The sequence below is a fragment of the Dipodomys merriami genome, unplaced genomic scaffold (assembly GCF_024711535.1).
Source record: "Dipodomys merriami isolate MVZ:Mamm:240054 unplaced genomic scaffold, mDipMer1.0.p SCAF_1142, whole genome shotgun sequence".
Lineage (NCBI taxonomy): Eukaryota > Metazoa > Chordata > Mammalia > Rodentia > Heteromyidae > Dipodomys > Dipodomys merriami.
Window position 1 is genome coordinate 70,492 of NW_027202430.1, and position 124,509 is coordinate 195,000.

General features: G+C 48.7%; 2 protein-coding genes across 4 annotated transcripts; both read right to left on the reverse strand.

Moving 5' to 3' along the window:
- Nucleotides 1–14,533: 14,533 nt before the first annotated feature.
- Nucleotides 14,534–39,710, reverse strand: LOC138822766 (protein-L-isoaspartate O-methyltransferase domain-containing protein 2). Of its 2 annotated transcripts, none has more exons than XM_070015707.1 (6): nt 39,475–39,710; nt 32,196–32,526; nt 28,417–28,519; nt 27,721–27,892; nt 20,730–20,853; nt 14,534–18,064 (listed from the first exon to the last, which is right to left on the reverse strand). In XM_070015707.1, the coding sequence occupies exons 2-6, from the start codon at nt 32,500–32,502 to the stop codon at nt 17,685–17,687; spliced, it is 1,086 nt and encodes a 361-aa protein (XP_069871808.1). In that variant the 5' UTR covers nt 32,503–32,526; nt 39,475–39,710; the 3' UTR covers nt 14,534–17,684. The 2 variants fall into 2 exon arrangements, with proteins under 2 accessions (XP_069871808.1, XP_069871807.1); XM_070015706.1 differs by having other exon boundaries at nt 39,497–39,709.
- Nucleotides 39,711–50,143: 10,433 nt separating this feature from the next.
- Nucleotides 50,144–120,094, reverse strand: LOC138822767 (myelin transcription factor 1). 2 transcript variants are annotated; one of them, XM_070015709.1, is made up of 23 exons: nt 119,796–120,094; nt 96,590–96,690; nt 91,004–91,058; nt 88,835–88,865; nt 84,327–84,389; nt 82,897–83,144; nt 80,346–81,260; nt 77,956–78,090; nt 77,335–77,425; nt 76,237–76,350; nt 73,372–73,586; nt 71,498–71,622; nt 70,495–70,764; nt 67,973–68,127; nt 67,077–67,139; nt 66,899–66,967; nt 64,432–64,494; nt 63,953–64,036; nt 59,986–60,207; nt 57,204–57,295; nt 56,615–56,718; nt 52,407–52,550; nt 50,144–52,024 (listed from the first exon to the last, which is right to left on the reverse strand). In XM_070015709.1, exons 3-23 carry the CDS (start codon nt 91,056–91,058, stop codon nt 51,884–51,886), a joined length of 3,399 nt encoding a protein of 1,132 aa, XP_069871810.1. In that variant the 5' UTR covers nt 96,590–96,690; nt 119,796–120,094; the 3' UTR covers nt 50,144–51,883. The 2 variants fall into 2 exon arrangements, with proteins under 2 accessions (XP_069871810.1, XP_069871809.1); XM_070015708.1 differs by having other exon boundaries at nt 71,498–71,703; nt 119,796–120,062.
- Nucleotides 120,095–124,509: the final 4,415 nt, after the last annotated feature.

Genomic DNA, 124,509 nt, shown 5'->3' on the forward strand with positions numbered 1-124,509 from the left:
CTTCCGCTCCTGCTCCACTCTTCCGGTACTCTGACCCCACCGGCCCCGCCCTTCTTGAGCATCAGCACAGGAAGGCATCTGCACTCTTTGACCTCTCACCTTCTGGCCCTGTCCTGCCCACAGGCCCACAAGGCCCCGAGGCTTTGCTCCCAGCCCCGCCCCGCCCGGGAGCCAGGGCTGCGGCCCGCGGGGGAGGCCGGCTCCGGGCTGCTGGGCGCTGCCACGGGGCTCGGGGTCCGGGAGGGGCCGGGGGTCCTCAGGCCGATCAGGGCCGGCACCGAGGACCAGCAGGACACAGCTGCCACCACGAGCACCCCGGGCCGTGCACGGGCCGAGCGTCGGGAGCGAATGTGAATGGGATGGTTTCCCTGACTATGGATTGTTGGTGTACAAAGGCCCGTCCCTGTGCATGAAATCAGCCTGGTTCCTAGGACTCAGATCACACACCTGGATGCCCGTGTGTACAGACACAGATCACACACCTAGATGCCCGTGTGTACACACAGATCACACACCTAGATACCCTGTGTACACACAGATCACACACCTAGATGCCCGTGTGTACACACGCAGATCACACACCTAGATGCCGGTGTGTACACACGCAGATCACACACCTAGATGCCGGTGTGTACACACACAGATCACGCACCTAGATGCCCGTGTGTACACACACAGATCACGCACCTAGATGCCGGTGTGTACACACACAGATCACGCACCTAGATACCCTGTGTACACACACAGATCACGCACCTAGATGCCCGTGTGGACACACAGATCACACACCTAGATACCCGTGTGTACACACACAGATCACGCACCTAGATGCCCGTGTGTACACACACAGATCACGCACCTAGATGCCGGTGTGTACACACACAGATCACACACCTAGATACCCTGTGTACACACAGATCACACACCTAGATGCCCGTGTGTACACACACAGATCACGCACCTAGATGCCCGTGTGTACACACAGATCACACACCTAGATACCCGTGTGTACACACACCTCGGCACAGGCGATGCCAACACCAAGGAGACGCGCTGGCTCACCCTAGGAAGATGCAGAAACACACACACGCCCCTAGGGGATGTTCACCCTCCTAATCACATGGAGATGGACAGAGAAAACAAAATAGTGTCTACTTCACCAAAGTAGTGTGGATATGTTTGTTAATTTTATGTAATAGTAATAAGGCAAGGAAACAAAACAGAAGCTCCCGGCAGGGTCATATATTAGTGTAAAATGTTTTGGCAATCAATCTAGTGGTTCTTCAACTGGAGCTACTGTAAGACACATAAATTCAACTGTAAGCCTATATACCGAAGAGAAATAAAAACATATGTCCATGAAAATACTTGTACACACATTTATAGAAACCTCCTTCGTAATATCCAGTCTACAGGTATTTGCTTGACATGGATTCTATATGGTGTAAAGCTGAGGAGACATTGCAGTGACCTTCACAGAACAGTTTTCATGCTGCTTCATAAACTCATGGTGCCCCTAATTCTTCTGTGTTTGGGTATTTTCAAATACTTCTGCCCCGTGAGCAAACTTCAGAAGCCAATTACTCCAATTAAACCGTGAGGCTAAAGGGGGTGTGTAACCAACACATATCAATATGGCAGAAGTAAGTCCACTAACCTCAGGCACAAAGACACAGGTCACTCTTTGCATACACAATACTTTCTCTAATTACCTCAGAACAAAGCCCTACACATGTGCTGTCCAAAGTGTCCTTGTCTCTGGTTGTTATCTCTAGGTGTCTGCAACTGAACTCTGTACTTACCTAGAGCTAAGCAGGCTAACCAACCACACTGCCTTTACTTATGCCAGAATGGGGCCATCTTTTACCTTTTCTCTACACAAATGCCTGTGGCACAGCTATTCAACTTTCCCTGCACATCTTACCACATACTTAACTACTCTATACAATACTATTCTGTACTCTTTAGTACTACTTAACATTTTTCTGTACTATTATTATATATTGTTTAGTACTATTATTCCATTCTCAAATATACACAAATGCCCAAGTTCATACATTTATAGTCATAGTCCTTTATATCTGTATTATCATTAATTATTTAACTAGTAATGAATTTACCACTTACCCTTTCTTATCTCCCTTTTGTACAGCAAGTGAATTAGCAACTTGTGCAAATATGAGCATTACAAAAATGATACACACTTCTGAGTCCTAAATTTTTTTAATATTTTCCCAACTACTAAAACATTATAGACATAATGGTCTGTGGTATTATATAGATAGATAGATATACACACATATATATTTATGTATATGCACTTAGCTAATAGTGTTTAACATTTTTGCATCTGGGTGCATGAATAATATGTCCTGTCATGTTCCTTGGAATATTCTTTTCTCAGTTTGGTATTAACATCTTATTGAACTCATAAAATTGGGGGGAGTCTCTGTTCATCACATTTTGTTTCTAACTTAAATGTGAAAGCTGCAATATAGGAGTCTTAGGTACCATTCCCTGGAACTAGATACTTAGAAAAAGCAATAATTGTCATGAAGTTCTTGAGGTTATGTCCTCAGAGAAACCTGTGTGCATGTATGTAGGAAGGTAGGAAGTCAGAAAAGGGAGACAGCCACTCCAGAGTGTGATCTCTGGGGGAAAAAGAAAAGAAAAAGTGTTCTCTCTGCAAGGGCCCTCAGCTTAATCCCACGTGTGACTTCGTGTAGATCCTCAGATTCACGAGGGTCTCAGGCCATACAGCTGAGTCCACCACATCACTCCACTTGGCAAGACCTAGGTTTTGACATTTTCAGAATCTTGAGCAGACAGCAGGGCATCTCATGCAGGGAGTCTGGGGGCATCCCTGACTGAGCTCCAGCTCTGTGGACTCTGTAATTAGCTGGCATGGCTGGCAGACAGTCCACTCACTGGGCTTTGCAGTCCCTTCTGGTCAGGCAGAGCAGTGGGGCCAGGCCCTCACACTGTGCGTAGCCACTGCAGGCAGCTGCAGCCTGGCCTCCAGTCAGAGAGGACAAAGGCTGTGTCCAACAGCTCTGCAGGCTGCTGGCTGTCTTTCGTGGTTGGTCAGTAATTAATCCTATTTAGAATTAGCTCACAAGTCCTGGCCTACATTTATCCCAATGAGAATTCAATTTTCAGACACTTTGCTATTCTATTTTGAACAGATTCATGTGGCTCCACTCAATGTCATACTGGTCCCTGCTACACCTTTGTTTGAGGGTATAAAAAGCTTACATAGCTGGAAACTTAGAACTTACACCTGAATTCCTAATAGCTCCTGCAAGTAGAAGGTAGTAGGATAAGAATGACAAGTAGCTTTCATTATTGGAAGTTATGGGAGGATTTATGGCTATTGTACTCAGCCACCCATTACCTCCAAGAAATGGGAACCTGAGCTGCAATAGGGTTGGAAATATGCCAGCGACGGTGATTATATCATCCTGGGGCCACCTGCCCCTCGATATCTTGTGGCTGAGGAGGGGGTCTCAGGATCATGAGGGGAGGAAGACCTCAGTTTGAGGTTCTTACAATGCATGTGACGACCAGTCCATTCTTACCTGCTGTGTTTTTGGCACACATGGCATTACTGATGACACTCCCTTTCAGTCTCAGGAAAGGTAACCTGTAGAGGTTACCATTGGTTGGCAGAAGACAAGTTTTATGCAATTTTGTTTCTATTCTGACTGAAATAGCAGGTGGAATTCAGAGATAAACATTACATTAATGAATACATTGATTTAAATACAGACAGGCATGTTTTCTTAGGCCTTGTCTTGCCTCAAGATGCTGAAACGTAATTTTCTTTTTTTAGATTTTACAATACATTGCACTCACCAGGAGCTGGTGGCTCACACCAGTAATCCTAGCTACTCAGGAGGCTGAGATCTGAGGATCATGGTTCAAAGCCAGCCTGGGCAGAAAAGTCCGAGAGATTCTTTTCTCCAGTAAACCAACAGAAAATCGGAAGTGGTGTTGTGGCTCAAGTGGTAGAGCGCTCGCCTTGAGCTGAAGAGCTGAGGGACAGTGCCCAGGCCCAGAGTTCAAGTCCCACGACCAACAATAACAACACCAACACCAACAAAAACCCAATGCATTGCACTCAGAGCCATGAGATCACAGTAGCCCTAACAACTCTAACCATTAACATCATCTTTGAACACTAACAACCCTATTCCTGTACCCTATTTCTCAACAACCATAGTCCTTTACCCAATTCCTCCCCTAGCACTGGGAGATGGATTAGGGTTGCTGAATGCATTAGGTTAACAGTCATTCTATGGATCTGAGTTGGTAAATGGCTTCAAGTTAGGCCTAAGATTGTGGCTTAGAGGACATGTTAAGGGTACAGGTACCCTAAGCAAACCTTGACCCTACCATTAACATGAACATGAACTCAAACCCAAACCCAAACCAGACCAACCCTAATAACAGTAACCCTAATAACTCTTGTCCCTATTGTCACCACCCCAGACTCCTAGCAACCAAACTCCTTAACCTAAATCCCAACCCCAACCCACACCCTGATACTTACCAGACTTACCTAATCCTTGGAGGTAGATGGCCTTCTTTTATCAAACCTTCTGAATCTGGGTCTAATTTCCAAACTGAAATACATAGCACTCAATCCCCACGTACATATGGCAGGTGTGTGAACAGAGTGAAAGCACAGCTGACTACTCATTCCAGTCTCCAGTCTCCCCCAAAGTTAGGCATAGCAGGGCCCACACCATCAAGCAGGGTAGGGCAAGGACTCTGAGCAAACCAACCCCACCACTGATGAGGCCATGAGAGTGGCCTACCATACACTGTAAAGTACACAGGTTTGGAATCATGAACACTAACATGTGCCTCAAACATGCCCTAACTCTAACCCCAATCATAACCCTAAGTGATATGCTGTGTGCTAACCCTCACATGTACCTTAACCCTAACACGTACCCAAACCCTAACAAGTACTTGAACATGTACTGTAAACCACACAAGTATCCTTACATGTACCCTAACATGTATCCCCAAATGCACTCTAACATGTGCCCTAACACATACCTTAACCCTAATACATACTCTAACCCTAATGCATACCCCCAATCACTAACACATTCAGTAACAACCACCCTAACAAATGCTCTAAACCACACGGGCACCCTTACATACACCTGAACATCAACATCTTTTGTATCTTAACAAAAACCCTAACATGTGCCCTTAATATTTACTATAACACATATCTAAACTCTCACACATACCTTAACTCTAATACAAATCCTGCCATGTACTATAAATTTTACCCTCACTCTACCATGTTTTATAACATACACTCTAAACACTAACATGTACGGTAACAATTACTCTTTACATGAACTTTGAACCATACAGATACTCTTACATATACTCTAACATGTACCCCAAACACTCTAATGTATACCCTAACAAGATAAAAATTAAGATACTCTAACATGTACCCTCCATACATGTTCCCTGCCCACTGTCACATACTGTAAGCCTTACATATACCCTAACAAGTACCCTGAACTTATGAAAACACACATTCTAACATGTTGCCTAACCCAAACCATAACTGGAACCCTAACACATACTCAAACATGCACTCTAACACATACTCTAAACATGTTCATGTATCCTAAAAAGTACCCTAACATGTACTTCAAGTCATATATGTACCCTAACATGCACAAAACATATCGTTTCCTAACATGTACTCTAAACACTAACTCATATCCTAACAAGTACCCTAACACTTGTTCAAAACCATGCAACTACCCTTAAATGCACCCAAACGTGTACCCCAAAGTAATCTAATATACACCCTAACATGTACCCTAACTTTTACAAGTATTTTAACCCTAACAGATTTCCCAATAGTACTCTAACACATTAAACATACTCTAGATACTAACATATCTGGTAACAAGTACCCTAACAGATACTTTATAAAGCATACAGGTAACCTTACATGTACCCAGAATGTACCCTAACATACTCTAACCCTGACCTTAACATGTACCCTAACATATACTCTAACAAGTACCCTGACATGAACTCTAAAAAATACAAGTACCCAAACATGTACCTTAACATGTGGCTCAAATATACCCTAACATGTACCTTAACCCTAACATGTACCCTAACACATACCCTAACATACCCTAACAAGTACTGTAAACCACAAGTATCCTTATGTGCACCCTTAACATGTACCCCCAATGTTCTCTAACACACAGTCTAATATGTGCCCTAACCTTAACAAATCCCCTATGAAGTACACTAACTCTGACACATACCATCATATGAGCCCTAACACACACTCTTAACATTTGCCATAACCCTAACAAATCCCCGGTCAAGTACCCTAACTCTTACACACACCCTAACCTGGACCCAAACAAATACCCTAATCTGTGCCATTAACATGTATGTTAAACATAACAGATTTACCAATACTACTGTAACACACTAAACATGCTCTGGACACTAACCCATATGTTAACAAGTAACGAAACATGTACTCTGTAAACTATGTGTACCCTGAATGTACCCCCAACAAACTATAACCCATACTCTACTAACAAATATGGTAACAAGGACCCTAACATGTACTGTAAACCATAGTTATACATGTACCCTAACTCATACCTTCACACAAAAACTAACCCAAACCTTAATACCCTTACACATACCCTGACACATACCTTAATCTTAACATGTGCCCAACCACTAACACACAGTAACAAGTACCCTAACACATACAGGTACTCACTCTTACAAGCACCTTAACATGTATCCCAAATGTAGCCTAACACTAACCCAAACCCAAACCCTAAGCAATACACTAACACATGTCCTAAACCAAACACAAACCTTGACATGTGCCCTGACACGTACTCTGAACATTAACCCATAGCCTGAATAGTTCCCTAGCATGTGCTCTTAAGCCTAGGTACCCTTATAAGCACCCTAACATGAACACCAAATGTAACCCAATACATACCCTAACACATGCTTAAAAATAAGCAAAACCATAACCCTAACCAATACTCTAACATATGACCTAGCCCATATCCTAACCCAAACACATACTCTAACACATATTCTAGTAAATACCCTAACCACTAATAATACATTGTCTAAACTATACAGGTAAGCTTGCATGTACCCCAAATGTATGACACATGCCCTAGCAATGGCCCTAGTCCTAACACATACCTTAACCCTAACAAGTACCTAAAATGTTCCCTAATATATACCCCACCATACACCCTAACTCTGGCCCTTACTCGCTTCCTAACATGTACCCTGACCAAAATCTATATGCTAACATGTACCCTAACTCTAACATTTTATGTACCTTAAAATGTACCTAAACCCTAAAATGTATGGTAAACATTAACACATATCCTAACAAGTACCCTAACATGTACTGTAAGTGATCCTTACATGTACCCTAACATGTACCCAAAATGTACCCTTATACATACTCTAATATGTGGCCCCTAACCCTAATACACACCTTAACCCTAACAATTTTGAACACATACCATAACCATACCATGTACCCTAATGTATACCCTAATCACTAATATACACAGAATCAAGTACTCTGAGTACTCTAAACCATAAAGGTTTATGTGCACCCTAACAGGTACCCCAAACCTACCCTCAATGCATTCCCCAACATGTACCCTAATGTACCTTAAACCCAAACACTGTAACATGTTCCCTAACAAGTACCCCACCATACACCCTAACTCTGACTATACTCACAACCTAACATGTGCTCTAAGCCAAACTCATACCCTAAGACATACCCTAAGCCACTAAGCAATGCTATGCCTCACCCCAAACCAGCTGCTGACCCAAATCCATACGTAACTGCATGATTAACGCTTTCTACAATCCTAACCCCCTCCCCAAACCTACATTAACCCTTTACTACCAAGTTCCCTAATCCTTCTTGCCCCTCCATTCTGGGCTCTGCACCCCCCCCCCACAATCCCACCCCTGGACTGCTCCGTTCCTCACTCTTGTCCCACCACTCTCCTCCTTTGTCCCTCCCACAAGCTGTGTCCCTGGACCGCTCACTTCCGTGCTCTTGCCCATCCCTCTCAGACTCTGCCCCTCTACAAGCCCCGCCCTGGGACTGCTCACCTTCGTGCTCTTGCCCTTTCCTTCTCCAGCTCCGCCCCCAACAAGCCCCGCCACTGGATCACTCACTTCCATACCCTTGTCCACCCCTCCCATCCTCCATCCTCCCACAAACCCCACCCCTGGACCGCTCATTTCCTCGCTCTTGTCCCACCCCACATCCTCTATCCTCCCACAAGTCCCACCCCTAGACAACTCCATTCCTTGCACTTGCCCGCCCCTCATGTGCCCCGCCCCTGGACCTCTCACTTCCATGCTCTGCTCCTCCCACAGAACCAGAGGGTGCAGTGAGCATTGGTTCCTGCCAGAGAGTGCTCTAGGCTTGTGCACTGTTCTCCTCTCCTCAGGACCTGGGGTGCAGTGAGTACTGATTCCCACCAGAGGGTGCTCTAGGCAGGCACACCATCCTCAGCAGGACCCGGGGTGCAATGAGGGTTGTTTCCCACCAGAGGGCACTCTAGGCATGCTCACCATCCTCTCCTCAAGACCAGAGTATGCAGTGACCACTGCTTCCCACTAGAGGGCACTCTAGGCATGCTCACCATCCTCTCCTCAAGACCAGAGTATGCAGTGACCACTGATTCCCACCAGAGGGCACTCTAGGCATGCTCACCATCCTCTCCTCAAGACCAGAGAGTATGCAATGACCACTGCTTCCCACCAGAGGGCACTCTAGGCATGCTCACCATCCTCTCCTCAAGACCAGGGGATGCAGTGACCACTGATTCCCACCAGAGGACATTCTAGGTGTCCACACCATCCTCTCCTCAAGACCAGAGAGTATGCAGTGACCACTGATTCCCACCAGAGGGCACTCTAGGCATGCTCACCATCCTCTCCTCAAGACCAGGGGATGCAGTGACCACTGATTCCCACCAGATGGCGCTCTAGGTGTGTACACTATCCTCCTCAGGACCCCCGGGCCTCCCACGAGCTCCGCTCCTGGACCTCTCACTTCCATGCTCTTGCCCCTCCCTTCTCCTGCTCTGCCCTTCCACAAACTCCACCTCTGGGCTAATCACTTCCAAACTCTTGCCCCTCCTTCTCCTGCTCTGCCACCCCACAAGTCCTGCCCCTGGACTGCTCACTTCTGTGTTCTTTCCCTTCCCCTCCTGTGCTCTGCTCTCCCACAAGCCCCACCTCTGGGGTTCTCACTTACCTGCTTTGCTCCTCCCACAGAACCAGGGGTGCAGGGAGCACTGATTCCCACCAGTGGGCGCTCTAGGCTTGTGCACTGTCCTCCTCCCCTCAGGACCTGGAGTGCAGTGAGTGTTGATTCCCACCAGAGGGTGCTCTAGGCATGCACAACATCCTCAGGACCTGGGTTACAATGAGAGCTGCTTCCCACCACAGGACAATCTAGGCATGCCCGCCATCCTCTCCTCAGGACTAGAGGTGCAATGAGTGCTGATTCCAGCCAGAGGGCATTCTAAGTGTGCACACCGTGCTCTTCTCCTCAGGACCAGAAGTGCAGTGACCACGGATTCCCACCAAAGGGTGCTCTAGGTGTGTGCACCATCTTCCTCAGGACCCTGGGTCCTCCCACAAACCCCACCCCTGCACCACTCCCTCTCTCTTGCCCCCCTCTGTAGTGCTGTGCCCCCTACAAGCCCCAGTGAGTGCTGCTTGCCACCACAAGGGGCTCTAGGTGTGCGCACTGTCCTCCTCAAGCCCCAGGGTCCTCGCACAAGCCCCACCCCTGCACTGCTCACTTCCTAGCTCTTGCTCCACTCCCCAAGTGCTCCACCCCTCAAGTGCTGAGCCCCTCTACAAGCCCCACCCCTGAACCACTCACAGCTCTTGCCCCACCCCTCTAGTACTGTGCCCCCCACAAGCCACACACCTGAACCACTCACTTCCATGTTACAGGCTCCTCCCATCTCGTGCTCTGCCACCCCACAAGCCCCGCCTCTGGGGAGCACACTTTTGTGATCTTGCCCCACCTCTCTTGTGCTCTGCTCCACACACAAAACGAGAGGGTGCAGTGAGCACTGATGGCCACTAGAGGGCGCTCTAGGCTTGTGCACTGTCCTCTCCTCAGGATCCGGGGTGCAGTGAGTGCTGATTCCCACCAGAGGGTGCTCTAGGCATGCACAACGTCCTCAGCGGGACCCCCCCCGGGGTGCAATGAGGGCTGCTTCCCACCAGAGGGCACTCTCATGCTCCTCATCCTCTCTTCTAGACTAGGGAGGGTGCAGTAACCACTGATTCCCACCAGAGGGCACTCTAGGTGTCCACACCATCCTCGTCTCAGGTCCAGGGGATGCAGTGACCACTGATTCCCACCAGGTGCCGCTCTAGGTGTGTGCACTGTCCTCAGGACCCCCGGGCCTCCCACAAGCCCCGCCCCTGCACCACTCACTTCCTCGGGCTTGCTCCACCCCACCCCTCCCAGCTTCTCATTGGCTTGCTCTTGCCCCTCCTCTCTTGTGTTGTGTCCCGCCCACAACCCCTCCCTTCTTGAGCGGCAGGACAGGAACGTGCCCCGCCCCTTGGCCTCTCACCTCCGGCTCTTGTCCCACGGCTCCCGAGGCTGGGTTCTGCAGGCCTCTCCCGAGGCCCCCTGGGCAGCGCTGCCGCCAGGCCCCGGGCGGAGGGCGCTCGCTCCCAGGTCGGAGCCCGGACCTGCTGGAGCCCCGTTTAGCCAGCGCCGGGCGCCATGCACGTGTCACAAGGCAGCCTGAGCAGGCGTGAGGGGCTGGGAGGAGGCGCGCGGGCGAGGCCCCACAGACGCAGGGAAAGCCGCAATGGCGCCGTGGCTCTGAAGGGCTGAGGGCGGCGCCCAGGCCCACGACCACGACGACAGATGTGAGTGTGAAGAAGCTATTTATTTTTCTGAGCCCATATAATTGACAGGATAAGAGTTTCATTGCCTTACTACAAAGTTGATGATCGAAGCTTTTGTGTCCTGAGCCATTTATACCAGGTAAAAATGTCTATGCCAGTCATTTACCAGCTTAATTTGGTTATTTCCCTTCTGAGTTAGTTTTTTTAACTGTAACTTACATACCATCCAGTTCACCCATCGAAACTGCAACTTCGTTTGTATATAGCACATTTTTAACAACTACAGTGAAACACATGAACTAAGATTTATAGAGGGCTGGGAAGGTGGCTCAGTGGTAGAGCGCTTGCCTTGCTTGCCTGAGGCCCTGGGTTCGATTCCTCAGCACCACATAAGCAAAAAAAAAAAAAAGCCAGAAGTGGCACTGTGGATCAAGTGGTAGAGCGCTAGCCTTGAGCTGAAGAGCTGAGGGACAGCGCCCAGGCCCAGAGTTCAGGCCCCACGACCGGACCCAAAAAAAAAGATTTATAGGAAGTCATTCCATGTTCATTAAATCATTTTGTTTCAGGAGCATGAGCCCTGAAAAGGCCCCAAAAGAGCAGGTAGGCAAGAATGGCATCACTCATGCTAGTTTTGCAAACAGGAAGCTGTTAATTACCCACCAAGGGGGCAAACAGCCAAGAAAATCCCCTGAACTGGCTCGTGTCCCCACTCAGCTTTCCGTAGTGCTGCCCTGAGGCCTAGCCCGGCCACCACCCAGGGGCTGACCGCTGGGCCAACCCATCTCTTAGAAGGCCTGCTGCTGGGTCCACAAAAGTCACGCCGCTCTCTCAACTTCATTTTATGACATTTTATCCCTTGACAGATATAACTAAGTATTTGATCTTAACCACTTTTAGGTTTGCAATTGTGTCAACTACATGGATCCTAAGGAATGGCTTTCATACTGACCTACTAGGCATCAAGCCCCAGGCTGCACTCCTAAGATAAGGAACAACTCTAGACGTGGGCTCAGCAGCAGAAAATGGAAATGAAGCTGGGCGGGCAGCAGTGGGCTCACGCCTGTAATCCTAGTCACTCAAGAGGCTGAGATATGAGGATCACAGTTCAAAGCCAGGGCATGGAAGTCCATGAGACTCTTATTCCCAATCAAACACCAAAAAGCTGAAAGTGGAGTTGTGGCTTAAGTGGTACAGTGCTGTTTCTTGAACAAAAAGCCCAGGGACAGCATCCAGGCCCCGAGTTCAAGCCTAGCATGAACACAACAAAAGAAAAATGGAAACACATCCCTCTGCTTCGTTTTCCCTGAAAGGCAGTGTCAGAGCCACTGGCAGTGGACATGATCTTGGCAAAGACAGTTGATTTCAGTAAGACCTACCAAGCTTCTAGAACTCTAGGTAATTATCTAAAGCTTCTTCATCTGTTACTAAAGAGGACTTGCAGGTTCCCTGATGAGTCAATGGCCACCTCACTCCCTCTACCAGTGCAGTTATGTCTGAAACCTCCCCACTGAGCTAACCAAGGGGGAGGAAACAGGATATCTGCACAGTGCTGCAGCTCCCTGGCTGGACTGTCATCCCGTTGACAGTCACAATGGCCAGGTCAATTTCCTGTAATCCTAGCTCCCTCAAGAAGTAGCAGCAGGGGCCCAGATCCTGGGGGATCTGAACAGGAGCATGTTCAAACAGTTGCTGAAGCTTGTGGTCCACAGCCTGCAGAGAAAGGACTTGTGAGAGGCAGTGTGGTCCCAGCACCCATGTGTCCATAGAGCATCTCCTCACCCTCCTCCTGGGTACACAAACCCTGCTCCAGCCTGCCCTGCCAGGGCAAAGCCAGACACCTTCAGGAACCAGCTCTAAGAGCTCAGCATCCCTCAGGATCTGGTCAGGGACTTGGCCAGCATGGCATTCATGGGCCAGTGGCTCCTGGGCCTAGCTGCCCCACACTCCCAGCTTCGAGGCAGGTGGACATGGCCACCTCCACCAGCACCCTGGTCCACTCTTTATGCCTACGCATCCTAATGCGGCTGGAGATCTCAGATGGGCTCATACACTGCTTCGAGCTCCCCACAGCCAGGTTTCAGGATGTGAGCTACAACGTGGCCCTCGCCCTGAGGGCAGGCTCCTGAGTGGGGGGTCTGAATGTGAGGCTGTAACCTTCTCTTTAAGTGAAAAGCACAGTTGTGCTTTTTTTTTTTTTTTCTTTTTGTCGGTCACGGGGCTTGAGCTCTGGGCCTGGGCGCTGTCCCTCAGCTCTTTAGCTCAAGGTGAGCGCTCTACCACTTGAGCCACTGTGCCACTTCTGGTTTTCTGGTGGTTTATTGGAGATAAGAGTCTCACAGACTTTCCTGCCCAGACTGGCTTTGAACTGTGATCCTCAGATCTCAGCCTCCTGAGTAGCTAGGAAGACAGGTGTGAGCCACCAGCACCCAGCGTGCCTCCTTTTAAAAGTAAAACAATGGCTGGGCATGATGGTGCATACCTATAATCCTAGTACATGGGAAGTTAAGGCAGAAGGGTAGGAAATTCAGGGCCAGTCTCGCAATGATTCTTCATAAAAACTATAGAAATAACTGGGTGCCGGTGGCAAACACTTATAAGGCTAGCTACTTGGGAGGCTGATATCTGAGGGTCACAGTTTGAAGCAGCCTGGGCAGAAAAGCCCTTGACACTCTCATCTCTAATTAACCACCCAAAAGCAAGACGTAGAGCTGTGACTCAAGTGATAGAGTGCTATTCTTGAACAAAAAGCCCAGGCACAGTACCCAGGTTCAAGCCCCAGAAAGTAAAATGACCACTCAAAACATGCTGATTAGATGTTAAACTGCACTTTCCACAGCTGTTGAGTCTTTGCTCTAGGGCGTGGCCATGTGCACACAGTGGAGGTCCAGGGTCCAGGGGAGGTCAGTCTGCAGACACCCTGACCCAATGGCCTCTAAGCCATCTGCTCAGCTGTTTTCTCAAACTCTGTACTTTGGCATGGATGTGCCCCTTCTATTTTCAACCCCTGATCTCATGGAACTGGTATCTTAGCAGATGAGGAGAAACCATTACACAGTGCAAATTAAACTTGAGCACAGACTTTTGGAGAGTGGTGACCCCATAAACAGCAGGGCCACATGAGAAGAGGCAGGTGGGGGGCAGGAGGCCACCAGAGTAAGATGGGGGGGGCCTCCTTGAGGGCACGGTGTCAGAGCAGAGGCGTGAAGGCAGCCAGGGAGCACGGTGCACGGGGCAGGGGAGCAGCTGGTGCGTAGGCTGTGGATGGACATCACAAGCAGAGCTCCCCTCTGGCTGACGGCGAGTGTTAGGTTGGGAAGAGTACCTTCAGAGGACACCGACTCAGTTCGCCATTGAAGATGCTCTGGTGATTATTTTAGAAGGGTATCACTGGCCGTAGTATTGAGAATAGCATGGGGGGGGGGGGGCGTGAGGAGGAGGTGGCTGGCGAGGGCAGCCCTCTTTCATGGGCCTATTGCACGAACCTCCTCTACCACCGTCTCTTTTCTGCACCTCCCCCAACCCCCACTGCTCAATAGCTTGCAGCGAATTTTCTTACACCATCTTCACACACAGACACATTTTATTTTGCTATTATTCACCCTCCATAATTCTTTACATTTCCCTCCTTCTCCTCATCCCCCCACAGTTACAATCACGTTGCATTCTACACCTGATAGTAAGCTGTTTTTAAGAACAGGACATAACTCTGAATTACGGCATATAGGTGCACAATAGCAATAAAGACTAGGTGTTCCAAGAGGGTTTGCTTCAGGACAAGAGAAGCCAGCCACAGGGCTCCAGGACTTAGGACTGACTTTGGTTCTTATCTTTCTCTCCTCTCTCTCTCTCTCTCTCCTCTCTCTCTCTCTCTCTCTCTCTCTCTCTCTCTCTCTCTCTCTCTCTCTCTCACACACACACACACACACACACACACACACACACATACACACACACACACACACACACACACACACATCTTTTTACCCCTTTCCTGGAGCTACTCATTTTTGATGCTCCCTACCATTTCTTTTTGTTTTTCCAGGTTAACTAGTTTCTAAAATCTGATTTGATCTTCCTTACAGCATAGACTGAAATATTTATATAAGAACTATGCTAACTGAAGCCAATAATAAAGTATTTTCTGCATCTTGAGATGGGTTCCTTTCTTTTAACATTCTCAAAATATGGGGAAATTGTATTAAAATATCAAACAAAGTTACTCTTCAAAGTACTTTTTAATTTGCCTATCCAATTTCACATTTATTAATTAGAAACAATGACTGAACTTTCTATCTACTTTGAATGTTAAAGAATTAAGCAACACAAATAACTAGTAAAAGAACACATGTGTTAATAAGGAAGGCAAAGGTATATTTCCTTAAAAGTATATTCTTTTAAAGAATATACTCAGGAACTTAAATCTCATACAAAACACAGAAGCAGTGCTAAAAATAAAATGCCTTAATTTTACCCATTTTTTATCCACCTCATTAAAATCACTGTTTCAAATTTCTACCAATTTTCCTTTGTAAGTTCTAGACTTGCAAAAGTACTTTTATGTACATTTGATTCTTACATTTCATACTTAATATTTATAAATTTGAAATTTATTTTGCACAGATCTATGCCTTTACTACTTTCAGACAAGAGTCACATGGAAAAATATTAACTGCTCAACACATAAACAGCTGTTTACAATAAAAATCTTGCCGACAATATAGACTACATTATGACTGATCTATTTGAAAACAGAAAGTAGTGTATTACACTGAATTATGGTTGCAAAGTGCTTGCTCACAGGAAAACATATTTTCCTTTCTTTTTATAAAATAAACACCAACCTATTTCTTACATATATTACAACTATATTAACCAAACTCTGGTTTAAAAATCACCCTATAAAATGTTAAGAAAAGTTTAACATAAAGGGAAGACTTGTCTTATTTATTATAATCCATAATACTTATGTTATTTTTAATCTACCATAAAGGCAAATGCATTTTAAAAATGCAATCCATATTCAATTATAGGAAAAAATTTAGTTAACCCACATACTATAACAAATTTCACATATATCATTCATTTAATATTACATCCAAAAAATTCAATATAACATAGCAATTGGAATAATTTCAACAAGAATCTGAAAATTACAAAAATATTAGCAAATAAACTTAACTCATGCATTTTTCTATGAGAGACAGAAGCCTGACTTTAAGAAGCAGGTAAAAGAAAGTATGAGCTAGCTTCCCGTTACATCACCAATCTAGGGATAAATATGTGTATGTATATATATATATACACGCACACACATATATATATATGTGTGTGTGTGTGTGCATACAGACTGCCTTGTGTGATAAAACGATTCTGCTAGCTAAAAAAGCAAAAAAGAGACAAAACAACCATTTAAGCTGGCCAAACAAAAGCGATATTGAATCCCTGGAGGTTAAGGTGAATCATAAAATCTCATAACTTAATCCTATATCAGGGAATTACTTACAAGTTGCACTACTCTTTTCTTTGGGCTAAGAAAGAGAAATATTTAAAAAGAGACAATGTTTCACATCAGCAATGTAACTTAAAATCTGCTGACTACTAGATTGTTTTTTTTTCCTAGACCCACAAATTCATGAAAAGCTATTGACACAAAGGCATGGAGAAAATGGATTTTTTTCACAAGCCACTGAGTTACAACGTCTAATATAATGGGGCTACTAAAATACATATATTATTCTTAAGAAAATTTACAAAACTAACAAATCTTTTTCTCCAGAATTATAAAAGATAAAATCTATGAATCAGTACTCTAATGCAATCACAGAAAGATAGCAAACTGAAGTCAAAGCACAGGATGTCTATCACATTCTGTATTTCCTGCAGTCTTTTAGAGAACACATGGTCAACGTCTTAGAAATCATCTGTTATGGTCTTTAAAGCTGGGCATTAATCATCCCTATGGACAGGGGAAGAGTAATTGAGCTTTTTACACAATTTTTATAAAAAACTTGTCTCCTTTTCAGGAGGTTATTTGACAGTGGTTCTTTTAAAGGTAAGGTGAGCTGCGGGGCCAGGGACTGCTTGGAAGTCATGGAATTCTGGCAAGACTTCCTGCAGTTTGATACTTTTACTCCTCCCTTAATCCCATTTTTTTCTTTTAAAAATTACAATTGGCAATTTTCATAAAATTTAATTATTTGAATTAAAATAAGGGAGAGTTTTTCAATAGCATTTATTTCACGCTCTAGAATATTAAAAAAAAAAGTTCAGTGGAACTCAGAGCCAATAATTAAGAGGTTGATATCATAAAATTCAAACCTGGAGGGGCGTATGTCGCACATTTGCGGATGTGTGCTTTGCGGCACACAGTGCGGTCAGACTCAGGTGTGTTTGAGATATGTAGGGTGTTCCTGGCATCAGGGACAGTTTTGACAAGAAGGCTCTAGCTTTCAAGAGAGTTTCATCAGAGAGGGACCAGCTATTGCCTACGGAAGTAGAACATTCTTCTCTGCAGTATGTGTCTTGTCAGATTGTTTACATACTCTGTCACACCACTGGATCAGTTTTAAAGGACAATCAGGAGCCAGAAATGGGAAACCACACGTGGATGAAGCCAGTGGCCCTCAGAGGCATCTGTTTCAAAACACCTAGCAGCAGGGAGTGGCAGACTAGGCTGGCTTTGCCTCTCCCTCACTTCCCTTTTTAAACAAAACTTACTTTTCTCTGTAATAAAGCAAGTAATACTTCAGGGGGTCTGGCAGCGGGAGGCCTAGGACCCTCTGTCGCAGGGAGTTGACCGGAGGCTCAGGTTTGACTTCCCGGGGGGTCCTCTCTGCTGCCTCCTGCTGCTCTTCTTCCAAGTCCTCACAGCTGGTGTCATCAGAGGGATTGGAAATACGACTAGCAAAGACCTCCTTGTCCAAAAAGACGATGGTCTCCATCCGTCGACAGCGGACCCTCCTTCGCTTAAGCCTGGGTGTGCTCTTCAGTCCATTTCCACCTTTGTTCACTGCTTCCTGGCAGATGACCTTCTTGATTGTGCTTCGGATGGCAATGCGGGCCAAGTCTTGTAGGCTTCGAACAGCTGGTGGTGCTGTAGCCGAGTGAGGGGCAAAGGCCTGTGAGTGAGGGCCCCACGGATTCAAAACCCTATGGCTATTCTGATTTGCTGGAACAGTGATAGACCCTGACCAAGAGCACAAAAGCTTTCTAAGCAAATGTTAGTGAGCGCTCTAATTTATATGTATATGTTACCTTTCAAGAGGTATTTTTAGACACACTAATTCTTAACTCCAAAAAGGAAATAAAGCATTCTTAGTAGCAGAATTAAAACCTTACAGTTTCCAACAGCTTCATTCATGCATTAATACCCATGTAGTAGCAATATCTATCTCCAATACTCTTTTATCTATTTTACGACTGCCATAGCAATTTATAAATTGAACATCTGTTCTCTTTTTTTTTATTACAGTCAGGAAAATGCAAAACTTTTTTTAAGAAACACAAAACTTCACAGGACACCAAAGAAAAAAAACACTGGCAATTAAAATTCACTATGTAACGCAGGCAACGTACGCCTATAAGGGCTTGTCTCAGTCAGAAGGGAACTGATGGCCATTTTTTAAATATACCAAACAAAAAAATCTGTATCACTTTCCCCATCCAGTACCCAATTTGTCTAGCTAGCAGTTCACACTATAGGAAGTCTCTAGTGCTGTCTACATTGACTAAAACCAAAAAGCTTGTGCACCAAACCCCCCAATCTCTTCTGTCCTAAAAGAGGCTTGCAACTGAGGCGCTCACCAGAAAACAGGGAGCAACTGTTCCCACTTTTATCAATGCCAACCTTCCTCTCCTGCTTTTCTGTCTCTAGGATGGCTCTCACACTGCTTCCGCCTGAAGTCCAGACACTTCACTGAGCACCTGTGCCGTGTCCCTCACCACTCACAACCTGTTGACTAGCCTGGCCTTACCAATTCACTTCAGGGAAGGTGAGCTCCTGCCAGCCAGCTGTCCCCTAAAGATGCTGAAATGGCCCTTCACAAGTCAACTGCTTTGGCTTCTCCAGTCCTCCCTGGGATGTTGCAGGAAATGCCCTCCCCTCGGAGGCTTCTTTCTGGCCCTTCCTCTTCCACCCAGCCCTGCAGTGCTCCCGAGGCTCCCGTGTTCGCCGTCATCCTTTCTTAGCATACCTAGTGGATCTTGGTTGCACACCCACTTTGTGGCTGTAAGGGGCACAGCCAACTTCCCAGGTGTCTATCGAGTCCTGACCAGATCCTGAACCTCCCCTAGAGCCATGTCTATGAAAGACACAGACACCTCAGACTCTCACATCCTTCCAGAAAGGCCACTTGTCCCTGAACCTTTCCCATCATCAAGACCAGTGTTCCCATATAGTGCATGATAAGGCATATGGCCTTACTGTACACATTACTCATGCAGCTTCTCTATTCCACTGTCTTCATCAACTTTCCTACTCTAGGAAAATCTGGCCTAGGAAAATGAAAGGTACAAACAACCTGAATTTCAGGAACCCTAACTAGCACTCATGAAAGTTTATCACCCAACAATGGCTTAAAAAGATTCACCTCCAAGAAGGCATCATGGGGGCCAACTATAAATGGTTCTTATCCAGGCCTAACCTAACCAAGCCCTCACAGAGAGTCACTCCTTTCCAACTCAAAAGGTCTCATAAACACCCTGACACACCCCTTCCTTCTGACTCTGCAGTGTTTGCTTACAGAACTTTCTTTGTGCTATTTTCAGAGCTCTCTGTCTGACCTCTAAGATAATACAGGGTACAGGGGTACTGAGTCTTCTTTTAAGAAACTGTAGCTCTCCTAGCCCAGTGACAAATTGGAACCTACATACCCATCTAGTTTTGCCCACAAACCCTAATTCTGACCACACTGGGGGACTGTGTACCGTTGAGCATGCCCTGCTTCTGCTCACACTTTTTCTCCACATCACTATTCTCTTTTTAGGGAATTACTTTTCACACTGATGAACAAAAACAAACATCATCCTCCAGCTAACCAACTTTTCAGGGTCCTTCCAAGACTCTCTGCATGCTCCAATACTGCCTGCCATCCAAGTTCACATGACTTATACTGAGGAAAGTGTTTCTATTTGATAAATGATTCCTTGCAAATTAAGAAACTTCAAAGGAATTCAACAAAATGTATTATCTTTGGGTGCTGGAACCATGTATGGTAGTTTTTATTTCTTCCAAACTTTCACAAATAATCAAGAGTGCATGCAGGGTATTTGTATTTTGAATCAACAGAATTCTCATTTCCATGTAAATGGTTCAGATGATAAAACATTAAGATGGATGCTGCTTTGAGGGAATAAACAACAGGGCACAGACAGGGAGGCAGCACCGTCTCCCATCTACACACAGCAGATAAAGGAAACAGGGTCTCAATCCTGTGCAGCAGCGAGAGACAGCAGCGAATGCCATCACATTCTCCTAGTGCAGTCTCTCACACAGGAGCACTAGGTCTTTTTTTGGTGAATCTACTATTCTTGAAGGTCTGAATAGTAACAGCTCTTTCTAGACCTAAAAGATGACTAAAATAACTTAGGATGGTCTAAAAAGAGATCATTTTTAAATGTTTACAAATCCCTTGTACAATTTTAAGGTTTTAATGGAGTGTAAACATTCTTTAATATCAAAATGTTTCTTGTAATTTCATTTCTTTCTAACTTTAGTGAGATTAAAAGGTCTAAAAGGCAAGTGTGGTACATGTACTCACGTAGTTGGACAAGTCTAGACTTTCCCGACTCAGAGTGGCAAGGCTGGACCAGAGGGGCAAAGGAGACCGCCAGAATCTTCTTGGTTTCCCAAGCAGAAGGACCTATGCGTGTTATCTTGGTCAACTATCACACAGAAAAAAATGAAAATGGTACAATAATCCCTATATAAAATAGAAAAATCTACAAATACAATAAAATGAAATAGTCTGACAATATGGCCCCCAAACGTGAGGTGCATGAAGTACAGCTGACTTACAAACAGTTCTGCAAAAATGCCTAGCCTGAAGATATCCAAACTTCTAGACCTACCATTTTTTTTCTATTTACAAGAAATACATATGATAAACCAGTTAAAGGACTACAAGAAGTAGCAAGCAAATCAAGAAAGTACAAATTCCGGGCTGGGATGTAGCTCAGTGGCAAAGCACTTGCCTAGCAAGTGCAACGTCCTGGGTTCGATCCCCAGTACCAAAAAAGACAACAAAACAAAAAAAAAAAGAAAGTACAAATTCCTATCACAGCAGTTTTTTGGTTTTCCAAAATAAGCGAGTAGTTGGGTATAAATGTGAGGAAGGGCTTAGATAAACAATACTCTAAACATACAGAATCTGCCAACATGTGCACTGCTTCTGGGAACACTACACAGACATCCATGCAACCAATGGGACTGTGGGAGAAGCCTGAACACTGCTTCAATTCTACTGAGACTTTCTTGACTGCAAACCACTGTCCTAACTCTCCCAAGAAGAGTATACCTGAGGAGCACGAGGCGATTTTTTGGCTAACGCACAACAATGGAAGTCATCAAAAAGAACGTGTGTGTGTGTGTGTGTGTGTGTGTGTGTGTGTGTGTGTGTGTGTGTGTGTGTGTGTGTGTGTGTGTGTGTGTGTGTGTGTGTGTGTGTGTGTGTGTGTGTGTGTGTGTGTGTGTGTGTGTGTGTGTGTGTGTGCGTGTGCGCGTGCGCGTGCGCGTGCGTGTGTGTGCGCACTCCAGTCCTTAGGTTTGAACTCAAGGCCTGTGTGCTGTCCCTGAGCTTTTTTGCTCAAGGCTAGCATTCTACCACTTCAGCCACAGCTCCACTTTTGTTTTTTTTTTGGTGGTTAACTGGAAATAAAGAGTTTCACAAACTTTCCTACCCAGGCTGGCTTTCAACCACAATCCTTGGCTCTTAGCCTCCTGAGTACCTAGGATTACAGGCATGAGCCACCAGTGCCTAGCCAGAGTATTTTTTACTTCAGTATTAGCACTGAAGAATCCAATTAGACAACACAGCCTCCATGTATTTGGTTTGACTAAGCCAGTCTCCAGTGTAATTAGGTCATAGCACTGCTAAGATTATATACTAGGTCTTTTCTAAAAATACCCAATCCAGCAAATCCTCTGAAACTGATTCTTTAAAAGGCTTACATACCCATGTACTGTAAATATAAACAGTCTACACACATTACTGCATATCAACAAAGAATTGCAATGAACACCAAATATTTAAACATAATCATTTAATGACATGTGAGACCTAAAATGAAACTATAAACTCTTACTTTATATTCTAGAGAAGCCTATGAAATATTGTAAGAATGTCCATAATCCTCAAATTAATCTAGAGAAGAAATGATTGCTACCAAAAGTCTAATTCAATATAGAACACAAAGATTTCTAGTACCATTTGTTTAAGTAAAAACAAACTCAAAGTAATGATCTGAGAATGAAAACCAAAAATGGGACTGCTCAGTGCCATCACAATCTACAGTCCAGGCAAATAGCAGGAGTCATACAGCAGTCAGAAACACTTGTACCAGCTCCTTTTTATTCTGCTAATGATGGTATTACCTTTGAAAGTGTGGTTTTAAAATGTGTAGCCTTTGACAACGCACTTCTGCTCTTACATGGAGGTTATAATTGGAGATAATGAATACAAAGATTAAGATACAAGAATAGCCAGGTGACAGTGGCTCACACCTGTAATTCTAGCTACTCAGGAGGCTGAGATCTGAAGATCGTGGTTCAAAGCCAGCCTGGGCAGGAAAGTCTGTGAAACTCTTATCTCCAATAAACTACCAGAAAACCGGAAGTGGTACTGTGGCTCAAGTGGTAGAGTGCTCACCTTGAGCTGAAGAGCTGAGGGACAACACTCAGGCCTCATGACTGACAAAAAAAAAGATACAAGAATATTCACAAAAAAGACATACAAAAGGCTCTCCCTGAGAGGGCTATTTATTACAGTAAAAATAATAGTAATAAAAAAGGCTATAAGGAGATAAATCACCCATCATTAAAACCTGTTTTTATTCACCAACAATTAAACAGCAAAAGACCAGAAGACCCAAGAACACAAGGCTCTCAATTCAAGCCCCAATTCCAGGGGGGAAAAATTGGTAAGGGGGGGCAACATGGGGGAATTTTTTTTATAAACGTACTAAATATCCAGTATTAGAAAACCAAAAAATACAAGATCTATAAGAAAACTATAAACCTTTATGTCATATAAAGAGGTATATTTTCTATTTATTTATTTATTTATTTTTGGTCGTGGGGCTTGAACTCTGGGCCTAGGCACTGTCCCTCAGCTCTTCAGCTGAAGGCAATTGCTCTACCACTTAAGCCACAGCGTCACTTCTAGTTTTCTGGTAGTTTATTTGAGATTAGAGTCTCATGGACTTTCCTGCCCAGGCTGGCCGTGATCCTCAGATCTCAGCCTCCTGAGTAGCTAGAATTATGGGTGTGAGCCACTGGCATCTGGCTCTGCTATATAGTTTTAAATAATGATAAACCAAAAGCAAATAAAAACAGTCACCTACTTGATAACTGAATTCAACAACTAGTCAAAAAAAATCATCAAATTATTCTCATCCTAAGGATGGTTCAATACAGATAAAGCAGTAAGCATAGTACAGTACATTAACAGAACCAAAGACAATAATGAAATAATCATCTCAATAGATGCAGAAAAAGCCCTTGGCAAAATTAATATCCTTTTATAATAAAAGCCCTAGAGAAGCTAGGAACAAAAGAAACATACCTCAACATAAGAAATGCTATTTATAGGGCTGGGAAGGTGGCTCAGTGGTAGAATGCTTGCTTTGCATGCATGAGGCCCTGGGTTCGATTCCTCAGCACCACATAAGCAAAAAGAAAAAAGCCAGAAGTGGCGCTGTGGCTCAAGTGGTAGAGCGCTAGCCTTGAGCTGAAGAGCTGAGGGACAGCGTCCAGTCCCAGAGTTCAGCCCCACAACTGGACCCAAAAAAAAAAAAAAAGAAAAGAAATGCTATTTATGAAAATCTACAGCCAACACCATAGTAAATGGTTAAGGACTACAATAATTTCCTCCAAAATCAAGAACAAGGATGTCTATTTCTCTCCACTCCATTTCAATATAGCACTGGAATTCCTAGCAAGAGCGATAAGGTAAGAAGAAGACATGCTGGGCGCCTGGTGGCTCACGCTGTAATCCTACTCAGGAGGGTGAGATCTGAGGATTGCGGTTCAAAGCCAGCCCCGGAAGTAAAGTCTGTGAAACTCTTCCAGAAAACTGGAAGTGGCACTGTAGCTCAAGTGGTAGAGCGCTCACCTTGAGCTGAAGAGCACAGGAACTGTGCTCAGGCCCAGAGTTCAAGCCCCATGACCAAAAAAAAAAGAAGAAGAAAGAAGAAAGAAGAAAGAAGAGGAGGAGGAGGAGGGGGGGGGAGGAGGAGGAGGAGGAGGAGGAGGAGGAGGAGGAGGAGGAGGAGGAGGAGGAGGAGGAAAAAGAGTGATCCAAATAGGGAAGAAGTTAAAGTATCCCTATTTCAAGAAGATATGATCTTATATCCAAAGGACCCCAGAGAGTCCACCCCTAAGCTCACAGAGCTAAACAATGAATTTGGTAAATCAACAGGATATAAAATCAATTTTTTAAAAAAAGCTTTTCTGTATACCTACAATGAAAAAATATAGAGAGAAATCAGGAAAACAATTCCATTTGTAAAAGCCTCAAGAAACATACGTAGGAATAAACCTAACCAAAGAAGTGAATGGACCTCTACATGAAAAACTAAAAAACTTTGAAGAAAGAAATCATGAAGATACCAGGAAGTAGAAAGACCTTCCATGTTTGTGGATTAGCAGAAATAATATCATGAAAATTGCCATCCTGCCAAAGGCAATCTACAAAATCAATGCATTACCCATCAAAATCCCAATGCCATTCTTCACAAAGATAGAGAAAACAATGCAAAACTTTATCTATAATCACAAAAGGCCTTGAATAGCCAAAGCAATCCTGTGTGAATAAAAAGCAATTCTGGAGGTATCACAATTCCAGACCTCAAACTTTATTACAGAGCTACAGTAACAAAAACAACTTGGTACCGACATAAAAACAGACTTAAAGACCAATGGAATGGACTAGAAGATCTAGAAATAAACCTATACGCTTAGATCCATCTGATATTGACAAGAGAGCCAAAAATATGTTGAGAAGAAGACAGCCTCTTCAACAAATGATGGTGGGAAAATTTGATATCCATATGCAGCAGACTGAAAATGGATCCCTGTCAGCTTGTACTAAATACCAATTCAAAGTGAATCAAAGACATCAATATAAGACTTGAAACTTGGAACTACTACAGGAAGGAGAAATATTAAAACTTCTTGGTATAGGCAAGAATTTCCGAATAGAATCCCAGGAAAGAGAATTGACAAGTAGGATTGTATTAAGCTGAAAAGTTTCTGCACAACAAATGACTTAGTTACTAAGCTAAAGTGACAGCCTACACAACGAGAGGTTTTTGCCAGCTATACATCTGATGAGGGCCTAAAGAAACTAAACCCTAAAGAATCAATACATCAACTAAAAATGGACAAAAGAGCTAAAGAGAGACTTATTCGAAGAAGTAAAAATGGCCAGTAAACACATGAAAAACACTCAACATCTCCGGCCATAAAGGAAATGCAAATCAAGGCAGGCACTGCTGGCTCCTGCCTGTCACCCTGTCCACTCAGGAGGCTGAGTGAGATCTGGGGTCATGGTTCAAAAACAGCTCAGAAGGAAGCCTGTGAAACTCTAATCTCCAATTAATCACAGAAAAAGTTAGAAATGGAGCTTCAGCTAAAGTGGTAGAATACTAAGCTTTGAGCAAAATGAGCTGAGGAACAGTGCCCAGGCCCAGAGTTCAAGCAAAAAAAGGAACTGCAAGCTGGGTACCGGTGGCTCACGCCTGTAATCCTAGCTACTCAGTAAGCTGAGATCTGAGGATTACAGTTCAAAGCCAGCCCAGGCAGGAAAGTCTGTGAGACTCTTATCTCCAATAAACCACCAGAAAAAAACAGAAGTGGCGCTGTGGCTCAAGGAGTAGAGCACTCACACCTAGCTAAAGACCTGAGGGGCAGTGCCCAGGCCCAGAGTTCAAGCCCCACAACAGACCCCAAAAAAAAGGAACTGCAAATCAAAACAACATTGAGGTTTCATCTCACCCCAATAAGATTGGCCACCATCAAGAATACAAACAGCAGCCAGGCACTAGTGGCTCATGCCTGTAATTTTAGCTACTCGGGAAACAGATCTGAGGATCACGGTTGGAAGCCAGCCCAGGCACGAAAGTTTGTGAGACTCTTATCTCCAATTAACCACCAGAAAACTGGAAGTAGAGCTGTGGCTCAAAGTGGTTAAGTGCTAGCCTTTAGCGCACAAGCAAAAACTCAGGGACACTGAATTTAAGCCCTACTTCAAAAAAAAAAAAAAAAAAAAAAGGAATAAGAAAAACAACAAATGCTGGTGGGGAAATGGTGAGAAAGGAACCCTATTACACTATTGGTGGCAATGTAAACTAATGCAACCACTTTGGAAAGCAGTCTTTTTGAGATTACTCAAGAAAGAAAGAAAAAAAAAAAAGAACAGAACTACCCTATGATCCAGCAACACCATTCTTGGATATATATTCAGAATATTACAAGTCAGGATACTGTAAAGACACAATCATGTACACTGCTGCACTATTCATGATAGCCAAGCTATGGAAGCAGCCCCGATGCCCTACCATGGATGAATGGTTCAAAAAAATGAGAGATATATGTACACACACACACACACATACATATATATACATATACATAAATATGGACACACAATGTGTTTTTATTTACTCATTTTTACTCATTTGGGAATCATGTTAAGAAGTAAGGTCAGAGAGCCAAAGCAAGCACATTTTCTCTCATATGTGGAATCTAGATCTAAATTATAAACATATATGAGCACATACACAGGGCCATACATACACATACATATACACACACACACAAACACACACACACACACACACATCAACTAAAGTATGGTACACGTAGGGGAGGATTCCGATGGTGTAACATTGAACACCAAACTTATAGTTTAGCAAAATGAGTAGCAAGAAGCTGAGACATGTTTTGTCAGGGGAGGGGGAGAGACAAATTAGAGAGTATGGGTGGGTGAATACAGTCATATATTCAATGTATCTATGTGAAAATGGTATCAGGTAATTTGAGGGAATGGATAGAATTCTGAATATATATATATATATATATATTTCTGATTTATTCATATACAACAATTCTGATAAGCCAGGTGTGGTAGCACATGCCTGTAATTTCAGCACTGCAAAACCTGGGACAAGAGGACCATGGATTTATAGATAGCCTGGACCACATAGCAAGTTCTAGACAACCCTGGGCTACAGAATAGCTGAGTAAAGAAAAGGACGAAGGGAAAAAGAAAGACAGGGAAAAAAAGAGAAGGAAGAAGAGAACAGGAGTTAGAATAAAGGTGAGGGAACATAACACGTGAGCCAGGTTCTCGCTTCACCTAGAGTCTGTGTAACTCAGGCACGCTTCCACTCCTATTCCCTGTCTCCTTGTTATACATCAACTGGGAGTAATACATCAAGTGGGAGTGGGTGTCACAAGAGTAAATAAACACAAACTGCCTGGAACACACCATGGTAGAAAGTAAGACCTGTCAGTTATGAAGAGAATCTTACCTTCTCCTCCAAGGGCATGACAAGGATCCCTCCAACTTTGAGAAGATTCTTCATGTACTCTTCATGTTCTTTCTGCACACCAGCCCCACAATACACTCGATCATACTGACAACAATCTGGAGAGATTTCCAGGCAATTGCCAGTAACAAAGGAAGGTTCACAGAAGTCGAACCTGAAAGGAAAAAAAAAAATCTGTAACTAAATGCATTGTTGCAATGTTGCAACAAGTCCATCCAGCAAATTTTCAAAATCCCAGAACAATCTAATAGTTTCCAGAGATAGGAGCTAAATCCACACTTGTATATTACATAAAGAGAACCCTATAAATTCCTAACAAAACAGAATGGGAATGAGTGCTATACGCACGATCCAAAGTTAAAGTAATCTCTAGTTGTTCTTTACTGTTTTTATAGCACTCATATTCAAGATGTTTTCCAACAAGTGAGAGGAAGACAGACCCCATTTTGTTGCTCTAAAAATTTGAACCCCCTTATTTTAAAATGGCAACACTTTAAAATCACAGAATATTAAAATAGCAATTAGCATAAGCACACAGATAACCAATGATCATGACCACAGTTCAACCAAGTTAACTAGGCATATGAACACTAATTAGCCGATGTCCTTATATTTGCTCAAGTTTGTAATAAATTATAATTTACATCCTCTGACTTAATGGCCAGCATCTGATCGTACTTGTCAAAGCTGTCACTTGTTCTGATGAAGAAGTCCAGTTTCTGCTTTGCATACTCTATCACATCTGAATGAAGCTCCACCCCATGGTTCACACCAAAAGGACCTGAAAGTTTTGAGAATAACAAAGCTTTTAGAACTCTTGCTTGTTTTGTTTTACTGCTTCTTTAACTGCACAACTGACTTAGCAGAAACTCAGAGGGCTATGAAATCTTAGCATATCTAAACTACTCAAGAGAACATTTTCAATACACATAATAACCACTGCTCAAAATACAATACTCGTTTGGATGCCTGGTTATCTATGCTATTAAATGTGTAAAGTATCATTTTATGGAAAAGAAAAAAAAGCCAAGAGTTCGGGGTGTTACTGATAAAAAAGAAACACATATTTGTAACAGTACTACTGTTAAAATGTCATCGAGACAAAGCCTCCCTGAGAAATCCTATACTCACTAGTTATAACACCAAGTCCAAAGTTATTCTGAACTTCCAAGACCTGCTACCAACTTGCTTACTTAAATCCTCATTACTCTGGTCTGGCACATTGTGCCAAAGACCAAAAACAGCCCATGGTTCTCATTCTCCTGAGCCCTGCCCCTCTTATTTTCATTAACACCTCACTTCACTGTCAAACATCAACTGAGCAATAACAATACTAAAACAAAACAAAACAAAACAAAAAGAACAGCCTGCTGCCAGTGTCTCACGTCTGTCATCCTAGCTACTCAGGAGGCTGAGATCTGAGGATCATGGTTCAAAGCCAGCCAGGCAGGAAAGTCTGTGAAACTCTTATCTCCAATTAATCAGCAGAAAACTGGAAGTGGTGTTGTGGCTCAAGTGGTAAAGTACTTGTCTTGAGCTGAAGACCTGAGGGGCAGTGCCCAGGCCCAGAGTTCAAGCCCCAGACTAACAAGGGAAAAAAAGTCACTAACTAGTTACTTCTAATGACAAATATAAAACATGGTCCCTATTTCTTACCAGCAAACAGCAATAGAAGAGATGCTAGAAAACAGGGGGTGGAGCTGTATTGAGGCACAGCAACAAGGTGCACTGAAGCCAGACCTCAAGGCCCCCTCCCACCTCTCTTTTAGGCATGAATCACCACTCCCTGGCCATCATACATAAGACCAAAGGAAAGAGCCTAGGAAAAAGGAAAGAATCCCAAAGAAGAACACAGAGATAGAGCTAACATGAGATAAAGCAGAGACTTGATAAAGGCAGGCTCAGAGAGGCTATCTCTGTGTTAGTAGAAACTTTCAATCTCACTTGTATAGGCCCAAAAAGGCCAATGAAGTTTTCATTCTGTAGTGATGTTTTTAAGTTGGCAATAAGGTGGAATAAACTGTAGCATCTAGAAACAGACCACAGTCCCACCAAGACACTCATGCGAGGGAGCACATCCCAAAGCGTCTTCCTCCAAATACACCACAGACATGACAGGGCTTTCTTCTTGTACATTTCTCCTCTCCTACAGCGAACACAATTCCCAGTAAGCAGAAGGTTCAGAAAGGCAAAGCAGCGGCAGTAATCATAAGCCCTTTCTCCATCACCACCCACGCCAAGCACAACAGGACACTCCAACTTCTCCCAGGCATCAGAATTCCTAATCTAGTCAGTTTTGTTATCTATTCCTTCCCCTCCACACACACAAATACCCTTTCACTAAGCCTCTTCCAACTCTTCAAGTACAATCAACAGAAACGTGCTACTACCTAGACACTTTCTTCTCAAAGCATGGCAACCATGACAGTCTAAATCAAAGACAAACTAACTTAAAAAACATACCTTTTCTTAGAAAGAAAAGCATACAAATTAAAATTTTAAAGGTAGCAATTTATAGCCTAGAGTTTAACGAGTCTCAAAAATTAATCAAACTTTGAAGGACACAAAACTCAATTGAAACCAAAATCTTCCTTTTATATCTACAAAAATCAATGTGACTGTTAGGATTTTCTGAAGTCATCATAGTAACTACAAAACGAGAAGATTATGATATACACGCCAATGAATTCTGCATATAACACATAAACCATAAAAATGAAAACTCAATACTCAGAATTTCATACTGAAAATGCTTAAACTCACCATGAACATTCTTGTTAACATTATTGTTTTGTTTCATTGTGCTGTGTTGTGCTTATACCAGGGCTTAACCTTGGGGCTTTGGTCTCTCCCTGGCTTTTTTACTCACAGCTAAAGCTGTGCCACTTGAGACTCACCTCCTATATGGCTTTTTTCTAAAGATGGAATCTCTCAAACTTTTCTGCCCATGCTGGCTTCAAACCACAATCCATAGATCTCAAACTAGTGGGTAGCTAGTATTACAGGCGTGAGCCAACCACACCTGGCTTTTTTTTTTTTTTTTTGAGACAGGCCCAGGTTGGGCTGCTCTCAAACTCTTGGGCTCAAAGGGTCCTCCCGCCTCAGCCTCTGAGTAGCTGGAAATCCTGTGTACCCTGGCACACAACATCCTTTGGCTGTTTGGGGGTGGTGAGTGCACCTGAAAATGTGTTCAAGTGTGTATGTGCACATGCTGCTTCTGGGCGCTGTCCCTCAGCTCTTTTGCTCAAGTATGGCACTCTACCACTTGAGCCACAGCTCCACTTTTGGCTTTTTTTTGTTGTTGTTGTTGTTGTTGGCTAATTGGAAATAAGAGTCTCATGGGCTTCCCCCCTCAGTAAGGCTTCAAATTGCAATCCTCAGATCTCATCCTCCTAAGTAGTTAGGATAAAGAGTGTAAGCCACTGGTGCCCTGCATCTTGGACATTTTTTTATATTTCTTCACAACCAGATCCAATCCATCAGTAACATTACAAATTCCAGTGCCAAAAGATACTAAAGGCAGGCAAGTCACACAATCCGATTCAAGCCCATCCAGCCCCGCCTGACTCCTCTTCCAAAGGGCTCCTTTAACACCACAGACGTGTTTCACTCCTCTGCAAGTCCCTTTCACACCTCACTAAGAGTAAAAGCAGATTTCACTCTCCCACTTAACACAAAGCTGAAAATCAATAAACCCTCATTTATCTGATATTGCTGTTGTTACATCCATTCTTACAATTTCTTTGTTGTGAAAAATAGCTTACATGATTCCTTTCCATCCCTGAAATTTATTTGAAAATACATAAACTTACAAGTATCACTCTTTTTTTTTTTTTTTCGGTCAGTCGTGGGGCTTCACTAGCCATGAACTCTGGGCCTGGGCGCTGTCCCTCAGCACTTCAGCTCAAGGCGAGCACTCTACCACTTGAGCTACAGCAGGAGTCTCACGGTCTTTCCTGCCTGGACTGGCTTTGAACTGCAATCCTCAGATCTCAGCCTCCGAGTAGCTAGGATTACAGGCGTGAGCCACCAGCGCCCAGCCTATATCACTCTTTTAGTATTAAACAAAAAACAAAAAACAGAAACTGATTGGAAGAAATCAACTACCAAAGGACTTTAATAACCTTCAGTGGAGAGAAAGAATGAAGGGACGATGTTGCTTAGATTAAAAAGAGAAATTACATGAGGTCAAGATTTACACATCTTTGCTGGTCCCATTCAGCTATAACAGACTGTAGTGGAGCTAGACTAGAGGAGGCAGGAAACAGGGGAGGCACCCACTATCCGGAAGTCAGGGCCCACAAATGTACGTAATCCAGCCACCCACAAGCCAGTGACTTTGCTTCAAGCAAATTGTAGGAGGTCATGGTCTTTTCTAGAGTATGCAACCAGCAAACTAGTTTCTGTCCAAGAAGACATTTCATGCACTGACCTTCAGATTCTCCTTTCACACTCACCTAAAATTAGACCCACCATAGAGCTGAGGTAGCCAGTGCCACTGCCCAGGTTCAGAAATGAGAGCCCAGGCTGCAGATCAAGAGCCTCCATCACCTCCGAGTAGATGCACGGGGCCGAGAGATGAATGTTTCCATGTTTCCACGCCAAATCCTTGTATGCATTTTCCTTAAACTCTTCCAGATAATAATCTGCACGGTCAATCGCACGGAAGGCCTGCTCCACCAGGTCGGTCCGGATATACTGCGCTTCTTTCAAGTTATCAATCAGTTCATCGTTGTCCTCACCCGCACTCACAGCACCGCCCATGTTCAAGATTACACTCAGGCAACACTATAATTAAAATTTAAAGAACTAGTTTAGTTATGAGTAAGAGAATAATAATAAAAGCTCAAAATATATACCAATGTTAAGTTCTGAACTCTAAAACTAATACAGAAGCTGCAAAATTTTAGAAGAACAAAGTATCAGTTCGGCCGGGCACCGGTGGCTCATGCCTGTAATCCTAGCTACTCAGGAAGCTGAGATCTGAGGATCATGGTTCGAAGCCAGCCACGCAAGAAAGTCCATGAGACTCTTATCTACAATTAATTACCTAAAAAGCCAGAAATGGCACTGTGGCTCAAGTGGTTGAGCACTAACCATGAACAAAAGAAGCTCAGAGACAGTATGTAGGTCCAAAGTTCAAGCCCCAGGAACAAGAAACTAATTAAATTAAAAAATACATATGTCCAGTTTGAAATTCAAGACAAGTACTAGACTTTATTTAGTGCTTATCTGTAATTCAAATTTAACTGGTGTCCTAAATTTAATTGGAACTCTACACCAAACACATACATAGATTCTTACCCAAGTTCAGCAAGCCATCCAATTCTTGATTTGGATACTTTGATATTCAATGATAAGGCAAAAACAACATCAACAAAAAAATTAACAAATAGACCACATTGTGACAAAATCTTATTGCAACAAACATTACATCAGCTTTAAGACTACAGTTTAGCAGTAGGAGCTATCCAGCCTTTTCAAGTACATTTCTTTCCTTCTTCCAAACTGCCTTTAAGGAGGAAACATGCAACCCCACTACTACAACCCAATTTGGCTTTATCTAGTGCACAGGGAAATACTCTTTTGCCTGGAGAGTTCTTACACTGAAACTATAAAAAACATCCTTCTTAATGTAATACTAACTCCAATAACTTTTCCAAAATAATGGCTTTACTTCACACAAGATGATGATGATGATGATGATGATGTAAACTTCTGGAGGAAAGATCACTTAGTCTACATGAAGACTAGCACACTTCATCAATTAAGATAGCCTCCTGACAATGTATTACAATGCTATTGTTTATAGTTACACTAGGCTCTCTCTCTTCTCTCTCCTTCACAGTCCTTTGACTCTCTAGCTGCAGAGTAAGGATAATGAGGAAACACTAGGGGAGAGATACCAGTGCACAACTGGCCACAGTGGTGGAAGCAGCCTAGGGAAGGGAACAAACCACCACCTGTGTGTCTTCTGCTTTATAGAAACAGGAAACTAAAGGTGTGCAGGGATGTCTTGACGCAAATTACCTCCCACTTTATGGTAGAATCTCAATCCTCATGATCAACATGTGAAAATTGAGACTTAGAATTTTTAAATCATGGTTCAATTATCACAGTTTTATCTTCTTTTCAAGCTGTTCTAAAGCCCTTGTTAGATGACAGAACCGGCTCTGGCCCTTCAAGGGATAGAATTAAGTGCTAATGAGGTTAGGGTTAATCGTGGGCAAGCCACTTAGTTCAAGGGCTATACTGCTAGCCTAGCACAGTCAACTTAAGACTTCGGTCACTGGTTGAAAGTGGAGTCATGTGTTTAGATGTTTAATGTCTATTTTAGGAAAAGAACTTACAATCATATATCCTCCTGGGTTCAGATCAAGAAAGACACCTATTACTCCAGAAGCCTGGATAGAATCTTGTCATGCTACCTCAATTCCTAAATTTAAAAATCTATAGAAGGTAGCTCATTGGGTATATTTCATTTTCTACTAATATCTACCATTTATTTCCATTTTTCCTCACTTTGAAAGCACCTCCCAGATCAAAAGGACAGCATTTTAGTAAAAATAGTTACAAGTGCCAGCCAAGACCTCATTCAAACTTCACAATGGGCAACAAATTAGTGCCAGAAAGTTAATTCACTCAGGATCACATAGTCACTGTGAAGAATGGCTGGACTCAAAACCCCAAACTTATGTCAAAGGCCTGTGTCTTATAAAAAAAAAAAAAATTCTCAAGGGATCAGTGTGTGTGTGTGTGTGTGTGTGTGTGTGTGTGTGTGTGTGTGTGTGTGTGTGTGTGTGTGTGTGTGTGTGTGTGTGTGTGTGTGTGTGTGTGTGTGTGTGTGTGTGCGCGCGCGCGCGCGCGCGCGCGCGCACACGCCAGTCCTGGATCTTAAACTCAGGACCTAGGTGCTGTCCCTGAGCTGTTGTACTCAAGACTAGCACTCTACCACTTGAGCCACAGTTCTACTTCCAGCTTTGTGGTGGTTTGCTGGAGACAAAGAGTTTCATGGACTTTTTTTTCTTTTTTCTTTTTGTCGGTCATGGGTCTTGACCTCTGGGCCTGGGCGCTGTCCCTCAGCTCTTCAGCTCAAGACTAGTGCTCTACCACTTGAGCCACAGCGCCACTTCAGGTTTTCTGAATGGTTTATTGGAAATAAGAGTCTCATGGCCTTGGCTTTGAACCATGATCCTCAGATCTCCTGAGTAGCTAGGATGACAAGCGTGAGCTACTGGCGCCCGGCTCAATATTCTTTATATGTAACATATTGTTAATCTTTTGGCAATCAGAGTACCCTGTTGCCACTGTTAGTGTGTAAACATGTAGGGTATGATACGCACTATTAGCTGCCAATCTAACACCAAGTCATAAAAAAAAAAAAAATCACTGCTTACTAATGACATGTGAGATCATGCTATCCAAAACACCCAGAACCACTCGCCTCGCCCATCCACATCCTCTCACTGGCCCAGACTCTGCAATCCAGTGAAATCAATTTCTCAAAGCAACAGTGAAGTAAGTAGCACCCTGCAGATGTGGCTCCTGATTACACACTGCTCTTGACTACTGTCTGTAATGCTTAACAGAGTTCCTACCCAAGAGTAGCCACTGCAAGACACTGAAAAAAGAGGTACTGAGCCACGGCGGTGGCAGTATCACCATGAACACAAGAAGAGGTACTGAGCCACTGCAGCGGCAGTATCACCATGAACATAAGAAGAGGTACTGAGCCACGGGACAGCAGTATCACCATGAACACAAGAGAGGTACTGAGCCACAGGGCGGACAGTATCACCATGAACACAAGAGAGGTACTGAGCCACGGGGCGGCAGTATCACCATGAACATAAGAGAGGTACTGAGCCACGGGACGGCAGTATCACCATGAACACAAGAGAGGTACTGAGCCACGGGGCAGCAGTATCACCATGAACACAAGAGAGATACTGAGCCACGGGGCGGCAGTATCACCATGAACACAAGAGAGGTACTGAGCCACGGGACAGCAGTATCACCATGAACACAAGAGAGGTACTGAGCCACGGGGTGGGCAGTATCACCATGAACACAAGAGAGGTACTGAGCCACAGGGCGGCAGTATCACCATGAACACAAGAGAGGTACTGAGCCACGGGACAGCAGTATCACCATGAACACAAGAGAGGTACTGAGCCACGGGACAGCAGTATCACCATGAACACAAGAGAGGTACTGAGCCACGGGACAGCAGTATCACCATGAACATAAGAAGAGGTACTGAGCCACGGGACAGCAGTATCACCATGAACACAAGAGAGGTACTGAGCCACGGGACAGCAGTATCACCATGAACACGAGAGGTACTGAGCCACGGGGCGGGCAGTATCACCATGAACACAAGAGAGGTACTGAGCCACGGGACAGCAGTATCACCATGAACACGAGAGGTACTGAGCCACGGGGCGGGCAGTATCACCATGAACACAAGAGAGGTACTGAGCCACGGGGCGGGCAGTATCACCATGAACACAAGAGAGGTACTGAGCCACGGGGCGGCAGTATCACCATGAACACAAGAGAGGTACTGAGCCACGGGGCGGCAGTATCACCATGAACATAAGAAGAGGTACTGAGCCACGGGACAGCAGTATCACCATGAACACGAGAGGTACTGAGCCATGGGACAGCAGTTATCACCATGAACACAAGAGAGGTACTGAGCCACGGGGCGGGCAGTATCACCATGAACACAAGAGAGGTACTGAGCCACGGGACAGCAGTATCACCATGAATACAAGAGAGGTACTGAGCCACGGGGCGGGCAGTATCACCATGAACACAAGGGCTTAACTGTGGTTGTGTAAACAAACACCAAGCCAAGTGTTGGGAATGAGGGGCCCAACTCTGGTCTGCTCTGGTTGGCAGACTGCATAAGGGGGGTGACTATCCAACCCTATGTCACATCTTACACAGAATGTCCTGCAGAGAATGAACTGGGAAAAGAGGCCTAAACGCAGCGTCCTGGGGGCGGAATGATGTGAACGATGAGAGAGAGGGAGAGAGACAGAAAGACAGACAGAGACCAAACAAAGGGCAGAAAGGGCCACCCCGCCCAGCGTCACGGCCAAGGTCCGCACAGAGACGCTGCAGTGCGGAGAGGAGGGTCCCGGAGTGCGCACCGGGCCTGGGGCTGGAAGGGGGCCGGGGGAGGGGGATGCAGGGGGCCGGGGGGAGAGGGCTGCGGGGGGGCCGGGGGAGGGGACTGCGGGGGGGCCGGGGGAGGGGGATGCGGGGGGCCGGGGGAGGGGGCTGCAGGGGGGCCGGGGGAGGGGGCTGCAGGGGAGCCAGCGGGGGAGGGGGCGCCAGGGGAGGGGGTGCCGGGGGAGGGGGCTGGGGGGAGGGGTCGCCGGGGGAGAGGGCTGGGGGGAGGGGGCCGCCGGGGGAGGGGGCGCCGGAGGAGGGGTCTGGGGGGAGGGGGCCGCCGCGGGAGAGGTCTGGGGGGGAGGGGGCCGCCGGGGGAGGGGGCCGCCGGGGGAGGGGGCTGGGGGGTAGGGGCCGCCGGGGGAGGGGCCGCCGGGGGAGGGGGCTGGGGGGAGGGGGCCGCCGGGGGAGGGGGCTGGGGGGAGGGGGCCGCCGGGGGAGGGGGCTGGGGGGAGGGGGCCGCCGGGGGAGGGGGCTGGGGGGAGGGGCCGCCGGGGGAGGGGCCGCCGGGGGAGGGGGCCGCCTGGGGAGGGGCCGCCGGGGGAGGGGGCCGCCGGGGGAGGGGGCTGGGGGGTAGGGGCCGCCGGGGGAGGGGGCTGGGGGGAGGGGGCCGCCGGGGGAGGGGGCTGGGGGGAGGGGGCCGCCGGGGGAGGGGGCCGCCAGGGGAGGGGGCTGGGGGGTAGGGGCCGCCGGGGGAGGGGGCCGCCGGGGGAGGGGGCCGCCAGGGGAGGGGGCTGGGGGGAGGGGCCGCCGGGGGAGGGGCCGCCGGGGGAGGGGGCCGCCAGGGGAGGGGGCTGGGGGGTAGGGGCCGCCGGGGGAGGGGGCCGCCGGGGGAGGGGGCCGCCAGGGGAGGGGGCTGGGGGGTAGGGGCCGCCGGGGTAGGGGCCGCCGGGGGAGGGGGCGCCGGGGGAGGGGGCCGCCGGGGGAGGGGCCGCCGGGGGAGGGGGCTGGGGGGAGGGGGCCGCCGGGGGAGGGGGCTGGGGGGAGGGGGCCGCCGGGGGAGGGGTCTGGGGGGAGGGGGCCGCCGGGGGAGGGGGCTGGGGGGAGGGGGCCGCCGGGGGAGGGGGCTGGGGGGAGGGGGCCGCCGGGGGAGGGGGCTGGGGGGAGGGGCCGCCGGGGGAGGGGCCGCCGGGGGAGGGGGCCGCCGGGGGAGGGGCCGCCGGGGGAGGGGCCGCCGGGGGAGGGGGCCGCCGGGGGAGGGGGCTGGGGGGTAGGGGCCGCCGGGGGAGGGGGCTGGGGGGAGGGGGCCGCCGGGGGAGGGGGCCGCCAGGGGAGGGGGCTGGGGGGTAGGGGCCGCCGGGGGAGGGGGCCGCCGGGGGAGGGGGCCGCCAGGGGAGGGGGCTGGGGGGGTAGGGGCCGCCGGGGGAGGGGGCCGCCGGGGGAGGGGCCGCCGGGGGAGGGGCCGCCGGGGGAGGGGGCCGCCGGGGGAGGGGGCTGGGGGGTAGGGGCCGCCGGGGGAGGGGGCGCCGGGGGAGGGGGCCGCCGGGGGAGGGGCCGCCGGGGGAGGGGGCCGCCGGGGGAGGGGGCCGCCGGGGGAGGGGTTCGCGGGGGGGAGGGGGCCGTCGGGGGAGGGGGCCGCCGGGGGAGGGGGCCGCCGGGGGAGGGGGCGCCGGGGGAGGGGCCGCCGGGGGAGGGGCCGCCGGGGGAGGGGGCGCCGGGGAAGGGGGCTGCAGGGGGGGTCGCCGGGGGAGGGGGCGCCGGGGGAGGGGCCGCCGGGGGAGGGGGCGCCGGGGGAGGGGGGTCGCCGGGGGAGGGGGCGCCGGGGGAGGGGGCGCCGGGGGAGGGGGCGCCGGGGGAGGGGGAGCCGGGGGAGGGGGCGCCGGGGGAGGGGGACGCCGGGGGAGGGGGCCGCCGGGGGAGGGGGCCGCCGGGGGAGGGGCCGCGGGAGGCGGACGCCGGGGGAGGGGGCTGCAGGGGGGGCCGCCGCGGGAGGGGGCGCCGGGGGATGGGGCGCCGGGGGAGGGGCCGCCGCGGGAGGGGGCTGCAGGGGGGGCCGCCGCGGGAGGGGGCGCCGGGGGAGGGGGCTGGGGGGGAGGGGGCGCCGGGGGAGGGGCCGCCGGGGGAGGGGGCTGCAGGGGGGGCCGCCGCGGGAGGGGGCGCCGGGGGAGGGGGCTGGGGGGTAGGGGCGCCGCGGGAGGGGGCGCCGGGGGAGGGGGCTGCAGGGGGGGCCGCCGCGGGAGGCGGACGCCGGGGGAGGGGGCTGGGGGGTAGGGGCGCCGCGGGAGGGGCCGCCGGGGGAGGGGGCTGCAGGGGGGGCCGCCGCGGGAGGGGGCGCCGGGGGAGGGGGCTGGGGGGTAGGGGCGCCGCGGGAGGGGGCGCCGGGGGAGGGGGCTGCAGGGGGGGCCGCCGCGGGAGGGGGCGCCGGGGGAGGGGGCGCCGGGGGAGGGGCCGCCGGGGGAGGGGGCTGCAGGGGGGGCCGCCGCGGGAGGCGGACGCCGGGGGAGGCGGACGCCGCGGGGACGCCCTGCGAAGGCGCCCGGCGCTCGCGAGACCGGGGAGGGTCAGGCCTGCCCGAGGGAAGGGGCCGAGGGGCGGCCGCAAGCGCAGCTCTACCTCCGCGCTCCAGCCCACCGACCTGGGCCGCGACGGCAGCTCCAAGGGCGCCTCCCTTACGGGCGCGTCCCTCGCGTCCGCGGCCCCGGCACCGCTCGGACCTCCGCCGCGGTAAACATCCGCCACCGCCTCTGCGCCTGCGCGCCCAACGGCAGGACTGCGCGTGCGCCCTGGCGAGGCTGCTTAAAGGGCTACGGCAGCGGCGCCGCTACCCGTGCGCTTGTTTCTCCCCGCAGGGCCCGTCGCCGTCGGCGCACCGGCCCCCACCTTGGGTCGGCAACTGTCCCACACTCGCCTCCCTGTGAAGCCGCCCCACCCCTCATTTGTTTCTCCCTCGGGCCAGTCGCAGCCCGCGCACTTGCCCCACGTGGTTCCGCCTCTATCCGTGTACTGGTCCCCACCATAGGCCCGCCCCTTCGGATCGCCCCAAGGAGCGCTTATCCCTCGCATGGGCCCGCCCCTGTCAGAGCACTCGGCCCCCAAAGGCCCGCCCCTTCGGATCGCCCCGAGCGCGTACTTGTCCTTCACATAGGCCCGCCCCTATCAGAGCACTCGGCCCTCCTCCCCGGTAGGCCCGCCCCTTCGGATCGCCCCTAGCGCGTACTGATCCCTCGCATAGGCCCGTCCCTATCCGAGCATTCGCCCTCCATAGGCCCGCCCCTTTGGCCCGCCCCTTTGGCCCGCCCCTATCAGAGCACTCGGCCCTCCCTCCCCGGTAGGCCCGCCTCTACACGCACTGATCCCTCGCTTAGGCCCGCTCCTATCAGAGCCCTTGCCCCCCCGTAGTCCCGCCCCTTTGGCCCGCTCCTATCAGAGCCCTCCCTCCCCGGTAGGCCCTCCGCTTTCGGCCCGCTCCTATCAGAGCCCTCGGCGCACCCGTTGGCCCGCCCTTTGGCCCACCCCTCTCCGCGCACTGGCGGAGCGCTCACGCCGGTCCCTGCTCTCCAGGGGCCGGACGGGAAGGGTTAGGGGGCCGGTGTCTCGGCTGGCGAAGGGTCTGTTGGCTGAGGGCGCTGCGGGCGCGGGACCTAAAGTGGACGGATGTCTGACGAGTGTCTGCTGCAGGACAGCACAGCCCAGGCTAGTGACGGGAAGGAGGGCAAGGCCGAAGAGAGAAAGCTGTTGGGGGAGGACCCCGTCAGGCCGGCGCCTACGTTGGCGGGACCGGAAGGACGGACGGCGCGAGGCCCCGCCCCTACCAACCGCTCACCGGGGTGCGGTGGGGTGCGGTGGGCTGGGCGGCCATCTCCGAAATACGGTTGGCCGCTGTTTTCCGGGCCTGGACTCCGACCCACCTGCGAAGTGCCGTGGGTTAGTTCTCCCCGTCTGAGCGAGAAGAAGCCATCCCTGAGGGTTGTCAGTCCGTGGTGCGTCGCCCGCTCCAGCCTCCCGCCGTTGCTGCGTGCGTGCGCAGGGAGCTCGCACTCTGTTGGAGCGCCGCTCGGCCTGCGGGCATCGCGATCGGAATGAGACGCCGCGGGACCCGCATGGGAAGGCAGACACTGACTCCTGGAACTGGTAGGCCCACGCAGAAACAATTCAGGGACTAAAGGTGGTATTTGAAGTGAATGACACCGAAACAACTAGCTATTTTTTAAAAATAATAAGCCAGGCGCCATGGCTCACACCCATATTCCTAGCTACTCAGGAGACTGAGATCTGAGGATTGCAAATAGGAGATAGGAGAGATGAGGGTTCAAAGCCAGCCAGGGCAGGCAGCCTATGAGACTTGTATCTCCTAATTAATCATAGAAAAAGCCAGAAGTGGCGCTGTGGCTCCAGTGGTAGAGCGCTAACCTTGAACAAAAGGCCCTGAGTTTAAGCCCAAGGACTGGCAAAAAAAAAAAAAAAAAAGACGTAAATAATTTTTTTTTTGTCGGTCATGGGGCCTGAACTCTGGGCCTGGGCGCTGTCCCTCAGCTCTTCAGCTCAAGGCTAGTGTCCTACCACTTGAGCCACAACGCCACTTCGAGCTTTTTTCCGCTCTGTGTGGTGCTGAGGAATCGAACTCAGGGCCTCATGCATGCGAGGCAAGCACTGTACCAGAGCCAACTTCCCAGCCCCAATCAAATAATTTTTAAAAGTCCTAACACTTTCCACATAAAACTTCTAGACCATAACAGGAGACAATCTAGATGACCCTAGGGTTTTGTGATGAGTCTTTACATGTATCAATCCATGAAAGAAAAAGAATAGTAATAAGTTGATTTTTATTATAAACTTCTGCTCTGTAAAAGACACTGAAAAAATGAAAAGAGAAGCCTCCCACAGAAAATAGTCACAAAACAGGTATCTTACAAAGGATTCTTTAGGAACTCTCAAAATTCAACAATAAAACAAACAGGTGGAAATGGACAAAAGCTCTCAACTGATGCTCAGTAAAGAAATATACAAATGGAAAATGAGCTGGATGAATAGATGCTCAGGATCATGTGTCATTATGGAATTGCAAATTTATAAGACAGTGAGATATCCATACACATCTATTACAAAACCAAAATCTAAGATTCTGGAAACACCAAATGCTGGTGAGGATGTGGACCAAACAGCATCCTTGTTCATTGCTAGAGGGAATGCAAAGTGTTACCTCCACTTGGAAAGACAGTTTGGGCAGTTTCCTTCTGAGCTAAACATAGTCTTATACTATCTAGCACTTGTGCTGCTAGGAATTACCCAAATGACCACTATGGGTACACACATACATATGCGCACCACACACACACACACACACACACACACACACACACACACACACACACACACACACACACACACGAGGCACATAGATCTTTATAACAAATTCATAATTGTCAAAAACTGGAAGTGACAAGGATATACTTCATTTACATTGATGAATGATAAACAATTATGGTATTAAATCAATAGGATATTAATCAGTGATTTTAAAAATAGTAAGATATTATTCTGCCAAGAAAAGACATAGGGGAAACTTAAAGTGTCTTTTGCTAAATGAAAGAGCCCAGTGTGAAGATTGTAATATCTCAAGGATATGACATTATGTAAAAATAAAAACTATAGAAATAGTAAAAAGTTTAGTAATTGCCAAAGATGGGGAGGGTAAACAGGTAGACTCAGAAGATTTTTAGGGCAGTGAAATGATTATATTATTACACATTTATCAAACCCCACAGGAACAGGTGTGTAGCTTGGTGGTAGAGCATTTGTATAGGTTCCATACCTAACACACACACACACACACACACACACACACACACAAACACACACACGTTCAGCACCAAGAAGGAACTGTATGCTAAACTGGGATTTAGTGAAATGTAATATATCAATATCATACATCAATTGTAACAATGTATATTAATGCAAACAAATGAGAGAAAAGATAAGGGAAGGTCATATAACTATATGCTCAAGTTTTCTGAAAGTTTATTATGCTGTATGTGTGTGTGTGTGTATGTGCATGTACACACTAGTACTGGGGCTTGAACTCAGGACTTGGGTGATGTCCCTTAGGTTTTGTGCTGAAGGCTGGTGTTCTGGTGGTGAATTGGAGATAAGAGTGTCATGGACTTTCCTGCTCAGGCTGGCTTCGAACCTCCGTCCTCAGACATCAGCCTCCTGAGTAGCTAGGATGACAGGCGTGGGCCACCGGGACCTAACAGGGTATTACTTTTTGAAAAGGTGAATGGTTTTGTTTTGTTTTGTTTGCCAGAAATATAAGCTTTGCAGAAGAATTACAGTGTAATATGTTAAAGACAGAAAGCAAATGATACCAGATGGAAATATAGATCTGCACAAAAGAATGAATGGCACTGGGGCTACATAAATATAACTATGTAAGACAATTTTCTTAGTGCATCTTAGCCCTGGGTAGGGACACTACTTCTTACCTTGGTGACCTTTGTATTGTGGTTGTTGTATAATGGGCAAGTGCTGCTTTTGCAATTACAATAATTGTAAAATAATTTTTGTCCTCCAAGAATTTTACATTCTTCTTTAGGAAGAGCTCCTTATCCCAGTAGTTGCCATGGCTTTGTCCTGCTCAGGATTTGATGGGCACCAAAGAAGATGCAACAAGGTTGGGAACAGAGAGCCATGAGAACGAGTCCAATAGATGATGCACCAGGGGGAGTGCCCATTTTACAGAGGAAGGTGACCCTTTGGTAGCCACTCCACAGTCTCAGCCCCCTCCCCTGCACCGTTCATCTGACATCTTCTCTGGGTACTTTGGGCCTCAGCCTTCAGGATACAGGGCTTCTGAGAAACTTGCTCGCATATATAAAACACTGCTCAGCCTGGCACTGGTGGCTCATACCTGTAATCCTAGCTATTCAGAAGGCTGAGATATGAAGATCATGGTTCAAAGCCCAGGCAGGAAAGTCTATGAGCCTTTTCTCTCCAACTAACCAGCAGAAAACCAGAAATGGCACTGTGGCTCAAGTGGTAGAGTGTTAGCCTTGAGCAAAAAAAGCTCAGCGACAGAGCCCAGGTTTTGAATTCAAGCCCCATGACAGAACAACAACAATAATAACAAGCCCACTGTTCAGCTTTGTTAGTGGTACTGTGGTGGAAGTGTGCAGTTGACCCTAAGGGAGGACCTCACACCTGATCCAGGGTCAATACTGGGCAGAGGGATGACAGATTTTGACCTTGGCCACAAGGTGTCAGCATTACACAGCTGCTGTGTTAGGAGAAAGTGCTAAACTAGGTCAGAAAGGAAGAAAAGTAGCTCTTCTTAAAGAGAAAAATAGTAGTTCTTCCTCCTTTTATGCTAGAAGAGAGAATAACAGTCTTTAGACAGGTGCCACATCTCCTCTGCTACCACATAGTCGCATGGTGATGCTTAGCAGGAAATATTGGTGAGCTCAAATGCACTCATTGAAGTATACAGTTGGAAAGGATTTCTTTAAAATAGTCTCTCATCTTAAACTATTTTAATAAAACATTAGCAATACTTGGACACAAGAAAGGCATCGGCAAATATCAATTTCATGTCACTTTGAATAAAAGCTACATATGTTTGACTCTGGAGAACCTGCTGACCCAGGGTAGAAGTGGTATCAGAAGGCGGTCCAGGTCCCCTGGGGTGGATTTTCCCTGATACATTTCTATCTCACTGACACTGTTGCCAATGACAGAAGCTCAGGATACCCCCAACACACCACACTCACACACACACACACACACACACACACACACACACACACACACACACACCAACTCCTCTGCTACTGCCCACTCACTCCTCACTGTTTTTGTGAACTGTAAGAAACTCAAGGCAAGTGTTGCCTAGCAGAATTAGGGTCCATACCAGAAAATGCTACCTTAAAGCAGTAGCAGACCTGACCTGACTAAAAGGAAGTGATTGTCTCAGATCAATCCATTCTCTAGGCACCAGGTAAGTGGCAGTCAGACTTGAGATTGCAGACAAGACTGCTTTGACTGGTCCTCTAAACCCAGGGGAAGCTGTGGTCAAGTCATCAGGTGATTGGCACCCAACAGGGGTGGACTCCGCTGACTGTGGCAGAGGCGCAGATGAGAAGTGCAGAGAGGGCAGAGTTAGGCAAATGTCGAGGTGCTGAGTGACTTTGGGCTACTGTCTTTATGTGGTGAGCAGGAGAAAGGAACTGGGAGAGGTGTCCAGCGGTCAGATCTCATGAATCCAGCTCCCAATGGGCTGGCCTGAGGCAATCCAGTATGCTGAATGTGTGGGAGCAGGTGTGCTGTGTGGGCCCTCTCCCCTCTCCAATGGCGTCCCCAGCCACTCAAAGCTGGACCAGTAACTGCCCTCCTGCCCACACACCCCCTTGGTCCTGCCATTCACTCAGCACCCTGTGCTATTTCCTACAAGGAAGATCTGGTTATAGGTCCTACCGTCCAGTGATAATGTCATGGGACCTTAGTACTTTAGGCCAACAATAAGCCAGAAAATAAGTTGGCAACGCCACTTCACTGCTCATTCCCCAGCATTTTTGTATCTCATACAAAGTCAGGTTATAATGACACCCTACTCACCCCTCACTCCGCCATGCTGCAATGGCCAGCCCTATGAGTTACACATACTTGCTTACATCAGAGCTCCTGCTCCTGCCCTAGACAGCTATGAAACTTGCCTTCACTTCCCTCTGGCACAGTGAGCATTCACCGACCACCTCCATACCCCTCCCTGCTGTCTCGGTAGTTCCTCTTACCAAGTATTTCATTCTCGGATGAACAGAGAGTTAGGACTCACATCAAAGAGGCTCCAGTGTCTCTGGCCGGCCCAGCCTGCTCTGGGGCCTCGGCCTGCCCCTCCCCTCTGCTACCTGAGGGTCATGGCAGCTACTTCTCTAATCTTGGAGTCACCCACTGTGTCTGGGAGACACAGTGACTGCTCTGTAGGGATCCATCTGATCCGGTACCACCCCCTCTCCTCTTTCTGGAGCGACACATCCCAGAGGGTTGTCATCATGTGGGATCTGAGGAATCAGCCCTGGGGCTCAGTGTCCCCATCTGTAGATAGGGTGATGGAGAAGTGCATGTACAAGGGCTCAGGTCAGATGGCCCATCCTCACCACCATCAGACTTGACATATTGGTTTTGACAACTTCTACAAAGAAAGCTATGTTAGAATTAAAGATGAAGAAGACACATTTAGCAGGATGTGAAATAAACAGGCAAGAGAAGATACCCCTGGAGCAGAGGGGACTATGTACAATGAGGGTGGCAAATGCTGGGGGAGTAGCTCAACCTGTTCTTCCTGGTTCCATGAGGAGAGAAAGGCTGCCCAAGCCCCTCCCTCCCCTGTAAGGCAAGACCTCTGAACCACGGCAGCTCCTCAGGACTGAGGCTCCTCCCCTTCGGAGGCAGGATCTCCGGATGAGACTTTCAGTTGGGATTGTAAGGACTGGACCTGATGAGCCCACAGGGGCCAGCCTGGCTGCAGCCACTAGGCTACTCTGAATACCAGGACACAGGTCTTGCTGTCAAAGTAGAGTTCCAGAAGGTGCCAGGGCTAAGAAATGTAGGCGTGGGAACAGTATAGTATTCTCCATGCACAGCAAACATCAGCCTCAGAGATGAATGAAAGAGGGCCAGAATGTAGGCTAGGGAAACTACCCAGGAGTACCAAGGGACAGCTGCCAGGAGGCAGAAATAAAAAAAGAAGCGAGGTCAAGCTTCACACTGTAGACACTGAGAAGAAAGCAATGAGGCAAGGTAGCCACCAGCAGGCTAGAGAACAGTTCTGCAAAGTCAGCAGCCCAGTGTTGGCCCCAGGTCCTATAATAATAGAAAAAGGGCCCCCGTGGGCTCTACGGTTCTATCTTTAAACTGGGGCTCTTGTCGAAGTCCAAATTCCTTACAGCCAAACTCATGGAGGAGCAAAGGAACATGGTGCAGAACTTCTAACTCCCAGGGAGTGTTGCCAGCCTGTGTTGCAGGGTCCACAGCCAGCTGACAGAAATGGCTCCACACCTGTGCCTGCAGCAGTCTACGGGGCACTCAGTCTCATCTAAGCTTGAGCTTCCAATCAGTCATGGGGCAATGCTGACCTGGCCCTGAACTGCTTCCTTCTGTAAAAGGAGGTCTTGTATTTGTGAAATTGGAGCACATATATCTGGTTTTGTTCCCTCCCAAAACCCAGCTAAAAGGACAGCTTTTAAAGCATAAATTGATAGGAACAGGGAGATAGATTAGACCACACAGATGCAAGATAAATGGCCCAAGAGACCCAGAACACTGAATTCTAGCCAAAGTACAGGAAGCTCAGAACCAACACAGCCCACCCCCACACACACACACACACCCTGAACCCCTAAGAACTGTCAATACAGGATTCTGCTGGAGATGAACAACTTAAAAAAAAAAAAGACATCAAGTAGAAAGTATTTTCAGAAGCCAGAAGAAACCCAAGACCCCCCTACCCTGATCTAGGTGCTGGTAGAGATGACAGAAGCCATCCCTTCTGTCTCTGGAGGACACCTCAAGCTTCATTCTCTGGAAAGGATCAGAGAGAGGGTCTTCAGGCTTGGAGAGAAGGCCCTGCCCTGGGAGGAGTTCCTATACAAATACGAAGTAAGTCCTGAGGCACCGACACCTGTGACATCAAGACAGTACTAGCCCAGCACCCAGCAGGCCAGTGGCCCAGACAGTCCCCCTGAGAAGAAGAGAGCATCTTCTCAGGGGTGGCCAGCTCATGCCACTATCACCTGTGGAACTAACATCATAGGAATAGCCTTGGTCCCACCTTCTTGAGGCTGGATGAGCTGTTGTGCTCTCTCTGTTCTGCCACATATAAGTGAGGCCTACCAAGTCCTGTGGGCCTACCCTAAGAATCCCAGGATATTATGGTAAATGAAGAGTGAATATTTATCTGAAGGGGATAAGGACTTAGAACCCTAAATCCAGGCTCCCAGAACCTCTCAGAATCCTGAAGCTGGAGGAACAGAGCTTGGCAAACCTAAAAGTCCTGAAGGTCAAAGTAGTCTCCTTAAACTTGAGGTTCTTTAAAAATCAAGAGTTCTCTAGGGCTGGGAAGGTGGCTCAGTGGTAGAGCGCCTGCCTTGCATGCATGAGGCCCTGGGTTCGATTCCTTAGCACCACATAAACAGGAAAAAAAAAGCCGGAAGTGGCGCTGTGGCTCAAGTGGTAGAGCACTCGCCTTGAGCTGAAGAGCTGAGGGACAGCGCCCAGGCCCAGAGTTCAGGCCCCATGACCGGACCCCAAAAAAAAAAAAGTTCTCACCCCATCATTCCTTGTACCTGCTGCTCCTCTCCAGGAACTATCCCCATGCTATGCTGCCAGCCATGCCTCAAACACTGTCTCTCTTAGAAGTCTTGATAGAGCCCACATTGGTCAACTCTCTTCGGGTCACTGTGGTCACAGTAGTGCAGCCCTCACCTGCTGAGGGGTTCCACCGTGGCCAGCCCTGGGCCTGAGCCACCAAAGGTGACACTCCTACTGGAGACCCTGAGCAAGGCAAACCAGGACTCAATTTGGAGCCTAACTGGTCTCTGCTCTTGTTTTCAGCTGACCAACAGTCCTCTGCTTATGAGTAGACATCTTATCTGGGCTGTGGCCCCGCATCCCTGTCCCAACTTCCATAGCCCTCCATGCTTTCTGACTACACCCCAGCTGCAGCTGGAGACCAAATCTCCAGCGTCTTTCTCCCACCCACATCATGTTTGCAGTTCTTTAGACCACTTAGGAATTTCCCAGAGACTGTAGGCAGACCAGTATGTTGTCAGACCCCAGCAGAGCTCACTGATTATGAAGACCAACACACTGCTTTCACATGCCTCTGTGGTTCTTCATTACTATCCTTTGGAATTGTGTGGAAGCCTCTTTTTTGGGGCAGTGCTGGGGATTGAACTCAGGGCCTCACATTTGTTAGGCAGGTACTCTACCACTTGAGCCATGCCCCCAACACATGGAATCTGTTTAAGTAAACCCTACACCCATGCCCTTGTGCCATTGGGAAGAAACTCTGATCTGAGGGGCCTGAGGTGGTTGACTTCTCTGATGTGTAGTGTTTCAAGGTCTGATGGACAAAGGGAAAAGAAGCAAAGACTGTGGGCAGGACTAAGGAGCCACGCCCCCGCTGGAGCTGGGTAATGGCCCTTCACTCTAGGGCATCTCACATCTACAGTCCTGCCCTTGGTTACTTACCGTCAGCAGGCAGCCACAGTGGGTCTAGGCAGCTCTCCTTCCACTTCTTGCTCCCAGGAAGGACTGTGACAACCCCTACCTCTCTGGCCAGCAGCCCTGCCACTAGAATGATTCTCCTCTGTTAATCAGCCTTCCCTGGACATGGCCCCCATCTTAGTGCCTACTAGGCCAGCATGAGAGATTACAACTCCTGACCATTAGCTCTGTCTCCAGTGGGGCCTCAGCAAAAGGCCCTTCTTCATGGATGACCCACCAGTTTGGGCTAGCACTAGGCCCAGCCACGCTCGACAGTGAGTGCCCCAGTGCCTAGGCTCTGTCTGACAGGAGCAGAAGTGAGAAACACAGCCCAGATTTTCTAAGAATTGATCAGGGAAGATTGATCATTTGTCTTCAGACCAGAGGAGACGCCAACCTGCTTCCAGGTCCAGACTCACAAGGAAAAAACTTGACTGCGGTTCAGGAGGATATGATTTGAAGACTCACATGCAAATCTGACTCTGTCCACCTGACAAAAAAGTGTGATGACGGGAAAAGTGCTTCTGCAAGACAAAAAACTAACACACGTGAGCTCAAAGATAAAAGGGAGTCATTACCTCACACTCGGGGAATCCAAGTGTAGACTACCTTCAGACATAGGTGGGTCCAGGAGCTCTGAAAAAGTCATCAGAGATCTCTATTCCACTTTGTTTCCCAGCTCCACATCCCTCCATAATATCTGAATTCTCATCTATTCACGACTAGGAGAGATGGCATGACCAGACCAATTGTGTAATACTTTTTCCCCAACCCTAAAGAAAACTAGGAAGAATCCTGATTTGCACATGCCTGGCTTTATGGAAAGGGCTAAGATACAATGTCTTAGACCTAACAGAACCACACCTGGGGGTTAGAAATGTTAGGTGAACCAGTCCAGGAGGTCCCACATATAGAATCAGGGACAGAAGACCCCTACCCACAATGACCACCCACCCACCACTCCCAGTGGGCAAGGAACAGAGTAGCATCCTCCCTACAGACCACAGCACCAATTCACAGTCAGACTTTTATTAGGAAATCACCCTCCAAACACACCACAAAGTGCTGTGGGTCCAACGCATTTCCTGAGGAAAGAGGGTCACAGTATTGGAGCGTCAGGGGACCGGACAGCGGCGCAGTCTGTGAGTCTTAACAACTCCGTGGGGCTGACTGTGGCCAGCACTCTCTCACAGCAACATGACTCAGCCAGAAGAACCGCCACAAACGCGACACAAGAAGCACACCAGAGCACACACATCTGCTGTACAATTAAATAATAATAAATACAGAATTCTGCTTGCTGTTATTGGCCTGAAATAACGGAACCCAAAAGGGAAAAGAAAATCAGAACATCTTTCTCTCCATTTGACCAACGGGGAAAAAAAATCCCCAAATTATCAAAATTCCTCAGTTACAAAATACTTTTTTTTAAAAATTCCATTATTAAAAGAATAAATAACAAAATATATAAAAAATAACTCGATTGCATCAAAATTATAACTAGAGGTTATCAAGATTTTTTTGTGGCCTATCTTATAGTCAAATAGTTGGTTTTGCCTTGATTTTACTTATTTTGCTCTTATGGTACCCTAGTGTGGAGTCGATTTGAGATAGTATAAAATTAATAAATAAAAATGTTAAATAAATAGCAAATGTTAACATAAGAAGGTGTGAATATAAATACTTACATCCCGACAAAATTAAATAATTTACAGAATAATTAAGCTAACTACTTTCAGTGTTTTCCAGGAAGTGCAACTTCTCTACTTTTAAATACTAATTCGAAATTGCTGTCACAATCGACTTGGACTCTATTTACACAGTAGGAACATTGTGTTTTTAACATTTTAAATTAAATTTACCTTTTTTCTTCATCTTGAATGGATCTTAAAAGAAGTGAAACCTTGGCGATCTCCCACTAGGAATTTACTTCCTGACATTACTGTCTCCACCTTGATCCCCTTGGACACAGAGATGGACCTCAGCCATGACCCAAGTAAGGTGGCAGTAATGGGCCAGGGGCCTAGGTAGAGGGAAGGAAGCCAAAGTCCTGGCCTGGAGCCCAAACTCAGGGACTTAAACACTGAAGTCAGGAGAAATCTGTGCAGTCTCTGGGCACTAGCTGCCTGCATAGGAGACTTTTTAGGGACCTCTGGTTTAAAATCCCTTGAACTGACTGGGCCATAATGCTCTTCAACTGTCTGGACCATTGTCTGGAAGGCCTGTTCCTAGCTTCACCTCTTAAGCAGAGTGTTGCCCACCCTTGACACAAAGCTGAATTAAATAAAAAGAGAAAAAAACATGCCACAAGGACCTTGCTGAGCACAGACACATGGCCCAGGTATGTCTTCCAGGTATGAGACTCCCACCCACTGAGCCAATGGCTACCCTCCCAGCCTCGACAGACAAAGGAATACTGTGGCTGCAAACTCCAAAACTTCCCTGAGAACTTTGTCCGTGAGCTTCCACTGGAGACTTTGAGCTGTTCTTCAAATTTCTTTCAGAAAACAAAAATAAATCACTTTGTAACACTTCGGTACCCCAGGCACTCACGTGGGAGGTGTTGGCCTGAGCCTGGTGGGGCATCACGAGAGACACTGGTTTCCAGGTGCCCCTTTGGATAAATCCACGGAAGGCTGCACAGGGCTGCCGACGTGGACTGACAACTAGAAGTCACCAACAAACAGTCAGGTGCTCTTACTGTGAGGGGTAGGGTGGGAGCGTGAGCACCGGAGCAAAGGAGGAGTGCACCTCCACCCAGCATTGCCTAGACCTGGATGCCCCTCACAGCCTGCTTGATGGTCTCCAGGAGGCCCTTGTTCTCGGGATTCTGGTAGCAGTCCTGGTTGGAGTACATGTCAGTCAGGGTGCTCACATAGGCGTCAAAATTCTGCTCGCATATTGGCTCCTAGAGGATAGAGTCAGGTTAGCAAGCCCTGTCCACAGAGTCAGCTCCAGGAAGCAGAAAGCAGTCCCCACACTACCCTAAAGAAAGCCCAGCTAGGCAGTGCAGCAGCCATGGCTGCTGAAACACAAGCAATCTCAGCCACAGTGACCTCTTGCCACCAGAACCACACTCTGCTCCAGATTTGAGCCAGTCAGGAGGGCTAGCCATGGCGTACAGCTGCCCAGGCCAGTTGGAAAGTAGAGAACATCCAAAAAGGGCCCAGGACTCTTCCATTAAGACCCAGAAGCAGAAGGGCCAGGGGCATACTGTCTCCCTGCCCTCCAAAGCATCCTTCGGGTAGCTACCAGCTTTGGGGTAGTGCCAGCAGGCTGCTGTTACCTACCATGTGAGGAAGGCGGATATTGGCAAGACTTTGGATGAGGGCCTGACTCAGCCCAGACAGCTCCAGAAACAGAGCTTCATTCTGCTCCTCAATGAGTTTGTTTTCCTCCTCGATGTTCTTCAGGTTCCTCTCCATGGAAGAGATCTGCATCAGAGGGATGAGAGGTGCTGCCTGCCCTGGGCCCTGCTGGGCACACTGGCCGTACCATACATGTCTCTGAGAGAGGATGGGTTCCAGAGGTGGGAACTCTCTACCCTGTGGGGGTCCCTCATCCAAGGAAGGAGCAGTCAGTACCCAGCTTCCTGGATGGGTGAAACAAAGGCCCTCCAGGAACAACATGAGTCCAAGGAAATGGGAATGAATGCTGACTGTGCTGGGAAGTATAGGAGGCCCCACCTATCCTTAGAGCAGGACAAGGTCACAGACTCTTGGGCGTCCTGGATTCAATCTCAATCTACACCAGTTGTGTTTTTACTTCATCAAGCTCCCTATTTCTGTCTGTAGCTTGGTGGGGCTAGCTTTCCTTTCTTTGTGGGTGACCTCTGCCTCTGAGTCTTTCCATCTCTCAAAAGATAACAAAGGTCGCCCAAAAGGCTAACCTCTCCCAAGCCTCCAGACACATCTTCTCCAGGTCTCAGCCCAACCATATATTCCCGAGGAGCTCAGGGGAAGAGGGGAGGAGGTGCTGAGTTCAGTCGAAGGCCATGTGTGGCACTATACAGCAACAGCAAACTCTCTTTGGGAGTTACAGATGGGCCCAAGTAGTTTCCTACCACTGCATGATAAACATATGGCTTTAAGGACTGCATGGGATACAAACTTGCTTTCTCTTCACCTTGGTCCTTCCAGAGATAGCATGGGACTTCCTCGGGGGGATGGCAAAGAAAAAGCGATTCTAATGAAAGGCAACACAATCTGGTGTGTGTGTGTGTGTGTGTGTGTGTGTGTGTGTGTGTGTGTGTGTGTGTGTGTGTGTGTGTGTGTGTGTGTGTGTGTGTGTGTGTGTGTGTGTGCGCGCGCGCGCGCGCACATATGCACACATGCACACACACACCAGTCCTGTAGCTTGAACTCAGGGTCTGGGCATTGGCTTTGAGCTTTTTGCTCAACGCTAGCACTTTACCACTCGAGCCATAGCTTTTTGGTGGGTAATTGGAGGTAAGAGTCTCATTGGCTTTACTGTCTGGGCTGGCTTTGAACTGTGATCCTTACTTAGGTCTCAGCCTCCTGAGTAGCTAGGAATCCAGGCGTGAGCCAACAGCATCCAGCTAAAATCTGTCTTTTGAAAGGTATGTTATAGAGAGGGAAGGAAGGAGTGACATTACCCAAAAAGAAATGTACTCTTTACTTGACTTTTGTCACTGTAACCCCTTTGCACATCACTTTTATAATAACAATTTGAAAAATAAAATAAAAGGTATGCTTGGCTGCATTTTGTTCTGGTTTTTGTTCCATGGTATAAGTTCCTATGTTGCCCAGGCTGTACTTGAACTCACAGGCTCCCATGATCCTCTTGTCTCAGCCTCCTGAGAAGCTGGGACCACCATAGGTGTGCACCCACCCCCATGCCTGACTCTAAAGGTGGAGTTGAAGAAATAATAGGTACTCTCCCAAGGGCACTACCACTGACAAGAGCCCTGGAGACTCGGAGAGGAAAGGAGGGAGTAGCCAGCCCTATCTCCCAACCAGAGATACCGGTAGGAGATTGGGAAGATGTGGGACAGGAGGCCCTATCCCTCTTGTCCTCACACCCAAGTGGCCTGGGGACTCCACATGAACATACAGAAGGCTGTGAAAACACATCCTGAGCTCCAGAATTGGTGCTATCCAAGCTCTTGAGCACCCAGATGTCATCATGCCAGAAGAGAAATAAGCTGTGGAGCTAAACATGTCATATATCTGCTGCTCCCAGGAAGGGGCCTCGCCCCCTCACATCCATCCCCGCTGATCTAGAAGGGGCCTCGCCCCCTCACATCCATCCCTGCTGATCTAGAAGGGGCCTCGCACCCTCACATCCATCCCCGCTGATCTAGAAGGGGCCTGGCCCCCTCACATCCATCCCCGCTGATCTAGAAGGGACCTGGCCCCCTCACATCCATCCCCGCTGATCTAGAAGGGGCCTCGCACCCTCACATCCATCCCCGCTGATCTAGAAGGGGCCTCGCACCCTCACATCCATCCCCGCTGATCTAGAAGGGGCCTCGCCCCCTCACATCCATCCCGGCTGATCTAGAAGGGACCTGGCCCCCTCACATCCATCCCCGCTGATCTAGAAGGGGCCTCGCACCCTCACATCCATCCCTGCTGAGCTAGAAGGGGCCTTGCTGCCCTCACATCCATCCCCGCTGATCTAGAAGGGACCTCGCCCCCTCACATCCATCCCCGCTGATCTAGAAGGGGCCTCGCACCCTCACATCCATCCCCGCTGATCTAGAAGGGGCCTCGCACCCTCACATCCATCCCCGCTGATCTAGAAGGGGCCTTGCTGCCCTCACATCCATCCCCGCTGATCTAGAAGGGGCCTGGCCCCCTCACATCCATCCCCGCTGAGCTAGAAGGGGCCTCGCACCCTCACATCCATCCCCGCTGATCTAGAAGGGGCCTCGCCCCTCACATCCATCCCCGCTGATGTAGAAGGGACCTCGCCCCCTCACATCCATCCCCGCTGATGTAGAAGGGACCTCGCCCCCTCACATCCATCCCCGCTGATCTAGAAGGGACCTCGCCCCCTCACATCCATCCCCGCTGATCTAGAAGGGACCTGGCCCCCTCACATCCATCCCCGCTGATCTAGAAGGGGCCTCGCCCCTCACATCCATCCCCGCTGATGTAGAAGGGACCTCGCCCCCTCACATCCATCCCCGCTGATCTAGAAGGGACCTCGCCCCCTCACATCCATCCCCGCTGAGCTAGAAGGGGCTCTACCCCCACTCCCTAGGGAGACTAGCCTGTTATTTATTCCTTTGCTCCTACAGCTACTCAGGAACATCCCTTCCATGCCACCAGCTCTACTTGGGGACATTCTTTTTTGCTTTCAAAATGAGAATGTTTTTCTTTCTGATTACAAGTGTTCATTTGGGGAAAACAGAGCAATAAGATACACTTATCTAAGGAATGTGTAACACCAGTGGGTACTCACCAATGCTCAAGCTGAAAACTTCCCTCAGTGAAGTGAGTCCCTGAACAACATAATGGAAAGGGACCTGCACTCATCTGTGCTCCACAGAGGAACAAACAGGAACAAAGAAGTGTGTGTCTGTGTTGGTCCAAGCCCAGGCACCACCTGAATTGGCTATCAAAACTAAAAGACTAAGCCAAGTGTTGGTGGCTCATGTCTGTAATCCTAGCTACTCAAGAGGCTGAGATCTGAGGATCACGGTTCAAATCCAGTCTGGGCAGGAAAGTCCATAAACTCTTATCTCCAATAAATCACTCAGAAAAAGTCAGAAGTGGTACTGTGGCTCAAGTAGTAGAGCATTAGCCTTGACCATAAAGAAACTCTGGGACAGTGCCCAGGCTCTGTTCAAGCCCCAAGACTAGCAAAACAAACTAACTAACTAACAAACACCTCTGAAGACTGGGAACTTGAACAGGATTACTAAGGTTAGTGCTAGTGGATTCACACTACTCACACAAATGAAACTAACTCAAGAGAATAACTAATACTAATGGGTCAGGCCACCTGTGGAGTGAGAGCCCCTCACACCACCACAGGATGGGTGGACAGCCTACCAGCACACATTGAGTACTGTGTGATGGGCATGGTACTGCCAGGCAGCTCAGTCCCAACCACACCAATGGATTCACAAAGTCACTAGGAAGACAATAAGCTCAGTCTCAACCTCAGAAGTGGACTTTAATGCCAGGTGCTGGTGGCTCAAGCCTATATTCCTAGCTACTCAGATCTGAGGATCGCAGTTCAAAGCCAGCCTGGGCAGGAAAAGCCATAAAACTTCTATCTCCAATAATCCACCAAAAAATAGGCAGTGGCGCTGTGGCTCAAGTGGCTTGAGCTGAAGAGCTCAGGGACAGTGCCCAGGCCCAGAGTTCAAGTCCCATGACTGACAAGAAGGAGGAGGAGGAGGAGGAAGAAGAGGAGAGGGGGGAGGAGGAGGAGGAGGAAGAAGAGGAGGAGGGGGAAGTAGACTTCCCACAGTCCCAAGGTTGGCTCCTGCTAGAAAGAGTCAGGCAAGGCCAGTGCCACCCACCTGGGACTGCAGCTGCACCATGGCAGCCTCCATCTCTGAGTTGGACTCATTCAGATCTCGGATCTCCTGGTTCAGCTGCTTGATCTCCTCGTCGTTTTCCAGCACTGCCAGAAAGAAAGCTTAGCTGTGTCTCTGGTCTTAAACCCAGACCAGCCAGTGGGATATAGAAGCCCCTGAGGCCCACCCGCCTGCCCCAGATGAACCCCGGGGCCTGGGCATGGGAAGCTTCTGTGGAAGCACAACGTGAGGCTTGCGTGGCTCCTGGCTGGAGCCAGTGGGGGGACACAGGTCTCTTTGGAGGTGTTAATGTCCAGAAATGCTGTCTCTACACTAGATGAGGCACGCTCTCCAAAAACAGATTGGCATGGACGCTGGCGCTACCAACAGATTCTCATACCAAAAGTAACCAACTCTGAGGTCAGTGCTGCCATGACCATCGAGGCCAGGTGTCGAGGGCTTTCAGAGCCAAGGTCAGTAGGCCCATCAACACATGCAAGGACATGTTCCCAGAAGACCTTGCCCTCCCCAACCCCTTTCCTGCCAGTACAAAAAGGTTAGTGAGCAGGGACATCCCAAAGCGTACCCTTACCTTCACTGGTTTTGAATTTAGGATTGAGAACCTCATCCCCTGAGAGTTTTCCCTTTTTTCCAGCAAACGTTGCTCTGGGACAGCCAGACAAACTGGAAGCAGAGGTCACACATCACTAAGCGATCCGGGGGCTGAGTCCACAGACCAGTCCAGGGTCCCACAAAATGACCAGGATCAGCCCAAGGCACATTCTCTCTCCTCCAGATGACCCTAAGGACCTCCTTATGGCAGATGGTCTCCCACTGCTCCTGCCTGCCCTGCCTGAGGACAGCACAAATACCCAGGCAGGTACCCTCAGGGCCTGTCCCATCTGGCACAACTGTGGCTGGCCACAAGGATCTGAGGGACCCGGATGTTATTCTCCCCAGGAGCTTCTACCCTAGGGCCTGAGGCATTGCTTGCTAGTGCTTTGCAGCACTGACCTCTCACAGACGACAACCCCTCACTCTGGAGAGACCCTAGGGTGCGGGAGCACTAAAATTCACGGATAATTCCTTAGATACCGATAGTCAAGCAGAAAAATGAATTGAAAGTGCAAATTTTCAAGCATGATTTCCTTTTGTCTCGATGACTTAACATCATAAAGGGACCTACCTGGTCTAGGCCCCTACAGCCTTCACTCTGGCCTTTCAGGCCTCTCCCCTGCAACCTGGAACCTACAGCCATCCTGTGGTCCAAGGGAGATCCTGTCTCTCTTCTGCTCTGCCAGGTTACCAAGGCAGCCTGGTCAGACCCTGGCTTACATGTTTCCGCCTCCTCTCCTTTGACCCTCCTCTACTTGACCCAGCAGGCCATCCTTATCCAGCTCTAGCCACTCAGACAAGCTTCTTCTCAGGATGCCTCCTTGCCTGCTTCCCTGTTGTTTTCCCCAGAACCATGACGGATATCCACCACACTAAGTAACTTCCTCTTTCATTTATAGTCTGTCAGCCTGTCCAAAACACTCTCCAAAAGGGCAAGAGCTGGTGTCCTTTTGTTCTCTGCTCTATTTCTAGCTCTAGGTTCTAGGTAGGCTCACAGTAAATGTTTTTGTTGAAAGAATGCATTTGCTGGGTGCCAGTGGTTCATGCCTATAGTCCTAGCTACTCAGGAGGTTGAAATCTGAGGATCACAGTTCCAAGCCAGCCTGGGCACAAAAGTCTGCAAAACTGTCCTCTCCAATTAAGCACCCAAAAAAGCTGGAAGCAGAGCTGTGGATCAAGTGGTAGAATGCTATTCTTGAGCAAATGAACTAAGGGGCAGCACCCAGGCACTGAATTCAAGCCCCAAGACCAGCACTGATTAATTAATTAATTAAAAATGAATAGATAATGCATTAATTATATAGGTGAAGGAAGGAGGTGGAGAGGAAAAAGAAGTATGGAGAAGCATGGGCACTGGCCCCAAGACCGTACACAGATTTGGACAAGATCTGGCACTGACGCCATGTCCTTGACCATCATTGTGACTGCCCAAGACAGAGACAGAAAGGGTGGGGGTTGCTGATGAAACCACACACACACACACACACACACACACACACACACACACACACACACACACAGAGTCCTGGGGCAGATAGGGGCAGGTGAGAACCAAGAGCATTGCCTAGTTCTACTGACAGACATGCCTAGTTCTACTGACGGACAAGAGTCTATTCACCAAGTTGTTAGCAAAGCAGACAGGCACCTCTGCCCAAAGTTCAAGAACAGACCCCAGTTGGGGAGGGTCGGGAGTGAGGTATGAAAAACAAACTTTTTCTGAAAAATTGGCAGTCGGTAAGAAAACTTGAACACAGACAGGGTTGTAAGAGGCAACTTAAACTGAGCTTTTAGTCAGGTGCCAGTAGCTCACATTTGTAATACAGCTACTCAGAGGCTAAGACCTGAAGATCAAGGTTCAGTGCCAAGCTGGACAAACAAATCTGTGAGACTCTTATCCCCAATTAACCAGCAAAGACCAAGAGTGGAGGTGTGGCTCAAGTGGTAGAGCACTAGCCTTAAGCAAAACAGCCAAGCAAGAGTATAGTATAGTATGAGGCTCTCTGTGTAAGCCCCATTACCAGCACATGCGCGCACGCGCGCACACACACACACACACACACACACACACACACACACACAGAGATGTTTTTGCAGGGCTTGTGAATTAACTAAAAGCTAAACACTCAACACACCACCACTACTACCACTACCACCACTTTGCCTATCTCTGCCCTTTGATCTGAGCCATTCCAAGCTCTAGTCACTTTAAAAGCATCTCCTAGAAGAACAGGATTCACTGATAAGCATCTGAGACAAAAGACAAATATGCAATACTATCTGAGATAAGTTAACTAAGCCGCACCTATGACCTTAAAAAGCTTTAACTGTGCATATCACTCTGACCCCTGCCCCCTGGGGCCAATGTGTGGCACCAGCAAAGAGGTGGGAGATTTACTGAAGTGCTGTGTTCCCATGGCTGCTATGTAGTAAGTCCCCTCTCTCTGCCCTTTGCCATGTCTCTTTATGGCCATGTGGGGGGACAAGCAGCTACATCTGAGACTCCTGGAGCGTGGGTTTCAAGGGTTCTGGTCTGAACTTGGTCTCCAGGTACAGTGTGATACTCCCTGGAGGAACATCACAGCCTGGAGGGAGGCTTAGGAAGCAGATAGATCCTTGGCTCCCCCATTCAGTTGCCCACTTGGGCCTTGCTTTTTTCCTTCCACACCCAACTCTAGTCTTTCCCGGATCCCACGGGTCATGTCCCAACAAGGCCACACCCCTACTTGCTGACAGAGAGAGCAGGGCCTTGGGGCAGGTACCTCCGGTGGGTGAGGAAGCCACCATTGGCATGGCCAGAGCCGTCACAGCCTGGAGTAGGGCAAGTGGGGCCCTCGTTCTTCAGTGATTTCCAGGAGAAGGACGAGCCGTTGAGCGAGCCCTCTTTCTGCCGCCGGGCAGCCAGAGGGCAGCCAGATGCACTTCTGTGAGAGGCATATTTGCCGCTGATGTGGCCAAGCCCCACACAGCCTGGAACCGGGCACCTGGACACAGAAAGGCCAAAGTAACTACAGGAGTACAGGGTAGAATTTATGGAAGACCGGCCAAGCCAGACCCAGGAGACCCAGCCTCATACAGAGAGGGCTTCTGAGAAAGTCAGGAGGATAGCAGAATCCCAGAGCCGGGGGAAAGTCTGGCCTTCTTTCTCCATATACAGCAGAAAGGCCTGGAGATCAGGAAAACAAGGAGGGAGACCTGAGCTAACTAAGCAGCTCAGGGACAGCAGGGGCTGCCATCCACAATCTAGGGCTGACTGGCCAGCGTGTGGTAGCTTTTACAGCAACACAGCGCTCAGGTGGAAAACTTTGCTGAGACATCCCATAATCATCCTGCCCGTGGCTGGCCAGGGGCAGCATTTTCCTTCCTGCCAGGTATTCAAGGTAGGGAAAGAGTGATTGTCCTTGCACCTTAAGGAGGGCCTGGACTAGTGAGATCTGGGGGACAGGGCCATCCAGGGTAAGACTCCAGTCTGCACACTTCCAGTTCTCCCAACAAATGAAACCAATGAGGCACCACGTGTCACACACTGACTGACAGAGGGCACTGCTGGCCCACTCACAGAGAAGCCATGAGGTAACGAGAAGTCAAGGGCAGGGTCCCTTCAGGAAGAGTGAGAGCCAGCAGCAGAGGCTTCTGCTGTGGGACCCAGGACCAGCCCTTGAGGATGTAAGTCAACAGTTCTAGGTCACCCCAACCTCCAGTCCTGACAAAAGCTGCATGAGGGCTTCAGGCAGCTCATGTTCAATGCCCAGCCCCTCAAACCTGGATGACTCCTAGCTGTGGGCCCAGGACACCTGGGACAAACACAGCCAACCTCAAGATGAGAGTTTGACATGGAAAAAGGTTATCTGCTGATGCCCTGACATCACAAGTTCAAATGACCAGATGAGAGGTGGCTCTTTGGTCACTCTGTGCAACAAATTCAACTTCTTCTTACCCACTTCTTGCAAAACTCTGAACCTCCCTGCCAATGGTTGTTGTTGGTGTTCACTGGGATTGCTTCCACGTATTCAGGTGTGGTTCCCCTCTCTTTATGCCTGCATTGAATCCTCAGAATCACCAGGTAACATCACGTTGAGCCGTGTATGGGGCATGAGCTGGCAAACGTTCCTGCTACTCAGGAAAGCTGCCATGTACTAGAGCACATGGTGGGCTGCAGTGTGTAGTGACGTGAGATCTGGAGCAAGAACAGCAGGAGCCAGAGAATTTTACGTCAGACACAGGGCGCCGGGCAGTGACGGACCTTCTCAGGGGCAGTAGGGGGTACAGCAGTGTAAGTATCACTACCTGAGTCCCACACTAGAACATACCATTTATAAAGCTTTAGCACCTGGGATTCACCACAAAATGCTGACATAAATCACAAACAGTACAAACATGAGAAGTCAAGAATTAAAACTCGTCAGCATCTCCTACAAAATCACAGCTCCAATCAGCTAACAGAACTCATCCCTCAAGGAGACCTGGTGCACCCATTAGGATTTCTACTTTACTTGGAACTAAAGATGCTAGTGAATTGTAAATATGACTGGTTTATGGCTGAGAGAAGGCCCTACAAATTGGGGGTACTAGCAGGCACCCCGCCTTTTGCCGTGGAGCCATTAAGAACTTTGTCTATCCTACAAACACTAGAGCACCAGTCTCCACTTGGCCTCAGAACTCTTGCTTTTTGTTTTTTTTAATCAAGGCTGACAGCACACTAGAGAAGGAAGACAATTTTCCCAGTTAATATGAAAAGATGCCAAACTTTGTAAGGTCCATTCCTGGATGGCGAACAGACCCCGCCCAGTACCTGCATTACCTAGGCAACTGGGACACCTGGAAGAGGTCACATCTGCATCCACTGAGGTCACATCTGAATCTGATGTGGCCACACCTTTCTCCCACCTGGTCCCACCTCTTACCTGGTCCCATTTCCCTTTACCTGGACACACTTCCCCCCACCCCCACCCCTACCCTATATAAGGCCTAACCCAGGGCCAGACTCCCTCTTTTGCCAGCCACGTGGAGTGCCAACCTTGCCTGGTCCCAGCAGGTCTACTAAATAAACCTACCCCTTACCTGAATACCACGTGCGTGGTGCTGTTCTTACTTGGCTACCTCTTTTTAAAAACCTAACAAACTTAATCTTATCATTTGCAAATGCAGCACAATTCATTCCTATAATTCTTACCAGTAGAATTCTTACTCTGTCCATAAAGGCATTACATTCCTATGATCACAGAAAATTCTTGATTCTCGAGAAGAAAAATAATTTTTATATAACCCAGAATATAGTAAATAGCATTCATAATACCAATAACCACATTTTTGCACCATTAATTGAACATTCACTGTATTATCGTGGTAAAAATTTATATATATAAGCTTTCTTAGGCCAAACAGCAGTTAAAGGGATGAGCCCTTCTGAAGACTGTGATGTTGGCTGGCCCTTCTCTATGTCCGGGTAGATGGTGGGCACAGCAGAAGCAAGCTCTGAGGAAGAGTGAAATCTCATGCCAAGTTGCTCCTCTTTACAAGTGAATTCTTTTGCTGCCATGAGCCCCTGTGAAGACAGTAGGCCTAGCCCCAAACAAGCCAGCTCAAAGCACTGGACAACCAAGAAGCCCTGGGCAGCCAAGCCTATTGACCTACTGTTGACCCATTACCCACTCTGCTAGCAGTCAGCTCTGACGTTCCCATGCCCTGGGAAAATTAGCCAGTCGGTTGCCTTATCTGAGACTATGACACAGCCTGGGCCCCTAAACACATACTTGCGAATGGGTGCTGAAGAGGACTGGTTCCCTACAGGGGGAAGAAAGAACCCTGCGATGGCGTTAAGTCCCATCCAAGTGGGTCACACAAGGAGCCAAACACCTTTCTCAAAGACATATCATCCTCTACCCTGCCCATGAGAAGGACAGTTTCGGGCTACACTTTTTTGCCTTAGGAGTTTGGGCCATGCAAAGCCAAGGGTGTCTTCTGTCTTCCCTAGCAGGATCCAGTTAGAGACACATAACTGTTCTATCTGATCTTTCCTACCATGCAGTAGTGCACATTGCAAGCCCTGCAGGTGTCCTGGAACCATCCTTAGGCATCAGAGTAGTTAGTCTCCTCTCAGCCTCATCAAACACCTCTGACCTGAGCCTAAAAGGACCAGCACACAGGATATGATTGTAACACCCAGACATCCATATACCAGGTTCAAGCACTTCAGTAAAAAAAAGAAAGTTCCCATTATTAGTTTGGTGATTAGGTATAAGAGAAAGGGAGTTTGGTTTTTTGTTGTTGGTGGTGGTGGTGGTTGTGAGGCCTGGGCACTGTCCTTGAGCCTCTTTGTGCTCAAGGCTAGCACTCTACCACTTGAGCCACAGCTCCACTTCCAGTCTCTGAGGTTAATTGGAAGTAAGAGTTTCACAGGGACTTTTCTGCCCAGGCTGGCTTCAAACTGCGATTCTCAGATCTCAGCCTCCTAAGTAGCTAGAATTATAGGGATGAGCCACTGGCCACGGGCAGAAGGAAGTTTTTTGTTGTTGAAGTTTTTTACTTTTGTTTTTGTTGTTGAGGATCTCACTACATAACCCAGACCAGCATCAGAATCCTTGATTCTCCTGCCGCTACCTCCCAAGTGCTGGAAGGCTTGTAACTACTATGCAGGGCAGGGCTCTGCTCTGCTTGTTTTGTTAATGTAACACACAGGAAAATCTAAGCTTTGAGAAGCATTGAGGGAGCAAGCATGGCCCAACGTACTTCATCAGTTCTGGGTCCTCCTTGTCGTCCTTGGCCGGTGTGACCTTGAGTCCACTCTTCTTGGCACGCGGGCAGCCTGACAAGCTGGTTTGGGAAGAGGAAAACACGCCACCTCAATCCCAGAACAGCAGCTCCCTCACCCATCTGCCTCATCTTCCTCCCTCAGGAGAGAAAGATGACAAATGAGTCGATCTGTCGGTGAGTCAGTCCTACAGGTCCTATGGAGCAGAGTCAGCAGATATAGACTGTTCACACAGGACAGTGGATGGGGCGGGAGGTGGGGGGAAGCATCTCTGTGAGCCTCTAGCTCTGATTCATTTATTCCTGCAAAAGGCCACATGACAGGTTCTGGAAGCATCAACAATTTGGAAAAGTTGAGAATGTGTTCTAGTTGTTAGCGATATTCATGTCTTACCCAGAGCCTTGGAACTTTGTCTAAGGCAGAGACCACACACACCTTGGAAACAAGTTGCGCTTACCTCCGGTGTGAAGCATAGTTCCCTGTTATGTGGCCGGAGCCATCACAGCCAGGGGTAGGGCACCTGTAGAGGAAAGTGGGATGAGACCAGAGCCGCAGAGAAGTGTGACTCTCTGGACTCAGTTCTCACCACATCTCATACCACCCCGTCCAGGACCCCAAACCACTACCCACTGGAAGTGCCTCTTTGCAGAGAAACATCGCCAATACTGCCAGCAACAGGTATCTGACAGGGTTATCCCAGGGCCTCAGTCCTGACCCCAGTCACGCCAGGAGGGTGGGGGACTGAGGGGAAAGAACTCTGTGGGGCTCAACTTTATACCAGTTATAGGCCAGCATGTTGGGACCAGCCTTCTGGGTCCACTGCACCCAGAGAAGACCACAGGCTCTAAGTTCAGCCTGGACTAGAAGCATCCAGAACTCATCTGAGCCTTAGCTTTGAGCATGTGAGTTTAGGAAGGATGTTTATGAGTATCTTCTAGGTGGCCTCAGCAGAACTATCTGAGCTGGTGGCATTCTGGGTCTGCCATCCCGGGAGGCCTTCACCTGCCCTAAGCAGAGCCTACACCCCCTAGCAGTTCTGCAGTTGTGCCCAATGCCCTACATGAATGGGAAGCTGAGTGTCCTGAGGTAGCCTCTGGCCACACACGAACAGGAGAGTGAATGCCCCTTGGATTTGCTTACAGTACAGAAAACATATCCCAGAGTCTCAGCATCTGACATGGACAGAGAGGCCACCCAAAGAACCCTGTCTTCCCCAGCTTGGCCAGCATGACACCCACTCAGCCAGAACAAGGAGCCAGAGGAGCACCGGTATACCAGAGAACACAGGGGAGCTGGCCAGTCTCAGCAAACCCACCCACCGTTAGTGATACCATGGGATCCTCAGAAAGAGCTCTAGGACAAAGAAGAGCTTCAATATCTCAGCCAGCCAGCCACTCATTTCACAAAAAGGAAACTTTCCATTGCTATTTCTCTGTAAGTTTGGGGTTAAAGTTCTTCCCCGGCATTGGATCAGGCAAACTTCCCTCTGTCGGCCGTAATGTTCTGATTGAAGGACCACACCACTAGCTCTAATGCTATTGGAAAGCTATGAAAACTAGCCATAGTTAAGGGAAAAAAAGCAGAATTGGAAAGAAAAAAAAAAGAATACAAGGAAAATGGCAAGAAAAGAAATGGGGGCAGACTACAGGACTGAGTGTGCAAAATTTGGTTTGGGGACCAGACAGAGCGGGACAGTGAGGACATGAGTGTGAAGCTGTCAAGGTCTGACCTTCGTATTCATAGGCACTCCCAGAGAGGAAACAGAGGTGACGAGAGTTAGGCAGAGATGAGTTATGGGGGTGCTAGAAGCCCAGGAATTTGTCCCAAAGAGTCCTTCAGTATTCCCATTCCTCATCCCAGAGGGACCAGTACCCAGTTTCTTTCTGGCTCTAAAACAAAGCTCTGGCCTGGATTCAGACCATAAAAATGCAAAGGAGGAAGGGCCAGACCTGCTGGAAAGACTGAGTAACAAGAGAAGTTCTTCTCTCCAACATCTCTGCTTAGCTCCAGGCTAAAGCTGAGGCCCCCACAGCCCTGGGTCACAGCTCAACAGCAGGCATGAAAACCAAAGGCAGTGGGAACCCCAACCAGCCCCAAGAGCACAGATGCCCGGAAACCTCTGGGTGCTTACACTCCACTTGTGCAGGGCTGCCAGGCAGGCCTAAGGGTGACCACAGAGCCTGCCTGCCCATGTGTCAGGACAGGGACTCAGAAGCCAAAGGGGGGGTCAGCAAAGAGAAGGCAAAGACATGGACAACTGGGAAAGCTCCTGAAAGAGACAAAGCAGCCAGAGTGCAGGAGGAGGAAGAGAAGAAGGGGGAGGAGAAGGAGGGGGAGAAGGAGGAGGGGGGAGGGGAGGAGAAGGAACTGCGGGGGGGGGGGGGGGGAGGGGAGAAGGGGAGGGGGAGGAGGGAGAGGAGGGGGAAGAGAAGAAGGGGGAGGAGAAGGAGGGAGAGCAGGGAGAGGAGGAGGGGAGGAGGAAGAGGAGGAGGGGGAGGGGAAGGAGGAGGAGGAGGAAGAGGAGGAAAGCAAGACACTTTCAATCATGAGTACCAGTTCATTTGGCAAGAGCACAACAGCCTGCAGCCACCAAGCCCCAGCCAGTGCCAGGATTTTCCCGTTCAGGACAAAGCAAGCATGCTAGGGGCCTTAGGAGAGGCTGGGGGAGGGGTTAGGCAATGCAGGGGCCTGAGGCAGCCCCACCACCACCAAGGGGAGAGGGAGCAGGGTCAAGGCAAGGGTCATAGGCACTGTAGGCAGCCCAGCCAAGCAGTCAGTCTTTCCTCAGCCCTGCCCCTCTGTCCATCCCAGGAGAGAAGGGGCCAGCCTGGGGCGGTGCCTCGGAGAAGCCTGGGAACCTCATGGAGGAGAGAGCAAAGCAAGGGTGCTGGCCAGAGACAGGAGGTCAGGGAGCGCAAACATACTTGAGGTCAGCAGAGTGGGCAGCCATGAGGTTTCTGAGGCTCTTGTCAGCAAGAGGGCAACCAGAGAGGCTGAAAGAGAAGAGATGGGATAGGGGTAAGCCACAGAGGGGGAGCAGAGGAGGACAGGAGGAAGACCCCCCACAAAGCACCGCGGCCAGGCCAGGAGCAGGGCACGAACCTGCGGTGGGAGGCATAGTTCCCGGTGATGTGGCCACTGCCGTCACAGCCGGGGGTGGGACAGCTGGACAAAGGAAAAAGAGAGTCAGGACAGAGAGTGATGCACACCTGCAGGCCTGCGCCAGGGTGAGCCAGCTACAGGCAGGCGGCTAGCCCAGGTCCCCATCCTTGAAAGACCACAGCCCTCACCTCTTGGACTGGCACACTCACACACAACTTAACTCAAGAAGGAAAAGTAGAACTTGAAGTCAGGGTGCCTCTGAAGCTTGCGCTATGTTTGTACCTGTGTGCGGTGTGCACATGTGTGTACCCACGAGCATGTCGGTGGGTATACCTTCCCTCTCCAGACAGTGAAGCAGCATGACCTTACCTTAGGACAAGAGCCAGAAACAGCCGCCCTTGAGGAGCACCAGCCCCAACTCAGGTTCTGAACACAGACCTGAGCTGGGCCACTAGTGGCAAAGGTGCCAGACATGGAGAGCCCCTCACAGTCCCCTAGGGAAAGGGTTAGTCCTGCCTGTTTCAGCCCTAAAAGGATCTTCTCAAGAGAAGGGCTGGAGTCCGGAGGCTACTGCGGCTGAGGACGGGTCTCTGTGCCTGGTGAGGGCATCTTGTGGACCTCTCTGCTCCTGCGTCCCCATCCCCCACTCCGCCCTGCACTCTGCTTTGCAGCCTTGGGTAGGAGTTCTCCCTCATTCTTAATTGATTTTAGAGGGTTGTGTTATCACCCAGCACAGCACAGGAACAGGAAGCTTCCATCACTGTGTGAGCTGCCTGGTGAAAGGCAGTCAGCTCAGGCAGGAAAAGCCCTGAACTGAGAAAACCTATTGGCATGGGCTAGGACCAGACTTATTCTTCCCAGACTCTTAAGAGGCCAGCAACTGAGGCAGAACTTACGTAAGCAGCTCCTTCTTTATGTCCTTGGAGAGAAACTTCAGCTTAAAGTTGGTCAGGGTAACTTCCCCCGGGTACTTTCGCTCCTCAAAGTTCTCTTCTGACACTTCCTGGTCATCTGCTTCAGAAGAAGCAAAAGAATGTGCTGCTGGCTCTGACTGCAAAAAACCAGCAAGGAAAGGTTTTAACAACTGTCAGACAGATACCCAACCTGGTGGGCAAGGAAGAAGGGCCCTGCGGGTAGTGTCCATAAGGCGTTTCTTATCATCTCCTACCTTACAGAGAAAGGAAGGCCAAGCTACACGCGCATGTGCGCGCGGACACACAGACACACACACACACACACACACACACACACACACACACACACACACACACACACACACACACACCTACACCACAGCTCCTAAGCCACTTCAGAGACAGGACCTTTCCTGGCCTTGGGCCACTTCCACCAAGTCACTCACAAGATGAACACCTGACTGTAGGGTCCTTTGGGGCTGGGATGGTTCCATGAAGCTAAGCTTGATGACAGTGATGACAGAGCTTGTGAAAAACTCAGTGACCTTGAGAGATAGCCCCTTCCTGGGCCCCCTCATGGTGGCTTGGCCACAGCAGGCACGTCACAAACGCATCTAAGCACTAGTTCTGGGGGACTTTTGTTCACCATGGGCAGCCTTAGCACTGAGGCACAGGGGCAAGGGACAATTCTTCACATAGAGGTCCAAGCATCCCACAGAGTCAGAACAGTAACGTCCTATAGGACGGCTGCTCAGAGGTACATTACCGCAGGTCCTGGTAGCTTGTTCAGACTCCATCTCACAAATGAGGAGGGCCTGTGAGACGCCAGCCAGCAGGCCAGCTTTGGGTAGTTAGTGCTGTCAGGAGTCCTGTCACTGAACAAGGCTCTGGGAAGGTGATTCGTTTTTCCCAAGCAATTAAATAAAGCTCCTCAGAGAGCATACTTGGCTAAGTCTCCAGGATAAGTGAGTCTCCAGGAAACAGAAGAGGGGTTCTAGAGGTCTTTGGAAATGAAGGGCCTGGAATACCTAGGGACAGTATAGAAGCCTTTAGCAGGGCTGGTTGGAGCATTTGAAACAGGAATCCAAGGCAGTGGACGAGGGACAGGAAAAGGCCTGGCCTAGGAGGCATTTCTGGAGCTGAACTGTGCCTAGGAGAGGAATGGGGAGAGAGAAGGTTTAGGGATGAGTCAAGGCTGCTGACTGCAGACTGTTAGACATTGCCAGAAGGTGGAACCTGGGGCAGGCTGTGGTGGTGAGATCTCAGGACTTCTCAGCGATCAGCCTGAAGATGGGCAACAATGCTCTGAGGCAGAGGTCTAAAGCAGTAGGGAGAGATCAGAATTGAGCCAGGGCCAACACACAGGCAAGGAAGGGGCCTAGAACATCTATCCACCAAGGAGACCAAGGAAGACCTAGCCAAGAAGTCATGACAACTAGGCTGGAATAGAGCAGGAATGTTAGAAGCTTCAAGACCCAGGATGAGAAAAGACAACAGAGACATTACACAGAGAACACCCTTACCTCTAACAGAGCCCCAACTCACCAGACCCAGGCAGACATAACTCCTGGTATGCTTCCCTCCTTTGAAGGATGAGCCCAGGACCCCTCTTCTGAGGCCTACCACCCAAGGGTACTAGAAGTTTAGGTCAGTGACTGAGCCACATGATCTAAACTAGAGACGCAGTCTTCCCCTCCAAACATGGGGTGACCCTGAGACCCACGGAAGGATGGTGTGAGGGTCTGATTAGGGGCCTGCCTCCCCCTCTCAGGGTGTCTGGCCTTTCTTACCAGAGATCCTCTCCAGAGGAGCCTGGGGAGGGGAGGAGTGTGGAGCACTCAGGCTTCACACAGGAGGCCTGGCCTCTGCTCCTGGAAACAGCCCGCTGCGGGGAAGCCCTGGGCAGCCCATATCTGAGACTCTTCACGTCATGGTTAGGAAGATAGAACAATTAGAAGAGGAATGCTCCACAATTCTGACCCTGATGCCTAGCCTATCATCGCCTCTTTCCCTGATTCTCCTTGTCTCGGGAAGTCAGGGCACTACCTGTCATGGGGACCCCGAGCCCAAGCCCCTGAGCCAAGAGTTTCCTTACTGCCTTTGTCAAGGAACCAAGTGGCCAAACCTGTCTGGACACCAGATAGGCTCCACTGGTTGGCGGAAACCAAGGGAACCTGAGCCTTTCTCAAGTCCTCCACACCACCTGAAATGAATCTCTCTTCCCCTATAGCCTCAGGAACTCACACAGTACTGGATGCCCTGTTCTCCGGGGCAGAACACCTCTCTCAACGTACCATATGACCCCCCATGACCCCCTCCCGGAAGTCAGACCCTGAGTCCCAGCTGTCCTGACAGTGAAGGACCCTATGTGAAAAGGGATGGACTCCAAAACAGCTGCCTGAATCCTCCTAGGAAGAGTTTCCTAAAGAGCAGGCACAGTCCACAGCAGCCCTGCACGCAGGAGCCACCAACCTGCTCTCCCGGCCCCCAGCCCCGGCACCCACCTCCTCCACCTCCTCTTCTCGCTGGCGGCTGGGCTTGGTGTAGTCTAGCGGCCGATCCCACTCATCCGGGCGGGAGGCCTGGCTGGACTGGGGTGAGGTCATGGAGCTGCTGGGGGCACTGGTGCTACTCTGGCGCTGGGAGACATCAGGAGACTTGAGGCCAGGGCTGCTGCTACAGCTGCTGCTGCTAGGGAAAGCATTTTCCCGTTTTCGGTGTTTGTGCATACTCAAGTCCAGAGTTCCATTTTCATCTACCTCAATATCCACAGACTACAATTGCAAAGGTGAAGAAATATATGTTAGAGAGCCCAGCCCTTCCCACCTGTGCTTCTGGTACCGCTACAGAGCTACAGACAGCCTCAAGCACGGACTCTCACGGGAGGAAGCACAGCAACCGGACGGACAGTGCCCAAGAAGGAGCCATCACGTCCCGAGGGCAGGCGAGGGAGCCCTCTGATTCCTCTCCCTCCAGACAGCACAAAGCTAGCCCCAGGAGACATGCTGCCAGGCTGGGTGACACTAGGCTCTTCTGTTGAAAAGCATGGCATCTACATGACCCTCGTAGCACAGTACACAAGGCTGTCTCAGGGAGACCCATTCATCCTGTTTGACTATTTGGACCATGACCAGGAGGGGGCAAAGTTAAGAATGGGAAGTATCGCCAGGTGCCAGTGGCTCACGCCTGTAATCCTAGCTACTCAGGAGGCTGAGATCTGAGGATCACAGTTCAAAGCCAGCCCAGGCAGGAAAGTCCATGAGACTTTTATTTCCAATAAGCCACCAGAAAACCAGAAGTGGTGCTGTGGCTCAAGTGGCCTTGAGCTGAAGAGCTAAGGGACAGTGCCCAGGCCCAGAGTTCAAGCCCCACAACAGATGGGGAAAAAAAAGAAAAAGAAAAAGAAGAAAAGAATGGGAAGTATCAACTAGACCCCACTGGAAGCCAGTGTGCTTAACTGAAAACTACCCACCCCCTCCTTCGGAGGCTCTACGGGGTCACGCCCACCTTGCTGGGGAAGTCCTGTGGCTTTGTGCTGAGGTTCTCTGGCATCTCCCAGCACCGCGTGGAGAGGTTCAAGATGGCAGTGGCAGCCATGTGGGCCGCCTCGGCGTCGTGCGAGTAGTCGAAGCCTGCAGAAGAGGGTGAAGTGCTCCTCAGATAACCACTGGGGGGAGTGCTCCCCCGGGAGGGGGCCTGTGGGGAAGGTTTGGCTGCAAAAAGGGAACAAAGCTGCGCTGACATGAACCTGAACAGACACATCAGACGCATGGTGAAGTACGGGGTGCGGTGACAGGGGCTTGTGGCCAGCCACCACCCCCCGGGTCCACCCACGCCTCTCTCACCACCCCCTTTACCAATACAAAGGAGGCATCTCACTTCTGACCTGACCAAAATTTGGAAAGAAGGAGCAAAACTCTACAAAGCACACCATGAGCACTGACCAAAAACCGTTCCTGCAAATCTAGGGCAAACAAAAATAACTTGCCTACCAGCAAATGCCTAAAGAAACTAAGGAATTCCTAATAGAGTGTTGAAAGGTCATGCACATGGAAACTTTTGTCACCTCCTCTCCATAGGCATTACATCTAGCTAACTTTGTGTCCCCAGTAATAGTCACTGCTACCTTAATAAAGCAGCAGTAGGACTCCACAATGAAGGCATAAAATGTTATCCTTTCTACCAACTAGACTTCAGCCTAAAAAAATCACTCACCTGACACCCTGAGTATCTAGGAAACAAGAAAGATCCAAGTATATGGAAAGTTCACTGTAAGTCCCTCCTTAGAAGCACTATCCATCGCACATCTCCATGTGGACCCCAGCTTCAGCCTCACTAGCAGCATCTACTGACATCAGAAAGAGACCCTCCAGCCCAGGAGCAACCAACCCAAGGAATTTTACTAATTTAGAAAATTCATTCCTGCTCCCTGGGGTAAATGCCTGGCCCAGTCCCATGTGTGTACTGGCTATTCTTCTATCTCATATGCATTTCCAAGGCTGATGGGCTTGTCATTCAAAAATGTGTATGGTAAGTTGCAAGAAAAGGCCAGGAAGCCAAGCACCAGTGGATTGCACTTGTAATCCCAGCTCCTCAGAAGGCTGAGATCTGAGGGCCATGGTTTGAAATAAGCCCAAATATTAACGTCGGTGAGACCAAAAAGCTGGAAGTGGAGCTGTGACTAAAGTGGTAGAGCACACTAGCTTTGAGCACAAAAAGCTCAGGGGCAGTGCCCAGGCCCTGAATATAAGCCTAGAACCAGCACACACATACACACACACACACACAGCACACACACACAGCACACACACACAGCACACACACACACACACACACACACACACACACACACACACACACACACACAGAGGGGCAGGGAAGATTGCCGTAGATTTGCAGGAATGGTTTTTTGTCAGTATACTTGTCTAGAAAATGTGTTGCCAATGTCACAAATAACATTACTTCCAGTAACAGGATCCTTCCTTCCAGGATCCTACCCTACTTAGTCCTTCAGCTTGATTCTTCCCAGCAACAATGTTAGGGAACAACTGCACTGAGAGAGAAGTTCTCCCTCGTGTCAGTAAGTTATTCACATCTATAACAGATCTGGTGTTTGCTTCACGAATCATTAGGAAACAGATGAATGTAGATGGAATGTAAGCCTTGATTTTTGCTTCACAAATCATAAAGACACATACACACTAAGTGTGTGTGAGTGAATGTGTAGCCCAGGGAGGCCTCCACAGAGCCTCGTAGGGCAGCTGAGCTTAAGGTGAAACCTCAGGTCTGCAACCCAATCCCTCCTATCTTCTCAGGGCATTCCTTCATCCTCCGAAGCAACATGGGAGGACAGACAGACAAGAGCATTCTCCCCAACTTACACTGGAAGGCTTTGGGTGAGGTTTCGCTGGTCTGAATCTTTGGGGCAAGCATACGTTTGCCAAAAACCTGAGCGTCAAAACTTGCGTAGTCGAAGGTAACCTTGGAGAACTTCTCCAGCTCCTTGGCCAGGTTGGCCCTGGGAGTGGTGGGAGCTACATTGGGACGGTAGCTCCCATAAGGAGGGACCTCGAGCTGCTTCACGAAGCACATGGGTCTGAAGAATAAGATAAATGAACAGCCTGTGAGGACGCAACCCAGAAATCCCAGGTTAACCCCTCCCATCACACCCAAGCAAGAATGGAGACCCATCTCCCATATCCTGCTCCTAGAAGCTGGTTATGAAGTATGAAGAGTATGAAGAACCCCTGAGACAGGCCTATAAACAGTATGACAAAGGGCGGCCTATAAGGAGGAAACAATAGCAACCTGGAAGAAACCATAGTATGTCCACTGGCAGCCAAAGGAAAGGCCTGAGACTTAGGAGAACTTAGGCCAGAGCTCAGGCGAGCAGGCGTCCAACAGCTCAGCAACCATTAATGAGGTCTTGGCAGAAAGCCCAACGGCAGCACAGCTGAGCACCACAGCAGACCACTAGAAGGCAGAATTCTAGGGGCAAAATAATCTAGCACTTCAGCAAAAGCAAGAATTAGGGCATGGTGGGTTAAGAGCAGAGGTTTCTATGTCCTTCAGGCAATGCCTCCGTTCTTGAAGTGGGGAGCTGCTGGAATGGTCACCAACAACAAAAAGGGACATTGTGATTACCCAGTTCATTGTTACTGGTTCAGGGAGAGTTGTTGGGAAACAATGCACCCAACACAGGATGTAGAAAGGAAGATGAGCTGTGAGGACTGAGACAGGAGAGCACAGAAGTGCTTTGGAACCAACTGGCTCAGAGAGATCAGAAAGAAAAGGGGCCCAGGTGACTTTCTAGCTCTCATTCTTTCTGACTGGACAAAGCAATACCCTTGAGCATGATGATGAAAACCTCTGAAGACTGAACACTTATAGAACTTCAGTGTGGTCTGAGAAGAGAATCACTGGGCTGGCCCTGCAAACCACAGAGCCCACTCTAAAGGACCTAGGAAGACCAGATACCAGCAGGGATCGGGTGAACCCATGGTCCAAGAAGAGTGGGAATCCATACTGGACACGCCCAGCAGGATCTGGAGAGGCTGCAAGAGCAAGGTCAACTAGCCACTGGCACAGAGACATTGGCTTTGATCTTAACAGATTCTCTTGGCCAGGCTTGAGCCAGTATCTGCACACTTCATGTTGGAGACATGCAAAGCTTTGCAGCACTAACCCTTACAACCTAGGTTAGGACTCCAGAAATATAGGCCCCAGATAGAATCAACAGTTTCATGAAAGGTTTCTGTGTTGTGCTGCCATTACGAGTCCTGGCAAGTGTTCATCACGGGGAGGAAGGCAGAATGTCACTGGAGTCTCATGAGACTTTGTTTGCTGTCTGCTTTTCACAGGTGGATATTAACGAAGGCCAGAGTCCCCGAGAGTGAAGTCTCAGAGCCTGTCCTCTCACGGACATCAAGCAAAGTCACGTCCAGGCCTCTTTTGACATTTCTGTCAGTGTCTTACACCAAAACACGGGGAAAAAATCAAATAATAACTGACAGGAAGCTAGAAGTAAGAGCATAAGACAGAGTAAAAACCGTCTGAGAGCCAACTGGTGGGACTATGCCACCGGGGACCAGCAGAGTTAAAAGTGCCAATGGGTAGGACTTGAGTGCTCCAAAGACTGGGAATACCAATGTGGCTGGAGAGCCAGAGCTATAGTGCGGGGGAATGTTCTTTGGGAGAGGGCCTCTGAAACAGGCCGGAGAAGAGCCAAACATGGCAAAGCCTAAGTGGGCAGCTCCCATCTGGCTGGAGTGTGCCAGGAAAGGAAGAGGGCGGTAGCTAGGGGGGCCTACAAGAACAGAGCAGTGGCATGCCACCCTTGTCTCCCACTCATGTGCGAGGAGACAGAAATGGAACAGGTGTCCAAAACACAGGAAAAGGAAAACATAAGTCAGTCCTAGTTTCTCAGAGAAATGAAGAGCAAAGTGTCCTCTGAGTGAGAAGAGCAAGTAGGGAAAGGAAGGAGTGTCCTCCCAGCCAACTGCACCTGTGCTTCCAGGACTCATACCCCCACACCTACAGAGACAGTAGTGGACTGCACTCCAGAGACATCTCTGAAGACAGGCTGGAGGGGGAGCCTCAAGTGAGTCCCTCAGGCTCTGATCTTATGTGTGACATCTACTTTCTAGGGTTTCCTGAATGGGGGACTAAGCAGATGTGCTCTGGACAGCCCTTCAGAATGCTCCTTGTTGGTGGAAGTACATTTATTCATGCACTTGCACACTTGTCTAAACACACTCACATGGATGCATACACAGCAAATGGTTACTCAGACACACATACACATACCTACCTGCACACAGGCCAGCAGGTGACCATACAAAAGGAGTACTTTGGGGAGCAAGGCTTATGCCCCCCCTCATCTTGTGTATGGTCAACTCTGGGATGGGAGAGAAAAGAGAGCAGCCAGATGCTTCCTGCTTAAAATGCTCCTTCCCACTGGCACAGTCTCTCTCTGCACATGGTTCCTCCAATAAAGGAACTGGTCGGGTTAGATATCTTGAAAGAGGGCAAGGTCTAAGGCTAAGGCCAGGCAGCCAGGCAGATATCTACACCTTGGTTGGGGCCCTAGAGAGCTTGACAGATGTGAGACTGGCCCTGTATGCCGAGGTACACATGTGTTTGTACACACACACACACACACACACCCCACCTGAGACTGAGCGAGGGACCCTGCCGGCAGGCATCTAGGAGGTAGTCCTTTCTATTTTGTGGCTTATCTCACCCACCTGAGAATCCGATCTGAATTGGAGCTATTCTTGGAAGGGTCTCCCGCCTGTGGCTGCTGCTTCTCATGAGACTTGGCCAATTTTTCAGCAGCAGCAATCGGACATCCAGACAAACTAGAAGAATGAAAAGGACAGACATTGAGGCGTTCCCCAGCCCAGGCCTGTTCCAGGAGCTGCAGGCTTGTGAGGCCCAGAGTCAGGAGCATAACTGACATTCCAACAGGACAGGGCTTTTTGTCCAGCTTTGTCCTATGTTCTCAACGTACAGGCTTCTCAGTCCATTTTTGCTTAAGAAAGTGCAAGCCTTGGGCAGACCCCCTCTTCTCCATGGGTCAGTCACTAAGCTCGCTCCTCCCCTCCCTCCTCCCAAGGTTGGAATCTGGAGCCAACTCTGAATCACACTGTCAAGGAAACTGACCACAACCTGGACACAGTACTTGCAAGATGCCTATCCTTCCCTGGAAAGCATCTTCCCCTCAAAAGAGAAGAAGGGAACAGGTTCATCTGTCAGTGCCAACTCCTAGACTGTGGGGGTCACACAATCACACTGACTCGGGCACTTGACTCTTTTTGAACAAAGTGGTCTTGAAAGCCCTGGCGACTCTCCCAGCTAAGAATGTGCCCACCGGGGCTCAGACACACCCTACGAGATTACCACCTGCTGCTCTCCAGGTGGGTATGGGTCTGATCCATTCTCACGGAGGAAAACAAGACAACTGAATGGACAGTGAACAGAAGCCTTGTGACCACTGGTCTTGGAATTCCTCCAAAGCAGCCCCAGAGTGCAGCCTTGGCCACTGAGTTTCCTGCTTATGTTCTCAATTGTTTCCTTCCACCCACAGACAGGAGATTTTCCAAAAGTGGACAGGCTGTGACGCCCACAAGGGCATGAGACTTCTCAGAAAAGGTGCACGTGTGCCCCAGCTCACAGGGTGCTAGCTACAACACCCTGATCTGGTCTCACCAGCTGCCACCTGCCCAAGCAAGGACACAGCATTTCTCAGGAGCTACACGTCTGCCCAGAGCCATTCCAAGACAAGGGCCCTGGGACAGATCTGGCAGCCCGCATCCCCACCTCAGCCCAGCTCAAACCAGTACCTTCTATGTGTGTTTCGGTTGCTGTTCACGTGGCCCTGGCCTGTGCAGCCAGGAGTGGGGCACTTTAGCACGTTCTCATGCATGGCCAAGACTGTAGAAGAAGCAGGGAGGACAGATGTGAGCAGGTGTGCTTAAGGGGTCAGTGCAAGGAGATCCAGGAGCCCTCCAAAGGCTTTGTCGGCAGAGGGAAGCCGTGATGGCCTGAAGCAACAACCCTGGGCAGCTCCAGACCAGAACCACAAATGCGAGCACTGTCTCCAGCCGACTTGGGTATGTGCCTTCCCGCTGTTTTGCAACTCTGAACCTAATTTCCACAATTTCTTCATCCAGACCAAGGGTTAAGCTTTCAGACACAGAGGTCACAGAAGACATAGCCATTGCCTTTCACAATATGCGTCTGTATCTATCAGGGACTCTGATCCAACCTGGAATTTCTAGGTGGAGATCTGAGCCAGTTACATCCCCTGCCTTATATGGCTCAGATTTGGGCTTATGACGCTTGAGGGAATAAGAATGAGCATTTGGGAATCCCAAAGGGACAGGGCTCTGGGCAGGCTGCCCCTTCCAGTGGACATGTCTAATACCACAGGAGCCTGAGCCTCGGGCTGTGAAGCTACTTACTCTCTGGCGGGATTCTGTCCTTGTGGGGACAGCCAGACAAGCTGCGGTGGTGAGGGTACAACCCAGTAACATGGCCAGTTCCATCACAGCCAGGTGTTGGACACTTGATCTCACGCTTCTCGGTTCTGGAAGAATCTAAAACATACAAGATACACCCCCATAGAGCCAGGAGGCTGGGTAGTGGTTGTAAGAAGAAAGAGACAGATAAAACTTCTTCCATCGTTCTAATATCCAGAAGCAAGGGGTGTGAGACTGCTTAGGAGCCAAGAGGGGCCAGAGCGGGAAAGCGGGAAAGATGGAATCATCTTTAGATAGGCCTAAGCCAGTGGCTCTCTCCTACCCTAAATGCAGGGGGGCAAACTTTTGAAGAAAACAGCCCAGGTCGTGGCTGCAAACAGCTATGGAGGCCTCGTAGATGAGTGCGTTTGTCACTCTCCCTGACAAAAGGTGACTTTGGGCTTTGATGAAGTGAAGAGAACAGAGGTTAAGTCATTTACTCAAGGCTGTGTGACAATTAAATGCCTGAACAAAAAAAAAAAGTCAGTCATAGTTACTGACCTCTCCTGGCACTGATCAGCCCAGGCACAGGCACACTGTAAGTATGGGGACTAGAAGAGGATCCTCAGAGGGTGGCTGGCATCTGGATAGGCTAGTCCAGAGCCAAGCCCAGAAACCCAGCACCACAAAAGGCAGGCCTGGCGGAGGGCTCCAAAGAAAAGAAGCCCTGGCTCTGCCCTTCCAAATTTGAATGGACAGGGATTCAGGTTTCCACTCGTCTGGGCAACAGTGTCCTGAGGAGCCCCCAAATCTGTACCTCATACGTGCCTTGTCCAGAGCACTTACTTCATCTACCCCTAACATCAGCCCCACTGTCTGCCCTTCCACATGTGTGCAAATTCCTACAGCCAAACGGCCCTGTCTGATATTACCAAATCTACCCTCCACGTCTTCCTGGGTTATGTCCTCAAAATCTACCCCTAAATGCCGGGCATTCTATTTCTTGTCCACAAGTCTAAGTCCTTCACATACCTGGGCTCACTAGGTGTCCCACCAGAGTCTTCCCTGTTCTACAGACCCAAAGCCTCAAACCTGGCTCTGAGTCTGTCACCTTCAATCTGTGTTCCCTGATGCCCATGACCCCAAGCCTAAGCCTTCAGTTTCTATCCCCTTGTCTCATAGACATGGATATTCCCAGAAGGTATATCTCGGTATCTGTACCAACAGATCTCCTGGCTGAGATGACCATGTGTGTAGCCTATGGGCTCCCCATATATGCATCTCTTAACTTCTTGGCCCCTGACTCCTATCTGAGTCTCACACATACTCACTGCATTCCCACCCACGCACGCACGCACACACACACACACACACACACACACACACACACACACACACACACACACACACACACACACACACACACACACACACACACACACTGCTGCCCTTCCTGAGAGCAGGCTGTATAAGAGCACAAGGACTCCCACTACCTAACTCTATCCAGAGAAAAGAACCTAGCCTTGGAGAGGGAAAGAAGAGACTGAGGTCAAGGTAACACCCTGAAATTAGGAGAGTAGAGACATCAGGCTCAGAGAAGTGTAAGGGTCAGAGGTGGCATTTCCAAGGCCTGGCCTCCTAGCATTACAAGCTAGTTCACTTATGGAGCAGCCCCAGGCCCCTGTCTGGGTTAAGAGTACATGACATGGGCAGAAGAACACACATGACCAGCCCGTCCTTCGGATGCTGGTGGTCACAACACTTCCTCGGACCTGAACTGCTGTGTCCATCCCATCCCCAACATCAACCCAGGCCCAAACCCCTTCCAGAAGTCAGGCTGGGCTGACTCCCCACCACAGCCATTCTGTGAGGCCGAGGAATGCCATCCTCGCACCCTAGGTTCTTTAAAACTAAAACCCAGGTGCAAATGCAGGGCTGTCCGCAGGCTGCTACCCCCAGAGGAGCAAGAGCAAACTAATAACCCTGTGTCTGCCTAATGGTCTCAACCACACAGAGGAGCAGGAGATGACTGAAGGCTGCCCAGTGTCAGGGTCTATCACCGTACGACCCCTGCCACAGACTCAGGGAGGGGTGGCACTGACCAGCCGGCAGCACACGAGCTGGGACACCAGCCCTCCTACCGCCGTCTCTCTCTCCCACCTAGCCCCTTCTACACAGCTCACCCTCATGTGTCTCTCCAGATGACTCTACTTGAAGGAGTACAGCCCATTTCCTTCCTCTTTGGCACAGTTCTGTGTGTATTGTTCCATCTGCTTTTCTATTCTTCCCTCACCCCAGCTGTAAGAACCTGTGGTCATGTCTCTCCCTAGCCTGCATGCCTGGGGTAAGGCTGCACTCCTTGGTAAAGTGCCAGGCAGGCCACACCAGCCTACCTTTGCTGTAACAGCTCTTCCGAACAGCATCCAGAGTTTTCAGCGCCTTCCCTGGCTCACTTGGGCCCATCTGGCTCTGCTCAACTGGCGGACAGCCTGGCTCACACACAGCGCGCACCTGCTCAGCCTTCAGGGCAATGGCTTGTTCCAGAAGACCCAGGTTTCCACGCGTCATCATGTCGTACATCTCTGACTCATCTGTGACCACTGACTTCTGGGATCGAGCATCTTCATCCTTGTCGTCATCAGAGCGAACCTCCACAATGACTGAGTACTCAGGCTTGGGACTGTGTGGTTCTGGACACTGGGGCTCAGGGCCCTTCTGGGCAGAAGTATGAGAGATGGCCTCCCTGAAAATCACATCAGGACCTGCCTCCTCTTCCCTGTCTTCCTCCTCTTCCTCCTCCTCCTCCTCTTCCTCTTCCTCCTCCTCCTCTTCCTCCTCCTCTTCCTCCTCTTCTTCTTCCTCTTCCTCTTCTTCCTCCTCTTCCTCCTCCTCCTCCTCTTCCTCCTCCTCCTCCTCCTCCTCCTCCTCTTCTTGACTCAGAACACCTTTCTGATTACTGAACTCCTCTCTGGCCACATCCTCCAGGGACTGGGCACAGGGCTCTTGGGAATGGTCACTGGTGACCTCAATGACCTCTTCTGCATCTTCTGGCTGGATAAAGAGTTCCTTCTCACTTTCATCACTGGTAGCCCCCTCCGTAGTCTCCTCCTGGAGCAGGTGCACAACACTGGGGACTGGCTTGGCCACCTGGACCAAGTCCTCCCCAACCAGGGTCTCTTCAGCAATTTGACCCAAGTTTAGAAGAGAGGTTGCAATGATTCCCTGGTAGCTGCTGTAGCTGCTCTTGGAGGGACCAGAGGGGCTACTGGTGGGGTTAGATCCAAAATGAGGCTTGATGGGGCTCCTTCCTGCATAAAATCAGAAACACAATGGGGGCTGGAGGAGAACAGACAGAGTATCTCCAGGTCTCTGCTCTTAACCAGAAGCCACCTTTCCACCTGATTGCCCAGATACCAAAGTCTAGGAAGAGGTACAGGATCTAGGTGTGGCCCTTCCCATCAGCCCTCAGCCTGGATGCAAAGACCAGGGAGATCCTGCATGCCTCTGTCCCCTGAAAGCCAAGAATTAAGTCACTTTGATATTTTTCAGCTCCAGTTATTTCCTAACGAAAGCCAGGTGCTAGCGGCTTTCACCTATAATCCTAGCTATTCAGGAGGCTGAGATCTGAGGATCTGAGATTCGAAGCCAGCCCAAACAGAAAGTCTGTGAGACTCTTACCTTCAATTGACTGGCAAAAAGCTGAAAGTGGAGGTGTGGCTCAAATGATAGTGTGCTACCCTTGAGTGGAAAAGCCAACCAAGGGTACAAAAGCTGGAGTTCAAGCCTCAGTATCAGCATACACACATGTGCACACACACACACACACACACACACATCTGTAATAATATTTAAAGGAACCAAATTTATAGCTTTTAACTCCAATAACTAAGATGAGTTGACTACACACCAGCCCCGTGGGACTCACAGTCAGTAGCAGGAGCATGTGCTGCTACTGTATGCTCACACACACTGAGGAGGCCCAGATAGCTCCAGCCACGAGACCTGACCCAGGGCTTCAGCTCCAAATAGCCTTCTCCTAACAAGCATGCATATCAGGGTCTTTTCTACCTGGAACACAGAAGCTACCTTGGTTCCATGGACCATGCTCTTGCTCCAGAGGACTAGAAGAAAATCAGAGAGGGATCAGCCTGGATGGCTTCCAAAATAAAAGGGCTGGAACCTTACTCAGTGATACAGCACCTGCCAATAAAATGGGGGTGAGCTCTACCCAGCTCCCCGGCCCCAGTACTGCCGCAAATGGCAAAAGTCCATCTCAAAGTCAGCTGATCCCAAAAGCTTGTGGGGAAGGAGGTTGAGAAGGATTGGGCCTCAATTTTCATTCCAACTCCCAGAACTCACTCTGAACTCTGCCGCTCTGCCAGGGCTCTGGGGGAATGATAGAAACTCCTCTCTGGAGATCAAGAGACTACCCCTTCCTACACTCGCCAAGGTCCAGGTCCTCCCTGTGGTTAATCCTGTGGTTCCCACAGCGCGGAGCCCCTTGACTCCCTCTCTCCTCCCTCAGCTTCCCCACGTTCCTCTGAAGCCCCCTTTGGAGTTCCCACTCCGTCCTTCATCATGTGATGTGCGACCTGAGGTACTTCCTCACGCCTCTCCTTAGTGTCTGAGCCAACGTCTCCAAAATCCATCTGAGAGCCCCCACAGACACGCCATCTTACACATAGCACAGACACTGGTGCACATGCACACCAGCTCAGGGTCTGCATGCCTTCCCACTTCTCCCTACGTGATACTTGCACACACCACAAACCCCTGCAGCCCCGGCAGCTCCTCTCTCAGGAAGCGGCCCGTGTTGGCACAACACATGCCTTGTTCTCGGGAAGGCTCTACTCACTCAGGCTAGCTCCCTCCCTGCTCACAGGCTGCAATTCTCCAGGCCACACTAAGCAGCCTTTATTCAGAGAAGAAAGAGCGACAGAGCACCTTCAGCTGGCTCCAAGCGATGAATCTGCTCCTGTCCTGACATCTCAGCATCAGCCTCCTCCAGAGGGCCTTCCGATTCGTCTGAGACAGAGGCTTCCTTCACCCCCGCATCCTCACTGCCGTCACTGTCCACACGATAGCTCTCATCCAGAGCCAGCCTCAGGGGGTGCGACTTCCTCTTGGACACCAGGTGCTCAGCCTCAGTGCCCTCCTGCTTCCTCTTCTTGGCCAGAGGACAACTCTGTAAACTGGGAGATAGAGAGGGTGAGGCAAAAGGCCAGGCCAAGGCCACAGAAGCCTCTGAGCATCTGTGAGCATCTGAGCCCTGTGAGCATCTCCTGGGGTTTTTCTCCCTCTGCTGCCACTCTCAGCTGGAAGCCCCAAGCTCTGATATATTTAAAATCTTACATCTAATTGTGTATATGTGTGTATGTATTTATGTATGTACGTATATATGTATCGGACCAGGAACTTTTAAATGTGTGTGTATGTATATAAACACACACACACATATATATGTATGTATACATACGTATCCGTTTAAAAGTTCCTGGTTATATTTTAAATTGCATTGCAGTGGGACACCTCTACCCTTGCAGCAAGGATTCCTAGTCCTTCAGGGCCTTGCTGACCTGGGCTGCTTCTCTCCAAGTCATCCCACCAGATCCAGCCAGTATCCCACAGATACCCTAACCCAGTCTCCAATCATTTCCCCTCACTCTCACCCCTTATGTCTCATCTTCTGCCTTTTACATCCACACCAATCCTGTGAACCTGGCATGGCAGTGGGGACATCTAAGGAGATCAGGAGGATCACATGAAATGACCACACTGATAGCCTTAGCAGCAGTTCACATTAGGGCCCAGGTTGGCCCTCAGACCTGTCCAGTGCCTAAGACCCTGTAGGTCTGTCAGGGCTCTGGGGGATGATGCAAGACCCTCACTCCAAAGGCCTGCGTAGTGTCAGAGGCCAGTGTTTACCATGGTTCAGGTTCCTGTGTGCTGAGACACACCCACAGTTCAAGGGTTGCAAGAAGTTGCCAATACCCCATGCTACTTTGGACCAGCAAGACAAGGGAATTGCAAGGCATCCTGATGGGAGGAGAGGGGCAGGCTTGAGTCCTCCTGGGCTGCACCAGGCCTGCTGTAAACACTGCCACATGAACACACCCCTGTCTTGAAGCAGCCCCTGGTGAGAAAACCAAGGCACAGCTGTCTGGCTGCTTCCTCCTGGCTCACTCCCACCCAGACTCATCCAGGCAAAGGCCCCACAGGAGTATGGTCCAGAGTGAAGACAACTGGGGCCAGCCTGGCACCAACAGCCACAGACGGAAACAGAAGATGTTTAATCCATAGAAGGGCCTAGAGTCAGGGAGGGAACCCCAAATTTCCTTCACAAGAACCTCTGAGAGAGCCCAGGGGCCTCTTACCTTCGGTGCCTGGAGTACTTTCCCCGAACATGTCCAGAGCCTGTGCATCCTGGGGTGGGACAGCTGGGGGACAAGCAGAAAAGGTCACCACAGGTGTCAAGAGTCTAAGGACCCACCAGGACCAGCCTGGGGAACAGGAGATGGTCTCTGAACCATTTATCTCAGGATAAAACTGGTAGTTTGTTAAGAAAAATTAGCAAAATAACTCAGCCCATTTAAATAAATGAATAGCTCATTACTGTTTTATGAGTATGTTTAATTAAAGATCTGTATGTATAAGAGCAGGCTTCTCACACTGGCATCTGCTTGCTGGACAGCTTCCTTGCCCCCAGGCAGACATTCTGCCAGCTGCCAACAGGCATCCAGGGGCTCAGAGACAAGCCCCCCTGAGGCACCCAGAAGCAGCATCCTCTCCAGAGAGAGCTCGTGCTCATCTGGCGCAAGACCAGAGCACAAAAGTCGGCATTCTCCAGGCCCATCACCAAGGCTAGAAGGCCTGTGCCCACCAAGGGCAGTCTGTGCCCCCTTCCCTGCAAGCCGAATGGCTGCCAAGCAGGGAAAGCGCTGTGTGGCCCGAGCCAACGCCCCCAGTACCTCTGGCCTTGTACGGGTCCCGGCTACCACAGAGCAATGAGAAGCCGGGAAGGCTGCCCCCTGCCAGGTGAAGGACGTGCCAGCTGTTCTGAGAAAGGCACTGCCCCCCATGACGGAAGCTATAACGGTGTGAGAGTAAGACCCCAAGTTCCTTCCTTCAGCTATCACCTGTCTAGCAATGTGTCTAAGTCTGTGGGGAGCTCTGGAAGATTCCATTCATGGGCACTGGCCACACTACCCAACCATGGCAGCAAGGCCAGGGTTCTACAAGATCTGTCAAGTGACAGCAGCCGCAGAGGGGCCTGGGTAGTGTGTGAAGCCAGCATCCACCACACCACCGGCTCCTACGGATTGAGACATGTTCACAGTCCGCAGGCTGCAAGGCGTTGCAATGACACCATGCTACTGCGAACTGGCAAGACAGGGAAACCTCCACACTGCCTGAAAGATGGAGCTCCCCATGGGTTAGGGACAGAAACCTCCCTGTACTGGTGGAGGTACACAGGATGGGGGTCTCAGGTCTGAGCTCCTTCCTATGATCAGGCTGGGCTCTCCTAAAACATAGCACATCTACCCAGGGCCTGTACAGGGACAGGTGAAGGGCAGCTTCTGAGAGCCAGGTAAAGGACACTAACTCCTCCTGTCCGGATAACACCAATGGTAGCTAGTAGATTGGCTATGGCCTGACTTCAGATACCAGGGACCCAAAACTGGCCTTGTAGGCCACAGTTGTTGACCTCCCCAGAGCCGGTCCCAGTCCAAACAATGTCAGTAGCTGGGGCTCCTAAGGGCTTCCCTCCCCCACAGGCCACTCTTAGAAGGGCATTAAGGGGGCAGCTGCCCTTAGTGCTGGACTTTGATGCGTTAAAAGGAAGATAGAGAGGCAGAGCAGAATGGAAGAGAAACTGAGGCCACCAGGAGGGAAGGAGGAGGGAAGAGTCCGGAGGGATTTTTATCAGATTTCCTTTCTAGACAGAGGGAGTTGCCGTGACCCTGGCCCGTCTATTGTGAAACCCAGGCTCACACTTACTTTACCGTCTCAAGAACTAGCTTAGAGACTTTTCACAAAAAGCTCCTTGTTATGTAAGGCTTGAAGCTGAGGTCCCAATTAGCTGATTAATCGCTGAGTTAATCGGGCAATTAGGTGACAGCTGCTGTGGAGGCCTGTGGGGCGCTGTGTTGCCCCCTCCCCACCCCATGTCACCTGCTCTAAGCAACTCCTCCGCTGCTCAGAAGGGTCCTGGTCCCCAGCCAACACCTCTCCACCCAACCTCAGGGCATGAGACTTAGCTAAAATCCAACATGTGTTGAACTGGCAAGGCCACTCTGGGACAGGATACAGGAAACCCCCGATACCCAGCAGCTGAGAACACATCCAGCCAGAGGCTCCAAAGTCTGCAGTGGTAGTAGGCATCAACCTTGAGATTCACAGATTCACCTGTCAGTGCCCATAAGCACCTATGACCACCTACAAGTTCATATGAGCAACTGTGTGCACAGGAATACATACAAGCACACACGGTGCCTATAAATACCCTGAATACATGTGAATATACACAATCAATAAACACGTGTAAACACATACGGCACACGGGGCTATGAATAGCTTATACGCTCATGTGTGCATCTGTAATATGTAGGAATGCCTGTAAGCCCAGGCTCCATGCCTCCGTTACCATGGAAGAGACAGACCCTGGCTGATCCCTGCCTGGTCCTCAAGGCGCTCAGTCGTACTCCTGAACTTCCCAGCCTTGGCTCCTGCGCAGCTGAAGTCGGTGGCAGAGATGCAAGGGGGCAGAACAAGCAAGGCGGCAAAGGGCTGGGATGCACTTCTCAGCAGCCAATCTGACGACCCAAACATTTGCCTTGTGTAACTCCACTTGGGAGGAGAGTCAAAGCCTCGCTTGGGGCCTCTTGCTTTCGTTACCATCCTCTCAAGGGACTGGCTTCCTTCCCACCCCAGGGGCACATAGAAGACCCCCACACTACCTGTCCTCTAAGCAGGAGCTGGCCCATGGCTCAGAGACGAAGGCCTTCAGGAATAAAGCCCTGGCTATCCTAACGATGTGTCTCGACGCTGATAACCCTAATCCTTGGCTTTGACAAAGCCTTCCGAGGTTGTGTGGCAGCTGCTAGATTTGACCAATATGAGACTTGTAGTATCTGTCAGTTTTCCACAGGTGCCAAGGGCAAGTCATTCCCTTGGAATTAAATGCACAAGGAAATTCAACCAGTTCCTAGGGGACAAAGAGGCAGGGCAGGGTTCTGCTATATCCAGGCCCCTCTACTCACCTCGTAACAAGCACCCTGCTACCTCCCAGGGAACAGGTTCTTCCTGAGCTACGCGGTTATCTGGGGGTGTGATCAGTGCAAGCAAAGGGGTTACAAGTCACTCGTCTACTGAAGAAAGTCAAGAACACAGGACTACACCCAAGTGATTCTGCACCAGTTTGCCTAGTAATCACGACTTGTCCTTGTAACATAATATCCCTCTCCTAAATGGCAACAGCAAGCCCTCTGTGTATCACGCTCACAATTCTTGCACCCACAGTGTGAGCCACCTTATCTGATTATCTGATCAGATCCCAGGGTAAACTGGCCAAGGGAGGGGACAAACAGCAAATGCCAAGGAGGCATAAATGCTTTCACCACAAATGATGTACAGGATGAGCCACACATGCACTGCAGATCATCGCCATGTGGAGGCTGTGGACAAAAACCATGTAGGAGCACAGGAATGAGTGTCATCACCTGTGGAGCTGGGTGGACTCCTTAGCATAAGTCTCTGTTCCATTTTGCTCTATGCATTCCTTTTAAAAATGAAGAACTGTGGGCTTGTAGTTCAGTGACAGAGCACTTAGCTAGAATGTACAAGGCCCTAAGTTCAGTCCTTCCCAACACTCCTCCCAAAAGAAACAGGGGAAATGCTGAAGAAACTGTTGGTAGAACATTAGACACCAATGTATTTGCCCACCAGGTGTCCCAAGTTAAATGCCATCCTCCTGGGCCCTTTGAGAGTCACAAGGCCTCATAGCCATGGCTTCTTCGGGCCTATCTGAGGGGGCTTCCCTCTAGGGCGCTTCAGGGACGCTTCCTGGGAAACCCTGAAGCGCCAGTGCCCAGTCTTGCAGCTGTCCGCTTGTCACCCTTTCTACCCTGACCCATCGCCGGGCTTCCAGCAATAGAGAACATGAACCAGCTCTTTTAGTTGGACAACGCTTAACCCTAAGGCTCACTTTACACACTTCACAGGTAGGGTAAAAGCACTACCACGCGGTGCTTCCATGAGAATCCCTGGGGTGGCAACTATCCTCTGAAGCCTTCACAGCCTGGGACTACCTCCCGTGCCCTTCCATTTCCAAATTAAAGCCTAAAGTATTGTTCCATCCGCTTCACAAGAACCATGGAGTAAGCTCTGAGGTACTTGTTTTCCTGACTGGTAAAGAAACATCCGCTTAATAATTGTAGCATGAAGAAATAAAACAGGTCCTGACCCATCTGTTCACAGTTTAATAGTAATCTACCCCTGAACAGTAGGAAGAAACATCAAAAAGCTGCCAGCTGCATCCACCAGCCCATGAATCGACCGTACTGACTCAGGTTGTGGAAACCCTTTCTCTCATCTGTGGGCAAACTGCAGCATTTGCAGGATTCAACCAAGAGCACCTCACCTCTGGTTTTAGGGACCTTGGTGACAGACCAGATCCTTGGTGGTGACCAGAGCTTCGGTCACTGACGCGAGGATGGGACGCCTTTAACGGGGCCATTCAGAGCTAAAGAAGAATACCTGGGATATGGTACACAGAGAGGCAGTCCACCCCCAGAAAGAAAGGACCCTCAGGGAACACTGATGACATCTTCAAGGTCATAGGAAAATGGGTGGTGGTTGCCAGTGGAGCAGGAGAACTTCTCACCTGAGATCTGCACTCGTAGTCTCCGGGGGTCCTGAGTAGGGAAAAAGAAACAGGAAACACACGTAGGAATTAGAATTTTAGAAACCAAAGAAAACAACTAAGAGCTTGCCAGGGATGGGGGTGGGGAGCCTCTGAGCTCTGAATTGCTCCTCTGGTGCCACCCTTTGCTAACCTCCAGGAAGGTGCTCTTAAGTCTGGGTGTTCGTGACTAGGGTCCTCTATAATGTATCAGATCAAGCGTTGTTTATTTTAGTCACGCAGCGTGTTTACTTGTAGATGTATAGGCATTTCTAGTTGCCACAAATGAAGGAAAAGCATGCAGCCTATGTTTCTTTGGCTCTGGCTTACTTCACTTCATATAATTTTTTCAAGTCTTTCCATTTCCTTACAAAAGATACAGTATCATTGGCAAAGGCAGCGATGCATAGGAGTGGAGGACAAAGGCTCAGTAGCTATGTACCAACGATCACATAAAATACTATTCTATGAAATAAAGTCCAAGAAAAGGAAACAAGAGACTTTCTTTAGTCACCTTTGGTGCTGTTTTTGTTTTCTTTTCCTTTTGTCTTGTTTGTTAGTTTGTATTTGGGAGCGTAAGGAAGGGCACACAAAGCGTGGGACAAGGATGAACAGCTACAACAGTGATACTAGTCACTACCTGGAAAATGAACTGGATATCTTATGGGTGGGAACAGGAGAGGGAGACAGAAGGGGAGACATGATTCAGAAAGAATTACACTCATTACTCATTACCTAATGCGTGTAAGTGTAACCTCTCTGTATATCAACTCTACAGTAACAATATTAAAAAAGAACTGTCTCCTCAGCCACATGCTTGCTCTAAACCTACCCCTGAAGGACTTGCAGAGTGGACCTGATCTCTGAGCCCATAAGGCCCAGGGTGCTATCTCTTTCTCTAATTGTAGATAATATCAGCTTTTGGCAGGAGACATGACCCATCAGATCCAGCTAGAGATGAGGAGAGACGTGCCCGCGCCAGTCCACATGACGGGCACTGATTGCAAAGATATGCAGAGGTCCTACCAGGGCAGGCAGTCCCGCAGATACTCATAGCTTCTGACACTATGGGGCGTGACAGGATGCCCCTGCAGCTGTGAGGGAATGGAGACAGCCAAGGGGTTGAAGCTCAGTAACTAGAACCCCTGCTCCGTTCTGTGCAACAAACTTCCAGTCCTCACCATAACCAGTACTAATCTCTGGGAGGGAAAGGGCTAGTGGCTACGGAAACAATCCAGATGCCCCCTATAGATCAACGGATCCAAAAATTGTGCTACCTATATACAATGGAATATTATGCAGCCATTAGAAAGGACAAAATAATGGCATTCAAAGGGAAATGGATGGAACTAGAAGAAAACATGTTGAGTGAGGTACGCCAAGAGCAAAGAGACAAACAGCACATGGTCTGGTCTCCCCAATAAGTGGATGTTAAGTCTAAAACATAAGGAGATACGACAAAGTAAACAAGACTCAAGAAACAAAGGCTCCACTCATCTGGTCATATCATTACTAAGTGACCCCATGCTGTTGACCACATATATGATAGATAGATAGATAGATAGATATACATATATACATATATATATATGCACATGAGAGGGAAACTAGGAAGAAGACATAGAATCAGAGGGAAACGGGAAAACATACAATAGCGGGACCCATCAGCTGCACTGGTCACTGATGAAAGTGAACCAAGCAACTCAATGGCAGCGATGGGAGGGAGGGAATGAGCGGGAAAGAGGAACAGCTGACACTAAGCACCTGATGTGGAAGAAATAAGTGTCAAAGCTCATAGAATTTACAAACTTTACAGACCCCAATAAAGACAATTTTCCCCAGGAAGGTTAGAATGTATTTGTGTCTTTAACTAAGTATCACTATCTCACAATACTGTGAAATTTGTAAACATTTATGTAATCACAATAAAAAATGTAAAAAAAAAAAAAAAAAAGCTTCTTAGATTCTGAACTAAGGATGAAAAGGGTGAGGAGTCCTGAGGGCTCCAGGTGCTCCACTAGCAAGGGCTACCAAAGAACTGCATTTGTGATGGGTGTTTTCTCTTGAGAACCACTGAGCAGATTGGCATTGACAGCTCCAGACAAAGCAGCTAGTAAGACAGGGACTCACGCCAGACCAGACAGCACTTACCTCGGAGGGCCTTTGACCGTGTGCGGGCTCTCTTGTCATCACTTTCTAAGCTCATCTGCAGGCAAACAACAACTTATATGTTAACAAGAAATCCAAGTCAGGACATCTGGCCAAAGCTTTGACAGTGAAGGTAAAATGGTGACCCAGAACAGCAAAGGTGGACCAGGAGCAGCAGGTTGGACAGGGTATGGGAGGGGTTGCCCAGAAGAGAACACTGTGCTCCATGCCTGTCTCTCAGCCCTAAGCTGCCTCAACTTCATATTTGCCCACAAAAGCCAAAGCACAGTTGGGCACCAGTGATTCATGCCACGATGCTAGCTATTCATAGCTGGGCACCGGCAGCTCACGCCTACTCAGGAGGTTGAGATCTGAGGATTGCGGTTCAAAGCCAGCCCAGGTAGGAAAAGCCGTGAAACTCTTATCTCCAATAAGCCACCAGAAAACAGGAAGTGGTGCTGTGGCTCAAGTGGTAGAGCGCTCACCTTGAGCTCAAGAGCTTAAGGACAGCACCCAGGCCCAGAGTTCAGGCCCATGACCGACAGAATAAATAAGTAAATAAATAAATAAATGCTAGCTATTCAGGAGGGTGAGCTCTGAGGATTTGAATCCAAAGTCAGAACAAACAGAAAACGTACTGAGACTCTCCTCTCTCCTTAATCAGCAAAAAGCTGAAGTCAAAGTGTGGCTCAAGTGGCAGAGTGTCAGCCTTGAACAGAAAAGCCAAGCGAGAGTGCCAAGGCCCACAGCTCAAGCTTGACGCGTACATGTGTTTGTGTGTGCGTGACACATGCACCAAGTCAAAGCGCAGGACCTGCCCTGCTCACTCAGAGAGTGTTTTATAACCGCAGGGGGCCCTTGGCACAGCACTGTTCAACTGGCGAGGGGATACTGAGGCACAGGGCAGGTTGTCTGCCACAAATTCAGCTGCCAAGGATGGGGCTGGGTCGGACCAGCACGGCCCAAGCTTGGCTTTCCCCAGACCCTGCCCTAACCTACCAGGGTAACGGGAAGTCTTGGCTCATATGTTCTCTGGCTTCCCAGGTAAGGTCTCACTGGCCTGTCCGGCTACCCTGCCCAAACCCATTAAAGACTGCACATTTCTGTTCTCACTAAACCCAAGAGGCTTCCATGCAGATGCTGCCCACACAGGATCCTTCAAGAAGGCAGGGGAAAACCCCCAGGAGACATGCTTGAGAATGAGGGCACCCAAGCACTATGGCTCATCACACAGAACCCTAGCTGTGTCTCTTTGATAAGTTTGGAGACGCAGAAAATCTTAGTGCCCTGTGTAGGAGCCTGAAGAATCTCCAAGGGTGTCTGAGGGCCTGGTGGGCACCTGGAGAAGACTGGCTGGCCTGGGATTCACCATGTATCCCTGTGATCAGGTCGGAAGTGAGACAAATCCACACCTGGGGCAGATCATTGACCTTAACACCCAGGGGTCCATGTGGAAGGCTGGCAACGGGAAAGCATGGAAGTGGCAGAAGTAACAGAAGGAAGGAGAGCAAGAGCGGGGCCCAGAAGCCCCCATCTCAAAGAAACTTTAGTCCTAAAAGCCAACAAGAGGCAAACCTATATGTTAACACCTGGGAAGAAAGAAAACGGAATTCCTCTAGATAGGTGAAATTCGTAAAGTGAGCTTTCCTCATACATTAGCATAACATACAATGATTTATGTGACTTGTTAAGGAAGGAAAAACAAAATCTGAGTAATGTATGCAACCTGTCCACTCTAGACTGTAGATCAGTGCTATAAGCTATGCATTTACTACAAAAGCATAAAGCAGAAGACAATTGCTGGGCACTGGTGGTCACAACTATAATCCCAGCTACTCAGGAAGCTGAGAACTGAGGATCACAGTTCAAAGCCAGCACAGGCAGGAAAGTCTGTGAGACTAATCTCCAATAAACCACTCAGAAAACCAGAAGTGGTACAGTAGCTCAAGTGGTAGAGCACTAGCCTTGAGCTGAAGAGCTGAGGGACAGCGCCCAGGCTCAGAGTTCAAGCCCCACAACCAAAAAAACAAACCAACAAACAAAAAACAATTACTATGCTTTTTAAAGTAGGGGTTCCCCCACAAACCAATGGCTCATATTTAAAGTGAAGAGAGGAGTAGGGGTCACTTTATGAGGCACTTCTGAGCCTTTAGATATCAACAGCATTGAGCGTGTGTGCAGTGCCCATGTAACTTGCACAACAGAACTGGTACATCTGGTTTGCCTCAAGCTTGTACTGAGTTGAAATGAAATCTATAGCTTTCTCTTCCTCTCCTTCATTTTTTTCCTATCATTTTTCCCAAGGAAATTGGCAAGCAATTCTGCTAAGTTAAAGAGTGCCAACTAGCCAGGCACTGGTGGCTCACACCTGTAATCCTAGCTACTCAGGAGACTGAGATCTGAGGATTGTGGTTCAAAGCCAGTCCAGGCAGGAAAGTCCATGAGACTCTTATCTCCAATCAGCCCCCAGAAAACTGGAAGTGGTGCTGTGGCTCTAAGTAGTAGGCACTACCTTTAAGTGATAACACTCAGGGACAGTGCCCAGGCCTTGAGTTCAAGCCTCACAATTGACAAAAAAAAAAAAGCTAACTATACAACTTGTGGGCAGGACAGAAGGCAAAAACTTGGAAAAAGTGAAAGAAGGGCTCACATTGTCCAAAAGAAATGTGCTCATTACCTAATTTATGAAACAGTAACCTCTCTACACATCACCTTTATAATAACAATTTGGAGGAAAAAAAAGTGTACCTTGGCAGCTGGGTGCCAGTGACTCAAGGTGTAATTCTAGGTACTCGGGAGGTTGGGATCTGATGATCATAGTTCTAAGCCAGCCCAGGCTGGAAAGTCTGTGAGACTTTTTTTCCCCCAGTCCTGGGGCTTGACCTCAGGGCCTAGGCACTGCCCCTGAGCCTCTTGGCACTCAAGGCTATCATTCTATCATTCGAGCCACAGTGTGACTTCAGCTTTTTCTGAGTAGTTTATTAGAGGTAAGAATCTCATGAACTTTTCTGCCTGGGCTGGTTTCAAATGGCAAACCTCAGATCTCCAGCTCCTGAGTAGCTAGGATCACAGGTGTGAGCCACCAACAAGCCTGTGAGATTCTTATCTCCAATAAATTACTAAAAAGCTTGAAGTAGAGCTATGGGCTCTAATAGCCTTGAGCCAAAAGAAGCTCAGGAACAGCGCCCAGGCCCTGAGATCAAGCCCCAGGACTCAGGGTATGAAGGATGGTTATTTGTTCAAAGCACAAATGCAGGCACTATTTGGTACAAAAATCTCGATGACATTTCACCTTAAAGGTGAAGGGGCTTCTTTGTGGAGATAAACTAAGCTCACATCCTAAAGCGGCCAAGCCAATCACTGTGGAGCCAGCAATGTCCTCAAAAGCAACATCTGAAACTGGCAGATCCCTTTCCCAGTAAGCAAGAGGCCCTACGTTCAATCAGTAATACAGCAAAAAGGAAAAAAGGTCATATCTTCTCTAACACCAATTTCAAATTGCCACCTGAGCACATCTCACAGTGTTAGTTTTTCCAATAGTTGCATCTTCCGTAGGAAACTGTGAGGGAAAAAATTCACAAATGCAAAAACCTCTGTGCTTTGTCCCATCTATTAGAGAATTATCTCTCCATCCATCCACTCAACTTTCTTTATTGGTACTGTACAAACAATCTCACTCAAGAGTGTTTTTGTTTGGTTCTACTGTGTGTGTGTGTGTGTGTGTGTGTGTGTGTGTGTGTGTGTGTGTGTGTGTGTGTGTGTGTGTGTGTGTGTGTGTGTGTGTGTGTTAGCCCAATCATGTAAGCTCTTTTCAAACAAATACAGACTCTCACAATAACCAGATCCTCTTCAGACACATCTGCATAGTGTCCTTGCTAACACAGAGTTTCTTCAGTTGGACCTTTGCAAATTCAGGTGCCAAAAGAAAAATAAATGCAGCAAACAGCCTTAAAATCTGCAGATTTCTCTTAATTCTGTCAGTTGTCTGAAGAATATACTCAGAACACTACTCAGCCAAAACCAACAATTTGCGTTTTAGTCTTTAAAATTCGTGAACTCAGCTTCCCAAAGAACTAGATTCCCTGACTCTGGCCCTCCGTGCAGAGGCTGGTATGTGGGGGAGCTAGAGAGAGGTGGGTTGGTGGGTGGCTGGGAGAAGGCTTGGAACTCACAATCTTCACGATTCCTAGGACGACAGGCACCCAGCCATATCACATGGGTGGCCAGTGACATGTCCCTCCCCTGCAGGCCCCTCTGTCTAGTTGTTCTGAGCGGATGCTCCCACGGGGCAAGAAGTTCTGATTGAACGCTAGGTCATTGACCTTCTTCTCTGATACGTAATTCTGTCATTCACTGACTATTGTCAGATTTAAGGACCAAAGGTTTCATTCTTCCAGATCAGAAAAGGTTTCAAGGACTGCTTTCCACGCCTGTGTTTTCCCTCATCACCCTCCTCTTCTGACAGCCCCCACGATCCTGCAGGGTGCTAGGCAACCACATGATGCTCTGCCCAGATCCTGGCCTCAGATCAGGTTCCAAGCACGGTCAATGCCACTCAGAACCCCGCAGGCTAGGGTAGGGTGAGGGGAGTGAGGCCAAAAAGTCAATAATCAAGATGAATATTATTTAAATGTAACATTTTAAAACATCAACAATAATGTAATCAAATCCATAATAGACAAAAATACCAGAATTCTGAATAAAGGCAATCTCAGTACTCTTGATGCCTAAAGCTCACCTAAAACACTGATCGCCCACCAGAACCAAGGTGAGTGGGGTAGCAAGACAACCACAGTGGGCCCGTGACGATGCACATCTTCATCACCACACTCACCCGTAAGCATAGTAAAATGCAAGCACTTTCGATGTAGTTCATAGTTGGGTACTGGTTCTCACGCCTGCCATCCTAGCTACTCAGGAGGCTGAGAGGTGAGGATTGCAGTTCAAAGCCAGCCTGGGCTGACACACCCATGAAACTCTTATCTCCGATTAACTACCAAAAAAATAAGCAGGAAGTGGAGCTATGGTTCACGTGGTGGAGTGCTGACCTTAAACACAAAGGCTCAGAAACCCCAAAACTGGCACACAAATTGTGTGTGTGTGTGCGCGTGTGTGTGTTCTCAAAGTGTAGGATTACTGTCTGCAACTGTGCCACCCCCACCTGGGTTGCCGTGCTGGATGGTGGCTGGACCTTTCCTGAAGAGCCTAAACATAAAGGTTGAGAGGTCAGCATCAGAGCTCGAGAAGGGGCTGCACGTGAGCTGTACTTAGGAAGACGAAAATAAATTCATCAGTTCCTGTAGGAGAGTCCATACCAGACCTGTATTCTGGGCCAAGGCAGGAAGAAAAAGACAGGTATTGAGGTATGCCACAGGACACATGTATGAGCACAATTCAAGGAAGGGAATGGCTGAAAAGTGCGACTGTACTGTCACAGGTGAGTTTCACTCTGCTCTTTTGACCCTCTAATTTTAGTAGTCCCCACTTCCCCTTCGCCCTGCCCAGGCTCTGATGATGACCATACTCTCTGTGCTCATGCCTAGAACGATGAAGAGTTGGCATAGGCAGCACGTGGGGTGAAGATTTCACCTTGCTGTGTTGGTCCAGGAGATTTCTTGAGGTCGTACAACTGCTGGCCTTGTCTCCGTGTGTCCACCTCTGGGTCAGCAGTTTGCCCCGGAATTCATTTTCTGAAGAGTTTAAAAGATACAGGATCAGAAAAGGAGAGCCTGACAAGTGTTAACCAGGTATGCTCAGGAACAGAAAGGAACTTGGGGTATTTTTACCAGTGTTTATCTAATCTCTCATTTTCAGAATCTACCAGGAAAACAGACGAGGTTATGGCCTTTATACTGGATCCAAGGCTCAGAGGAAATTCCTCTGCTTTAGAAACAAAGGCTGTGTGTGCACAGTCACCCCAACTCTGGCAGTGACTTTATAGAACACACGTCAGAGGACTGTGACATCTACAAACACAGTGTTTCAACCAAAGACACCGGGACAAGTGAAGTGCAAATCTCCTTTAAAAAAACAAAAAAACAAAAAAAACCTATACTTAGACTTGAAAATTGGCTGACTGATGAGTAAATTATTGTTACAAATACATCCTTGCATCCCTATTGCACCCAAAGGAACATACAGCCTAGATCCACTTGAAGGAAGGAAGGAAGGAAGGAAAGAAGGAAGGGAGGGTGGGAGGGAGGGAGGGAGGGAGGGAGGGAGGGAGGGAGAGAGAAAGAGAGAAAGAAAGAAAGAAAGAAAGAAAGAAAGAGAGAGAAGGAGAGAGAGAAAGAGAGAGAGAGAAAGAGAGAGAAAGGGAAGGAGGGAGGGAGAAAGAAGAAAAGAAAAAAGAGAAAAAGAAGAAATAGCAAAAGAAAGAAAGAACTGAAGGAGAGACAGACAGAGGGAGAGGGAGAGGGAGGGAAAGGAGAGAGGAAGGGAGAGGAAGAAAAGGATGGAAGGAGAGGAGAGAGGAAGGGGTGGAAGGAGAGAGAGGAAAGGGAAAGAGAGATAGAAGAAAGGAAGGAAGAAAGGAAGAAGGGAGGGAGGGAGGGAGGGAAGGAAGGAAGGAACGAAGGAACGAAGGAACGAAGGAAGGAAGGAAGGAAGGGAGACATGGTGATACAGGTCTGTAATCCCAGCACCAAGGAAGCTGAGGAGGAATAAATTCAAAGATAATTGAGCTAAGCAACATAGAAAGACTACTTTGTTTTGTTTTGTTTTTAAAAGATAAGAGGGGAAGGAGGAATAAGAAAAAGAAAAGCACATTGTTTCACTCAGCTTCTTTGGAGCCCATTGATTGAGGAAAGTCAAGTTCACCCGGAGACCCCAAAGCAACTCTGCTGATACTCTGCCTCTCACAAGATTGCATGAGGGTCCTCCGTGCACCTCCCTGGATCACTATTACATGAGGGTCCTCCGTGCACCTCCCTGGATCACTATTACATGAGGGTCCTCTGTGCACCTCCCTGGGATCACTATTACATGAGGGTCCTCCGTGCACCTCCCTGGATCACTATTACATGAGGGTCCTCCGTGCACCTCCCTGGATCACTATTACATGAGGGTCCTCCGTGCACCTCCCTGGATCACTATTACATGAGGGTCCTCCGTGCACCTCCCTGGATCACTATTACATGAGGGTCCTCCGTGCACCTCCCTGGATCACTATTACATGAGGGTCCTCTGTGCACCTCCCTGGATCACTACTACATGAGGGTCCTCTGTGCATCGCTCTGGGATCACTATTGCATGAGGGTCCTCCGTGCACCTCCCTGGATCACTATTACATGAGGGTCCTCCGTGCACCTCCCTGGATCACTATTGCATGAGGGTCCTCCGTGCACCTCCCTGGATCACTATTATATGAGGGTACTCTGTGCACCTCCCTGGATCACTATTACATGAGGGTCCTCCGTGCACCTCCCTGGATCACTATTACATGAGGGTCCTCCGTGCACCTCCCTGGATCACTATTACATGAGGGTCCTCTGTGCACCTCCCTGGATCACTATTACATGAGGGTCCTCTGTGCATCGCTCTGGGATCACTATTGCATGAGGGTCCTCCGTGCACCTCCCTGGATCACTATTACATGAGGGTCCTCCGTGCACCTCCCTGGATCACTACTACATGAGGGTCCTCTGTGCACCTCCCTGGATCACTACTACATGAGGGTCCTCTGTGCACCTCCCTGGATCACTATTACATGAGGGTCCTCCGTGCACCTCCCTGGATCACTACTACATGAGGGTCCTCTGTGCACCTCCCTGGATCACTATTACATGAGGGTCCTCCGTGCACCTCCCTGGGATCACTATTACATGAGGGTACTCTGTGCACCTCCCTGGATCACTATTACATGAGGGTCCTCCGTGCACCTCCCTGGATCACTATTATATGAGGGTACTCTGTGCACCTCCCTGGATCACTATTACATTAGGGTCCTCCGTGCACCTCCCTGGATCACTATTACATGAGGGTCCTCTGTGCACCTCCCTGGATCACTATTACATGAGGGTCCTCTGTGCATCGCTCTGGGATCACTATTGCATGAGGGTCCTCCGTGCACCTCCCTGGATCACTATTACATGAGGGTCCTCCGTGCACCTCCCTGGATCACTATTGCATGAGGGTCCTCCGTGCACCTCCCTGGATCACTATTACATGAGGGTCCTCCGTGCACCTCCCTGGATCACTATTACATGAGGGTCCTCTGTGCACCTCCCTGGATCACTATTACATGAGGGTCCTCTGTGCACCTCCCTGGGCTCTACTAATGCCATTGTCATTTTTTCATTGTTTTTTTCTCTCCCTATGCTCTCCTTTCTCCAGAGCAATGCTTCCAGTTAATATTTAATTTCCCACATAAATTAATATGTCTAAGGAAAGGCTGAATGCATCAGCTGGACATGACAAAGAAATGCATTGTGTACCTATTCCCTTCACGTCATTCCCTGTCTCCATGACAACCTGCTTTCTACAACTGCTAGTTTCAAAGGAAGGTCATTAGTAACCAACAGTAAGAACAGGAAGTGAATATTACTGCGTTCTCTCTCTGCTTTCCCTTGGAAGTGCATTTGGACTCTGCCACAGGCAGATCAGACACATAAACATTTTTTTCTCTTTCCCCTGTGTCTTTGGTCCACGACCGCAGACGCTGTCTTCCTCTAGAACTCCATCACTCCTGGCCCCAGGTAGCCCTATGGCTTGGCAATAGCATCTTCCTGTACTTGAAAATGCCTCCATCCCTTTAAAGGGTTCTGACTGCCTTTGGGAGCCAAGACACAGAGGAAGTAGATGTGGTTGTCTAGGATACAGCATATTCAAGTTCTCCAAAGGAATCTAAATCTATAGGACTTTGCACCTAGTGCTGCACCTATTATGTGTCTTCTCCTTACTGACCTTTGAGCATAGTAGGGTGACACTGGGCGTAGGCCCCAGCCTTCTCCCTTGACTATGAGGCATGAGCTGTAGGATGCGCCCCACAGCCACACCTGCCCTGCAGAGAGCTGAGTCCTCAAGCCTCCAGCCGGGCTTAGACACCCAGGACACTGGGACAGCTAGGCAGATGCTGCCAACCACATGAGATTAAAAAAACAAAGATGTTACGCAGGGAGGAAAGTATGGCAGCCTCACACTCGTGGGAAGGGAGGGAGGAAGAACATGCCCAGAAGAGACCAGGGGAACAGGGAAGAACTGTGCTCGTCACTACCACGAGTTCACTTTGCCCTTTGACACTAGGATCCGCGGGCCCTCCTTGGCTAGGATACAGCCGAGGCCTGAAGTGCTCAGGACTCCATTTCTGAGTGTCCATCCTGGGAAAGAAGATGCTCCAGGAACCTGTACCCTGCTAAGGAATTGGGATACAGCTAGCGGAAAGGAGCTGAGGTCTCTGTCATACCCGGTACCCCAGAAGACACCCCTCCTGGGGCTTCTCCTCTACACCGCTCCTGCTTCTCAGAATATTGGTACATGAATTTCCTAAGTCTACAAAGGGACCTCTGGTTTTCTGTTTGGCGGTAGATAACCAACATACTGCTACTTTTCCACCCTCACCATCTCAGGAATCTGGAAACAAGCGCAGTGGAATTACCTATAACCACTGAGACTTATGCTCCTGCCCCAGGTCAGCTGGAGGCTTCTCAGTGTACTGTAAAGCACTGGAACCTTAGGGCCATCCATACCCCCAAAGGACATCACTTTGTTGACACCAAACCAGCAAGCGTTGTAAGGCAAGACCAGAGTAAGAGCTTCTGTACAACACCAGGGCCAGGCAGTTAACTCAAAGTGCTAACTCACAGCTCAGAACCTCAAGAATAAAGGTCTGGCTCCTCCACACTACAGTTGTGCTCATCCCTTTTCAAGGAGAATCACCATCAGGCACCCAGTACAATGTGCTGGCCACTTTAGTCTATACCAAGACCTACATGTGGCCAGTTCCTGCCCCACAGATTTAACACGCTCTACCCTGGACAAGAGCCTTCCATCTAGATGTTCTGCAAAACATGCCTTCCTGGTAAGACACTAAGTCCCACACTCCAAGCAGCATGTAGGACTCACAGGCCAGAGGAAACCCCACAGAGAAGCGTGGAGCCCTTCTGAGTTGCCCTGCTCCATGGACATGCAATGTATAGCCAAGGGGCCCCAAAGCTCATGTGCACCTGCTCCACAAGTCACCTGGGCCCTGAGGCTTAATACCCTCATAAAGTTTGGAAAGTTGCTTGGTGGTTGAGGGTACACATAGGAAGAAATTTCCACCAGGAATCTGGCAGAGGAGATTTTGGTCAAAATAAGACCATATTTGGAGCTCTTGAGTTTCTAATGTGTCCATCCAAATCTATACAAACAGAGAGCCTGCATGTCTCAAGTATGAGCCACTCAGAAACAGCTCTCCGTGGCCAGGCTTGTGGCACTGGCTCTGAGCCCTTCCTGCTGAATTGGCCCCAACATCACCGTGGCAGCCAGGGTCCATGTTCTGGACTCTGGTAGGCAGATAAGCTAAGCAGAGCAACCAGAACAAGCCATGGGAAGGGCTGGGCCAGAGAGCCCCAACACAGGCCAGGGGAAATCCAGAACTGAGAAAGCCCGGCTGATGGAGCCCATTTCCTCCTGCTTAGTTATCCTTCAGGCATAGGCCGAGGAATAGCATTTCCAAGAAGAGCTCAGAGACAACAGACTGAACACCAGCCAGGCTGGTCTCTAGCAGTACTGCAATCTACCTCAGGGTGAAGACACAGGCACTGTGGCTATTCCTACACGTACAGCCTTGCCGAGGAACCATCCCTTCTGGTGCTCTCTGGATCACAGTGACTTTGGCCAAGCCAGCTGACCAGACAATGTGTCTTTATGCTGGGCTTAGAGCACCCTGGTGGTCAGTGCTGGCCCCACCTTAGCATCAGAAGCTTCCTTCCACATCACTAAAATAAGAACAAATGTCAGGGAGGAGGAGCCCGTGGTCAGACAGTAAATGAGGTGACCACAGGCCACCTCTGAGGCTAGTGTCCCCCACCACCCACCACCCAGCACGAAGCTGAGGAAAGCCCATCTCTCAGCTGCCCTGAAACCCACCAACACATACTCCTCAGGCAACATTAAACACCATGACCAAGACTAAACAGCCTCTCAGGCTTCTCCATCCCTGCTCCCCCCAAAAAATTAGAGAATTACCTCCCATCTGAACCCAACTGTCACTAGACATTGGTAGAGAGCCCCAAGAATATCAGTACCATTTTCATTTCTCTAATATGTAACCATTCTTTTTAACTTTTCAACAGCTCGACACGGGAATGTTGATAAAGCACGGCACTCTGACCTCTCTCCCCTCTCTCCCAGTCGGTCCTCAATCACAAGCCTGAGTGACAGCCACAAGCACTCTGTGGCCACCCCCCTCCCAGCCTCTCCCAGTCTCCCAGACAGGCCCCTCCTGCTCAACCAGGCCACTAGATATTAGAAGCCCTCTCTTTTCCAACCCACTCTGCCCACAAAAGCTACTTTTCACGTGGTTTGGGTTTTTCCTCTCTTCATCTGTTGAGTCTTGTCAAAGCTTTCTGAATCACATCAAAATATGACCACTTCTGATTTCTCCAGCTGTTTTATTTTGTTTGCAAAAAAAAATAGCAAAAGAGGGGCTGGGAAGGTGGCTCAGTGGTAGAGTGCTTGCCTTGCATGCATGAGGCCCTGGGTTCGATTCCTCAGCACCACATAAACAAAAAGAAAAAAGCTGGAAGTGGCGCTGTGGCTCAAGTGGTAGAGCGCTAGCCTTGAGCTGAAGAGCTGAGGGACAGCGCCCCAGGCCCAGAGTTCAGGCCCCACAACCGGACCCAAAAAAAAAAAAAAATAGCAAAAGAAATTTTGAAAAAGAACAGAGTTGGAATATTCACACTTCTCTGTTTAAAACTTACCACAAGATTACAGTAATCAAAGCAATGAGGAACTGGAGCAGGATGGAGATAGAGAAAAATGGAGCAGACTTGAGGACCCGAAAATAACCTCTACAGTTATGTCAACTTACTTTTTAGTCATTTCACACACATAGTTTAATGAGAAAGAATATTTTCCAAGCTAGGCCCCAGTGGCTCCCACCTGTAACCCTAGCTACTCAGGGGGCTGAGACCTGAGGATTGTGGTTTAAAGTCAGCCAAAGCAAGAAAATCATTGAGAGTCTTATCTCTAATTAACCACCAAAACGCAGGAAGTAGAGCTGTGGCTCAAGTGGTAGAGCATTAGCCTTAAGTACAAAAGCTCAGGAACAGTCCCTGAGTTCAAGCCCCAAGACAATACTAAATTAATTAATTAATTAAAGAATACTCTTCAATAAATGTGCTGGGACAAGTAGAAAACCTTTATGTTGGACTTTTTGTATCACATATAAAGAGTTAAAAACAACTGCATTTTAAAGCAGTAACCCTTCTGCTGCTTATATTAACCTTGGGCCCACCTATAATATACAGACAGTAACTCATAAGGGATTATGGATCTAAGCCAAGGCCTAAAACCATTAGGTTGGACTTCTCATATCCTATAGAGACAATAACACACAAGGGATCACAGATCTAAACATAAGGCCTAAAACACTTAGAAAATGTAGGAACACCCATGGTTTCCCTTATTTGCAATAACTAGTATATGTCTGAGTCAAGCAGAAAAGGTCAGATAAGTTGATATCAGGGAAATGAACCCTAAGATATGTATTCAAATATTTTTTTTTCTTTCAGGTGATTGTTTCTAACACATTTATAAGATTATTTCTTTGTTGCTTTGTATGTCCCTCCCCCATGGTATAACCCCTGCTTTCACTGTATTTGAGCTTGGTATAATTTGTGGAGGGGAAGGGAAAAAACAAATCGTTTAAATAGGGACACAGGTAGATCCATTGCAACAATGAGATGTACAAGTCGTTATGTGGAAAAAGGAACTTTACAACTTTGGTGGGGGGGGAGGATTGGGTGGGGGACAGGGGGAGGATAGAAAGGGATGGGAAGGGGAAACAAAGGAGGAGGCTACAATGCTTGATAAGAAATGTACTCATTATCTTGTCCTTGTAATTGTAACCCTTTGTACAGTATTTTCACAAAAAAAAAAAAAAAAAGAAAATGTAGGAGCAAGTTCTCCTATCTATGAATTAAGTAATAGTTTCTTAGTTACCATTCTAAAATTGCAAGTTGGGGGGGCTGGGAAGGTGGCTCAGTGGTAGAGTGCTTGCTTGGCATGCATGAGGCCCTGGGTTCGATTCCTCAGCACCACATAAGCAGAAAAAGCTGGAAGTGGCTCTGTGGCTCAAGTGGTAGAGTGCTAGCCTTGAGCTGAAGAGCTGAGGGACAGCACCCAGGCCAGAGTTCAGGCCCCACGACCAACAACAACAACAACAACAACAAAAAAAAAACATAAAATTGCTAGTTGGGTAAAATGTCACATACCTGTAATCCCAGCACTTATGAAGTAGGAAGCAGGTCACAAGTTCAAGGCTACATGGCTGGGCTACAGAGTGAAATCTGGCCTCTAAAACCATATATGTATGTATGTGTGTGTGTGTGTGTATGTGTGTGTGAATTCTAGACTTCATTGAAGTGCAGAATCTGTATCCTTCAAATAATACTATCAATAAGCTATTCTCAGACTAGGGATAAATATTTGTAAATCTTACATCTGATAAAGGACTTTTATTAAGAATAAAGGACTCTTACAACTCCATAATAAGACAAATGATTTAGTTTTAAAATGGGCAAAGGAACCAGGCACCGATGGCTCACACTTATAACCCTAGCTACTCAGGAGGCTGAGATCTGAGGATCGTGGTTCAAAGCCAGCCCTGGCAGGAAAGTCTGTGAGACTCTTATCTCCAATAAACCACCAGAAAACTGGAAGTGCCGCTGTGGTTCAAGTGGTAGAGCGCTCGCCTTGAGCTGAATTGCTGAGAGACAGCGCCCAGACCCAGAGTTCAAGCCCCATGACTGACAAAAAAAAAGTGGGCAAAGGATATGAATAGACATTTCTCCAAAGACAACATACAAATGGCCAATAAATATATGAAAAGATTTTAACATCTAGTCAGTAGGAAATGAAATCAAATAAATTTTTAAAAGATAATAACAAATGTGGGTAATTATATAGAGAATGTAAAATAGCACAGTCACTTTGAAAATCAGTCTGGCAGTTCCTCAAAATATGAAACATAGTTACTATCTGACCCAGCAATTCTACTCCTTATATATTTACCCAAGAATAATGAAAATGTTATACAAAGGCTCATATTTGACTATTTAAAGCAACTTTAAATAGTTTAAATAGTCAAAAAGTAGAAAAACAAATGCCCAAAACTGCTGAATATACAATACAAAATACAATTACATAGTATTTATCAATAAAAAACAATAAAGGTCTGGGCACCATGGCTTGCACCTGTAATCTTAGCTACTTGGGAGAGAGATCGGAGGCTCTCAGTTCAAAGCCAGCCTGGGCAACAAAGACCATGATACTTTTATCTCCAATTAACCAGCCAAAACCCAGAAGGAGAGCTGTATCTCAAGTAGTAGAGCACTAGCCTTGAGAGAAAAAAAAAAAAGCTCTGAGACAGAGCCCAAAGTCAAGTTCAAGCCCCAGGACTGGCACAAAAACAAATATAGAAAGAAAGAAAAAAGTGCTTATATATGAAAATATTATGGTCAGTAAAAGAAGTCAGACAAAAAGACTACATATTGTACAATTCCATGGTAATGGAATGTCCACAAGAGGTAAATCCATATTTAGAAAGTAGATTTGTGGTTGCCTAGGGCTGGAGGAATGTGTGCAAATGGGAAGTAACCATTTATGATGACGGATTTCTCTTTGGGGTAATAAAAACGTTATAAAATTAGATTGGGTGATGAATGTATAACTCTGTAAATATACTAAGACCATCAGATTTTATACTTCTAATGGTTAAAGTGTATAGTGTATAAATTATATTCCAACAAAACTGCTTTTTAAAAAGAGAAGCCAATGGCCCATACAAGGAACTTACACATGAGTTGCACAGACACAATCTCATACAGACGCCTACAGTGGAGGAGACGGAGACAGTTGCACAAACCAAGGCTCTCCTCTAGGTCAGAAGAGAAGTGATGTCTTTTGCAAGGCTCTGCATGTCTCAGGCAGAGACCGCTGAGGGATGAGGACCACAGGAATTCATGCCAGCACCCAGCAGAGCACACCAGAGGGCAAGGTGGAACAAGAAACCTCAAATTTCAGGAAGGAGGTTGTTGATGGAAGGATGGTCCAGTGAGTTTTGAGTTAGCTTTGGGAAAATCATCCAGCAAATGGACATCCACATCAAAAACTAACTTTCTGTCTGGGTGCCAGTGGCTCATGCATATAATCTTAGCTATTCAGGAGGCTGAGATCTAAGGATCATGTTCAAAGCCAATCCAAGTAGGAAAATCCATGAGACTCTTATCTCATCTATCAAAAACCCAGAAGTGGAGCTATGACTCAGGTGGTAGCCTTGAACAAAAAAGCTCAGGGACAGTATTCAGGCCCTGAATTCAAGTCCCAAGACTGGCATTAACAAAACAACAACAACAAACACTCACTTATTGACAATAAAAATTAGCCAAGAAAAGATGAACTTCCTCTTGCAGGCACATGGACCTTGAGCCTTGAGGCCCACCAGTAGTCAGTGCCCACTTCTGACACTGTGCACACAGCAGAGGGCCACTTTTGGTATTACCACATCATGACTGCTGCCTCAACTTCCTTGGTCGGGGAAGTCTAGGTTCAGGGATAGAGTGAGAGAATAGATCAAGGCAGCAACGTAGAGTGGGTGATGGACAGGAAGTAGGTCTCTCAGGACAAAACCATCCCTGGGGGCAATTGTGGCTACACACAGTCAATGTTGGGCCAGGGAAAACAATTGCTTCTGCATAGCCAAGAGGTCATGACCTAGATTGGCATGCTCTGCCCTTCTGCCAACACTATGTGAGCACAAGTCAGCAGCTAACCTGCTAGAGATCCAAGAGCTGGCAATTCTGCCTGACCACTAACCAAGTACATAGCACACCTCCACATACTCAGGCAGAGCAACATTAAAGGGCTAAACTTACATCTTGCCTACGCTTAGCCCAGTCTCTTATCTTTCTCTCCTTGCTGATGTCCAGGTTTAAGGCCAGAAAGGCAGGAAAGGAAATTTTCAATGACAATGGCGAACAAACATAAAGACCAACGATGACAGCCACAGCTCATAGACTTTGGCAATCACAGTCAAAAGTGCCATTCTCACAAGGCACTAGTGGCTCACACCTGTAATCCCCGCCACTCAGGAGGCTGAGATCTGAGGGTCACAGTTAAAAGCCAGCCCTGTCAGAAGTTAAACATTAAAAATAAAGATGGCATTTAGCATTACAAAGAACAATCTACTGTGGGCAAAGTGGCACAAGGGTCCAGTCCTGAGTGTCTATCACACTTGGACGGTCTGGTCCCAGGTCCCACGAATTCTCACAGTACTGAGCAAACTGGGCCTGGGAGGCGGCCTGGTGCCTCAGTCTGAGAAGGCAGAGTATCTCCAGGGACTGGCCTGGAGTTAAGCGCTGCAGAAGGGCACAGTGAGGAAAGCAGCCAGAAAGTGTCAGTGAGAGGTAATGGTACAGGAAAGGGGTGAATCAATGGCTAAATAAGCAAATATGTCAAGAAGGATGGAAAACAGATTTCTTGGTGTGGTAGAGGAACAAGTTACACACACAGAAAGGCAGAATCTGAAATGACCAGTGGAACCTAGAATCTCAGGCATTGGCGTTTCATATGGTTTCAAGTACACTGGCAGATGGTATCATGTGGATGCATGCATGCTGCACGCATGTGTGTCTGCGTCTTTGTGTCTGTATGTGATCACTCAGGCAGAGTGATCACAGGAGTGTGGGCACAGGAGTGCCTCCTCTCAGCCCTAGGCACCCAGGGCACCCAGCCAGCCCTAGGCCAACCTCCATCTTCCATACCAGCTCTGAAAACAAGGCAGTGAGAAAGAGCAAGAGAGAAAAGTAAGGAAACGAGTAGCACCTGACTCCCACTGGCCAATCAGAAAAAAAATCTGAGCATCAAAGTAAAGCTGATATTCCACTGTTTGGAATAAGAGATCATAAGTCTAGACAGATTTTTTTAAATGAGCAAATCTAGAGTCCATATTGTCTAAGTACTTCCTTTCAAAATGCTTATTAATTGCAAAGGGAAGCGTGACTTTGGGGGTGTGCTGCAGGTCAGCTAAAGGAGCACCAGCACAGAAAAAGGGACGTCACACGGAACATTGCACTAGAGAGTTCCCTTGTGCCCCAACACTGGGCAAATACAAATTCAAGAACGTTTTACAAAAATGCTTGACCAAAGTTGTTCACAAAGCTCAAGGGCATGAAAGACAGATAATTTGGAAAGCCATTCCTATTCCTGACTGACAAAAGGGAGGGAGAACCTATACCGACCTATCCTTCTGGGTGACTAGCACTGACAGCATCCTCTCAAGTGATTCAGGAAAAACAGTCTTGTCCTGTACTTGAAATGTATCTGTCGGTTCAAGATTGTTTTCAGGGGAAAAAATGAACAGTAGGAATGGAGGACATTACCTAAGTTGAAAATGTGAAGCAGAGGTAGAACCTTAGGCCCCCGCTTCCCAGACGCCGCTCCCTGACACACAGGCCTCATACACTGGCCGGCGCTGTCAAGTTCTCTGAGATGGCAGTCTCTTCCTCTGATCTGCTGGAAAGCCAGGAACCTGTCCCCAACAGTCCAGTGCCCATGGGGAAGCGTGACCTGTGCCCTAGGAAGTAGATCTCCTGGGCAGCTGCAGGACACCTCAGACCACGCAGGACCCCTTTGAAACTCTGCTCCCAGGCTTGTCCCTACAGGAGTCCCTGTCCTCCAGGAATGGAGCTCTTCTCCACCCTGGGAAGCGCACAGTAGCAGGAGAGGTTCTGGTCCACCCTAGTGCTGGAGAAGCTCCAGTTGGAAAAGTTTTGACAGGAAACACAAATAGGGCTAAGGGCAAAATGAGGGCAAGTGTTGCTCTTTTTCCTTCCAGTCCTTTTTTTTTTTTTCAATTGTGAAAATACCGTAACAGAGGGGCTACTATTACATGGGCAAGGTAATGAGTACATTTCTTATCAAGCATTGTTGCCTCCTCCTTGTTTCCCCTTACCAACCCTTCCCATCCTCCCCGCCCTCCCCCACTTCCCCCATGCCAAAGTTTGGAAAAATTATATGAAGTGAAGTAAGCCAGGCCCAAAGCAACATAGGTCCCATGGTTTCCCTTATTTGTAATAACTAGTATATGTCTGAGACAAGCAGAAACGGTCAGATAAGTTGATGTTAGGCAAAATGAACCCCAAGATAAAGACTCAAATGTTTTTTCTTTCTTGCTATTTTCTTTGTTGCTTTGTATGTCCCTCCCCCACAGTATAACCCCTGTTCTCACTGTATTTGATGTGGGTATCATTTGTGGAGGGGAAGGTGGACCGATTGCAACAATGAGATGTACAAGAGGTTATGTCCAGTCCTTTTTTAAAATGGGAGTCCAAAGAGGAGTAGAATGAAGACTTGCTGAGTGGAACAGACAGACTGCTTTTGCTGAGTTTAGGTAAAAATGGGAGATGAGAGGTGGGGGCAGGGAAGTTGGCAATTCTATAGCTTTGCACGTTTCCCTTATTGTTTTGCTTCTAAATCAGCCTTGCTGGGACTTTCTCTACTGAATAAAAGCCAAACGCAAGCCATGTCCCTTAATCTCTCCAACAGCAGCTCGCTGCTGAGAAAATAATACAGATGTAACTTCCTGCATCACACACTCTCTTTTCCATTTATATGCAAATAGTGACCTTTCACCCAGGCTGTCTCAAAGAAATATGTCCTTAAAAATGCAAATAGCATGTTGCAGGCAGTTACTATGGCTGAGTCTTTCTTATATTATTATCATTATTTCTTCTAGCCGTACCAACGCTGAAAAAATAACCGCTAAACTGCTCGACAGTAATAATGACTTCCCAAGCCAGATCACAGGACTGGTTCTCCAGAAAGCCTGTCATCTGGAGGCTGTGAGCAGGAAGAAGGTGTCCAGACCAGAGTAGCAGTGTCCCAGAGAAGCAGGCAGTGTTGAACTGCATCCACCCCAGGCCCACTGTGCTAGGGCCAGGGCCAGGCCTCTTCAATAGCAAGGCACCCAAGATGCAAGTGGACCACACAAACCTACTCCTCTTAAACACAGACAGAAGGTCCCTTCCAAGGTGGGAACATCCTCAGCCCCAGCCTCCAACTCAGGATGCTCTTAGAGCCCCTGGAGCCAACACACACACACACACACACACCTCTGAGGATAAGGAATGGAAGGGGGGGCACGAGGTAGCTTCCAATAACCAGTTTACAGCAAAGGAAAGGTACCAAAGGAGAAGCCAGTAATGAAGAAATAGACACAACTCCTTATGTAGTGGCACCACAGGGCTTCCTGCTTATCTGTTTCAGCCAGTTGACCAGGCCAGGAAGCAAGCTTGAGACAAGCCCAGGGGAAATACTGGACACCCACCCACTGCAAAAGAGGAGGACTCAACCCTGAACTAAGGGTGGGGCTAGGGACCCCTCAAAGGTCACATTGGCCCCCAGAACCAAAAAGCAGCTGGATGGCTACTCTACTGTTCTTTCCCTATAGTAGGAAGGCAGGATGGACTAGGGGGAAATGAGGCATGGTAAGCTTACAGCAAATACAGGAGATGCTCATTCATCTACTTCCATTAAGAGTAAGGGATTGAAGTCATGTAGGGGAAAATGAGGCAGGAAAAATCCAGGAAGGTAAGACCTGGTGAAGACCACTCAGCAACAGTATTTAGAAACAGAAGCACCATCTTTGCTTCAAAGAGAGACAACAGGACCGGTTTCTTCCTGAGAGATGCATTTCTTACCCCAAGAACTAACATTGGTCTGGCAGGATGTGTGGCTTCCTGAGAGAAATGTCCCCTGGAAACTTAAGCAACCTCCTACCCAAATGCAGGCAAGAGCCTTCCTTATCTCAAGGATAAGGATCTGTTTTCTGGCAGGATGCATTCTTAGCTGGAAAGAATGCCCCAAACATCCAGAAACTCAGAAAGTGGAACGCCGGGAGTGATCAGAGCAAAGATAAACCATCTGTCTTTGCCTAACTTTGAAGTCAGACCCCTGCCTTTACCTTAGAAATGTGCCCACGGCCAAGGAGCTGTGCGCCTCATGTCCCTCCTAGAAAGCACCTCACTCTGTTAGTGTGTATCCTTTCCTTTGTGTTGTTTGTCTGCATTTTCTCTGCTTGTCTGCATGTTTGCTTGCTTACTTACTCAATAAAGCTCTGACAAGTTTTCTTACCACTGTGACTTGACCAGAAATTCTTATTCTGTAATTAAAGTCAAGGACCCTAAGTGAGGAGTCCCTCCTTTTTTTTTTTTTTTCTGCCAGTCCTGGAGCTTGAACTCAGGGCGTAGGCACTGTCCCTGAGCTTCTTTTGCTCAAGGCTACCGCTCTACCACTTGAAGCACAGAGCCACTTCCGCTTTATCTGTTTATGTGGTACTGAGAAATTGAACCCAGGCAAGGGCTAGGCAAGGGCTCTACCAAGCCACATTCCCAGTCCAAGAGTCCTTACTTTTAAAGGGAAACATCACAAACCTTCACCCGCATCCCATGACAGTACCAAAACATCATAGTCTGAAAGGCCCAGCTTCCCATTCCAAGAAGAGAGGAAAACAGACAACTCTTCCTTCCTTGAACCACATTTTACTGAGGGCCTTGTCAACTAGAAAGAGCTGTCTTCAGGTGTCTATAGGCTCTACCCTAAGGGACCCAGCATTTATCCAAAAAATTACAAATGTCAATACAGTAAAACCACCAACACAACCATGTTCATTGCAACACTATTCACCATAGGTAAATATGGTGATTCCAAGATATGGAATCAGCCCAGCTGACCCTCCAGAGACAAATGGATCAAGAAAAGATGGTGTCTATATACACAATGGAATTTTACTCATCTATGAGAAAGAATGATTTTGTATCATTTGTAAAGAAATGGAAAGATCGGAAAAATTTATGTGAAGTGCAGTAAGTCAGACCTAGAGAGACAAAGGCTGCGTGTTCTCCCTCCTATGTGGGCGCTAGAGTTAGCTTATAAACTTGTGAGTAAATACGCTGGGTGGGATGCAAGTGTAGACAAATGTATCAACTGGAATAGGTAGATTCAAAGGGGAACTCAAATAATGTAATTCCTTAAAAAGACAAAGTCAAAGTTCAACAAAAGAAACACTAGGAAATAAGTTCTCATAAGGGATGGAGTAGGGTTAAGGGGAAAGAGGGAGAGAAATGAAGAGAAGATGCGGGGGAGGAGTGCAGTCAGGAATTCAATGTATGTCCTACAAGATTAAGAAAAATGGGGAGACCGGAGGGGTGGGTGAGAATATTGAAAGGGGTGACTTTGTCAAGATGCTTTATATTCATAAACTGCTTTATTAAATGGCAACTTGTTTGTAAAACTTTTTTCCTTTTTCTTTTTTCCTTTTTTTTTTTTTTTTTTTTGGTCCAAGACCAGGCCTTGAACTTGGTATTTGACACTTTTGCTCCCTGGGAGGTGCTCTACACCTGAGCCACATCTCCAACTCCAGTTCTTAAAGCTAACTTTTTTAAATGTATAGGAAAAAAATATCAAGGTGGAAAGAGGAGTTGCTAATTTCCCAGCCTGGATATACCAGTATACAGCAAACAATTCATAAGATGTAAATTCTTCACTAATGCTAGAGGTGGCCCAGCCTCTGAGTGCTGGCTAAACAGGGTTGTCCAGCAGAAGAGCCTAGCTAGGTTCCACGGTCTCAGGTCCCAAAACCATCAGAAGTGTTAGACTCCACCTCCCAAAAAAGCCAGCATGGGTTTCCTCCCTTGCCTTCCCTTCCCGTCTGGAGAACCGCCAGTCCTGGGAGACTCCGCCTCCAGAAGCAGCTTCCAGCTGTGACTCCAGCCAGAGAGCAAAGTCCACCTGGGGACACAGACCCAGGAAGAAGGGCCCAGACCCAGACTGCTTTCTCATGAATGTCTCCCTTCCGGCATTTTCTTTTTTTTTTTTTTTTTTTTTTTAATTTTTTTTTTTAGCCGGTCGTGGGGCCTGAACTCTGGGCCTGGGCGCTGTCCCTCAGCTCTTCAGCTCAAGGCTAACGCTCTACCACTTGAGCCACAGTGCCACTTCCGGCTTTTTTCTTTTTGCTTATGTGGTGCTGAGGAATCGAACCCAGGGCCTTGAGCATGCAAGGCAAGCGCTCTACCACTGAGCCACCTTCCCAGCCCCTTTCCGGCATTTTCTAGGGAGCTATAAAACCTTTTTTGATGCAACTCAAATGACAAATCCACTTTTTTTTTTCCCCTCCAGGACTCCTAACAGCATGAATGGGGAAAAAAGAGGCAGCACATTCCCAGCATTCCCAGCTTTTCATATTTCTTAAAAACCGGAAATTTCTTGTCTCTGTATCTTTTTTTTTTTCTTTTCTTTTCTTTTTTTTTTTTTTTTTTGTCAGTCATGGGGCTTGAACTCTGGGCCTGGGCCCTGTCCCTCTGCTCTTCAGCTCAAGGTTAGCGCACTACCACTTGAGCCAGAGTGCCACTTCCAGTATCTGGTTGTTTATTGGTGATAAGAATTTTACGGACTTTCCTGCCGAGACTGGCTTTGTACTGCGATCCTCACATCTCAGCTTCCTGAGTAGCTTGGATGACAGGCGTGAGCCACGGGTGCCCAGCTTATCTCTATATCTTGACAGGAGGGGACACCTCAGAGTTAGCCTGCTGGATACATTAACGGGAGCCTGAGAAGTCACGGTGGCAGGCATGTCTCACCAAAGCTAGCAGCAGAAATGACTTCCATGGAAATAAAACAGGGCACCACCAGACTCTAGCCAAACCCTAGGCCATCTTTAAAAATAACAGTAAGTGGTACCCTCGAATGAAGATTCATACCTAGATTCATTCCAGGTGGGGCAGTCTCTAGTGGCTGGAGGCAGGCCCCAATCACAGGAAGAAGCAGACCAAGGACAACCAGAACAGAAAACTCCACAGCAGAGCACTCAGTTTCCTCTGATTTCAAAGTCCTTTGCTGGCTTTGAAAATTCCAGCTCTGTGTTGACAGAGGATCCCAGGCTGGTAGGACTTCAGTGCCAGGCAGGCTCTCTAGGAGGCAAGCCTGCTGCAACATTGTAACAGAGTTGCTGAGCAGGTATTCCCAGAATGCATGAAATGCATAAAAACAGAGGTGGGAAATGACACTGTGGCTCAAGTGGTAGAACACTAGTCTTGAACTGAAGAGCTGAGGGACAGCGCCCAGACCCAGAGTTCAGGCCCCACGACCAACCAAAACCAAAACCAAAACCAAAACAAACAGAGGTGAATAAGGAGCCAGGCACTGGAATCTCAGTCCTGTCATCCTTGCTACTAGGAGGCTGAGATCTGAGGGTTTTGATTCAAAGCCAGCCAGGCCTGGAAAAATCCATGAGACACTAATCTCCATTTAACCACCAAAAAGCCAGAAGTGGAGCTGTGGCTCCAGTGGTAGAGCACCAACCTTGAGTGAAAAAGCTAAGGAACAGCATCTAGGACCCAAGTTTAAGCTCCAATACAGGCAGGCAGGCATTCAGGTGTGCATGCGTGCACGCACACGCGCACATGCACACGCGCGCTGCGCACACACACACACACACACACACACACAGAGGTCAGTAAGGGAAGGACCAAGGATAGCATTTCAACAGGACATAACAGAGACAGGAGGCACATTCAGGGATCTAGGAGATGACCTAACTTGGGATGTAGAATAAAGGTAAAGAGCAGGTTGAGGCAGACCAAGGGTGTCTCTCAGGCTATGAAAAAGAGCCAAGAAAGGAAGTCAGCATATCTCTGCTGTCTAAAAATGTCCTCCAGAATGACTGTGGGCAAGTTGGAGTGGGCCCATAAGAGAAGACTCCTCTTGAAGCATCTTTAAATCCAGCTACACTAGTCCTTGGGCCTCAAGGCCCACATACAATGGCAGACATTCCTATTTGTTCCTGACAATTTAGGCTATATTCCCTACTTGGTCAAAAGTGGCCCTGTCTCAATGAAAATAAGGTTGAATACTTCAAGACCCGCAATTTTCCAAATTCCTACTTTTCCCTCCAAACAAAATTTTGATCAGCATAGAGTATTGGAGAAGGTACAATTCCATGTGCAAATCAATTACTAAGAATGTTTCTTGGGAATAGAGCAGGTGGTTTTAGACCACCCAAACTCAGCTCCCTAGGGTGGCGGATGCACTGGAAAATCATCACCCTAGTTCCCTTGTCCCAAGTCCCTTATTATATCAAGATGAAACTCTAAGTTGGGCTGTCCACAAAAAAAAAAAATGCTCCTAGGGCCTCAGAACTGTGAGCTACAGTTTGCAAGGCCACCAGAGATGACCTGAGTTATTGTTGACTGAGCATCTGGGGCCCCCAGACATCCTCCAGGAGCTTCTAAAACATGTCTGGGAACATCACAGGACATCCAAGCTCCTCCCAAGCAGTGAGAACTTGGGACCCTCCGTCCTGCTGCCAGGCTGCTCTGCTCTGGGTCCTGGAGAGTCAAGTGGGAGAGTTGGGCTCTGGCCTTGCTCTACCCTCTGACCCCCTAATGTGTGTATTTTAGGAAGCTGAACGGAAAATCAGAGAGAGGGCCCAGGTGGCTCCTGCTTGAGCCCTCAGACCAATGCTGAACCGTCCAAGGGTGAGACCAGGTACACACTGAGGTAGGCCCAGCGGTTTGTGCTGTGGGATACAGTCACCTTTCTTCCCCAACACCAGGGTCACAGGTCCTCACCCTCCCCTCCCCAGCCACCCTGCACACTGCCAACACCGACCGCCCCTGGCATGCACACCAGTCAGGAGGCCGCGCCACTCCCCTGGAGGGACACACTGGGTGCCCCAGGGCCAGGGCGACTCTGACACATCCAACCATTCCCAGTTGCTGCCTGAGCATTAAGCTACACTCCAGAAGGCAAGCTTCTGAGCAGAGGTTTTCAGAGCACAGAACAAGAGGGTGCCATCAGGCCACCAATAATCACAACTGTGTCTGGCAACCTTTTGCCTTCCCCAGGGTGGGCCTAATCCCAGCTCAAGCAGATGTTCTCAGCCAGGGCAGATTAAAATGTCCTCTGAGTTACTTTCATCCCTTCCAGTTAAAATAACATTACATTTTTCAAGTGTAAATTTAAAATGCAAAAAAAAAAAAAAAAAGATAAATAGGTCATCCATTTTCTTACAAGAAAAGCAGATGTGCCCATAATGGCATTCACTAAGGGGAGAAGCAGGGTGACACTGCATCGAATGAGTTCCAGAAACACTGAAGACAAGAGTGAAGTACCCTCACACTGCACTCACCCCCACCTGCTAGCATCCATTAACCTGTTCCTTACAGAGCAGACTCAGAGGAAGCCTGAGACCAAACATACTCAGGGGAAAATGCCTCTCACTCACAGTTGTTCTGGGTTTAGTGTCTATGACACTCAGAAAAATACACCAAGAAGTTGTGAAGTGGCCTTGCACTGGGAGCACCAGCGGCCAAGGGGCGCACACACCTCGGCAGTGAGCGATCCGTGGACACTGTCATCTTTTTTCTTTTTCTTCATTTTATTTTTTTGTGACACTGTCATCTTTGAGCAGCAGAAAGCCCTCCAGAGCAGCACAGGGGCAGCTGGTCTCTCCCTTCTAAGACACACACAATCTCTCCATCTAACTTAATGATAGTTACAAAGACCATTTTCTGTAATCACAAAGTTCTGATTAAAACTATATCTACAGACAGCTAAATTCTGGTTGGTTCATAAAGTGAATTTACAAGAAGAGAGCAGAGAGAGAGAGCTATGGCCAGGAGGCTTGAGGAGCTGGAGGAAGAAAAGGAAAAGAAAGACATTCCCGTGCCCTGTTCTTCATAAAGAAAAAGGGACTCGGGCTGGGAAGGTGGCTCAGTGGTAGAGCGCTTGCCTTGCATGCCTGAGGCCCTGAGTTTGATTCCTCAGCACCACATAAGCAAAAAGAAAAAAGCCGGAAGTGGCGCTCTGGCTCAAGTAGTAGAGCGCTAGCCTTGAGCTGAAGAGCTGAGGGACAGCGCCCAGGCCCGGAGTTCAGGCCCCACAACCGGACCCAAAAAAAAAAAGCGGGGGGTAACTCTGGACTAGGTTTCGAGGGTTGAGAGGCAACGCATTACCATCCACTCTGTGTTCCTTGCAAAGGGGTCTGATTGCTCTTAGACCTACCCACACCTACACCTCAGGCAGGGGTGTGCCCAGCCCCAAGCCCCACTCACTCTCTTCCAAAGCAGAGGTACCTTTTGCACAGTCAATCCAGAGAGAACTCAGTCTCCACCAGCCTATCCAGGCAAGCTGCTGCAGACCCAACGGGTCTCTGGCACTTTGTTAGCCTGCAAAATATCTGGCCCACAGTGTATACCCAGTGCTGGCACCGTGAAAGACAGCCTTCCAAATGGCCCAGCCATCGCTGGGCATAGACATGTAGTCCATTGGGCTGTAAGCCTGCTCTTCCTATGTGATTGGTACCAACCTCTTCTGCCCCCATGCCCCTTGCTCACATACAGTCACCCACGTCATCATCTGCACAGTCAGTGACCCTAACCAGAAAAGGATTGAGGACTAAGATTAGAAAGAGCCAGAAGTCCAAGCAGTACCCAGTCGATTACCTAGCCCAGCTAGGGCGCAGGCCAAGCTCTGGCAAACTCCAGGCTGGTCTGCAAGTGTATGCCACCGAGCACCCCAGCCCTTCTGGCACCCGTTGGTATTCGCAGAGCTTTCAAGTAGAGACCATCTGCAACTTGCAACCCAGAGGCTAGCAGGGTCTTCTTAGAGCACACTGTCCCTATGGGGGAAAGGAGCATTTAGGGCAAAAGCATAATCTCCAAACATTTGCAACTGCCTCAGAGCTCTGAGCAGCGCTCCTGGGCGAGGCAGAAGCAGCTCATCCACACATCCCTCCTGGGGCTGCTCCTGTGCCACATTCAGGCTCCATACTCCAAGAGATGTGAGAAGTAGATCATTCCAGGATGGAGATGCCTTCCTGCCAACTCTCAGAGGCTCCTGCATAGCCCTCAGATCGGCAAACACACCTAAGATGTCCAACCCCACCAGGTACGGAGGGGTCAGGGACCTTGCGTGCAGAAGAGTCTGCAAGGGAGTATAACTTAGGAGGAGAGCATTTTACCGCAGAGAGCTGCCTCCTCCTCTCTGAAGGCAGCAGGCCCTCCTCTGTGAAAAGGACACAGTCTGGGATGCGTTAGGGTTAGGGCTGCCTCTGCTGCCAGAAGCTCTACTGAGCACCCAAGACTATGCACCCAGCTCCCTACTCTTTTGTTTACAGTTAATTAATGGAAGGAAGTGATCATCACAGCCAATCAGCAAGGGGAAGGGAGCAATGACACGGAGCTGGAGCTGAAGGGAGCCTCCCCGAAACCTGCCTGTGGCAGGGGTTCGGCGCGCCGCTCCACTAGCTCCACCAGCCCCGGAGAGGAGCCAGACAGACATGGCCCCGAGCAGCTGGGAGCTCCACTCACTTCAGGTCTGCCTAGAGTCTCTCCTGCCTTTTGTTCACATGCCACTAGCCTCAGAGACAGCTTTGGGTCTCTCTATGATCCCTTTTTTAAACCATCAAGACAAAATTCCTCACATCCCTCCCCCAAAATAACAATAAAATCATCACTACCATTACTAGCATTACGTGACAGTCTAACGCACCAAGACCAAGCCATTTACAGCACCAACCCACTCTCAGATGTTTGTGGATTGTTGTTGTTTTCCCAGAGCTGAGGACCGAACTCGGGCCTCAAGTGCTCTTTCATGAGCTAAATTCCCAGCCCCTCTCAGACGTTTTGTTTCAGAAACTGAACACCCAACTTTACCAACCCCTGATGTCCACTGATTCAAAGGTGATGCTAAGCAAGCAAGCTTTGGTGACTCAGAGAAGGCAGCGAGCAGCTACAGCATCAAAACAAAACCATCCAGTGCCTGTTTATTTTCCTGACTTATAAAGAAGATGTGAATTCAATGGACAGAACCAATCCTGTGACCCCAGGAGCTCCTAGGCAGGCCATAGCCTGACAGCTCAAAGCTCAGACTTGCTGGTTTTAATATGCAAATCCAGTCACTGGCACCACAAACAGCCCCACACTCAGCCCCACAACAGCACTAGGAGAAGCTAAGAGGAACAGTGGCAGCGTTCTGCGCATGGATTCCACAGACACACTCACGCTTAGCGTGTGTCTCTTGAAGTTTGGAAGCACATGACGTGCAAAGATAAAATGCTTCCAGAAGCATCTCTGTTCTGTACCTGGGGTAGGGGGTCCCACATGAAATACCCAAGCTCCAAGAGAGATCTTCTGCTTAGGGGGCCAGCATCCTCCCCAGACACCCTGACACTGTGTCCTATGACCCAGCTGCAACTGTATTCCTCTCCCAGAAATCCGCACAAAGTTTCTCGCCTTGATCCACAGCGTCTCCCTCCCTAATGCCTTCTCTGTCTGACGCATAACACGCTTATAAGAATCTCAGAGACATAGGAGGGGCAGAGAAAGAGAAGAAGCACAGATCCAAGGCAGAACAGGAAGAAAAGAAAGCCTTGCCCTTCAGAACAGTTTTTAAAGCCACCCCAAACCTGCTTTTCCTGCAAGGAGAGCCTTAGAAATCCTCTCTGTTCTGGCCCTCCCCACCTCTGTCCAAGGGGAAAAGCCAAGCACCTCGTATCTGCCTTTGTCAGCGAAAGAACATAACATTGACTTACCTTTCCCCACAGCTATTGTCTGTCCTCTTTCAAAATGACATCACGGAAAGCAATCATGAAATTTACATGGGGGGTTGCAGGGAGGACGGGGGAGGGGAGGCAGCTGCCTGCCTCACCGCGGTCACATGTAGGGAAGCCTGTGTCCGGGTTTCAATTAAATATCTTCTCCCCTCAGTGTGCGAACTCCTAAGCCAGCTAAAGGCGACGTCTCATTTACTTAATGACCACTCTCGTTAGCAGCGGTGGCACGGGCTGGCGGAGGAGGCTCCTTTGTAAATACGCTACCCATGAACCCTTGGGGCTCCAATATATCTGTTTACTCTCTGAGGTGAAATAAATTTACAGTATAGCATCAGAAGGATGGATCTGCCAAACTGGAGGTGAGAGGTGCCCGCGCCAGTGAAGCCCTACGCACTGACCTCCACACCGCCAACAGAAGGAGCCCACAGCTGCCCAGACTGACCCACAATTAATATGCAGCATGATTGGGTTTTTTAATGCAAAATACACGACAGGGCAGGGAGTACTACAGTCATCACACTCACTCCCACCCCCTGCTTCCTCTGCAAGTGGTTCAGTCCAATAATTCCTAATAGCAGCGACCGGAATGACAGATGCCCTGGGTTAGCATGGCTCCAACAAAAGTGCTTCACGATATTTATTGGTGGTTAGGAATATGACCTCCCATCATAAAGAAAGTGCTGCAGAATTTATTACCCAAAGAACCAAAAATATTACAGATGCGCTTATCTGCATAGTCAAGTACCAAGAATTTAACAGGATATGTTTTGTTTTGTTTTCTTTTGAGTGCATAAAAGGTACCAGAAACCAAAGACCAAAATGGTAAAGTATACACACAAAGAACAGAATGGGAAAGGAGATTTTTTTCTACTGTCTTTTTGTTATTGTTGTTTTAATTTTTTAATAATAAAACTCTCCCAAAGAATTTTAATCCCTAGGCACTGGTATCTAAACTAAAACAAGGAATTCACCACAAGCAAAGAGAAACACATAAGCTCAACTTTTCCTTCCTGTCTTTCTCCAGGTTTTTTCTAAACTGCCTGCCAGGAACTATCCAGTGAACCTCAAAGGAAGCCTCCGGCACACGCTGGAGCAGGTCCGCTGCTCTGATCGTAACCTGCCTGCCACTTCCCCAGCTTCCAATTCATGGTTCTGCCACACAGTCAGAGCCAAACCCAGGAACTTCCTTCATGAGCACAGAGACAAATCCGAATCAGAACACTGGGAACTGTGCTGGGAAATGCATGGATCCAAACTGAATTTATTCTCTTGGAGACGCTCCCATTGCTGCCAGCTAGAATGCCATAGCACTTAGGGTTCAGAAGTTAGTGCAGATTTCAACCAACAACAAACACCATTTCCTGATAAATCATGCAGGAACCTGACATCCTACTTGATTAACACTAGTCAGTTAAAAGTCAGTTAAAAAGCCATCCCCCAATGTTTGCTTTTCCTGTAAAGAAAATGGTCTTGGAAGTTCTCTCTGGGATAGGGCCACCAAAAGTGTGAATGAAATAGAACTGGAGCATTGAGCTTCCTCAACAAAAGCAAGTTGGAAAAACGTTGGCTGATGCTAGCTGAAACCTCTTTTATGAGCAATTTTTAGTATAAAGTTTATGCTCTACATATTACCAATAAATCTGGCAGTTTCATCCCAAAAGCAAGTATGTTAGAGTCTTATTCAAGCACGCATTCTCAACAAGATATAAAACGTGAAGATTAAACAAAAGGAAATAAATGCAAACCTGCACTAGTCAAACTGAGGATAAAATATTAACTAGCCCAGCAAAAACTGTTTGAAGTTTCTGCAGCGACTGCTTACCATCTTCCTAGTTTTCATGAACGCATATCCGTTAGCATAAAAGGGCACAGTAAGCTGAGACCACTCCTGCAAAGTGAAGTCTATCTCTTCAGGACATGCTGCAAGTGCTGGGTAGCTGACATCCCAAACCCCTGGCATTCCAAAATTCTATTAAACTCTTATCGGCAGACTGCAGCTTGGGGCAGCCCTGCGTGCCATTGTTCCACCGGGAAGGTGGGATCAAAGGGGAGATCTTGCTGAGTCAGCCTTCCTCCCCAGCAGTGCCAACCGCTCTGGAAAAGCCATTTGACTCACATATGTGATAGTCAAACTTAAGAAACAACACAAAACAGGGAGAAAGCAATATGCACAACAAAAGAACTTCATGGAGCATTGTTTTTGAGGGGATGGAAATTGTATTTGCACAAACCTCCATCTGCCAGCATCACATACCCTTTGAGTGACCCTGGGCTTCTGGAGGTGTCACTCCTCCAGTGGTCAGGAATGAGCTCCAGACCCCACCTCTGCCGCGCTTAGAGTGCACACAGAAACCAAATAAGAACATACCTACCGCAGAGCCTACAGCCAGCGCCCCACTGAGAGCTTGGGGCTGCACAAGCGTTTCAGAAGAGTAAGGATACAAGATCTTTAGCTGGCACCATCCATAGAACAAAGTGGGGGGCGGAGCTGGAAAAAAGGGGGGGAGGTGGCAGAGGGGTTTTCAGGCATGTTCCTCAGGCTGGCCGACACCATTTGGCCCTGGAAAGAAGCCGGAGAGAGAGGAGGAGTGCCGCAGGACGGTCAGCACGCTGGACAGCGCTCGCCCTGCTGAGCCTGGCCTTTGTTCTCTGACTCGCAGAAGTCTGCAGCGAGCGGAACCAGGGCCCCAGTGGCTGCACCACTCAGTTGAGAGAAAATTCCAAACCCCAGCAACTCACCCAAACAACTCCTGCCGGTGACAACAAGGTATAATCTAAAACTTTTCTTCTTACACAGACTCAAATGTCGTCAGAATTTTTTTAAATCATATTTTCTTTTCCATAGTGTAGAATGATGGATACTGTTTCTTAAGTTTTATCTCATAAAAATCTGTAGGTCAGCCAGGCACCAGTGGCTCACACCTGTCATCCCAGCGACTCCGGAGGCTGAGATCTGAGGATCGCAGCTCAGAGCCAGGCAGGGCAGGAAAGTCCATGAGACTCTTATTTCCAACAAACCACCAGAAAACTGGAAGTGACACTTTGGCTTAAGTGGCCTTGAACTGAAAGGCTGAGGGACAACACCTCGGCCCAGAGTTCAAGCCCCACAACCAACCAAAAAAATAATAATAATAATGTAGGAAAGCCCATGACTTGGCCCTGTAATCCTAGCTACTCAGGAGGTTGAGATCTGAGGATAGAGACCTCAGCACAGGCAGGAAAGTCTGTGAGACTCTTGTCTCTAATTAACTACCAAAAAGCTGGAAGTGGAGCTATGGCTCAAGTAGTTGAACACCAGCCTTGAGCAAAAAAGCTCAGGGACAGCACCTAGGCCCTGAGTTCAAGCCCTAGGACCAGCATATTCTCTCTCTCTCTCTCTCTCTCTCTCTCTCTCTCTCTCTCTCTCTCTCTCTCTCTCTCTCTCTCTCTCTCTCTCTCTCTCTCACACACACACACACACACACACATACACACACACACACACACACAGAAGGAAAGAAAAGGAAAAGGAAAAATCTGTAGGGAGGATATGCCTTTTTAATATTCAACTTTGGGAAGATCCACAAAGACACATCTCCTATCAGATGGTTGGATCCTCAGATACCACACAGGGAAGAAAAGGGAGGTTTCTCAAAATTAAACTTGTGACTGCAGCCGCCTCACTAAGAAAAGTGCTTTGTGCCAGGGGGCTAGAAAGGGGGCTTAATGATTGCTTAGCTGGTAAGATCATTTCAAATAAGGTGTAATTACGTGTGCAAATCTGCATGCAGACATTCCAAGTGTCAGTTCATTTGCTTCATAAAAACTCTTTCAAGTAATTTTGGTCTAAACTTTCTGCATCTGTAATTGGCACCACCTTCTCCGGTGACCAGCTGGGGTGAGGTTTTCTTGTTTTCTTCTGAAAGCTTCCCCGCAGATGGGCGCCTGCCTTAATGCTGCCGGCGACAATTAGGGTGTTGTGTGCAGAGCGGAGATGGTCAGCATTAATATTGTATAGAGCAGCTGAGGGCGGGGGGCGCTGCCCCAGGCAGGCCCTGGCAGATGGAGCAAACAAAACCAGGAGCCACGTTACCCACACTCTGGGCTGACTTTGTGTGGCCTGTCTCACACCCACAAACATTTGGCAGCCCACTTACGAGACTCAGAGGCAGATGATGCGCACTCACAACTACAACTGTGAGTGTGAAGAGGATACAGCTGCCACCGAGAGTCCCGAGCGAACACTGCCACGACACAAAGAAGCACTCTACCTCACTCTACCCACCTGCAGGCCTGAAGGGCAGCTACAGTAACCAAGGAAGCCCCTGCCACAACCCCCCCCAGCCCTCATGGGCAGGGCAGCTCTCCCGGGGCTCAGAGCCACCGGCACTTTTGCTGGCTGGGGGAATCTGCGGAGGAGAAGGCAGGCCGTTCCCAGGGGCCCAGGCTGGCATTCAGGAGGAGCACGTCACCTCCATCTGAGTGCTGGCAGAGGCATTTTCATAAGAAGCTGTTGCGTAGCAGGGAGGGGAGCGAGGGCTGGGGGTGGTACGCACCCAGGAAGCTCCTGCAGAGGGCCATCCTGGCCAGGCGGGCGAACCTCCTTTCTGGGACCTGGACACAAGTCACTTCATGCTGGAAAAAGTTGATGCATAAACTTCAGTGTCCGGGGCCCTGGGAGTCCCTACCACAGACAGCCAATCACGATTGAGAG

Bases quoted from the DNA above. Each gene is read 5' to 3' on its own strand.
- LOC138822766 (XM_070015707.1), bottom strand. From the start codon at position 32,502: ATGGGCGGTGCTGTGAGTGCGGGTGAGGACAACGATGAACTGATTGAT. The intron at 20,854-27,720 runs GTAAGATTCTCT...TCTGTGTGATAG, and splicing joins TCATGCCCTTGGAGGAGAAG to TTGACCAAGATAACACGCAT. The intron at 18,065-20,729 runs GTGAGTACATGT...ACTCGGCTACAG, and splicing joins GTCTAGACTTGTCCAACTAC to CACCACCAGCTGTTCGAAGC.
- LOC138822767 (XM_070015708.1), bottom strand. From the start codon at position 91,058: ATGAGCTTAGAAAGTGATGACAAGAGAGCCCGCACACGGTCAAAGGCC. The intron at 83,145-84,326 runs GTAAGAGGCCCC...TCTATCTCCCAG, and splicing joins AAGTACTCCAGGCACCGAAG to TTTACAGAGTTGTCCTCTGG. The intron at 60,208-63,952 runs GTACGTTGGGCC...TTCTGTGTCCAG, and splicing joins GAGGACCCAGAACTGATGAA to GTGCCCGGTTCCAGGCTGTG.